The sequence below is a fragment of the Fusarium graminearum genome, chromosome 4, assembly GCF_000240135.3.
Source record: "Fusarium graminearum PH-1 chromosome 4, whole genome shotgun sequence".
Lineage (NCBI taxonomy): Eukaryota > Fungi > Ascomycota > Sordariomycetes > Hypocreales > Nectriaceae > Fusarium > Fusarium graminearum.
The window spans coordinates 365,375-497,628 of NC_026477.1; the positions used below are offsets into that span (position 1 = coordinate 365,375).

Genomic DNA, 132,254 nt, shown 5'->3' on the forward strand with positions numbered 1-132,254 from the left:
TTAGTATCACATAAACCCAACCAAGACAAACTACTTACTGGTCATGTTTGGCAACGCATCGCTGGCAGCGACGACAATGCTTGCTTCGAAGAGGCGTCTGAATCATGCAAGTAACACAAAAGTTGGTCTCGTCGTATTTCCACTGAGCAAGGAGCTCATCAATAACAGCCTTTTGCTCAGCAATGCCGTTCATTTTGGGAACAAAACCGGGGTCGTATCTCATGCTTGCAATGTAGAAGTACACTGTAAAGCCGAAAAAGAGGGCAAAAAGGAAGTTGAGTATGCCGTGGCCTTTGCCTTCGGGTGCGCCGAGTGTTGTCGCAAAGAGGACTGTCGTCAACCAATTGACACCAGTCCAGAAAAGTGTAGCGGCAAAGATGCCAGTTAACCAAGGCTGCAACACGTTAGTGGTTGGGCATAGCAAAAAGATTCATCACTACATACTGTCTTGTGGAAATGTCGCATGTCTGAAGGCGCATACTCCAACACTTGCTGAGCAACCCACTGAATAGCATAAACGGCGGCGATTCCAAGTGGCACACCAATATACACGGGCGCACTCGACATAGCGACGAGCATAGCCCATACCAAAACAAAAGGCCAAAAGAACAAAAACCTAGTAACAAAACTCCTCTTGTCCTTCAAGAAGTAGCTAGCACCAGGCCAAGGAGGCACCGCGGGGTGACCATCCTCGTCGAAACCGCATTCCGTCAGGGCTCTGTGCCAGGCGACTTCGGTGTTGAGCTCCTTTGCCGTCACAGAAGGAGTCTTGCCCGTCTGTGTCTTTGCAAATCGGTCGGCACCGTATTCGATAAGTTTGAGGATGCACCCAGGACTTCCTTTAACCAAAGCCCAATGCAGCGCGGTGAAGCCTTGTTCGTCGGTCGCGTGGACGCTTGCGCCCCAGCGGAGGAAGAGATCGACGCATTGGGGAAAGCCCTTGTAAGCAGCCCACATCAGCGCCGTGTGGCCAAAGGTGTCGATGACATCAACGGGAATTCCCTGGTGCAAGAGTAGAACCAGGAGAAGGACGTTGCCGTTGAATGTCGAGATGTGGAGGGTGTTGTAGCCTTGGGCATCGGTGACGAGGGGGTCGGCGCCGTGCTGGAGAAGCAGATTGACGGTATAGTAATGGCATCGCTGGGCTGCCCATTGAAGAGGAGTTGCGATGGATTCGCCGCCTTTTCTGTTGATTTCGGCGCCGTGTTCGATCAAGAATTTGCACATTGCATATTGATTGTTAATCGCAGCCCACTGCAAAGATTGGTCAGCTCATCCTCGTCTTCCGCAACTTGTCGTCGCGTTGCTCAGCACTCACATGTAAGGGCGTGATACCCTCGTCATCATGGTAGGTCGCATCGTACTCGCCCGACTCGAAGAGCTTCTCCATGGCCGGTACGTCTCCTACGCGGGCCACCTGCATGATATCGTCCTCTTGGGTCTGGGCATCTCCTGGCAGACTGCCCATCTCAACCTCGCTGTTGAGCTTGGGCGTAGCAGCATTGGCCTTTCCCGACATTTGAATTGGCGCGGCTGATCCGCCTGATGTGCTGGTCGTGTTTATGCTTGCCATGGCAATTGTGCCCATAGGCTAGGGTTTTCTTTCGTGCGACGTAGGTTATAGTAATGGTTTCACGTGGGGAGGACAAGCTCGATGGGGGAGACAAAATATGATAGAAAAGAAGAGTCGGTTTATTCGTACAAGATAAACATTATCATTCAGATGGAACCTTGGACGTAAGAGAAAAGGAGAAACAGCAAAGACAAGAGAAAAGATCAAACTGGCTTGGCTGAGTCTTGGCTGAATTTTGAAGCCCCCAGGAGACAGCGCGTGGAGTAAGGCCTACGTATTACTTGGAAGCCGTGATGCCGAGCGCGGCTGAGCTTAGACCCTCTTTCTTCATCCTCTTCATCCTCTTCCCCCTAGGAGAAAGCCGTCCGCCTTAAACCTACAGAGTACCGGCAGGCTAGACTAGCATTTAATTGCAGAGACAGGGTCTTTTGTGGCTGATTACGTCCCCCATCTCCCTTTAATCCTATTTCAGTTATAGTGGCACTTTAGCCATTGGCTGCAACGTATCTGATCTTCTGTGGCTGAGGCTGAGACTGAGCGGAGTGGACAGGCCTGGCCGGTCTAGGAGCTCTCCGGTGGGCTGGCCAGATATTCGTATCCCACAGGCCACAGCTTCTGCCAATTTGACAGGAAACGTTTCCTCTGAAGCTTGCAACGTCATCTAAACGATCGCAATTAACTACGAGGATACAGTTAAGCCTCTCCAGGTTTACCTCGTCCCTTGCATCGGCTCATCCGGCTTTGATACAACCTCGCGACAACTACTGGCGCCAATTGGTGCCGCACTTCCGCTCACCATGGTCAACTTTATCGAGGTCGTAGAGGCCATCATGACCCCCTCGCTCACCACCATCATCATTGGCGCTCTCATCGTCCTTGGTGCTCCCATCATTCTTCACCTTCTCCTGGCCTCCTCGAGGACATATACCGTCCCTCCCAGCGTTCTCCTCGTCGGTCCCGCCAACTCTGGCAAAACCTCACTTCTCACGCTATTTGAGCGCGGCGCCACTGGTACCGAGACGCACACTTCGCAGGTGTCGCACGACGTCGAGCTCAACGCTTCCACCGACTCTGAGCACAAGCACTCGTACCGTAACCACGATGTTCACGACGGCACCTACACCAAGTTCCTGCTCATCGACACCCCCGGTCATGGCAAGCTGCGAAACGTCGCTGAGGCCAAGCTGAACCGCACCGAGAAGCTCAAGGCTGTTGTTTTCGTCGTGGATGCTGCTGCTATTGGAGAGCCCGAGGTTCTTGCGCCCACCGCTGCGTACCTCTATGATGTCCTGCTGTTCTTGCAGAAGCGCGCTACCAACACCAAGACCAAGACTTCGATCCCAATTCTCATCGCCGCCAACAAGATGGACCTCTTTACTGCGCTTCCGTCAACCCTTGTCAAGACCAACCTGGAGGCTGAGCTGACGAGAATCCGTGCTTCGCGAAGCAAGGGACTTTTGGATTCGGGCGTTGGATCTGATGATATCGGTTCAGAGGAGCAGGATTCTTGGCTGGGCGAGTACGGTTCATCCAAGTTCACCTTTAGCCAACTCCAAGAATTTGACATCGACGTCGATGTTCTCCCTGGAAACGTCACCGGCGATGGCCCTGGTGCAGACAAGTGGTGGTGGTGGATTGCTCAACGCATATAAACGACGAAACATTCACAAGCAGGAGGTTCAATTGGATGACACAATTATATTAATGACATTTTTAATTTACGTAGAAAATTCCCGCCGCAAATGCCATGTAGATGTTGAGTCTACCGCCCAAAAATGCAGTCTATCAAACAAACTTATCCAAATAATCCATCTCTTTTTCTAAAAAGGTATCCTGGAACGCCAGACGTGAATGTCGTTGAAAACATGAGTACTCGTTCCTATCCTCTCGCGAGGTTTTCTTTCTTTCTCTACAACTTCTTGTTGATCATCCATGTGAGGAGGTCAACCTTTGTGACGACAGCAATGGGCTTGGACAGAGACTTGGAGTCGCCCGACTTTTCGGTTACAACAGCAGCACTGTTCCACTCGAAGAACTTGCTGAGGGTGGTGAGGGGTGTGTCCTTTGTGATCTCGACAAACTGCCTGCGCTTGCCGGGGTTGATGGGGGAGGCGAACTCGCGGGGGTCAGTGACGATCTCGTCGAGACGGGCGAAATCGAACATGACGTCTGACACGGAGCTCTGGCCCGTGGCGCGGCCGCTGGAGATGTAGCTCAGGAGGTTACCGAGGGTAACAAGACCGACGAGCTTGGTTCCGCTGGCGGAGAGGACGGGGAGCTGGTCGAAACCCTTGTCGCGCATGGTCTCGATGGCCTCGGAGCAGGTGGAGGTGGCACCGACGGATGTGACGGGCTTGAGGCGCAGAGCAGCAATGGTGGCGCCCTCGTAGGGGTCAGAGTTCTTCTTGTCGCCGTTGCCGTTGACGGTGGACTCGACTCCGTTGACGGGGAGGAGGTTGTTGGCGGCGAGCCAGTCGTCATCGGCAAACTTGGAGAGGTAGCTTCGGATGCTGTCGGGCAGGACAACAACGACGACATCACCCTTCTTGAAACCGTACTCCTTGACGGCGAGAAGCATAGCAGCCATGGCGGAACCAGAGCTGCCACCGACGAGAAGACCCTCCTCGGAAATGAGTCGGCGAGCAAGGTGGAAGGACTCTCGGTCATCGGTCTTGTACCACTTGTCGACGATGTGCTGGTCGAGGACATCGGGGATAAAGTCGTATCCAATACCCTCCACCTTGTAACCTTCGTTGATGTGCTCTTGGTTCAGGAGCTCAGGCAGAGCAAGGATACTGCCATGGGGATCGGCAGCGATAACCTTGATGTCCTGGTTGTGCTTCTTGAGACCGCGAGCAATACCAGTGATGGTACCACCAGTACCAGCGCCAGCAACGAGAGCAGTGATTTTACCACCAGTCTGCTCCCAGATCTCCTGGGCGGTACCGAACTCATGGGCGTTGGGGTTGTCCTTGTTGCTGTACTGGTCGAGGATGTGGGCGTTGGGAAGCTCCTTTTCGAGACGTCGAGCAACACCGATGTGAGACTCGGGGGCGTCCCAAGCAGCCTGTGTAGGGGTACGGATGATGGTGGCGCCAAGGGCACGGAGGACGGAAACCTTTTCGGCCGACATCTTTTCAGGGAGGGTGATGATGGTCTTGTAGCCCTTGATGGCACCGACGAGAGCCAAACCAATACCACTGTTTAGAAAGTCAGCAAGATCTTTATGTCATGATTAGTAGTGAATCTTACGTGTTTCCACTGGTGGGCTCGATCAAAGTATCACCAGGCTTGATGCGGCCGCTCTTCTCGGCCTCTTCGATCATGCGCAGAGCGATTCTATCCTTGACGCTACCACCAGCGCTGAAGAGCTCTGGCTTGACGTAGACATCGCACTCGATACCCAGCGACTGGGGGATCTTGTTGAGTCGGACAAGAGGGGTGTTGCCGATAAGTTCAGTCGCGGAATGGACTGTAGCAGCGCGAGGCAAGACGTGAGGAACCTGAGACGCCATGATTGCTGGTTTGTAGTTTGTATAGAAGAGGAACAAAGAGAAACAAAGAGAGAAAAGAAAAAGAAGACCACTTTATTAATTAAATTTAGAAAAAAAAGCACGCCACGAGCCGAAACGATTGTTTGCTGTGGCGGGGCAGAAGCGGTATGACAGACAGAAACTGTCTCTTGAACTTTTTGGCCCCGCCAATGCCGAGATTATCCTGTGGAAACCGTTCTAGAACCGGGCTAGAAAAAGACCTGATTCGGTAGGCGGTGAGTGGGAGGAAAAGCCATTAGAGTTACCCGGTAGTTTATCGCCAAAGTTAAGCTTAATGGGTGCCTTTAGTTGATGAGGCTTGATAGTTCACATTTAATTATAGAAACAGCGTTTGTGTCTTGTAATCCAATCAGACGATAGTCAAACTGGGTGATACCATGAAAATGTCTGACTAAATCACGTCATTGTGTTCCGTTACTGAGCACCCTCCTCATATGAGCGCAATGTGAGCTGGATACCTGATCCTCAACAAGACTCCAGCCATCTACCTTTTTCTATCGTGTAACTCTCGTCTAGTCTACTTAGTCCCAGTAAGCAGACTATCTTTCACAGTAACTAATCATCTCTTTTCAAAAGTCCTTGACCACTTTACAATAGTTCCTCCCGCCACTTGTGTCAGAACCTATCACCATCGCCCCGGTCCTGGCTTCACCCCCGCATTTGTTTATCCTCCCTTGTAGATCTTATCTTGACGAGCTGTCTATCAACATGGGTTATAAGCACCAGTCGATGCCAAGACTTTTGTGTACTACGACCTGCCACTTTTGCATCCTGTGCCGATAGGCTAAGGCCAAGCTAGACAGAAGCTGGTGTTGCCTCTTGGAGTAGAGATGACGAGTGATTGATCATTGTAATTGGTCTATCTCTCTGCAATGGCTTGCTCGGGAACAAAATGGCGTACATCCTTTTACCTATATAACGGTCCTTCTGTCGCATTGTTTCTAATAGAAGTCATTGTGGCCCAATTGGTTGATCAATCATGAAGTTCTTCAATGCCTTGCTCTACGGAGCTCTCCTCTTCTCAGAGGTGTCAGCTGCCAAGAAGTTGACAGCCAGCCAAGTCGAAGGTGACATTAAAAAGTCCAAGTAAGTAAACAATCTCTCATTCAATTCACGTACCTAACAGACATAGACTTCGAAAGACTCTTGTAGACCTTAACAACATCGGCAAGAAGCACGGCGGCAACCGAGCCTTTGGTCTCCCCGGCTACAAGGCTTCCGTCGACTACATCTACAAGGAGCTCAAGAAGCACAAGAAATACCTCGACACTCACATTCAACCCTTCAACTACACTTTTGAGCAGACGAGGGATATTCAGGTGCGAGGACCTGACGGCGAGGATGTCTATGTCATCACTCTCATCTACAACGTCGGCACGCCTGCAGGTGGTGTGACTGCTCCTCTGGCCCTTGTGCCAATTGACGACACCCGCGGATCTGGATGCTTCGCCGACCAGTGGGAGGGCGTTGATGCCAAGGACAAGCTCGTTCTCGTCAAGCGTGGTTCATGTGCCATCTCGGACAAACTCAAGCTCGCAAAGAAGGCTGGTGCTCGTGGCGTTCTCCTTGTCCACAACGCTCCTGGTGAGGGTATCACCAGTGCTACACTCAGCGCTGAGAACCTGGAGCTCATTGTCCCTGTTGGCGTTATTCCTCAGGAGGTCGGAAATGCTTGGAGGAAGCGCATTGAGGGTGGCGAGTCGCTCGAGGTCACTTTGCTGGTGGACTCGTTCTATGAGACTCGAGAGACCTGGAACATTATCGCCGAGACAAAGCAGGGTGACCCTAAGAATGTTGTCATGATGGGTGCTCATCTTGACAGTGTCCAGGAAGGCCCAGGTATCAACGACGATGGTAGTGGAACAGCTGGTATTCTCGAGATTGCCAAGTCTTTCACCAAGTACACTGGTTATAAGAACAAGGTCCGCTTCGCTTGGTGGGGTGCCGAAGAGTAAGTAACCAAGAACTCGGACATTTACCGTTGACTGACACGACATATAGGAGTGGTCTTGCTGGCTCTTACTTCTACGGCGAGCAGTTGACTGAGAAGGAAGCTGACAGCATCCGATTCTACTTCAACTACGATATGATCGGTTCTCCCAAGCCCCAGTACTGGGTGCAAGCCAGCAAGCCCGCTGACAGAGTTGGTGGAGATATCCTCGCTGCTTGGCTCCGCAAGAAGGGCAAGACCGTCGAGTGGGAGTAAGTGTCAACCCTACCTACCTCCAAATCAATAATGATACTAACAGAATAAACAGAGAGTTTGGTGAATCCTCCGATTACGCCGCCTTTATCGCCCTCGGTATCCCCTCATCCGGTATCTTCACCGGCGCCGACGCAGAGACCGACCCATGCTACCACTTGGCCTGCGACACCATCGAGAACATCCACTGGGACGCCCTCACCCTCAACACCAAGACCGCTGGTCGCGCTGCTGCTCAGTTTGCGCTCAGCCTCAAGGGTGTTCCTGCGCGTGACAAGACTACTCCTAACCCCAAGAACAAGCGGGCTATTGCTGCGCGTTTTGAGTTGTGGCAGAAGAAGAGGACTCTTGCTAGCAACTCGCACAAGTGTAACCACAAGACCAAGGAGGTCGTTTAAGTAGGAGTTTGTTGAGTTGGGAAGAGAGTTGAGATGAGTGATGATGAGATGAGATGATGATGAATATTCGTGTATATAGTATAATTACAGTTTGAGTATTATTTTGTGATTATTACATGTTGTTTTATGCATTATTTCGTGACTCGTAAGGGAATGCCCGGTCGCTCATGCCATCATAAACACCATCAGCCATATGTTTCTTTTGATCCATCTGCCTCCACCTGACAAACAACGACTATGTCTGTCACTCATCAAACACACTCATATCTCAAAGCCCACTCACAACGTAATCCATCACCGATAAGTTCGAGGAAGATTCGAAGCTGCCCTCCTAGGATTGGGAATAGGAATCGCTCTATAAGTGGGAAACTTTGGTCCCCCAGGAACCTGCTCTCTTTGCGCAGCCGGAGGCGGATACTGCACCGGCACAGGCCTAGGAATAGCAACAGGCACAGGCCTCGTCCAACCCTCATGCGGCATCACAACCGACCAATCATCTTCCGAACCAGAGTAGCTGCGATAACTCCTCCTTATCTTGACCTGTTTCCTCGGTCGACGACAGCAGCAGCATACCACGACGAAAGAGAGGATAAAAAACCCAACGACAGCTCCGACGATGGCGCCGATTTCAGCACCGCTGAGACCATCGCCACTGTGCTGGGATGGGACTGCGACGGGACGGTCCGTAGCTGCAGCCGACACCACGCCTAGTGTGACGTGCGTGGTGTAAGTTGTGGACGGGAGCTCAACCGTCTGAGTTATGACTTGGGCCTCTTGGCGGATGACCATGTGGGGAACGACCATGATGAGACAAATGTGAAGAAGTGAAGGTATTCACAGAAAAGTGCAAAAGAAAAAGAAAAGATTCGGGGGTTGTAAAGCCTTATTTACAGAGAAACGAGACTTCCAGGTCTCACATACTGCAATGTCTCACATAACAGGCAACCATCCCGCGAGACATGTAGTCTGCTGATGCTGCTCCTGTTTGGTCCCACGGTTATATCCAGCCCTTTAAGATGGACCCCAAAGACATCTGCACCCCGAAACTGGAAATTCCAAGATGCTGTATGAGATGACTAACCACGTTAGTAGAGAAAAAAGACCGTCGATGTAACTGTATCTGTATGCGTTGAATGGTCAGTTGGTCCTTGTTGACCAATAGTAAAAAGGACAGTTGAAGAGAGGGTGTGGTGATGCAGGCTGAGCCAGGCTGCCGTAACTAACAAAGATGACTGCGTCGATTTTGCCTTTTTTGCGCTGTTTTTGTCTTTTATTTCTTGATCTTGTTGGTGTTCCATGGTTCGCAATGGTGTTTGTAGGCGGTGTCGTATGTTGATGACTATATCTGCGACAGGTATTGCTACCAAAGTACTGATGGTAACGTACCTAACTCACAACAAGAACGAGGTACAGATAGTCTGAGCGTTTGAGAGGAAGACGAAGGCATCGAACCATGTTTAGTCAGACCTCACTGGTGCGCTGTTGGACTTGGGTGACCAGTAACGTCGGTCTGACTGTAAAGATAAGCGAGACCGATGAGTCTTATTTGTGATAAGCTGATATGACAGGATCTCATTCAAGATGTCAGAAACATCTAACGACCCGGCAGTTATAAAGAGCCATCTAACTGTGAGCCCCACATACCATCCTATACCGCCTATTGGTATTGTTTGGTGCGCTGGAGTACCGCAACAGCAGGGAGGGCGCCTCGTGGCGGAAAGAACAGAGTATGATGAAAGGTATGGGTATTTATTGAAGGCTTCTAAAATATATGGGCAGATTAATGAACATGTTTGGGGTCAATAAGAAACCAGGATTGAAAGAATATTAGACGAAGCTACTGATAATGTATTAAGTTCTATAGATATACTAAAGCTGATCTCGTATTTTTATTAGCCAGTAAATCAGTACTGTCTCATGCTATCAGCATTATAATTGTTATAAGCCTAAGAAATAAGAGTATCAATATACCCTTGAGAAGTTGTACTGTCTAAGAATGCTCATTATGTTATATTATCTTAGACACATTAAGATGATATGTCTGTAGCCCTTTCGGTAGATTAAATATTAGGTAGTCTAGAGTTAAACAAATACTTCAACAAACTTTGCTCAATCATAAAAACTGGCCATCAAAATTATAAAACAGCTCAACATTCCCATCACAATCGCATCTGAAGACCTCCCGGATGCAGACCTTGAACAGGCGTCGTATGCGCTTCTCAAAATCCACATCCTCATTCTCTAGTTCACGACCGAGCATGAAACACCGGACAATGAGCTGCCAGCATTCCTCAAGGTAACGGCCCAACTCGTCTTTGTTTCCAGGATGAAACGGTCTGCCGTCGACAGGCAAACTTCGCCCAGGGCTGTATTCGGCCTTTGAGATAATGCTGTCGACTAGCTCTGTTGGTAGACCTTTTTGGCCCAGCATCCATCTGACATGAGAGACGTCGTTTGTGTGGGGTTGATAAGAAACTGGTTTCTCAAAGTTGAGAAACTCGTCGTAGGTTATTAGTCCGTATGGGTAGAATTTCAGCTTGTAGGTCGAACGATCGACGAACTCGGGACCCATGTCCCAGTCTGGATTCATCTCACGCATCTGAGACACAAAGGAATCATCTACCTTTATATATTGCTTCCACCGACGCAAGTCGAATGGTTTTGGGTAGATGTCGAATTGCTTGTCTTGAATGCCAAATACGTCTCTGTGAGGATATGTCGCGACCTGGCACTCTGAGGATAGCGTGCAAAGCCGGATAGCCATCTGGTATGATGCGAGGCCGCGGTAGTTGTCAACAGGCGAACCGTCTTCAGTCTGCCACGTTTCCGGAAAACAGTAGAGGATGTTGAGAGTCAGATACATCTTGATAGCATAGTTGCATATCATATCCCATCCAAGGGTGAAATCCTCACAATAGCATGGACCGGCGTTCCACCATTTAGCCAAATAACACTCATCCGTTGAGCAGACCTGGAGTACTGGATCCATTTCTCCGAGGAGTATTAATGTTTTGACAAATTCCAAATTGCGATATGCCTCGCCGTTGTGACCGTAAAACTCAAAACAGTCGTTGGGATAGTAGTCTCTTTGGAAAGCTGCGAGTTGACGCTCTTTGCGCGGCAGCACGCACTCGCACTTGTCGGAATCATTGGTATGCGGACATTGTAGTCCCTGATAAAATTTGGAAGATATAGAACCGTCTTTGTTCTTGGGATACCAGCGTTTGACTGTTGGTGCGATCTTGTCGACCAATTCATCTGTCAAAATAACATGTTCCTTTGGGGGGTCGTCATACTGCGTCCGTGGACCTTCATCCTCATCCTCGCCAGTCATGCTCTTTAAAAAGATGCCAGCGTCGAGAGGGTCATATTTCTCCGGGTACTTCTTACGCTCTCGTTGCGCATCTAAAGAAGCATTTTTGATGAATGCGTCAAGAAATTGAGATAGCTTTTGTCTTGTCTCTGGTTCATCTCGTGGATGCAGGTTGGGAGCATCATGTTGACAGGGGTTGGTGGGCTTCAAGTCGAAGATGGAGACCAAAGCTTGCCAAGGTAGTCTTTCTGCCTGATGGGCCATTTTGGATATGAGATTGTTAGCTGTAATGTCGATGTTAATGAGGGAATCGTAAGAAATATATAGTTTGGGTTGAGTGAATGCGCCAGGCTGAGTTTACCACGCCGTAAGCTAAGGTGTGAATAGAGTCATGTAACGTGCCTAACAATACAAGTGAAGGATGCACTTGCAGGGGAAACGACAGATACGAGGAGCAACAAGTGAGTCATAACAATTAAGTCGCCTTTTAATACCATGGATAGTAAAATAGTTGCTATCAATAACCTCGTTTTAATTATTTTAGTGCCTAATTAGAGAACAATAGAGAAAGAAATAATTAACAAACGTTCTAATTAAGAAAGAGCAATCAATAGTTCGTCGTGTGTTGACCGTTGTTTTTAAGCTTTACCCCACCGCTTCCTTCCTCCCACCTCAAATACACCAACGCTCAACCAAGACTCCTTGAACTTGGTCTAGTACATCAAAATCAAGACCGTCTTGACGGAATGCGACGATAACCATGTCAAAGTCACGTTCCAGTGCTTCAACTGTCCAATCCGATTCAGGCAGGCGCTCGATCTGAGGCACAGCCTCCTGCGCCACCAAAGGGTCAGCCCAAGCAACATCGACCTTGTTCGTCTCGACCAATTTCTTAGCCAGCTCAAGACCAGGCGAGTTTGCGAGATGAGATTGACCACGCTTGAACCCGATTCCGACAACGAGAACGCGGGGCTTCAATCCGTTGTTGTCGCTGTTGCAGAGACGCGAGACGGCGCGCTGCGCAATCTCAGATGGTCGGGCATGCATCTTTTCAGCAGCAGTCCGTAGAAAGGGAAATTCGCTGTTGGAGAGAAGATACCACGGGTTGACAGGAATGCAGTGTCCACCGACTCCCAGACCTGGTGAAAAAGGTAGATAGCCAAAGGGCTTAGTGGAAGCTGCGCGACAGACCTCGTACGGGTCGATGCCGTGTGGACCGCAAGCATCGGCCATCTCGTTGGCATAGGCGATGCAGACCATGCGTTGACAGTTCTCGTACAGTTTCATCATCTCGGCGACTTCTGGCTTCGATACAGGAACAACATTGTCAAAACTCTTGGAGTAGAGACGAATGATGGCATCCAGCGACCCAGGCACAATGTCGTCAAGTCCAGAGACGATTTTGGGGATCGAATGCGCAGGTGGCTCGACACGGCCAGGGTCAACGCGTTCCGGAGACATACCAGCGTAGAAGCCGCGTTCTTTGGCCAAAGAACCAAGAAGAGCTCGTGTCATCCCCACCGCAACTGAACTCTCCACGACGACAACAGCACCTTGTCGTCCATAAAGCCTGACGACGTTGATGGCACTTTGGAGGAAAGACGAGTCGATGGTTTTGTTGTCAAGAAGGAGAGTTGGCACCGAGATCAGAAAGTGAGTGGCCTTGGCAAGGTCTGAGGCTTTGCTTGTGAATCTCGCCCGACTGCCGACAGCTTGCTTCTTAGCCAACTGCAGTGTCCTGGCCTCTGATACATCGTATCCAAGGACATCATGGTTTCTTGAAAAGACATCGACAAGATGTTCACCGACGTAGCCAACGCCAATGACAGCCACAAGTGGCTCAGCATTTGTGTCAATGGAGTGTGTCACGACGTCCTGGAACGCATCTTCAGTCTCAGAGACCTCACTGGGAGGTGTGATGTCGTAGTATTCTCGACTAGAGAAGTTCCATGACTTTGTGTCTGTCTGGTGGCTAACAAAGGGTAGCCCCTGGATGAGGAGACTTTTTGAAAGAACCTGGGTCATGATTGTAACGATCGACAAGGTAGCGAGTGAATGGAGTGGAGTGAAGAGAGGTTCGGGAAATCCATTGGGGCTCAACAGCAGCATATGTATCCATTCCGACGACACCAGGCTCGTATCAAGGATATCGATCGACTCGTCCAGACATCATAACACATACAGACACACGGCCGGCTAATCCAGAACTGTGCCGTGCTCTCTCTCCCCACGTCAGCTCAGTGTCGGTACTGAGCGGCGTCAGGCCTCAACTCGAGGGGACTTTTTTCTCCAGCTACCTCGATACCCCCGATACCCCCAGAGTGGGAGTTTGTCCCCAACGACTGGAGTACTTGCTGCCCCTGACCAGCTCCATCATACGAAATGCACCCGACCACGCAGGATCTTCACATCACCCCAAACAACATCCCATCTAAGGTTGCGAAATCACAACGAAAACCAAAACTAGCAACCGCCACCTCGCAACACGGCCTAGAAAAGAAGGAAACCTTGCCAAGATCCATGAAAGCCTCACAAATTCCTTGATCACTCCCCTGTATGCTATGCAAGGACTCGACTAGACTGGAAACACTGCATCTCTTTCAGCTAACGTAACTGAACTGTCATTTCTTTTTTAGCTCAGCTCAGGTGTTGCACAGAGTTACGAGGGCGTATCCCAAGTCCAAGGATACCGAGTTTGGACATGCATCCTCACGAAGTGATGCAAAGGGTAACGAAGTAGATTCCCATTCCCGATCGATTAGCGCGTGAGGATACGCCCAGCAGCGCGGAAACTTACATAAGAAGCAATATTAGGTTGTCTTGAACTGATAAAATTCATTCAAGACTTTGATCTGAGACTTGCTGGTTCTCGATGAGACATAGTTTAAGGCTGCGGGCTGACGAGTATGACTTTCCGATGCCAAGACAGTCCTGCAGATGTCCATGATTACCAATTTATCCGCAAAATCCATTTTTAAATTCGACTGAGGTTGATCGGCACATCAGACATCAAAGAGTCATGGATCATTATGCGACAAGACCCACTGTGATACCGGTCAAGACGGAAGAGCAACCCAGGAGCAGATCTTCCAGGTGCATAAAATGTGGCGCGCAGGGGATATGTTGCGACCTCAACCCGACAACGGGAAACGGGAACGATGACCCAACTTGACAAGGCTGCTCATTCGTTTTTGCAGGGAATTGTCACACAATAATGCTGTAGTTCAGCTGAAAAAAAGCATGTTGGCAGAACACGTCAATCATTCATCTTCCCGATGACATTAAGCTCAAGATTCCATGCAGTGTTCCCAGCAAAACTTTTAATCCAAAGTCAATTGAGGGACGCCCCTGTTGATTGGACGAGTTCAGATAAGCAGCTTACTTTTTGACCTGTTGCAAGGTGTGGTACGACGACGCACAAGAAAGAAAAATAGCAACTTGTCAATCAATACGAGTCTGCCAAGACCGGTCGGATAATCCGACTGGAAAGATGGAGAAAAAAAAGAATGGATAGCTGCAGGTGCCTTGCATCTGTGTTTTCCCAGGAATCATGCTTCTTCTCGGTCACTCCTTTGCTTGACGCATTCTTTCTACATGAAAAGGCCTGTGTGTGATAACTGACAGTCATATCAGCCAGCAAGTTCACGGTGACAATGTATCCGAGGCAAGCTGCAATGGACAGTCTATTGTCTGCACATTGGGAAGCATTTCTCCACCTTCGTATCAGCATGTTCGACACATGGCCTGCTCGAAAGAAAGAAAAACAATAAATCAGAGACAGGCCTCACCTGATGATGGCTGGCGGGCGGGCTTATTGTTGATGTTCCTCGGACGTGGATCACCATTGTCTGTCAATAGTATGGTGGGCATGGTCTGGGATGGAGGTCCAGGATATGGGGCTAGTACATCCAACACAACCTAGCTGGCTGTAGTCTTCTCGTGTTCAAGCTATGCAAAGACTTTTGGCGTTCGATAAGTCTAATAGTCTGAAATTAATTATTGTTTGGCTGAAGGAAGCTGCAGTCATGCCCGGCCGGCCTGTCTCTGTCAACCCCATGTAGATAAAACTCTGTCTCCGCTCAACGGACTTGACTACAATTACAGTCCGGCCGCTCGCGTTCCCTTCCGTGCTTTACAATCAGTTTTGCATCATCGTTTTGCTCTCGTTTACTGCATTTCACAATGAAGAACAGCTGTTCCATCACCCTTGGCTCCCTGCTGCTCTTGCATGCAGGGGCTGTCCTCGCAGGACCTGTCTACGGAGTCGACGACATTCTGTCGCCGCGACATTCGAAGCTGAGAAAGCGTGCTGAGTGTGGTCCTGGGATTGGCTCGTGCAATCCTGGATCCTGTTGTTCGGAGAGTGGCTTCTGCGGAACGACGGGAGACTTTTGTGGTGGCTCGGCTTGCCAGCTCGAATACAGTGATTCTTGTGATACTTTGTAAGTCTTTTGCCTCAATATTGGAACCGGCAATGGGAATTTGCAAAGTCCGAGCTCTGCAGAGCATGAAATGCTGACGTTGGACCAGTTTCGGACCGAGTGGAAGCAGCACGGAGAGCATTTCGCGACCCAAGATTGGCAGTGTCCCGTATGGTATGTGTTGAATGCCCGATTACACCATTGTGATGCTTACAGAATCTCTGTAGGAAGCATCATCAAGACTTGCACTACCCCTGGTGTGATTGCTCTCACATTCGATGATGGCCCCCTCACCTACACCAATGACATTTTGGATCTCCTTGACTCGAAGAATGTCAAGGCCACGTTCTTTGTTGCTGGTAACAACAGGGCCAAGGGCCACATGGACGACTCTTCCAACCCATGGCCTGCTGTGATGAGGCGCATGCACACTGCAGGCCATCACATCGCCAGCCACACCTGGACCCATCGCAACCTGAACACGGTCAACAGCACCATCCGAACATCTGAGATGATCTACAACGAAATGGCCTTTCGCAACCTGTTTGGCTGGATCCCAACCTACATGCGTCCCCCGTACCTCGAGTGCAACGCTGGATCGGGTTGCTTAGCTGAGATGTCCAGACTGGGCTACCATGTCGTGGACCAGAACGTCGACACCAAGGACTACGAGAATGACAGTCCCCAGCTGATCCAGAACTCCAAGAACAGGTACTCTGCGGGCGTGTCTACCAACTCGGCCAGCAACCAGTACATTGTCCTTGCTCATGATGTCCACGACCAGACCGTGCACAACTTGACTTCGTACATGATCGATACAGCCCGAAGCCGCGGGTACCGGCTCGTCACTGTCGGAGAATGTCTTGGCGACCCTCGGGCGAATTGGTACCGAACTGCCTCGCGAGACCGAGATGTCACCAGCACCTCGACTGCCGCTGCTACTCAGACTGTACCACCCACCAAAGTGACTTCTACCACCAAGGCTACGGCTACCGGAGGACTTGTCATTTCTCCCAATCAGAGATGTGGCGGTGACACTGGCTACACTTGCCAGGGGTCTGCATTTGGTAGCTGCTGTTCGTTCTATGGTTACTGGTAAGCTTGTTTTTTTGTTTTTTTTTTGCCTCCCCGTGTCGGGACATCCTTGCTAACGTTGTTCTTAGCGGTTCGAGTGCGAGCTACTGCGGAACAGGTTGCGACGCCGACTTTGGCACATGTACCCCTCCCTCAGGTGGTGGCGTCCACGACACTACAAACGGTGTCTGCGGCTCCGAAGTCAATGCTTCGTGCAGAAACTATGGATCCAAGACGTGCTGCTCCCAGTACGGATACTGGTAAGTAGCCGCTAACTATCGTAAGATGAATCTCACTGACATTATCACAGCGGCAGTAGCGCAACCCACTGTGGAACTGGATGTCAAAAGGGCTTTGGAACGTGCACTTGAAGAACATCTACCCGTCAATAGTGCAATATTAGCGGGATCCATCCCGGTGTGACTAGGACGGGAGAGGCTTGCGGGAGGTTTGGGTAATACGACGGAAACGCTGTTCGGGAATATTAGTAGTGTTGACTTTCTCATCCTTGTCTCAAGGATTAATGTGTCACTCTGTGGGCGCGGATTATAGGCTGATGCTTGTTGGCTTTCTTTTTTATAAAAGTTAATATATTGTCTGCCACTTTACCGTACGTCTCTGTTTGGCATTGATTCGACTAATCTCGATTGATCAACATGACTTTAATTTTTTCAATTTATTTGCTTCTCAACAAACTGTCGATCGGCATCCATGATCTGATGTCTTCTATCCTAAACATACGTGGCACGGCCGCAAATGAACGAACATGCATAAAATGTGACTCGAAAAATAGAAAGTTCCTGAAGCTAACTCGATCAGTAACTCGCTTTGACCTGAAGCCTAAGTGAGAGACATAAAAGAAAGAAAGAAAAAAAAAGTCGTTCGTATTCACGCAGGAAAACGCGTCATGATTCTTAGATATATCGTGACTATTGTTTCACTCTCACCACCTAAATGCACAGTAACTGCAATGCACTACCTAAAATATCACTGTCTAGCCAACCACTGTGCAGTTCAACTGCGTGGGGGTGTTTACAGGTTCACAGGCGATTTCAGGATCTGCGGGCTGGTATTTACGGTGACGGCTACGACCCGATGTGTTACACGGCGTCTCGGGACGAAATAAAATAAGCAGATATTCGTCACACTCAAACGACAAGGATAAGAGCAGGGATTATGCTTAAAATAACAGGGGGCAGATCAGGTACAGGGGCCTAGTCGGGTAGCGTAGATCTTGGTGCAGAAGCCAACCATAGGTCAAAGAGTGATTATTGACGGGAGAGGCAATAAAGGTGTGGCTTGCATATTTACGTGTTTGAACTTTATCAACTTCCCGTATAAATGTCTTTTTGGTGGTGGGCTACTGCAGGTCCCGGGGTATGGCGAGACGAAAGGTGAGGCGACGTTTGTGACCAGGGGGGAGAACACAGGCCATTGAGGATGAAGGTGTGATTTATTCTTGGAATGTCAAGCTGTTGTGAATGTAACTCTGAGGGTTACAGTCCATACTTGGAAAGTTGGTTCAAGACGGATTTAGATGTTGTTCACAACTTAGACTTAGACTTAGACTTAGACTTAGACTTAGACTTAACTTTCTAACGTAGACTCAAACAATGCCATTGTTGCATTACCGACCTTTTTCCCCATATCTTGTCTCTATGACCAGTCACTTCAACCCTTGATCAAGATCATCTACTCGACTTCCTATCCAAGACTTGAAGATCCATCAGTCTACATAATAGCTGCCTTACTTGACCGTATTTCACAGCTGGCAATATGTACATACATCAATAGTTTAATACCGTTCCTTCTTTCCCGTGTCTGGTGTAAGTGTTCAGCCCGTGCTGATTATTGCGTCTTTTGGAGTAAAGATCGCGATTATCGACAAGCTTTATCCTGGCAAATACGCAGAGCCAGCGCATAGGATAACCATGTAAATGAGATGTACGGGAATTTACCCGTGATATACAGCCGCCGAAACAGTGACTTCGGGCAAAAAAAGAACGATCGGCTGTGACACCAGGGGTTACCTTATTTCCCCATACATGCCAGCACCCTTGACTGTCTCCAGCCAAGGAAAATCTACCTTGACCCTGGCAAGAAGCATTCTTTTTTCTTGTAAAAATAGAGTAAGCTGAAGTTGTGACTGCAGAGCTGAAAGGCAAGGGATCGTGCAGTTGGGTTTCCGTCGATCCGTCGATACTTGATCAACCACACCTATGTTTTCCCATCCTATCACTCCAAGCACGTTCTTTTTTTCCAACCACCGAGACGGAAAAGAAGGAAAGCCTCTTCCAGCTAGACAGAGTAATGGGCGTCGTTGCATATCCCGCTTTTGGGAGACCTTGCTTTGTAAAGCGGTCTGTTGTTGGCGTGGGGGGGGAGAGAAGCAAGTTTGGAACTGAGAACGGATGCATTGGGTCCTCAGGCGGGGAGACCGGTACGCCCCTCGTATCGTATCGTTTTGTTGTGCTGTCGTGCTATGCGGAGTCACTCCCCTCCCCCCATAGAGGTTCAACAGTTTATGTGCAAAGAATTAGGAACAAACGGTTAGTTTGGTGAGGCGCATCCTGATCCCGTAGGCAAGGTACATACAATAATCGACTAGCTAGTGTGATGAGGCCTGATTATTGCGCTTTGTTGTTTATGTTTAGACAGGGGATCGATCTGGGAGGCAAACTTTTTCCTTTCTTTTACTTTGGTTGCTGAGGTAGACGGAGAATCGTGCTATAGCTTCATTATCCCCCCCGGTTTTATCTGCTGTTCTCTCTCTCTTGAGGCTTCATTTCATCACTCACTTGTCTTTTTCTTGGATATCAGTGTTGAAGGGATTGTTCCTTTGCTTGGTCTTTGGCCTTGTCACTCGCTCTTGTCTCTCGTTACTATCGTTGGCTTTTACAGTCTTGATATCGTTCCCAGTAAGTTAGTTACATATGTATCTACTGTTCATGCACTAATCGTTTCAGATTCGATCCTCTTGTCGACATCATGACCAGTCGAATGCCTACCAGTGGACACAGGACATCGTCTTCCTCCTCGGAGAGAGGAAACATGTCTGTCCAGCAGGGAAAGAAGCCTGTCGTTCCAGGCATGTCGTCTGGAGAAGACTCCTCTAGGCCATCAACCTCTTATCCTCAAGTACCCCCAGCCCCTCTTCGACCTGGATGGACCTTGTCGAGAGACTCTGTAAGTCACGTCAACTACACTCACAATTCATCCGTTTCTAACAATTTGTAGTCTGTCGTTCGAGGCATCAATGGCGACTTCCATCCCGGTGCACAAACCCCCATGTCGGGCATGACCCATGCATCATGGCTCACAAACAACGGCAACGAATCGAACCTCTCCTTCACCTCGTCCATCATGCAAGAAGAAGCCAAGCTACGCTGGGACTCGGATGAGGAACTCAAGAAGATGTCCAAGAGCATGCTCCGTCTTCAGAAATGGAGTCTCATCATCGGTCTTGCTGGTATCAACGGCGCCCTCATCTATATCGGTTGGAAGTACTACCAGGTGTACTACTTCTTCCTCGTCCTGCTTAGCTCCAACACCGTCTTGCAATCTTTCATGTGTATCTGCATTATCCTCCACTGGTTCTGTACACGAGTGCTGTGCTTTTGGTGGCGACCCAAGGAGAATATCCCTGCTGAGCCGGAGAAGATGGTTCTACTTTTGCCATGCTACAACGAGACCTATGAGGAGTTGACGCGCTCTCTCGATTCTCTTATCGCGCAGAAGCATATCGACAACCATCCCCGTGTCATCTTTATCGTCGTGGATGGCAATGTGCGTGGCCCAGGCATGGAAAAGACCACCCAGGAGTATCTCCTCCAAGACATCCTCGAACCAGGCCCATCACGAACCTTTGAGAACGGATACCGTGCCCGAGATGGTCTATTCATGCCCGTCAAGACTCAGACTGGTTTCTACAAGGGCATCCCCTACGTATTTGTCGGCAAGCGCTACAACCAGGGCAAGCGAGACAGTCTCTGCTTTGCGCGTTCGCTGTTGTACCACTTCAAGCAGCGCTCTGAGAACGTGGTCACCATGTTCAACAATGACCTGTTCGAGTACATTGGTAACAACTTTATCAATGCTGGTCTTGACGACGTCACGTATCTCTGTGGTATGGATGCCGACACTGTGTTTGACGAGGACTGCATCTACGAGATGATTGTGGAGATTCGCAAGAACCCCAAGGTTGTTGGTGTTTGCGGTCATGTCTGTGTTGACTTTGACGGCAGCAACTGGGGCTACTGGTCTCTGTACCAGTCCGTCGAGTACTCCCAAACACAAGGTCTTCGACGTATGTTTCAGTCGCGCATCACTGGAAAGGTCAACTGTCTTCCTGGATGTTGTCAACTCATCCGTGTTGATGAAGCTACATTCGGTGATGCTGTTCTTCGCGAGCGATTCGGTTACTGTCCTAAGCCCAACGATATCATGACACAGCACATCATGGGTAACTACTCTGAGGACAGTATCCACGCGTCCATCATCTTTAGTCTCTTCCCTGGCTGCCAGACCGCTCAGGCTCTTCGCGCCAAGGCCATGACTATTGTGCCTCAGGACTGGAAGGTGTTTCTGTCTCAGCGCAAGCGTTGGGCTTTGGGCAGTATCTCCAACGAGTTTGTCATGATCTTCCGTCCTGGCATTATTCTTATCGAGCGTCTCCAGAGTCTCATCGCTGTTATCACCTGGGCCATCACACCTTTCATCATCGCTGCCTTTGTCGAGCTACTTATGGTGTTTGCCAAGCGTGGCAAGGAAGTCATGTCAGACCCCGTCTTTTTGGGTCTCATCTGTGTTTTGTTTTTCCGTTATGTAAGTTCCATCCCTCTCTCATCCATTACTACTACACAAGACTAATGTTTGACAGCTTTACTCTTTCTGCATCGGCTTCTGGCTACCGCGCAACAACCTCGAGCGATTGCAATACTTTGCGGGCTACGTTATGCACTTGTTCACATCGCCGTTCATGAACATCATCATTCTGGTTTACTCTCTCTTCCACTCTGATGACTTCAAATGGGGCAAGACTCGTGAGGTTATTCGTGGCGAAAAGGACACTGATGATGCTGGTGGCCGTGGAACACACTAAACAACGATGCAATTGAGTTGCACGTCATTTCACTTCTTAGTTTCAATATTGAATTTGGATATAAAGATTAGGGGACAAGGAAAAGTAAATGGGGGCTGGAGTATACGATGTGGCCAGTCAGATATTAATGTATATTTCTACAAATCACAATAGAAGGAACTACTAAATTGGGAATAAATGTTATTAGTAGCTCAATTACATACCTTCCATGTAATGAGATAAGCCACAATCCCCATGTACCGGTTGGCAACGTGTTTCGCTTGCCTTGGCGCTCGTTGATAGGCGTGCTCGAGGTTAACATGAACGAAAGAGGAAATTATCTTGACCAGCTGTATGGCCTATGTTTAGCCAAGATAAGCTCGCCAAGGGCAATGATGGTGTGCTTCACCATTGAGGGTTGTCCAAACTAGTGGACCAGTCGTCATAAGACCTCGTGAGCACAGCAGTCACAGAAGCTCGCTATCAAACCCCGCAGGACTCCAAGATAGTACTGAGTAGCCGGGAGTTTTTGTCTTGTTTGGGTATAGTTTCGTTGCTGTTCAGCCCGCACGTCGTGACTGATCTTGATCGTGGGGAAATCTTGGCGAGGAGACATGCCAAGACGGGCATCGACGGTAAGTGTTCCTCTTTTATGACAAGCGTCAGGAACATATTGAAACGACACAGACAACGGTCGTCACCAAAGTGAAGGTTGAAACAAGTCCTGTTGTGGCTGTTGAGTTGGAAGTGTAAAAGAATAAGCGACCTTGTTTGTTACCCTATATCAACGACAGTTTAGACAAGTTAACACAGTCCACTTCGCTTAGCTCTTTACTTGACCAGCCTTATCTTGAATTTCTGCAGTTAATTGGATGTCCTCAGCCATTGCTATGTCTAAGAGTGAGTTCCGTATTGAGTCGCCGAGGTAGATAAGAGAGATCCCAAAATTGGAGCGATGACCCGATGGCTGAACAGTTATTGGTGTTGATGGAGCCCGAAACATCATCGTGGACAGGTTTCAATGGTTTGATCGTGGCCCAGATGTTGGTTCTATTATCTCGACACGGGAGTTACGGCAGGCTATCTGATTATACAATGATAGTGAGACAATACCATGTTCGGTCCCTCGATTGGATCTGATTATGAATTCAACACGCGACTGTCGTGATAAGGACCCAATTGTATGACTAGACATTTGCCTGAACCAAGCATTGATCTCCCATATCACTCCCGCGGATGAGTCGGCGATAGTCAACTCCATTTCCCATTTCGGGCATGGATACCAACATATCCTGTTCTGCTCCCATCTCAACTGTTGCACTGCCCGTTATCTGACTACTGGGTAGCAGAAAAGTTGACCCCCTAAGTCTTAGAGTACAGAAATAAATAACCTAAAGAGTACAGTCTAAGCGGCATAAGATGAACTACTGATTTCATCCCTTATGCTCTTCGCGGACAATGTTTCTGATACCCTGAGGTCTGATTCCTTATCTCTGCCCTCGGTAGCATACCAGACAATCTGCCAGAACGACGCCTTTCCACATCAGGGTTGAGTTACCGCGACCTAGGATCTTCACCAACCCTTGCCAGTATCAGCAATTGGCTCAACACCACAGAGCGGGGTAAAACCTGCCCTCGATAGCTCTTCAGGCTAACACCCTCTAGGTAAAAATCTCCTGTCCAGAATCCGGGGAAAACAATGGGGGCGTTTGGGGCTAAGCTATCCCAGCAGTGACGAGGAAGCTCGTGATAACAGGCGCAGACTATCTCATTGACTCTAACCCATGTTGGTGTAACTACAATGGAGGCGTCACAATTTAAATACAACGCGGTCCTGTCCAGAGACACGCTTCTCTCGTCCCAGACAGGTTCTGCTCTCTATACCATCTCGACTGTGTTATTCTTCCATCAATATGAGTCCGGCTTCAGATAAAGGAAGCGTTGGCGGCTATTCAGAGCCTAAACATGTCGAGCAGGCTTCTCAAAGCGGCGATGCTGCTGATCTCACAGCTTTGGGCTACAAGCCTGAGCTCCAAAGGAATCGGTCCATGTTCACTCTGCTCTTCCAATCGCTAGCAATTGCTGCCGTGAGTTTGTTTCTCTAAAATTGGTAGAATTGCACTAAACGTATTAGATCCCGTACGGTTTCGGCGCACCTCTCATCAATTCCGTTTATGGCGGTGGTCAACTCTCCATGTTTCTCGGTTGGATCATTGTTTGTATCCTCGACGAATGCATCGCTATATCTCTCGGCGAACTTGCTGCCCGATGGCCCACGTCCGCCGGCCCCTACTACTGGTCCTTCCAAATCGCTTCACCACAATACCGAACAGTTCTCTCATTTATAACCGGCTGGACATGGCTCGTTGGAAACTGGACTATTACGCTATCCGTCAACTTTGGCTTCGCTTCACTGCTCGCGGGTGGTATCAGCATCTTCCTCCCCGACTACGAATGGCAGCCATGGAAGCTTGTTCTCATCTTTTACGGTCTCTGCGTCTTTACCTGGGTTATTGTCGCCTTTGGAAACAAGTTTCTTCCAGCAGTTGATACGTTTTGTGCTGCTTTCACGGGTATTACCATCTTTATCACCTGTGTTTATCTGTCAAAGGAGGCAAAAGATGGGAGACACTCACCCGATTACACACTTGTGAGTATTGCAGTTTTGGTGTGATGCATGTAGACTGACTGGCATAGGGACACTTTGATCCAAACTTGTCAGGATGGGGTAACTTTGGGTTCTGGGTCGGAGCTCTGCCTTCTGCTTATGCGTGAGTTTCCTTTCTAGATGGTGTTTAGTGGTGGTCTAATATGTTAAAGGTTCTCTGCTATTGGTATGATCACATCTATGGCTGAGGAATGCGGCGATGTTACCGTCAAGCTTCCTAGGGCCATGGCTCTTTGCGTCCCTGTTGGTTGCATCGCAGGTCTATTCTTTGTAAGTTATAAATACATCTTTCTTCTAACCGCCACTAATAATTTCCAGGTCATTCCAATCTGCGCCACTCTTCCTCCTCTGGAAATTCTCCTCCAAGCACCACTCGGCCAAGTCTTGCCTGTAATCTTCTACCGAGTCACAGGCAGCAAAGCCGGCGCCATGGCGCTCATCGTCCTGGTTCTTATCGTGACACTCTTCTGCTCCATCTCCATCACCGTCGCCGCCTCTCGAACAACCTGGGCTTTCGCACGTGACAGAGCCATTCCTCTTTCCAGAGTTTGGTCCAAGGTTGACAAGCGCCACGGCACACCCATCATGGCTCTCACCTTGACCACAGTTGTCGAAATGCTTCTCGGTCTTATTTATCTTGGTTCAAGCTCCGCTTTTAACGCCTTTATCGCAGTCGGTGTCATTGGTCTCGCTGCATCATACGCAATCCCTATTTCTCTCTCTATGCTTACCCGCCGTGCTGGCGTCAACACGGCTCCCTGGACATTTGGAAACCGATTCGGATGGATCATCAACATTATAGCTCTATCATGGATTTTCTTCGAGATGGTTCTGTTTACCCTTCCTGTTGCTATTCCTGTCAACGCGGTCACTATGAACTATGCCGTTGTTGTCTTTTTCGGCTTCATGGCCATGTCGGCGGTTTGGTACGTGGTACATGCTAGGCATGTGTACAAGGGACCTCCTGAGTCTGATGGGTTGAGTAAATAATTGGTTAAACTGGGAGCCTTGGAGTTTAGGTGTACATACCAAAGTTTAGACAATATTATCGCATTAGACGAACCTTCCCACTGTCCGCGTGCACATTCAGCAGCTACTGGGTAGCAGAAAAGTTAACCTGTGCCCTTATCGATGAAGCCGTCAATGAGTTCGTTCGCGGCATCATGAAGCATAGGTTCAAAACGTTTCAAGCGACGAGGCACAAAAAATGAGGCGACACTCTTCCTTAGTTGATCATGATCCGGATTGTCCCAGGCTAGCAAAGTGCCCTTCTCCTAAGTCTTAGGGTACAAAAATAAATAGCCTAAAGGCTTTAGTTTTAGTAGCATAAGATGTTCTCTCTTATGGTCTCAGCGGCCAATATTTCTGATACCCTGAGGCCATCAACAAAGGAAGGTGGCACTCAATACTCTTGTCGACTTGCCTCGAGGCAGTTGATGTGGCTCAGAAGCTTCCTTTCTAAAATTCACTGATAATGAAGGAATACAAAACTCAAACCTCTCCAAGTTTCTGCCCCCTCTTTCAATTTTCTATTCAACACACAACTTCCATCAACTACTCATTGATTCAGTTTTGGTCATCATCGCTACAATCATGTCTCCCTACTTTACATCACTCAGCAAGTCACCCCAAAAAGCACCGGAAGAGACTACGTGGGCCGCCAGCACTCCCCCTGTCACTTCTACCCGTCGGCTCAGTAAGTATGGCTGATAACATCATTGCGACGTCTTCTAACCTACCAAACCACAATAGATGATGCAGATTCCAGAATCAACGTCGTATTTGATCTTTTCAAAGCAGGAAATCTTGAAACAGCTCAAATCATGGCCGAAGAGCTCTTGCTCCGCCAACCTGACCTCACAGTGTACCACCGCGCTCCTCTCCACTCAATGCTTGGCTTGTACCCCTACGGTGTCGGCCATGCAGAAAAGGCATCTCAGATCTACCGAGAATTGTCCCTGATCCAACCTGAGTTCAAAGAGGCATACCAAAATGCCCGGGTAGCGTTTACCATCGCAACCAAAGTCGAAGCCCTATGGGAAGCTCATGAGATGAAGATGCTGAAGCGCAAGACTCATACCAGAGAGCAGATTCGACACGATCGTTATCAACTGTTCTACTACAGTGCCTTTGAGCATACCCGCAAGGATAAAATCAAGGACTTCCTCGAAGCTACCGCACAACCAGCTACGGATACCGCACAGCCAGCTTCCGATCCTGTCTCACAGGTATTGCCCGACCATATATGGCAGCCATTGTTAAATCCTGCCTCAAAGCCATCGTCCGAGCCTGTATCTCCGCCTACTACTCCTGAATCTAAAGAGAAGTCTGATGGTGATACAATGGAACAAAGGAAGGACCGTCTGAAGAAATCTGAAATCACGGAAAAGAAAACGGCCAGGTCATCCAAAAGCCGTCGTGTGGTATCAGAGAAGAACAGCCCTTACAGCTATGGGGTTTTTGAAGAGACGAATAACCAAACAAATGGCCGGACAAAGGGCCAAACAAATGACGAAACAAATGACCTCCATGATAGGGTCGTGGATCATCTGATCAAGCGGTCTTCATCAAATCTGTCCCTGAGTAACATGATGGGAAGCCCAGTATACGGTTTAAAATCGTCCGAGGTTTACGTGAGGAACACACTGCCGCGCAAATCCATTTCAAGAAACAGTCCACCAAACAACAGCGCAGTCTAGGAAGCCGCCACCTGGGCCAACTTACCCAACCCTGACGGATTGGGCAACGGATTGGGCCACGCCAGAGGACTCGGTATGTCAGACAGGAGCCTCTGAGTTGCCAACAGGATGAACAAGATGGTGGTTGCATGTAAACAATCGCATCATTAGTATGGACCTGTTGTTGTATGGCATAGCTTGAGCAAACTATGCCAACGTTGGGGTCTCTATGGAGCAGTATTTCTTAGAGTAGTTTGAGATTAAGAAACATTTTCTGTTAAAACACTGCCTGCAGTAGTCACTCTCTCCATGATCCTGTGTCCTGTCTACTGGGTAGCAGAAAGGTTGACCACCCAGTCTTAGTGTACAAAAAGAAATAACCTCAAGGGTACAATCTAAATAGCATAAGCTGACCTACTAATTTCGTCTCTTATGCTTCCAGTAGCCAACTTTTCTGATACCCTGAGGCCCGAGTCTCTCCAGTTGTTGACGACCCACCATGAGATGCAAAATTGCCCGAATGGTCTACAAAGAGTCGATTTGAGCCATTTGATTGGCTGTGCTCATCACCACCAAGAACCCATCCCTCAGGGTATCAAAAGAAATTGGCCGCTAACAGCATAAGAGACAAAATCAGTAGATCAGTTTATGACGCTTAGACTAGGCTTCTTAGACTACTTATTTTTATACCATAAGGCTTAGGAGGTCTACTTTTCTACCACACAGTAGCCATTTAGGCCATGTCGACGGCGCATGTCAGAACTTTTATTATAGTATTAGATAAGTACACAACGTAAAATGATAATCCCCATTCCGCCTCCATTATCTCATCCCACAAGTCTAAAACTTGGGCATATCGTACAAGTCCTCAGGGTCTGATGATCTGTTAGTACTGAACACCGTAGAATAATTCGAGACAACTTACCCTTGCCATTCTCAGCAATATACCTTCTAACCTCCTCAACCCGATCATCAATCTTCTTTAAGGTCTTGTCAAGCTTAGCCTTGATCTTATCATTCGTCTCGGCAGCGCCCTTGAGCGCACGCTTGGCAACGTCAAATCGACTAACCCAGTTAAGAAGCATCATGTCGAAAGGCGTAGTCGTGCTACCCTCCTCCTTGTATCCCTCGACTGTCATGCGGTGCAGGCCAGGGCGTCCAAAGAGAAGGCCCTGAAGCTCAGCGGCGTAGCCGTGGTAGTTGAAGCAAATAGCCTTGTCTTCGGTGAACATGTCGAGGAAGTCGGCGCGGCTAAGGGCGTGGGGGTGGCGTGACTCGGCGGCGAGGACCATGAGATCGGTAACGTTGACGACGCGGACTCTGAGATCGGGGATCAAAGCGCGTAGAAGTTCGGCGGCCTTTACAACTTCGAAAGTCACCTCGACACCAATACCAGCAATCACGACATCAGGTTGCTTTCCACTATCAGTGGATGCAAACTCCCAAACACTAGCACCCTTTCTACAATGATCTGCAGCTTCGTCAGGTGATAGGAAGACAGCGGTGGGCTGCTTGGAGCCAATCATGAGGTTGACATAGTTCTTTGAACCCAAGCAGTGGTGGATAGTGCTGAGGAAGCAGTTGGCGTCGGGAGGTAGGTACACGCGCGCAGCTTCGGCCTTGAGGTTTAGGACGGATCCGATGAACGATGGGTTCTGATGTGAGAAACCGTTGTGTTCTTGACGTGCCCAGGTGCTGGTCTCGATGTAGTTGATTGAGCTGAGGTCGCCTCTCCAGTTGGTTTCGCGAGCGATTTTGTTGAACTTTGAGTATTGGACCATCATGGTATGGATGATGCCGAGGAAGGATTCGTAGCTGGGAAAGAGCGCGGTGCGGCCAGTAAGTGTGTAGCCCTATGAAAGTTAGCCTATATTTTATCTAGTATTCTCGCAACTCTTACCTGCATCCATCCCTGACAACAGTGCTCGGAAAGGATCTCAATAACCCTACCACCCTGAGCACGCGAGAATTCGTCCCACTGGAAGTTTCGACCAGTATTCTCAAACACCGCACTGAGCTTGTTGCTCTCTAGTTCGTCAGGAGAAAAGATGCGGAAGCTCTTGGGATTCTCTTTGATGACCTGGTTCAAGAAGTTGCCAACCTGCTTCATACAACTATTTTCTGACAACTTCTCCACGCCAAAAGACTTCCAGTCAGGGAGCTGCAGCTGCTGGTGTGGGTTATATGTCTTTTTCAGCTGTCCGAGTCGCTTTTCGTCCTTTTGGGGGATGATGTCTGTGATACTCTCTGCAGGTTTACCGTCCTTGAGCAGGCGGTCAGTACCATAAGTCTTCAACCAGTCCTGGAGAATCTTGACATGCTCCCCATCCTGACCTGCTCCAGGAACAGGTATCTGATGTGAGCGGAAGGATCCCTCGATAAACTCTCCGTCAACCTTCTTGGGACCTGTCCAGCCCTTGGGTGTTCGGAGAACAATCATGGGCCAGCGGGGCTTGACGATGGGCTTTCCGTCTCGCGCGGCGTTCTGGATTTTCTTGATCTCGCTGACAGCCCACTCGAGTACACCAGATAGTTCTGCATCAATCTCTTCGATGGTCTCCACGATGATGGGCTGGTAACCGTAACCGGAGAAAAGACTGACGAGCTCCTTGTTGTCCATGCATCCGAAAATGGTGCGCTCGCTGATCTTGAAGCCGTTGACGTGGAGGATGGGAATGACGGCTCCAGACTCGGCGGGGTCGATGTACTTGATAGAGTGCCAGGCACTACAAAATTAGCAGATGATATACTTCGTTGGGGCTGACTTACGCTGCAGTAGGGCCGCTCTCAGCCTCACCATCTCCAACAAGGCAGGTCACGATCAGGTCTGGGTTATCCATAACTGCACCAAAAGAAACAGCTAGAGAGTAACCCAATTCACCACCTTCATGAATGGATCCCGGTGTCTCAGAGTTAATGTGGCTGTCAAATTAGCTTGGCTGCGACGACTTGAACGTAGACATGTCTTACCTGGGGAAGCCGCCAGGAACCGAGAATCCGGTAATGAGGTTTCGCAGGCCATCCTTGTTGACGCCATACTTTTGAGGGAAGAACCGTTCGAGAGATCCCTCGAGCCAGAGCGATGCAAGGGCACCAGGAGCGCCGTGACCGGGTCCAATGACGAAGATCATCTCCAGATCATGGTTGCGGATAAGAAGGTTCAGATGAGACCATACAAGGATGATACCGGGACATGTTCCCCAGTGTCCTTCGAATGTTAGCCGGGTATTACCAAGAATGGAAATTTACGTACCTAACAATCGAGGCTTGATATCTTCTGTCTTGATCTCTCTCTCGAGTAGAACGTTATCTCTCAAAAAGATCATAGCTAGACTGATATTAGCTCTATACAATGATACCCTGGCAATAACTTACACCCCGCAATGTAACACGCCGCATGCTGAAAATCATTAAGCGACTGGGCGATCTTCTTATCTAGCTGTTTCTTAGGCGCCTTTGCTGCAAGGTCCAGAACCGCACCTGGAAGTGAGCTATCCAATGGAGCAGGGTTTGGTCGGTCGATCACTTCTCCAGGCATTTTTGCGGTTGAATTGGGATGGGAATGAGATGGAAGAGAAGAGAATGCTGGCCACTGTATTCTTTTAAACCCTGATAGATTTCGTTGATTGCTTGTACTCTTTGAGTGACGCCAGATTAAGCAGGGAATGATGCAGTTGTCGATGACGTTGATGACGTCGAAACTGGGGCCGCTTCTGCCGAGAAACCCGCAAGTAACAGATTAAAAAAGAACTCAAGATGTTTAATTGTGGTCTATTGACCGGGAACAATATTTGACGCTATTTTTGTCACACGCTGGTGGTTGTTAAAATGGTGCTCTAGCCGTATCGTGAAGTTTATCCCCAATCCGCCCGTGAATACCGTGTGACCAGCATCACGGCATAATTAACTCGAGCTTGCATTGCCTCAGACCAGTCGCGAGACAAAACGTTATACGAAAAAGTGTTATTATTAATATGCTAACTCGGCAATTTCAACAGTCATTAAAAGGTATCTTTCCGTAAATTCATTAGTACGCCACCATGGTGCTGAGACCATCCAGCTCTCGCTGCCAGTTGCGATGGCAGCTGACATTGTAGACAAACTTCTCCAGGAATCCCTTGGCGTCGGAAGCAACGGTGGCAATCTCTTTGAGGGTGTCAGGCGAAGCATTTTTGAGAGTAACGACACCGTAGCTGTCAACGACACCACTGCCGTCAGTAGAGGACAGAGCCACCTCAGAAAGCTGGATCGCCTTGTTAATAAACTCGACGGCCTCGCCAGTGCCGCCAATGGTCTTGAGGTGACCAAAGGCTTCGCGAATGTAGTGCAGGGCACGGCCATTCTTGGACAGAGTCTCGATGGACTTGGCACCGCCGGGGACAAAGATGGCGTCGAACATGGTAGAACGCTGTCCCTCGAGATGATGGTCGGGGAAGATGCCCTTTGACGAAGATGAATCCTCAGCGGCAGAGAAGATGGGTGCTCGGCGGGGAGCAATGACAAAGGGGAGAGCGCTCTGAGCCTTGATGGCACCGTACATCGCGTTAAAGGCGACAGGGTCGTAGCCGTCAGCAATGATGATAGCAATTCGTCGAGACTTGATGGTAGGAGTCTCAGGGACAAAGTCAAGTTGGCTCAGGTTCTTGGCCTTCTTTCCGGCATTGGGCTTGGGGTTGGCAGGCTTCTTGCCACCAACCATCTCGGCAATAGTGTTGGCAAGATCGCCATCGATTTCACCGAGGCGTTCCGTCAAACGCTCGTAGACGATAGCTTCGTCACAGTGGTCCAACTCAAAGGAGTAGGCAGCTTGGACGTGAGACTTCTCAATCTCGGAAAGAGAGTTGTAGAAAAGCTGAGCTTGGGTGAAGTGGTCCTTGAACTTCTTGCTTAGTGTTCGCTGCTTCATGCCGACAATCTTTGCAGCGTAATCGACGTAGGCACCCTCGCTTTCTGTGGCAGGAGGCTGATGACTGAAACGGTTGGGCCAGTAGTTGACCTTGCCCTTGGTGATGGTGTGTCGCATGGCACCATCACGGTTAAAGTTCATGACAGGACAGACTGGCTTGTTGATGGGGAGCTCTTCCCAGTTGGTTCCCAGTCGGCTGAGCTGAGTATCTTGGTAAGAGAAGTTTCGGCCCTGGAGAAGAGGGTCGTCTGAGTGTCCAATACCAGGAACAAGGTGACTAGTGCAGAAAGCAACCTGCTCGGTCTGGGTGAAGTACTCATCGACTGTTTGGTTCAGCTCAAGCTCACCAATGTATCGGACGGGGATGAGGTCCTCAGGCCAAACCTTGGTGGCATCGAGGATATCAAAGTCAAAGTCGTGCTCCTGAGACTCGTCCAAAACCTGGATACCAAACTTCCACTTGGGAAAAGCGCCGTTCTCGATAGCCTCCTGAAGGTCCTTGCGGTGGAAGTCAGGGTCTTGACCAGCAAGCTTGAGGGCCTCATCCCAGACAAGTGAGTGGACTCCAAGCTCGGGCGTCCAGTGGAACTTGACAAACCGGCGCTCGCCCTTCTCGTTGACGAGAGTGTAGGTGTTGACACCGAAACCTTGCATCATGCGGTAGGATCGGGGAATTGTTCGGTCAGACATGGCCCATGTGTGCATGTGAGTCGCCTCTGGGTGCTCAAACATGAAATCCCAGAAGTTGTTGTGTGCAGTCTGCGCTTGAGGAACCTCGTTGTTTGGTTCTGGCTTTCCAGCATGAATAACATCGGGAAACTTCATAGCATCCTGGATAAAGAAGACAGGGATATTGTTCCCGGGGATATCGAAGTTGCCTGAAAATCATTAGCTTTCTGAATAGAGGATAGAGGATAGTATATTGGGGTTGCGCATTGGTTAGGTGGAAGGATTTGGTGTTGACGAACCTTCTTGGGTGTAGAACTTGATGGCGAAACCGCGGACATCGCGGACAGTGTCGGCAGAGCCGCGACTTCCAAGAACAGTCGAGAACCGAACAAAGACGGGTGTTTCCCTAGATGTGTCGGTAAAGAGGCCAGCCTTGGTAACATCGGCGGCTGACTCGAAGAGTCTAAAGGTACCGTGGGCGCCAGCACCGCGGGCATGGACAACACGCTCGGGGATGCGCTCGTGGTCAAATCGGTGGATCTTTGGTGAAAGGTTAGAATGAGATCAAGATATAATGCTCGGTTTTGGTGGCATACCTTCTCTCGGCCGAAAGCATCTTCCAACAGCGAGGGACCAGTCTGGTCTTCACTCGCTACGCGCAGCCATTGATCGGTGTTGTTCTGCTTGACACCATAATCGGAGGTGATTCGGGAGTTCTCATTAGGCTCGACCATGTTGGCCTTGAGCTGGTCAATCTTGTCGTTCTTGTGACCCATGACTGCGTGCTTGATAGCTCCTGTAACTTGCTCGGTCATGTCGATGTAGGTATTTTATTGGAGTTGATAGAGCGTGCGCGCCGTTCAGCAGAACAAAACGATCCGGGTTCTTATATAATTCTAAACATCTTCATAACCATGTTAGATTTACGTCACCCGTTCGATATCCCCCCCGCTTCTCGGAAAAGGCAGATTTGGAAATGTTGAGGAAAAGTCGTCATGTTTCGTCAAGTACAATCAGTATTGACCTATGAGAATGCTCAAATTTCCAAGAAAGCAGTGTTGCAGATGCGATCGCGATCCTTGTTTGGAGGCCGTTACACCAGGGAGGAAACGGTCCGCAACCCCACTATTTCCGGGTTTGTTCCTGCCTGACATGAGGCTCAACGTGGGCGGATGAGCTAGCAAAACTGCCATATCAAATGGGGCAGTAACAATTGATGTGGAATCTCGAATTCGATGACGGCTACATTTGATACTGACAGGGGATATATCTCAGAAAAGCCGGGGTAGTTGATCGTCAACAATCGACAACAATCCCATCTTGCCGGGTCGATTTTTAACAAACCCGTGCCTGCAAAGCGAAAGGCGTTTTCCATGAGATTAAAGTTAATAGCTCCAGTCCAGTGGTATTCTCGTTCAATATCCAGTAGCGTCTCGATGCTGTCATGAGTTATTGCGTGGGGCGATTGTTGCCAATTTACGTCATCGGTATAGCTTCATTCCCTGCTTCATTCGGTGTCACTGTCAGTATAAACAAACTAAACTACTAAACGAATTTACGACCCGTTTTCGTTAGATGCAGCCTCAACTTGCTGATACGAATCAACCTCATGGATCAGATATCGCGAGCTTGGGGTTATGTGGAACCGTGAGTTGCACTCAGAACGGCAACCCGATTTGACAACAACCACACCTAAACAACTTTTGAGCATCGGATTTGTGCATGTGCAGGAATTTTGATAACATTTTTGGTTTCAATACAGCGAGCAGGTATCCAGCTTTTGCACAAGGGCTGTGTCTTTTGCTTAAGATCAATCACTACTGGTAATCCGAATTCAGGGTAATCCCGTCGACTGTACAGAGAGGTACAGGGTTTAGGAAATACAGACACTAAGGTCTCCATCTAGGCTTTCATAAATACCATGAATTAACTAAAATATTTCAACTCTTAGGTTGAGAGGGGTCAGATTTATGTTGAGTTTTGCACTAATCTCCTGTTTTCCCGGTCTCTTCAAACGATTAAACCACGATTTCCAAGTATCCTGCTGGCACATCTGCCTCACTTCACGATACGTTACACACTGGTGATCAAATATGTATTGACAGATCACACGCTACCTTAAAAGACGAATGTTCAAGTTCTAAATAAGAGCTGTGCTTCTCCATTACTCATAGCATCTTCTGCAATATACTTTCTTGCAATTCAGAGTCACGCAGACAAACCTAACTTTAATTCGCATGTAAAGACTAAATTTGACTCGTCTTTTCCGTCTAGAGTATAAATAAACAATATGGTCATTATCTTATTCTTCTGGCCTAAATACTACACATCACTGACAACTCGCTTGAAATCTTGCCAACCACACGATCAAAATGGATACAGACTGCGACACGACAAACTGGCCTCCAGTACGAGTAGCTATTTCCTCGGACGACAGCTACCGTACCTATAGCAATGACCAGAATCCAGGGGCCCTATTCGAAAAGGCCATGCGATATCTCGGTTTCATGACTGCAAACCACACAGCTACGCCAGAATACAAAGAGACCCTCATCAAATAGGTCAACGATTCAGTGATTCACGCGATATACGGGAGCAATATGATCGAACGGGCCGGACTACATTGGGAAGCAACATTTAATCACTGTCACCAAGTACTTCAAGGTTTGGATCCTTCTGTGGGCGGTGATTCAGACGATATCCGAGGTCAACGTGAAGTCCTACAACACATGAGGGCCTACCAGCACATCCTCCACCACTTCGTTTTTCTCGGAGAGGACATGTCAGAAAATCTCATCAAAGATACGCACGCGATCCTCTGTAAAGATATTTCAATCATCGACCCTGAATATCCAGAGGTGCCCTACGAGAAATACGCCGGCAAATATCGCACAGTTCCTGTGGGCGCGGGCAATACTATGTTTATCATGCCCAAATTTGTCCCAGTCAAAATGACCGAGATGTGCACGAATCTCAAGAGGGAGCTCGAGGAGGAGAGTGGTGGTTTGGATCCGATTTCGCTTGCGTCGAAATACTCGCTCAGATTTGTCGAGATTCATCCCTTTCAAGACGGCAACGGACGCATGTGTCGGATGATTCTCAACGCTATTTTATTTCGGTATTTTGGAATCGTTGTTCCGATTGGAGAGACAGAAGAAGATCGCATCGAGTATATAGATATTAAGAAGCGCGCTTCGAGGGATATGGAAGGACATGGGGAATATGCCACTTTTGTGCTGAAAAAGGGAGTGAAATCAATACAGAAGTTGAAGCAAAAGCTTCAGGGCAAAAAGACGTAAATACAAACACAGTTATTATCGGTTCCTAAGCCGGACATTCGAAGTTGAGTGTTTGTACAAGCAAGAGCTGGCTGGCACCTTCCTTAGGCAGCTGCCCGACGGCCGGCGACCTTCAATCACACACCTGACTGTTTGCTCTTTAGGTACTAAGATTACGATAATCTAAACACCTTAAGAGCAGTGTTTTTAGGTACGATGTCGCATAAAACCTTCCCTAAACACCAACTCTAATTACCCTACTTGTGGTGGTGAAAACCTCACTTTCTTCCCCTATCATAACTTCTCCATCACCGCGCATATTATTTATGCATCACCTTTCAACATGGGTAACGGAAACAGCACTCCCCTCCAAGACTGTCTCAACGCCGTCTGTGCCAACCAAAGCAACTGTGTCAGGTACCCAGGCGATCCACTCTTCGCTTGGTGGTCGACGCCGTTCAACCTCGAATTCCCAGTCGTCCCAGCCGCTGTTATTCGACCTCAAACCGTCATCCAAGTCGCCGAAACTGTCAAGTGCGCCACCAATCATGGAGCCAAAGTACAAGCCTTGTCTGGAGGTCACTCCTACGGGTATGGATCCCGACCAGAGAGCATGACAGAGCTAATTTTGTAGAAACTATGGTTTGGGAGGTGTAGATGGAGCTATATCTATTGATTTGGACAACTTCAAAGATTTTAGCATGAACAACAAGACGTGGTATGCCTCGTTCGGCGCGGGCATGAATCTAGGTGAACTGGATGAGCATCTGCACGCAAATGGGAGACGAGCCATCGCCCACGGAACATGCCCAGGAGTAGGCACTGGAGGGCATCTGACAGTGGTATGTCTACCAGCCTTTATCTACTCGTCTGACACTTAACAGGGCGGTCTTGGACCAATTTCTCGCCAGTGGGGAAGCGCCCTCGATCATATCCTCGAAATCGAAGTGGTCACTGCCGATGGTACGGTCCAGAGGGCCAGCTATACCAAGAATTCGGGCTTGTTCTGGGCATTGCGCGGCGCCGGTGCAAGTTTCGGTATTGTGACCAAGTTTATGGTAAAAACCCATCCAGAACCTGGCAGAGTCATCCAATACAGCTACAAATTTGCCTTCACCTCGCATGATGAGATGGCTAAGTTGTACAGAGAGTGGCAGGCCGTGGTGGGAGATCCAAACATGGACCGTCGATTTTCGAGCCTATTTATTGTTCAACCTTTCGGAGCACTCATCACGGGAACATTCTTTGGCACAAGATCCCAATTTATGATAACCAGAATCCCTTCTCGACTTCCTGGAACATTCAGAAGTAATGCATGGATAACGGACTGGGCGGCCCTTTTACTTCACGAAGCAGAGGCAGTCGGATGTGCTTTGGGCAGTGTACCAACAGCATTTTATGGCAAATCGCTATCTCTCAGTGAGCAGGATTTACTCAGTGACAAGGCAATTACCGACCTCTTCAAATACCTGGAGCAGAAGCGCAGTGAATTGGCACCTGTTACAATCATTTTCAACTCTGAGGGCGGCGCAATGATGGACATACCTGCTGATGCGACGGCATACCCGCACCGAAACAGTATCATCATGTATCAGTCTTACGGCATCGGAGTGGGAAAAGTGTCGGCAGCGACACGGGAACTCTTGGACGGAGTTCATAAGCGGATCCAACGGTCGGCTCCGGGCGCCCGCTCCACTTACGCCGGGTATATCGATCCTTGGGCGGACCGAAAGGCGGCTCAAAAGCTTTACTGGGCGGACAACCTACCACGATTACGGGAGTTGAAGAAGGCGTGGGACCCAACGGATGTCTTTCACAACCCGCAAAGCGTTGACCCGGCCTAATGAGCGGAATTGGTGTAATTAAAGAACCGTCACGAGATGACGCAGTGGACGAATGAGGAATGAGATTGTCAACGACGGCTCCGACGGATGCCGACAGAGGCCGGAGTTGAACAGATTGAAGATACACAGCCGTTATCAACTGCAGTTTGATATTCTTCTCACCGATATCTTGTATTGTCACGGGTTGTTTGTTATCACGTACCACGATGAGTAGTGACCCGCTTCAGCTTTCTAGTGCCATGATTTCCCCGCGTAAAGCTTCTGGCGTCAACTAAGTTGGTGGGGATCATTCAAAATCCGGGGTAACAACACGAACAGATAGACATTGACAATGAATGGTCAACAACTCTCCAGCAAAGACGGGAGTGGTTGAGCAGTCAATGAAAGATATAAGTGACCTCTTGGCCTCACCTCCAATCCCTCAAAACCCTGCAATCTGTCCCCAATGTCTTACATCTCAGACAATAACAAAACCTTGTCAAAAACGCCCTATTTCCACACTTTGACATTAGTACCCTCCCAACCCCGCACTATCTTGTCACCGTAACTCAGACCAAGTCTCGCAACACTCGCCGCGTGATAAAAACGGCCAGACACGGCTTTTACAAGCAGAAAAGGACCCGCTTGACACAACAAAGGGCGTTTTGATGGGGTTCGTGAACGTCAAAGATGGTTCATTGTGAAAAGGGGGCCCTTTTTGCGGGGGAGGGGGAGCGGGCAACAAAACCCGGGCTTGGAAGCTTGTTCTTGATTTGGTTTCTTCATATTCATCAATAACAGGTCTTTGATCAATACACCATCTCTGTTGAAACATATTGAGAGTTGATTGGTTTGGTCTATACGTTTTTACACAAGGTATGATGTTTGAGGCTGTTCCCCGTGACATCACTTATACCCTGACCTCATACACGATACTGTCTGTTACACTCATAAACTAATATCAATGTAGATATAATCTCATCATGACACTGCTACAACGCTCAAGATTGGCGGCTTCAGGCCTCTCGAGGTGCCGTCCCGGCCAACTTCAGTCTTCAGTGCGCAGATACCAAAGTGTAGCTGCCACCTCTGTCATTTCTCAAAGAGATGGGCGAAACACATCCCTATCTCTATCAGCAACACCCAAAGCCTCAACAGCAATTCACAATGTCTCGCCCACAGCAGTCATGGCTCGTCCATACTCCACCGCAAGTGAAGACATGTACACAGCATCCTTTGCCTTTTTCGAGGCGATCTGGGATGCAGGTATAACGCATTGTTTCGTCAACCTGGGAACAGATCATCCTAGTATCATTGAGGCTATGGTTAAGGGGCAGCGAGAAAAGAAGGGAAAGTTTCCCAAGATTATTACGTGTCCGAACGAGGTATGTATGATACTCGGTGTTTTGTGAATGAAACTGACGGATTATAGATGGTGGCCATGTCTATGGCTGATGGATATGCCAGATTAACAGGCAAGCCTCAGTGTGTTATTGTACACGTTGATGTCGGTACCCAAGGTCTCGGCGCAGCTGTCCACAACGCTTCTACAGGTCGAGCCCCAGTGCTGGTATTCGCTGGTCTATCACCATTCACACAAGAAGGCGAACACCGCGGAAGCCGCACAGAGTACATCCACTGGATTCAAGATGTACCAGACCAGAAACAAATCGTTTCCCAATATTGCCGATACACCGGAGAAATCAAGACAGGAGCCAACGTCAAGCAAATGGTCAACCGAGCACTCCAATTCGCCACATCAGACCCCCAAGGCCCCGTGTATCTATGCAGCGCACGAGAGATTCTTGAGGCTGATCTTAAGCCTTACTCACTTAAGCAAGAACACTGGGAACCAGTTGAGCTGGGTGGACTTCCCACAAGTGCCGTGGATAAAATCGCAAATGCGCTGGCCGGCGCAAAGGCCCCTCTGCTGGTGACGGGATACAGTGGACGAAACCACAAGGTTCCCGCTGCGCTTGTGGAATTGGCTGACAAGGTCAAGGGATTGAGGGTTCTGGATACAGGTGGTTGCGATATGTGCTTCCCTGCAGACCACCCTGCTTGGGTCGGTCTTGCGTTTGGCGTTCACGAAGCTGTCACCACAGCAGACACAATTATTGTCCTGGACTGTGACGTCCCCTGGGTTCAAACCCGCTGCAAACCCAGAGAGGATGCCAAGATCTTCCACATCGATGTTGATCCCCTGAAGCAGCAGATGCCTACTCACTACATCCAGGCCGACGCGCGCTACAAGGCTGATGCGTTGGCATCAGTAGAGCAAATCACACGAGCTCTTGACAAGAAGGAATTCTCTAGCAAGCTTCAGTCCAATGAAGCTAAAGCAGCAGAAAAGGAGCGTGCGGAGATCCACGAGACCAAGTTGGCTACTATCGCCAAGGGTGCCGAGCCTCTTGCAGACGGCAGCTTCGGTACAGGACATCTCAGCAAGAAGCTCAAGGATCTTTGCCCTGAGGATACTATCTGGGCTATTGAGGCTGTCACCAACACTGGATTCGTGCACGATAATGTGCAGCCTACGATTCCTGGATCATGGATCAACTGTGGTGGCGGTGGTCTCGGTTGGTCTGGTGGTGGTGCCCTGGGTATCAAGCTGGCGACAGATGCTGAGAACGGCGGTACAAACAAGGGTAAATTCGTGGTGCAGATTGTGGGAGATGGAACATATCTCTTTACCGTGCCCGGAAGCGTGTACTGGATTTCAAGACGGTACAAGATTCCCGTGCTGACTATTGTGCTCAACAACAAGGGTAAGTGACACTTTACAGATGCAGAGATTCATGGCTAACAAGTAGCAGGTTGGAACGCTCCTCGTAGGTCTCTATTGCTGGTTCACCCTGATGGTCTTGGATCAAAGGCTACAAATGAAGAGATCAACATTTCTTTTGATCCTGTACCGGATTATGCAGGCATTGCCAAGGCTGCTGCAGGTGGAGATATTCACGCTGCAAGGGTTGACAAGGCGTCGGATCTGGAGAGCGTGCTGAAGGAGGCCATCGCCAAGGTTCAGGCTGGCCAAACGGCAGTTGTAGACTGCAAGGTTGCGCCAGACTGTTAGTTTAATGTGGAGGTTCTAGACCTTGAGGCTGAGTGCCATTGGTATTGTTTGTTAGGTTAGCATTCATGGCTGCATTGGGAGGGGGCATGGTTTAACGAATCCAACCACGTATTTCAGAATCAATTGCATTAGTATCACCAGCCCCCACGTCGATTGGGGATCACTTGTATGAAGCGTGGGTGTTGACTGTCTGAGCCTAATGTCTTGTGTTGGTCCCTGTCACAATTTGATCATGCGACACAACAATGCGAGACTATTGCAGATCTTTAATGCAACGAGAATTAAATACTCGGGCCTGAATTCCGATACTATCCAGGGTCTGAAACCAGTGACAGGGAGAGTCGATAAGGCTAAAGTTGCCGACCTCGTTCCGCATTCGCATTAGTTGCCAAGTCATTTGCTTTTTATTGCCACTGAATTCCTGAATCATGGCTAATAAATTAGTCTCGATCTATGGAGAAGAGAGAGGACGCGATAAAAGAAAAATAAGCGCGTAATTACATGAGAGCGAATGGTTGGTGAATGGTGTTTTGTTCCTTTCATGCGGCCCAGGGTCAGCAGGAGTCAAGACCCTTGAAAGACACAGTGAAATCTGGGGGTATCCCCATTTTCACGCCGCATGTTTTGACGCCGGGAAAAAACATCAGACGACGCCTAAATAGAGGCTTGGCGGGGGAGGATCATCATCTCTTTGCGGCTCTTTGTTTCTATTTATCGTCTGTTCTAGATCCCATTGTATCTAAATCCAGTAGAGATAGCACGATGTCTGACCCGTCCATTGTCGGGAACTACCGCAAAATATCACCTTCAATCAGTTTGAGTTTGAAAACTAATCTAGAACATGACTAGACTAGTTCGACAAGCCGAATATGGTAAATAAAATATGGGAAATGCAACTCTGATCATGATCATCACTGACTAACATCTCTCATCTTATAATTTCCCCCGCACCACGTGCTCGTGACAAGTAAAAAAAATCCAAGCTCGGGAGGGGGGGGAAGGCGCAGGTGGAAGTCCACGCCTGCATTGCATGGCTTAGTTGATCTGAAAGACGGCAGGTGCATGCATGTGCGGGCAAGTGCTGCTTCTGCCTGCCTTCCGTGAGGTTGGGCAGTTACTGATGGTTACAATCAATTAATAGAAAAAGAGATGACTGTTTATATTCGATCTCTCCATTTCTTAATCCTTGACTACTTATTCCCGTCCTTTGATGCCGACTTCATAAACAACCAACTCATCTCGGACTCTCTCATCTCATTTCTCTTATTTCGCCCCTCGGCACGCTAACGTAGTCGGTCCGGCTTATATCGTTCTTGTTTCTCGTTTCTCCTCTCGACCGTTGCGATACGATTCCCATACCTGAACACCGATATAAGAACCCACCATCACGGACCCTGTTTTTGTTCTCCTCTTAGTACTCGCATTTACGGATACCGGTACGGGACTCCTCCATTTTCAAGGGTCCCAGGTCCCAGGTCCAGATCAAAAAGGCCCACTTCCGCATTCTCGTCCCACTTGAACGTCGCAAGTTTGCGCTCGACTTAACGCCCAAAGCAACAACAAAAACTAGTCCCAGCCCGTGATCAGAAAAAAAATCATCCTCTTCGTGTTTTTCTTTCTCGTCAGACGAGGGATCATGAAACGTGTCGACCCGGATATTGCCCAGCGCCTTAAACGATTGAGACGCGACGATACTTCTGTATCTTGATCAACAACAACAACAACAACACTACATACCAAGCCATGTCTTATCAGACTCTAACAACCGAGGCGCAGGCCGCTACAATTCCTCTGCGACATCCTGATTCTATCATCGAGCGACCACCTCCGGTTCCCGCAACAGATCCCCAATTGATCGCCGACGAGAGCCACTCCGCGCCGAAACCCGCCGATCATGACCTTTTCCAGATGGCACCATCAGAAGCTCTGGCTCTGTTGATTGCTGGTGTCGAAGTTCTTGTTAGAATAACTGGCGATGTTCCTCCGACACCACCTCCAAAGTCTCCTACCGTACCGCACATGAGTGGTATGCAAGCCGAGAAGGAGAATATCGTGCGATCATACTCGGACAGAAGCTTGGCAAGACTACGGAAACAGGCTGAACTCGAGGCCAAGAGATTGGCTGCCAAAGAAGCCAAGCCTGAATTCAAAGAGCCCGAAGATATTGATGGTGTACGGTTGAAGCCTCACCCGGGTCTGATGTCGCCTCCGCCTCAATCAGAGCCATACGTTGTCGTTGGAGCCGATTCCCAACCGGTAAACCTACAACATAGCGCCATCACACGCAAATTCTACAGCAAGAATGAGCCTCCTATTACGATCAACCAGTATCTTCAACGGCTACACCAATTCTGCCCAATGAGCACTGCAGTGTACCTCGCGACTTCTCTGTACATACACCGATTAGCCGTCGAGGAGCGAGCCATTCCCGTTACCCGACGCAACGCCCACCGTTTGGTTCTGGCTGGTCTGCGGGTAGCGATGAAGGCACTTGAAGATTTGTCTTATCCTCATGCCAAGATGGCAAAGGTTGGTGGCGTCAGCGAAGCAGAATTGGCTAGACTAGAGATAAGCTTCTGTTTCCTCGTTGGTTTCGAGCTAGTTGTTGGTGAAAGCCGGCTACAGAAACACTACGAGCTACTCAAAGACAAGACATCCCGGTATCGTTTAGACAATATGGATGTTCCCATATTAACCCTCAAGCCGCGACCGCGCGGTGCGGTTCAGCCAGCGGCATAGAATGCTGGCTCTGACATTTTACAATATGATTTGGGGCATACTACATAGGGGTGCATGTCATTTCTCTTCTTTTCTTCCGGGACATGCATATAGTTTTGCGGCATTTGACTGAGCACTGTACTTGTCATATATTTTACGTCTAGGCGTGGCATTGGGTGGGATGATGGGCATATACGTCGGAGTTATGAATTTATATCATGGTTTCCCATATTTGAGGGTATTACGATTTCTGAAGTCTAATATCGAATTTTCTCGCTTTGTAGCGTTTTGGCTTCCCACTTTAATTATCAGAGTGTGACAGCCAGATACAGAACGATTGCTACAGCTTAACTACTCCTTTTGTATCGTATCGAGTGGGCCAAGACACTCGTCTACAATTGATGGACACCAACTTGTACAGATCACTCAATCAAACGGAAGCTAAAACTGAAGCTGAGCAATATATATTGGTAAAGAGAATAAAATTCAAGGCTCTGGTTCTAGTTACTCCTGACATAACCACCCCATGCAGTCAACTCTCGAAAGAATAGAGGTTATTAGGCAAAGCCGGTCACTTGTTTTCGATGATATAAAACGATGTGGTTGAAAGTTCCTCCCAGCTTTGCCTCTTTGAAATGGGCTCAAGTGACAGGGCTACAGATAGCGCTGTAACAATTAGGCAGAATCGACAAATAGTTCGGCCATTAACCCATCAGACGTATAGGGTCCTCCCGTTTTAAAATCTACAGCCCAGAGCCGTATGCAAGCTGGCTCGACTGCAGCCCCCCGGAGGCTGGGGGTAGAAATCATCTTTCTACCTACTGATGTTACCCATGTGCACGCATCAGCGACGAATGGATAGGATGTTTTATCCTGTAATCTATCTAGCCCCAGGACGCGGTCAGTTGTGTGAAGAAAGCCATGGGCTGTTGCAAGTTGAAAACACGCCAATGTGACGAGATGACAGAATACAAGGCATTGGTGACAAGAGTGCACCTGTAGTTGTAAGACAGCCAGAACTCTGTAGCTGACTTAAACCAGTCGAAGTGGTAAGAAGACGATAGTGAGTATGGTTCCAGCATCAATGGATCCGAGTCCAGGTGACTTCCTGCATCAAGATCAAGCCAATCTGTGGTGAAGTAGTCCTCGCTGTAAAGAAGGCCTCTGATTGCGAAATCTTCTGGGAGGGGCCTTGATTCTTGGAACAAGTCTTGGTGGAGGAAAAGGGACGTGGTCAATGCAGCTTCTCTGTCCAGCCATCTCTTCGAAGTCTTGCTTATACGTTCATCCAGATTATTGATGAAAATATAGATGGAGCTGTCTTGCTCCAGGCACTCTATGCTTTTGCCAGAGAACAGGATCCCGTGAGCACGGACAAATTCCGAATCAATTGGGGATAAACGAGTTGGCTTGTTGGAGAGGACAGGGTCGAATAAGGACATGATGCTCTCCCTTGCGCTGATGAAAGGGACTGACACAGTGAGCGTCTTTGTGTAGTAGAAACGTTGCTGGAGTGCATTGGGCCGGGCCAAAATGGCAAGATGATGATACAGTCGACCAGTGTTTGGGGCAGTGTCTGGGACCTTGTACCAATGGCTGGATACTCCGGCCCAGACCTCACGGTCCCGGACATCATCGTCTTCGATCGCCATACGGTATCGGCCTAGATCACCCAGACATTCTATCCAAGTATCTTCGAATCCCGGTACTGTCTCGTATAGGCGAGCCATCATACTATAGCCCAAGTATAGGAAACTAAGCATGTGCTCCAGTGAAGACGGCAGTCGATGTCGAAGAAGCTCTAGGAACGAATGGATCCCGTGCCTCCACATGCGAGCAGGCATGGCGTATTTGGACGCTAGGCGTCGGAGGGCTGGACTAGCAGACGGGTGCTGGCTTGCGAGAAAGAAGTCATGATGTTCGTGAAGAATTGTTCTGTGCAATGCAATCAACGCTTGCCATTCGTTGTTGAGCTTAGAGTTGGCATCAGTGTTAGATGATTGTGCATTATCAACTTCAATGCATTTGGTCTCCACCATGTCCAACCCAGCATATATACCCTTGACCTCCGCGACAAGCTGGTCCTGTGATATAGGTCTTGTCTCCTGCTGTTTCAACATCATCGGAGTGCTTCCCCTGTCGCTCAATGGGACAGATTCTGACCTAGTGGTTGATGGTTTTGGTGGAGTTAGAAGGGGAGAAGAGGAGGTAGAGGTGGATTCCGGGCCTGCTTGACCAGAACTGATATTGTGATGGACACTGGGAGCAAAAGACCTGAATCTGGGAGAGATGGCTGGATTCCGAACATAAACATGCCCCATATCATCAGAGCATTGAGTGTCAGCTGCTTCCAGTACCTGGAGACGAACAAATCAGTGAGGGTTATGATGATGATTGAAAAGCACCTTACCTCCGAGTCACGTCTATCTCGAGTCCGCAAATGGCGAACCCACTTGTCAGCCAAAGAAGTAGAGTCCTATAATTATAAGAGATTTTCTGGATTCTAGAGGTGGGAGCTTTCATACACACTTGTTGCGATGGGAGCCCACGAGAGGCGTTCCTCCTGACTTCGGAAGAGGAGGACCACGATCGCTAGGAATGCATTGAATTGAAATAGACATTGGTTCATCTCAAGCCTCGCAAGCTTTTTGATTGTCTTTATGTAACCCCAGGTTTCTCGTGCTCGTTTGGTTGGGTGAGGAGAGCGGAAGAGTGTCGGACTAAAGAACCAGCTGTTCGGGCAACGTGGACAGCGGCAGTTTGGACAAGGCGGACAATACTCAAAGCAAGAGATTCTCACAAATTTATCGCTTATAAAAACAAAGAAATAATAGAATAAAGTATAACCGAATAGTTGGAGTTCATATGCAGAGGAAGTGCGGCAGGAAAGGAAGGGAAATCAGGATCTGGTAGTATTTTCTCTCAGCGGTATAATTGATCTGATATTTGTGAAGGGGATAGTTTCTGATCCCGATAAAGAAATGATCTAAAATATATGCATTGCCTGAAGACAAAGTCTCAAGGCGAACCACTCCCTCCAACGTCTAAGAGAGCCCGAGATTTTACGCAATGGTGGCTTGCTGATATCAGTCCGTGTCTACGTGTGGTTGGCTAAACCAGATCTTCCCCTCAGATTTTCAACCCTCCCTTGGTTCGCAACCAGAAACTGACGGGTTTGCGGCCCTGCTGATGGTAGGTATAGTACACACCTTCTGCGATGTTTTTCCCCAAGCTCCTTCTTGAAAAACATCGCAGCGATATATATTCTGGGACACCAACTCCAGAGTACTACTTTATTAACGATACCATTGAATTTCTGTTATACTACGGTTAGGAGCATCACCTTTTTTTCACTAAGAAGGATAACTCGCCAACACACTTTATTGACGAGAACGCTTCTTCATTCCCATTAACAGAAACCCCAATGTCGATTGCTGGACTGCATCACGCTGAAGCGCTTTTCTACCAGACGGCGACAAAGGTCGACGTTCTTGAAGATACGTCTATACAGCAATGGAAAGGTTGTGGTCGACAAACTCAGCACTCTTCCATAACAAAGGTCGTGCTCACAGCTGGAGCTTGCATATCCACAGCAGTATCAATCACCGTACCGACACTATTCAGCACTTCAGTGCCCCAACAGTCCTGCCTTGGTAGCTTTCCGGTATGTAGCTTTCCGCTATGTCGTTTACTACTACGCTGCTGCTCATCTAACCCGGACTCACTTCAGGCCTGCGATCCCAAAACCCTCATCACGCCGTCATTTCTTCCTTCTTTTCTGCATCCAGCCTTTACTTGCGAGACATTGCTATTCATAATATGCGTGGCGATATGTCTTCACTGGATATGTGTGTCGCTGCTCTTTCAGTCGGTTCGATGGCGAGAACGATACTTCTCTATGGTGGTTTATACAGCCGGAGGAACGACCATCTTGGCAACACAAGTGGTCAAGGATTCAGCAACAGTCTTCCTTCAATTGCTTCCCTTGGTGTCAGACATTTGCGTTGTCGTTTGTCTATGCCTTGACTGCATTTTGCCATAGCTCCTTACGAGGGTATCAATGGGTTGTAGCGCAAGTTGAGCTTAGCCCAACGGGGAGGACGCGCGATAGTAGTCGGATCATGTCATTTAATAAATAGGCTGTCCGTTTCCAGCAGTTCTGGTTTCATTATTCAGATAGATTTCTTGTTTTAACTGTCCTACTTTGACCTTTCATGCATGAGCTTCGACATTTCGGTATTGTCAAGGGTGTCTGTAGTACTTATATGTAGACACATGGAATACGCACTGCATCATATTCACTGAGTTGATCCTGGCAGTGACTGGATACCTTTACTTACAAAGAGGGATATGGGGACATTATAGTCTTCAATACTTATTGTTAAACTACTGGTAACATACTGTCAGGAGCATGCATCTTGGATACCTCGCCACCCCGTAGTCTTCAATACGTGTATTCTAGGCGTGGCTTTGAGTGGGATCACGGGCATATACGTCGGAGTTTATGAACTTATATCGGAATTTGAACAAGACATATGAAGTAATTAATACGTTGACATACCCGGTTTTGTTAACGAACGAATAATGGTCCGTCGATCCGCCAAGACACCTTGACTCGTAAAAATAAGGGTCCTCGCATTTTGTACGAAGCTATAGCGGATGATCCGATTCACGGGATCCATCTTAGACCCGCCCAGATCCATCGACACTCCGGGAATAAAGCCAGCTTGTTATGTATCCATGAGCATGTATAGTTGCTGTGCAGTTTATGAACCGTAGATGAGCCTCAATCGTGTGTCGTGTATCAAGACTCAGTTTCGGCGCCATGTTCACAAACAATGATAGTGTCTTGGACAGTGCAAAAAACAACCCCTTGGGCTAGTTAGACAACCAAGACTGTCTAACTGCCATTGAAAATCCCCTGCGGTGGAATCCTTCTCGTATTAGTGCTTATCAAGTGAATCACGCGAGCATTCCCTCATTGCTTCTACCGTAATTTAACCGCCTACCCCAACTTCTACCTCATCCTCAGACGTCACATCAGCTCACTCATTCATCAACCAAAAAAACTCAATTGAATCAGCGTTCATGTCGAAATGGGCGCCAAGACATCCGAAGACGATTATAATGGAGGCAATGGTATAAATATCTCATAACTCTCACTCTGCATAAATCAAGCTCACACACTCCAGGCCAAGGACCCCTCTCATCCAAGCCATCCTCCGCAGGTGGAGAACCACGCGGTGCTCATTTCGCCCGTGACGGAGACGGTAGTCTCGGCGGCGAAGGGGGCGACGACGACGATGATGATGATATCAATGCTACCACCGGATCGATAATCGTCGATGGAGCTGGCAAGAAGAAGAAAAAGAGAAAGCCAAAGAAGAAGAAGAAGACTGCTACGCAGCAATCTTCACCTCCCAGGGTTCCCCTGAGCGAGCTCTTTGCAAACAAGGACTACCCCGTCGGTGAGATTCAGAGCTATTCTGATGACTTTAACACGGCTCGCACTACAGCCGAGGAAGTTCGCTACAAGGGTCGAAAACAGCTCGAAGACCCTGCGTTTCTGAACGACTACCGCAAAGCGGCAGAAGTACACCGTCAGGTCCGACAGTGGACTCAAGAAAACGTCAAGCCCGGCCACACTCTCAATGAGATTGCCAATGGCATTGAAGACGGTGTTCGTGCGCTTCTGGGAAACCAGGGAATTGAACCCGGCGACAATATCAAGTCCGGAATGGGCTTTCCGACGGGTCTTTGTCTGAACCACGAGACTGCGCACTACACGCCTAACCCAGGCCAAAAGGACGTTGTTCTCAAGTATGAGGATGTCATGAAGGTTGATTTCGGCGTGCAGATCAATGGATGGATTGTGGACAGTGCGTTTACAATGTCTTTTGATCCTACGTATGATAATCTGCTCGCTGCCGTCAAAGATGCTACCAACAGCGGTATCAAAGTACGTAACACATCTGTATCAACAAAACTCGTCTAACATTTTTAGGCTTCTGGAATTGACGTTCGTATCTGCGACGTCAGCGCCGAAATCCAAGAAGCAATGGAAAGCTACGAAGTCGAAATCAACAGAAAGACATACCCCGTCAAACCAGTCCGCAACATCTCTGCGCATAACATCAAACATTACCAAATCCACGGTGGAAAGTCGATCCCGTTTATCAAGAACAGGGATCAGACTAAGATGGAGGAGGGAGAGGTGTTTGCCATTGAGACATTTGGAACGACTGGTACTGGAAAGTTGTACGACGATGTAAGTTATATGAGTTATGTGTGTGATTCGTTTCTGATGTGTGTTAGGTTGGCATTTATGGCTATGGTCTGCAGCACGATGCGCCCAAGAATGTCCATTTGCCTTTTGCGACTGCGACAAAGCTGCACAAGGTCATCAGAGAGCAATTTGGGACTATTGTCTTTTGTCGTCGATACCTTGACCGTCTTGGTTTGGACCGGTATCTGGCTGGTGTAAGTAGTCGCCCACTTTTGGCCTTCACATGAGATACTTATATGTTATAGCTTAACTCGTTGGTATCGCACGGTATTCTCGAAGCGTATGAACCGCTCGCTGATATAAAGGGTTCTTACTCTGCGCAGTTTGAGCATGTAAGTGTTTTGTCTCTGTGAAATGAGTTGATGCTGATCATGTTTAGACAATTCTGCTTCGAGAGTCGAACAAGGAGGTTATTAGTCGTGGAAGTGACTACTAAATTGATTGTCACGAAGGGGATATGTTTCAACATGAGTTTAGAATGAGTTCAACACTTGTTTCTGATGCATGGGAGTAGTCCCAACACTACTTCACTCTGCAGTGGTCTGGCTTCAACATGCCTACCTTTAGTTTACTTTACATTCGTATGATGGTCTTTTAGTCTGTCATTATCTATATCAAACATTTTACTCATGAATTCTCCAACTGCCGAATGGTACCTGTCAGCTTGATCTGCATCCACCGGCCATTACCAAACCAGTACTCTATCCACCATGTCTCACACTCGAGTGACTCACAATCCCAAGCCACAAGCAGATCAGAGACATGACCCCTGCACTTGTTTCTGTAAACTACCATTTCCCATGGATGCCTTGAGATTCCGGGTGCGACGGTGTCACAGGACCCTTTAACGGGTAACGTCTTGATCGGCGCATGCATTGCGGGGTTGTTCAATTGAGTATGTGAGAGGGGGGTAAATTAGTATGTAGGACAATTTAGGCAACCAAGGCAATCAAAAAGAACATTTCAACTCAATTCCTAAATGGTGGCAGATAAGAGGTTTCTGGTTACGTAGTTAGGACTTGTATGCATCCATCTGGATTTGTTCCTAACAGACATTAGTCTCTGCATCTTATCGTCTATTGTGCCGTGATGCTGCATTTATCCCATCCCCATGAACAACCCTCCCCGTATTCAAGACAGTGAAGCTCTACCAAAGTCCCAAAACGACCCCATCATTCGAATCATGGTGTTTTTCCCTCTTTTATCCCCCCCACCTTGTCACCAAATAGAACTTTGGTTCAGGTGATCCCTGTTCTTAATGCATGTAGTAGATCGATCACCTTTTTACACTTTTATTACCGAGACCGGAGTTGTTTATTAATTGATTGACAATTATCAGGCTACCATTTTGTATGTCTCAGTGTGCAACCTTGGCACTTACACCATGAGACATGGCGATATTTTCTTTTTTTAAACCTGTTCATTCTATGTGTTTTGGTACCTGCTTTAGATCAAGCCACTGTGCCTCAGAGTTGTAATCAAGACTTGACTCTAAGATACATGCTCACATCACTGATTCAGAAGGAACTAAAAGTTGATATCAAAATCCAATCCGGATTCCTTTTTTTGTCTTGTTTTGTTGTCTTGCATCTAGCTAAGTGTCCTGTAGTCCTTTAAAAACTGGCTTGCTTATCGCCCGTACTGTTATCCAAAAGTAAGAAAAAATATACACAGAGATGTTTTCCCTCAAGTCTAATCCGAATCCAAATCCAAATCCAAATCCAAATCGTAAATCAAATCGCTAAACTTCGCTTAAAACAAAAGAAAGATATCCAATAGTTGAAACAGTTGATACAAGACAGAAAGAAAGAAACAAAACAATAGTACACGTTCAGAGAACATTCATCGCTCATTGGTAGCGGTACACGGGCTCGTAGATGTCTGTTGGGCGTCTGGTATCAGCTCCGACAGTCAGTCGTCGCTTGGGCTGCATGCGCTCGCGGAGACGCTCGCGCTGTGCCTCCTCTTCCTTCTTCTCCTCGCGGCGAGCAAGGCGACGGGCCTTGTCGTCACGGCGCTCCTCCTCAAAGCTCAGGCGGCGCATCTGATCAACGGGGATCTCGACAGATGGACGCTTGTAGGTAGCTGAGCGCTTGGGAGCCAGAGGGGCAGCGGCGACGGGACGGCTGGCGATGGCCTGGTTGGCTTCGGCGATGCGCTTCTGGAGAAGCTTCTCCTTCTCCTGCTGTCGCTTCTCCTCGTGGCGGCGGCGGCGTCGCTCCTCGTCTTCGTTGGAGTTGCGGCTTTCCTTGGAGCTGCTGGAGGCGTGGCGGTGGTGCTTGGAGCGGTGGTGGTGGTTGTCGACGACCTCGATCTGGACACGACGCTCAGGCTGGAGAGTTCGCTCATCGATGATGACGGGGCGGCGGTGGTTGGGGTCCCGGGATGAGTCGACCATGTAGGTGTTTCCGTTGGGAGAAGCAGGAGCGGACCATTGCTGGGGAGGAGTGCGAGGGGAAGCAGGGCTGTCGACAAGGACAATGCGCTCCTGGTGGTGTCGAGATCCTCGACGCTTGCGGTTCAGGTCGTAGACCTTTTGACCGTTGACGTAAACACCTGATGAACGATCCTTCTTGCTGTTGGAGCTAGAGTAGGAGCGGTCTGACTCGTCTCCAGAGCGGTGCGAGCCTGACGGTGTCGAGGGCGCAGGGCTGTACTGGGGAGTAGGAGGCAGTTGTGAGGTGTAAGAGAATGTGGGAGCATCATAAGCAGAAACGTATGTGGGAGGATGGTCCAGGCGGTAGTTCTGGGCGCAGACTTGGTTGTGACGAGAGTTTGCGCAGAGAGTAGGCTGGGAGTACTGCTCGCGACGTCCGTCAGGGCGGACGTATGTGTAGATGTTTGTGGTGCACATTGTGTCGGTGCTGTGTTGTCGAGGGCGCTGATTGCGCAGAGGGGGATCCTCTTGGATGATAACCGGAGGTAAGTTGTAGTTTGTTTGTAGAGGAGTCTGTTGAGAAGCGGTGTTGGAGCTGTGACGACGACGGTTGTAGATGATGTTGTCAATAACAAGTGGTGAGTGTTGAGATGACAGCTTGGTAGAGGATGAAGCTTGAGAGTTTATAGTGTTGATCGATTGAAGTGTTGTGAGATGAATTGAGTTGTTTGTTTGGTTGTTGAGAACAAGTGCAGGTGGTGGAGGTTATATAGAAATCCGGTGAGGGAGGGTAGTTTGAAAGAGGTGCCAAAGTGTGTAAGCCAGGTACTAGGTCTGTACTACAAATGACTTGCTTTAGTGTGGTATGGTTTGATGCCTGGGGACTAAAGTAGTACGATGATTATAAGTGTAAATACTTTTTGATGGTAGATATTGATGGTAGATATTGATGCCTGTTTTCTGAATGTGGTTCGCAAATGGATCGCTATATAGTAGTATCGTAGTGGTGGTGTTCCCTCCCATGGCTCCCATGGCCGCAGGGACGGTAGGCAGAAACGGCCTGTCCCCACTCTTGCCCACCAAGGCTGCCTTGAAGAGAAGCCCCAGCGGCCGGCCACTAACAAACCCCTGCAGTGACCCTTGACCCCTCCCAAACAGATGCTATGCCGATGACTCCCCAGGGCATTCTCAGCCACTGACCTACACCAAATGTGTAGATGGTTCGGAGATGGCCATCGCATCATCTGGTTCATTAGTTGAGGCTCAGTAACTAATTGACGATAAGATCAAGGAACGGACTGGGGAGGGACGGGTATCGAAATGAGGTCACGGTCGATAAATGACGAGATTAATTACAAGAATCAATCATGCGTGCCTAATCTAGGACTACAATGGTCGGCCTCTACAACACGCGGCCATGGTTGAAACAAAGTTGGGAATAGCACAGAAATGGCAGCAGTGGTACAGTTCCCTCGGTGAGCGCTATCGGCCATTGTTCAGTCCCCCAACCAAAGTCTCTTTGGCATCATGGGATCCGTCAAGTCCTCGGGCATTGAGTCATCAAGGACTCTTCGCTCTCGTGTCTCGATTAGCGCTAGCCTTGTGGCCGTCAATCAGTCCAGGACTTGGGGATTCTCAATCTCTATCTAGCCAACGAGAACAAAGTACCTACTAAATGACCTGCATACAAAGAGAAACAAGGCCTGACTCAACTAAACAGATACTACTCTAGTCCCCCTGTCCTCTGTAAACGGTCCTGGTAAATCAGGCAGTGCAAATCGAGGCTTGGTCCTAGTCTCGCAAAAATGATCCACTCCAAATCGACTCTAGTCTTACACGCCTCAGCCCTGGGACAAATCAGGATGATTTCTTCATCACTTCAGCCTCGCATTAATTAATTGCATTTTTTTACCTTAATTGATTATCAGAATCTGATCATCTTCAAGGATCGACTGGATGCCTCTTCCTTCCTATGCATCGTCCCGAAGCGGGAACTAAGGTAGTTTTTGATGCGCATATCGCACAGGCACAGGCACAGGCACAGCAATGTGAACCAACGGGTTGTAGTTTGTGTAGCTAACTAATTACCAAGGTAAGTAAGTTGCACAAACGATGCAGAAAGCAGTCACTAATTCTTTGACACTGATTCACTCTTGATTTCCCAAGGGCGCGCCCCCCCGTCATGTCATGTAATTGCGCATTATCGCGTTACACTACTACTCGGTATATCCCAGTCTCCAACTTAATATTGCGTATACCTCTTCGTAAATCACATGAAACGTCTAATAAACCAAAGATCCAAAAATCTCTGCCGTTCTAGTCCCTTCCAGGAGTATCTGCATTTCACAATCGGCTTGCCTTTCCAGCTCAACACGGCACAGGTCGTCGCCTTGTCGTTACCATGCCATTTCTAGAGGTGCATACATAGTACATACTCTGTACAATACCGACGGATTTGAATGCCTGTCGGTTACGATAAAACCGTCTCCTCTCCGTTGGAACTCTCAAGTCCGACGGCCCCCAACGGCCCCCAAGCAAGGGTCTGCTTATTACCTCTGGCTGCCTCTTTTATTATAACCAATAAAACATTCTCATATTCTGGGAATTACAAGTAATCATAGAGTCTTTTTAAAAACGGCCATTTTCCATATCTTTGTAATCGTGTTCATGACAAATCTGTAGATACACACATTATTATTAAAACAATACACAAAGAAAAAAAAAAAGGCAAAACTCTTTGACCTGACGAAAAAGGAATAGTGTCCTCCAGCCCTGTAAGGCAGAACCTTGACCTTGACCTTGACCCTGGTCTTGGTTTAGTCTAGTTCCCTTTTTGATACTACTGCTGATGCTTTTCTCGACACTGCCTCCTCCACAGGTTAGAGAGCAAAAGTAGGCGCAGCAGCTGGAATTCGAAACTGATAATACCTCATTTCCCTACTCAACACCATCGTCATCAATATTCCTTCCTCCTAATCTCGAATTTTGACATGGTAGAAATATCTTCATCGGCTGCCTCTTTTTACGGCTGGTGATCACGAACAACTCCATCACCCACGTTTTCGATTGCGTCTTTTGAATTCCAATTTACGAGTTGTTGGGCCTTGTACTCTCCTGTCAAAACTGTCACATCGTTTCATATCAGGTCAACTACGGTCAAGTTACCATACTCTCGGGCCAACACCAGCTGTCAAACTCTTATCCAAAACGACTCCAGGGTATGCGCTTTGACACAACACCAAGCGAGGCCGCATACAAACGACCTGGCGTCTATCGACAGTTTTTTATTTGGTCGTGTCTTGTGATTGTAAAGTTTAATTTTGACAATTTATTTCTAGCTGCCTATTCTTAGACCCCAAACTAAGACTTTGATGATTGGTGATTGCCTTGACTGTTGTTTCTAGCAAGTTGCCATATGTATCTCCCAAGTGGCAAAGTGTTTCATCACCCGCGCGCGGCTAAACATCAGACCGAATAGATGGTATACCATTTTTGGACAGAGGCGATTGTTGATTGATACTAATTCAGGTGCGAAGCTGACTGACACTAATCCGGCTGCGCAGTCCCGTTGCTATTCTGATCAGACCAAGGACAGCACACCACCACTCTAAACCTTCCAGTCAAAACCAATGTCAAAGTAACCCTTCTCAGGTACCTGCAACCTCGAACACCTGACAATCTTTCCATCAGCACCCACCAAACCATGCCTGTCGACACCCTGCTCATGGATCCTGTTCCCCCACCAGTCCAGCACGACGCCAGTGTGCTGCACCGCAAAGTACATGATGGCCCCTGAGATACCAATAGCCGCGCTGAGCGAGCTCGTCAGCACGTACGCGTACTTCTCCCACCACGCCGTATACCGCCTCTTGATAAAAAAGTTGAACACAAAGGCCAACACTACCGTGCCCTGCATGTAGCTCCAGTTGAAGGGCGCCCAGCCCATCGGTCCCGCGAAGAGGATGGGTGCGTTGACGTTGCGCCAGAACGAGTTGGGCCAGCGCTTCGCGATAAAGTACGCGACGATGGGGACTACGACACCTATTGGGATAGTGTATGTGAGTGCGCGGTATGGGCCTTGGGTTCCAAAGAGGCGGCGTGGACCGACGACGCCCCATATCACGGTGGACATGAAGTAGGTGTGCGTGCGGGGACAGGTGAAGCGGTCTTTCTGATGCAACTGGCACACATCTTCAACATTGCGAAGGACCCAGTGATTCACAGCTAATCCGATAAACCCAGCCAAAAAGGTTGCGTAAACCTGCGCGGCAAAGGCCCATCGGGGAGGAATCTTGGCATAGTGGGCGAGTTTGAGATCACATGAAAAGTTCAACGACTGATGCGTAGACATGTAACTAAACATGTTGAAGATCATGTTGGGTATTGGGCGTCCCTCCAAGGCGTGGCCCCCGATGATCATGGCCAGAATACCCGTTGAGAGTTCCAGGTTTGTGACAGCAAAGAGCATACCAATCGGAACCTGTAGCAGGACAGTGAAGAGCACAGCCAGAACAACCCCCCATATTGGCATGCCAGTTGGCCACATGCTGACAGAGATGCAGGCGAGGGTAAAAGACGTGACGAGGATGACAAGGTACCACCAGTGAGGGCATTCCGGATATGCAGCCATGAGGCGGTTGTGCACATCGTCAAACTCGTCATTCCGTGACTTTCTCTCCCAAGACGCTCGTATACCATTCATAATATCCTTTCGGTGCCAGAGATACATGTGGACGGGCGTGGCGACGTATATCATAAAGGCAGCCGCATACTTGGTCACTTGGGTAGACGTCACGAGGGGAACGCTGTACTCGTGGTACGCCGTCTCGTTGAGTGTAAAGTTGGGCAGTAATATGTGCGAAACGTTGTAGCGGCTACCCGAATTGTCGTAAACAAGGTTGCTGTTGATGGGGAAATAAGCTGCGTCCCACACGTTGTTAAAGTAAAGCAACGGCGCGACGATGACGCCGATGATGGCCATGCCGCTTGCGTAGTTCATGAGCGTGAAGAAAGGCGTGACGATGGGATCACCCAGATATGTCGCAATGTTCCAGTCCAGCGTGGGCAAGGGGTTGAACCCGAGACCGCAGGTAGATCCAGCAATGAGGGCCAGAGTGACGTTGCGTGGTGATATCCACGTAGGCCAGTTGAACAACCCAAGAGCTTTGAAGAGGAAATTGGGGATCCAAAAGTATACAAACATGGAGGCGAAACAGATCAAGAAGAACCTGTACCGCGTCATCGTCCACCCATTCGCAGCCTGTTCTCTGTTTCCGTTGTCTTTATACAAAGCCTTGGTGAGTGCAATATTTGCCAACGATCTCGGCCACAGCATAGACGACGGGTATACAAGGAACCGACGAGCCAAACCTGCACATCCATACCCGAGGAACTGGGTAGACAACAAAGTGATGATCTGCCAGGGGATGCTGTTCGAGAGAACCTTTTCACCGTAAAAGGTGTCGAGCTTCAACACCTGGATGATAGATACAACGTATGCGCCAACAGCACCACCACCAAAAGACACGTTGGCCATGATTGCAATCAAGACATGCTCTTTCTGGCTAAAGGGTCCAGGGTTGAGGGAGAATTCCCAAGAGAATATTCGAAACTTTTTTGTTGGAAGGATCTTTGCCAGTAGCATTCCCAAAGGCATAGACAATAGCTGTACCATGTATGTCGACAGACTGATGGCCGGCATTCGAAGGGAGAAGAATTGTTCAATCGACGTCCCTAGTAGCACGAATATTGTCCCTAGAAAGAAAGCTCTGAATGTCCCTACAGGCAGCGTCGGATCGTCTGTGTTTTCGACAACAGCTCGAACTTCTGGGTAGATGGAATTGTTCAACATCAGATCCCTCTGAGCTTGGAACTTGGCATATATGTCATGAGCCAATTCTTCGTCTTGCTGTTCACCATTTCTATTTTCGAGGTAGCTTCTCGCTCGTTGGAGGACGTCGTCGGGGAAGTTCTGGTCATGTTCGTGCTCTTCGAGGAGCTTGGCGAGTCTATCCATAAGGCTCTCTTTGGGCATGTCGTCGTTGGGGCCGAGGGATATCTCATGCATGAGAACGGCATCCCCATCTTCGACCGGGACCTCGATCTGTTTTCCGGCTGGCGAACTCATCGTGAAGTCTAGTGATTGCTGGATGACTGTCAATCTGGGAACAGAGCAATGAAAAGCATTTTTGGAGCGAGAACATGGTTGGGGGAAGAGCAAAGAAATAGGGAATCAAAATTGCCACGGCGCTGTAGAATGACCATGTTGAACCCTATACTTGTGATGGTCACCAACCAGATGGTCTCTTCAGTATATCGACAAAGTCTATACATTTCTCCGGGCAGTCCTCTCCGGAAGCGACTTTGTAGAACAAGCCATTGGTGAATGCAAACTGTCTGGGTGTAATCACGATCAAGGAACTTCTCTTTGGGTAATAGAGGCACAAATGTGAATGTCAGGTAATACGTCGGTGTTGGTATGTTGGTATTCAATATTTAAAAGTAAAAGTGATAAAAAACAACGCTGCACAGCTGCCTGGATACCGCAGGTAGGTTGTGCAGATGTTCTGTAAGCCAAATGCCTTTGCTAGCTGATATGTCGAGATAGTTTAATTCGTTGGGACAGAAGCCGAAACAGAAAGGACTACCCTCTCAACAACACCTTGCCGTATTATCCATGGAGATGGTCTCCCGTCGCTTCAGTCTAGAGACTCAATGCAAACATCGGCTTTGTTATTCTTGGTGCCATCGACTCTTCAACTCGAGCCGTCCAATATCCATTCTATTCGGAAAGGATGTCTATGCCAGCGATGTTGATCCAAGTGTGGACGGCATCCGTGTATAGCCGAGTTGCAACAAACTTCTTTTCATCCAATACCCTCCGTGATCCGCCACAGGCCAATCGGTTGCTGTTAAAAAACAACGTAAAACCCAATCCCTTTAGGTAGTTTCGATGTGGCGAAGTAATATCCAAAGCGGAGCAAATCGGTTCGCAATGATGATATGTCGAAGATCGAAGCGTAACCAAAGCATCATAAATAAAACCGTTGCCAGGCCAGTATGAGAGTCGTGATTAATGGTATTTGTGATGCCAACAAAGGTCCCGCCAATTCAGCCAGACTGTCGTAAATCCATTCGTAGTCGTCGGCTGTCTATCGAAAAAGTCCAACTCCAAAACTCAATGCGCCGTTGATGAATGCATGTATGTAGAGTCGTAAATCCAGGCCAGTCTTTCCATCCAAGCAGTCGTAATGTAATGCAAGTCGCAGTGCAAAATTAAAGAATTCCCATTTGGTGCCAGGGATCATTTCGTCCCCCTCGCCGTCTCTGTCGTCTCTCTGCTGCGCGCCTGGCATCACCAGTGCAGTCTACACAGCCCCAGACGGCAAAGACTAATCTCCAGCCACTGGATCACCACTGTTAGTAACATGAACCTCTGTAGAGAGGGGTGAGGGAACCTACACCACTGCTATTAATGCCCAGAGTGCAGCCATAAGCCACAGTTCCTGCCTTCTCTGACCGGGCTTCTTGTCGGAGGAGATGTTGATGTTGGATACCCACATCATAATGATGCCGCCCACGCAGAGCGCCAGCGCGAACAAATCGTGGAGAACTTTTCTTGAAGTGACTAGTCTGGGGACTGTGAATGAGGTGTCTGTCACAGCTAGAATCTCCCAGCTGTCGTTTAGCATTGCGATTGCGCACTACGCGCGTCAGCCTCGTGTGACCATTGGAGGTCAAAGATTAGTGTACTTACACCCACAGCACCGGCGATAATGACTTGACTCTTGGACGACCATTCTTTGCAGACGTATGCGAGGAGCAGGACAGCGGCGAGGCTGGTGATCCAAGCGACCAGCCTCACTCCAGCTTGAGCCAGGGCATAAGGCCTCGAAGGCCGCGCCTGGTAGTGGTACCGGCGCCTCGAAGGCATGGCCGGTCAGCGGTGGAGAGACAATCTCAAAGGTGAAGCATGAAGAAGGAGAGAAAAGAAGAGACAAGAAATGATGGCAGAATGGTTTGTCGATGGAGATGAAGCAAGCAAAAAGAGGTAGCCTGGTCAAGACTCAAGTTAAACAATGGAAGAGGTTAGGAATTGACGAAAAGAAGTGGAGGGAATGGAGATTCGGGGACCCAAGGGTCGGCGCAGCCAATTAGAGGGTGACAGACTAGCTGTGGTCAGTGTAGCGCAAGGGAGCTAGGGGTTGGCGAGCCGCTGGGGGGGAATTAGGTGGTGGATCAGTTCGAGACTTGACTCGACTCTTGAATCTGCATTCCGATATGGTTAGGTTTGGAATGAGGATTAGAGGGTTATACGGTACTCTCAGCTCTGTAGGCAAATTCAGAATACCTAAAGCAAAGTGGCTACTCAGGAGGCATCGAATGCATACCTCTAGAGTTGCATAACAAACAGTTTCAGGGCCCACCCACTGTTTGGTCCCCTTGTAACCGTTGCTGTGGCACAGCAAACCACCCTAGCCACTCTCCAAGAATGACATGACCCCTGTTCTGTTCAGCTCTTCACTCAATAACCCAGCATGGTCTTGCAAACAAACATAGTCATTAATCTGCGGATATTCTAGAACGAATACTCCTCTACGTAAAGATATATACCCTGCGCACCCGTTCCTTTATGTACAGCTCGTTCATCACTCAAACGGCTCACACAATTCCTCGTCTGCGCCACGATCTCACGACCACCACAAACAACAACCCCTGTCTCCCCCCAAGCTTGCTCTACTGGTTCTCGGATCATGGCCTCGATATCTGGGCGGCACGTGTACTCCCGAATAAGCTCTGGTACTGATATTGACTTTTCCACACGACACGGTGAATCGCTCGGACATTCTTTTTCGTCTGTGCCGCTGCTGCAACAGCATCCCGTAGATCCCTTGATGGGTTGGATGTCATCAGAGTCGCTCGATCTTGACGACTCTGCCGATTCAGGTCGAGAAACGAAAACTGGGCCTTCTGTTTTGTCGCTGGACCCTGTAACTGCGATGTGGATGCTGACAGCGATGCCCTTTGCACGTACCATTCGACCGGCTTCTTCGGCTCTTTCAACATAATATTTAATTTCCTGCGCTGTTCTTGCTGTGAGAACAACTTCGACTTTTCGTGTACAGTTCGATTTTTGTGCTACCGCTACACTCTCAAGGATGGGAACAACAAAACTCGCTCCGGTCGACGCTCCGATCAGTACCAGCGTCTCGTAAATGTCCCACTGTGGGGGAACACCATACGGTCCTGATACAAAGCCTGTAAGCTCAGAAGCAGTATTCTTTGTCGCATACTCGTGTATACGCTTGGAGAACCCAGAATGGGCCCGCACGACAAGTTGTATACTGTTGCAACAACATGTTCCCTCGAGCTTGTGTGCACAAGCAATTGTATACGGATGCGCTTCAAACAGACCCAGACGTGGAAGCCAAAGGTAGATGTGCTGTCCAGCCTTCCATTTGAAGTGCACGTCCTTAATGGTGATTACCGTGGTCGCTGGTCCAACAACTCGAGCAGCCACACGATGTCCGAGATGCTTCATGCCCTGACACGCTGTTCCTTGCGGTCGTAAACGAACATTCTGCCACAATAGAAGAATCCATCTCATGGCACGATCAAAAACAAGGAACGAGACGCTCATCCACAGAAGCCAGCGGGAATTAGCAGGAATATGCTTGTGGAGCAACCACAGCATAACAATACTGGTGACAACATGCTGAGCCACCCACACCTCATACGAAAGCCTGCGAATAGGCACAATACCAGTTACGACGTTCCAAAGAAGAATGGCCCAGGCTGCCAGTCCATACTTGACCAGAGGCAGGATACTGAGGGCGTAGTCGAGAAACTCAGCACGTACCCACATGGTCCAGAAATGGAATCCGTGAACCGTTGCGGTGACAAACATTGTGCGCGCAACCCATCGATGTAACCAGTTGAGCCTCTCGTGGCTGGTTCCTGCGAGGAAACCGATAACATTGACCTTTGTCGACAAAAGGTAAACCAGGGGAAACTGCATCAGAGTTACCCATGCGTTGCGATATCCGATACGTTCCCAGTAGTACACGTCGTTCTTTGCTACTTGCCAGCTCATCATGTATACGACAACGACCCAGTAGCATGCTAGAATGATGATCCGGCCGAGGGGAAGTGGCGTAGCCCATTGGAGGCCTTTAGTTGTGATGTAGTATTGCGGATGGGCCATTTCTCGAATGATGGCTGTTGCTGTCGCCCATATTTGACTTGGAGTTCCTCGTGGTCGGGTGGGGTGGTCTATTGCTGGATCGCGACATGCTTTTAATCTTTGCGATGTTAGTAAGACGTTGGTGAGTTTATGAATGTGGCGAGTTTATGAATATGGTTACCTTTGCTGAGCTTCTAGGTGATTGATGCCGCGGACAGCGAGGAGGGTGCCCACGACACCAGCAATGATATACCAATATGCGCGAGCAAAGGCATAGTTGACTTCCATCCCCAAGCCGGGATCATGATGCATGTGGTCCATATCCATGATGGCTATGATACGCCTTTGGCGTTGAAGAAATGCGATTCGAGTGAGAGGGAAAGCGACGACCAGCGTCGTGAAAAAACTTGAAGTTTCGGTCCAGCTTCTCGGGCCTCAAGATGATGGTTCTGTCGATTCAAAAGACCATCATGTCGTATGCAAACAAAACTTGGTCAACAGAGCAACGGCGGTTGAGAGACGATTGAGGCAAAGTGGTGAGAATGATTGAGCAAGTTGGTATGACAGCGACAAGACTTGGCGATTTGAGAATCGAGAATGCCAAGGTGTGAGGACTGGGAAGCAATTAGAGTGCAAGATACTACTTTGGATGAAGAGAGCTGATGTCGGATGAGAGAGGGAGTTAGTTGAACCCCGCCGTGATCAAGAGTTAGGGTGAACAGGATAGATTACTGTAAGCCACCCACATCAGGAATAGTGACTAACTGATTTATACGGGCTGTAAATGCGCAGGGAAGATGCTATTAACTTCAGCTAGAGGAAAGAACCAGTGCATGTAAGAGATGCAGTCTAGTGAAGCCACAAGTCAGGTCTAATCATGCATTGTAAACTCTCAAGGTATCATCTAATTTCTACTCTTTAGATAGTTTCCGTTTTATCCGTCTCATGCCGTGTATCCGTAGCAGCGCAAGATTTCGTAACAAATGTTTCTATGAGCTCGTTTAGAAGTGTTTGTCTAGTGAGCGAGTGATACTACTAAGGTTAGTAGCTTCTGGATGAGGTTAAAACTCGCTCACTTACTTATAAGAGAAACAAGAGGGAAACTTGCTCAAACAACCTCAGGGCCCGTGCACGATCGAATATGATTGGTTTCTGGGGGATGTCTAGGGGGGACCCTTGTTTTTGTTCTAGACTTTTGGGGTAGATCCAGATAAAACGTGCTCTCTTCAGCGGGCGTCTCCGCCACTGACTTATATGGACTAATATTTGGTGATGGAGACTTGCACCGGCGAAAGGCCTTTTCGTGCTGTAAATCACCTGTAAAACCTATAGATATTCGAATCTCCATTGCATTTATGGAGTACAATGCATGGAATTGCTTCAAGCTAGCAACATGGCTTGCATTGGCTTGAGGAGCCATCATGGGAACACAGAGCCTCAATGACGTAGCAATCATGATGAGATTGAGGTTGTACAAGAATTATCATCTGTAACTAAGACCGATCTATGACAATACAATTCTATTCATAACATGAAACTCTCCATGCCTAGAAACCACATTAATGAGACTTTTGGTCCCCGAGCTCATAGAGACCATACCTTAGTACCTTAGACACCTCCTTGGGCAGGTGCGGAAAATAGGTACCTCCTGCATAAAACAACCCCAGACTAGGAGAAGGTAGTTCAGCCTCTCCCTCCTTCCCTTGCCGGTATCCGCACCTGCTACAAAAACTGTCAACCGCCCACCTGAGCTGACTCCCCCAAACCTCACCCACAGTTCAATTCTCTACTCTACCCTCACTTATACCTCGATCACAATGCGCTCCTCTGTCCTCCTCTCTGCAGCTGCCCTTTGCGGCCTGTCCCTCGCCCACTTCGAAGTCAAGTACCCCGACACAATCGGCTTCAAAGACGACGATGAGGACAAGTCTCCCTGTGGTGGCTTCACCCCCGACCTCTCCAAAGATAAACTCGTCGATTTCCACGTCGGAGGCGAAGCCATTGCTCTTCGCTCTACTCACCAGCAAGGCAACTGGCTCTTCCGCGTTACTCTTGACGAAGAGGCCTCTGGCGGTTGGGAACAGGTTTACCCTATCGTTCAGCAGAGCGGCCTGGGCGACTTTTGTCAACCACATGTCACAGTGCCTGAGAAATACGCCGGCAAGAAGGGTTGGGTAAACGTTGTATCTTCGGCAGTTGATGGTCTTCTCTACCAGGTGAGTCTATCCTACAAACCTAATTACATGGCTAATCGTATTAGTGCATTGCTGCCAATTTCGTCAAGGGCAAGGCCGATGCGCCCAGCGAGTGCAAGAACGCATCTTCGGTCAAAGCATACTTTGTCGACGACGACAAGCTTTCTGCTCTTGTGGATGGAGGATCAAATTCGACGGAATCGTCAACTGGCACGGCCACCAGCACTGGCTCAGCGTCGTCTTCCACAGAAACTAAAGATTCGGGCGCGGCGCCGCAATCTTGGTCAGCCAACGGCGTTGGCATGATTACCGTGTTGTCCATGGCATTCGTTGGAGGCGCTTTGTTTATTTAGATGCGGCTGCTCGAGATTGGTTATTTGCGCTGATGGATATGACACTGATAGATATTGTTTCTAATTATGATGGAATGAAGAATGAAACGTGTCTAGCGCATCTCACTCACTGCGCCGCCTTACCGCAGATGGTGGCCATTGCCCTCATTTCCAAACATGCACGACATGGGATCACATCCTACCTCGTCGCAACAATTAATAACACGAGCCATATCGGCCTTTACAAAGTACCAAGCCCCATCCGGTCATGATCCACGCCCAACAACGACTCTTCCCCACAAGATCTACAAGGAACCTCATTGGGCATTGAGGATTTCGCTGGGTCTGATCTGGTGGCCAAGGGGAACAAAAAAAGATTCACCGCTAACAACTTCCTCACTTCTCACTCACTACCACCCTCTCACGCTGTTGTCTGCTCATCAATTGATACCCTACCGCTCAAATGTACACGTCCTTTATCTGATTGATTAGATGCTGTGAGCCAATGGCTAGTTATTCATCATTCTTTGTGTTGTTTTGCACGCGCCACGAATAGAGTTTCATGTGAATCGCCCAGCCCCGATATTACAAACACTTTGTAGGTGCCGCCTTTCCTGTCTGTATATCTATATCCGTGTTTGTTTATATCAACTCGTCTTCTTTTCGACTGTATATCTCTTTTCTATCTCCATTGTATACTTCAAGTAAAACTTCTCATCAACTCGGCGACTTTATCAACTCATACTCATCGGCATTGTATCCGACCAATCTTACAACCACCATTTATGTATCCGACAACACAAATCTTATGAGCTAAGAACCTTATTCAGTATTACCGTCAACCTTGAGCCAAATTTGACGTCCGAGCCACAAACTCTGGCGAAAGGGCCATTATGGCAGCTGTAGACCTCTACCACGCCAGCTTCTCGAAGCAGCTCTTCAACTTACCGACAGCTTCTGGCCTGCAGCCCCTCTATCAAAAATGGCCCGAGTCATGGCCGAGACATGAGATGAGCATATTGCTCGGCCTCGACATCATCTCATGCACGATACTATTACTTTACCTCTGCCGAAAACCGTTGCTGAGCTTAACTCCCCGCTGGTTAAAACCGTTTGCTCAAGAATCTGCACCGTTTCACGCAAAGGAAAGAAAATGGAATTTTTGGACGCTCTGTCTTATTTTTCTTTCTCTTGTTGGGCTGGGTTTTGCTATTAGCTGTGCTATTGTCCACTCTCACCAAAAGGTTTCGTTTATGGGACTTGTGCCATGGACGGTAACGACGCTTCTCACCATTATCGATCTTCCGACTCGAGCGCCGAAGCTACTGCTGGTGCAGTACTCACTCATGATGGCGGCTGCACTTGTACTCCAAGCAATTTGGTATCTCAGCTTCAAGACTAGCTCGATGACCATCTTCCAGATTGCTCACCTTATTCTCGAGGCTCTGGCTATCTTGACCATCGGAAACATGCCTCTTCGCAATCCATTCTGGGGCTCTCTGGATATCGGAAACACCAAAGTCGCTCCGTCGAACAAAGTCCGCAGCCCAGAAGACAACCTCACGCTCTTCCAGTTCTGGACCATGACTTGGGTCAACCCTCTTTCCAAAATCGCCAGCCACAGCGAGATTGGCGTTGAGCACGTGTGGCAGTTGCCATACGAGTTTCAGCACTGGAGGCTTTACATGGCTTTCCGCACACTCAAGGGCAAACTTTTACCGTGTCTCATCGAGGCCAACGGGCTGGATCTTTTTATATCGACTTTTGCAGCCATTGTTGAACGTGTCGCTGAAGTCTCCAACCTTCGGCTCACGAGTAAACTGTATCAGGCTCTCGATAAGAGTGATCCTCAAGAAGCTGGTCTGTGGTGTATGGTTATTCTCTCCATCGACGCTATTCGTCAGATCGCAAGGACGTCTTCGGGATGGTACTCGCGCAAAGCATACGAAAGGAGTCGTGGAGAGACCTTTATCGGCCTCTTCGGGAAGCTTCTCACGAGAGCAGTACCAGGATCTGAAATGACGGAGAAGGATCCCTCTGGTGAAGAAACAGATCCTTCAAACAAATCTGGAAAATTGTCTAAATTCTTTCAACAATGTCGTGGACGTAAAAAGCCAAAGTCAGTATCGCAGCCATCTCAAGACCATCAAGCTTCCAACGCAAAAGTCGTCAACCTCATCCGCGGGGATACCTATGAGATATCCCAACGATTCTGGGAATTCGCACGCGTGGTCGCAACGCCCATTAAAGTCATTGTCACCATATACTATCTTATTGACATCATGGGCTGGCCTTCCTGCGTGGGCTTTGGTTTCATGGTCATCTTCATTACATGCAATTCCCTTCTTGTCCGACAGGTCATTAAGCTGGAGCGTCAAAGAACAGCTCATTCTGATCGACGAGCCCAGGCTGTTGCGCACTTTGTTGAAGCTAGTCGCCCGCTCAAGCTCAACGGCTGGACATCGTCGTGGCGCGATAGGATCTTGCGGTTTCGGGACGTCGAGATGAGGAAGAGACTTCATATCTCGATTGTCAACGCTGCTATCTCGACCATCAATGTCTTTGGCGGTGCCGTCTATCCTTTTGCGAGTATTTGTCTGTATACTCTTATTCTCGGCCGTGGACTCCCAAACGATGTCATCTGGCCTTCACTCCAGCTATTTGCACAACTTGAGGCGAGCACTAGAGAGGCTTTCGATCTCATCTCTGCAGTCTGGAAGTGTACTATTCCTGTCGAGCGTGTCAACAAATACATGTCTGAACCAGACAGGGATCAAGACGCATTCAGTGGCCCGCAAGATCGCGATATCGAATTCGTTAATGCTTCGTTCTCGCTCCCTGCTACCGACCATCTTGTTCTGCAGGACCTAACTCTCAAGTTCTCAACAGGATTAAATGTCATCCGAGGAAAAGTCGGCTCTGGAAAGTCAAGTCTTTTACTGGCAATTCTCAACGAGCTAGAACATCGCAGTGGTGTCTTTTCACGAGCTGATGAGCCAATTGCGTACGCGCAGCAACTCCCTTGGTTGCAAAACAAATCCATCAGAGACAACATCCTCTTCCACGAACCCTTTGAACAAGAGCGTTATCGAAGTGTTCTCAACGCATGTGCCCTACTCCCTGACCTCATGACGTTTCCTCTGGCCGATAAGACGAAACTAGAAGAAGCGGGTATTGGTCTTTCGGGAGGTCAAAAGGCGCGTGTTGCTCTTGCGCGAGCCGTCTATAGCAAGTGCCGGATTCTCCTTTTGGATGATCCCCTTGCAGCTTTAGATCACGACACAGCGAGCTACATTGTACAGCACTTCCTTCGCGGACCTCTTGCGCAGGGTCGAAACATTGTACTCGTCACTCATCGGGATGATCTTGTTCTTAAACACGCTGATCAAGTCGTTGATATCAAAGACGGTTATGCGCATGTCTTGACGCGAGAACAGCTAAATCAAGAACTCGAGCATCCCCACCATGTCAATTCTGTTTCTACCGATGTCCAGCAACACGAAACGACACAGGAACACGACGCTGAAGATGTCCCTGGAGCCAAAGACGTTCCTGAGCAGATCACAGAGACGGGAGCCATTCCTTTCTCTATTTATAAAAAGTACATGGGTGCAGGGGGATGGATTCTATGGTTTCTCTTGGCCTGTTTCTATGGCCTTTCTCGGTACTGCGATATTGCCCGTGCGAGACTGCTTGAAGCTTGGGGTCATGAATCTGCAGGTCTTGAAGGGATTATTGCTAGTAACTACTGGGGTCTTCCTAACCCTAGCCAACACCCTCGGCCGTGGTTGTATGTTCTGGCTGGACTTTCTATCGCTCAGGTGGTAGCGTATGCTGCCGCTCAGGTCCTTCTCGCGTCTATCAGCATCCGCGCTGCTAAAACTCTCTTCAAAATTGCTATCGACAGAGTCAGCAAGGCATCTTTTCGATATCATGATACCACGCCAACAGGCCAGCTGAAGAACCGCCTCATCTCCGACATGGGTATGGTTGATGGTGGTATTCTCGCACCACTCGAGGCATTCGTATATAACATGATTGCTCTCGCCCTAAGTCTCTTCGCCATCATGACCCACCAAGTTTTTCTCGTTCTCATCATCTTTGTCGTCGGGATTCTCTTCTCGTACTTTTATAGTATATATGTACCCGCCTCGCGCTGTCTCCGCCGAATGGAAATGCGCTACCTCACCCCCATCATCGCCAACATTGGAGTCATGCAGGATGGACTCGTCACTATTCGTGCTCTCAAAGTTGAAGAACGTTTCCAGGATAAGCACTTGGAAGCAGTCGACGACTTTCAGAAACACGACCATTTCTTCTGGAGCATGACGTTCTGGCTGGACTTTCGACTGGGTATGTCTTCAGCCATCATGCGGACCATCCTCGTTCTTTCAATGGTATATATGGGTACACCAGCCAGCGCGGTTGGTTTCGTTCTGACACAAACCAACATCGCCATGGTAGCTGTTCAACAACTCTGCGAAAAGTTCGCAGCTCTGCAACTAGACGCTGTGTCGCTTGAACGAGTAGATGCACTGAAGCGTGTCCCTGAGGAACCAAGTGGTGATATTGAACCACCCCAGGACTGGCCAAGACCGTGTGATAGCGTGCGCTTCAACTCCATGTCATTCAAGTACGCCGACGATCTTCCAGCTGTGCTAGACAACGTCACATTCGAAATTCCCGGCGGTTCAACGTGCGCTGTCCTCGGTCGAACAGGATCCGGCAAATCAACCATCGCCAACGCCCTCCTCGCGACACAGGCACCAGCCTCAGGCTCCGTAACAATAGGAAGCATCGACCTCGCGAACATAGACCGCACAGCGCTGCGTCACCGCGTCACATTTATCCAGCAAGACCCGATTCTGTTCCCCGGCACGCTCCGCGACAACATCGACCCGGAAACCAAGTTTTCCGAGCAGGAATGCAACAACGCTATCCAGCGGGTCCTTGGGGATGACTGGGCTCTCGACTCTCGCATCGACGCGGGGGGCAAGAACCTGAGTCAGGGGCAACGACAGCTCGTGGGTATCTGCAGAGCTGTGCTGCGACGAAGCGGGCTTGTGATTCTTGACGAGGCGACGGCGTCGATTGATCGGGGTACCGCGGCGACGGTGCAGAGGATCTTGAGGCAGGAGCTCAAGGAGAGTACTGTGATTACGATTGCGCACCGGCTCGAGGCAGTCCAGGATGCGACGTGGTGTTTGAGGCTTGATAGAGGCCGAGTTGTGGAGTGTGGGCCGGCGAGGAATTTGGGGGAGGCGGGGGAGTAGTATATAGTAGTAGGGGAAAATAGGATATAATTTAAACTGGTAAAAGGCACCACTGAAGAAGTCATCGGGTGTGTTGTAGTCGAACCCAGATCTCCGTGATCCTATATATTGCATTCCGGCGCACTAATAGCCTCTTACCTTTCGTGAGCAGGTGTCTTGATCTCCAGGTGAGCATTCACAGGGTCGCCGTATTCGGGGCTGTTCTTGTCCTTGGAAGAGTCTGCGCCTCAAACTCGCAGCTGCTCATGGGCGTTGGCAGTCAATGGTGTGTATAAGAGGGACCCGAATGTAGAGGGAGCTGCTTCCACGTAGTTCGTACAATATAATATGGTTACAAGTTCAAAGTGTAAGTAAGACCACGGAATTCTGGACTATTATATAAAAAGATATTTCTAAAAGTTTGGGTCCTGAAATATACGTATAACCAAAGTTTATGGCTCAGTAGTGAGTCAGTGTTTTTTGTCCTGTTTACTGGGATCAGAGGAGCAGCAAACAAACATCAAGGTATAACCACAAAACACGCCTGTACTTTTTGTCACGTAGTCTGTACTGCATGAGGCACAAGAAATGAAGATGCTGATCATGGAGAATGCAGAAAGTCCTGTATAGAATAGAGAGGGATTGTGTTCCGGTCCCAGAACACCAACCCCCACGATCGAAGTGAGTAGGTTTGCTAGGTGCTTCCTGCTTCTTAGTCCAAGGAGTGTCCCATCTGATCTCTACTAGAGATACCATGAAACTCCATATTGGCGAAGCCTTTCGGCGTCGCCTGATACCGTACGACGACGGGGTTGTATTTGATCCTTGAATCCACGCGGGGGGGTTTTTCCTACGCCTTCGTGGGGGATCAGAGCCAAAGAGATCGCGAGATAATCATCCAAGCTGAACTACCCTCAACAACGCCGCACTGATACGCTCCAGCATTCAGCAGTGATCTATACCAGAGGATCTGACTGAGGAAGAGGAGAACAAGGGTGACAAAGAGGGAGTGAAAGCATCCGACGCCCAAAAGGAAGATTACAGCGTGAAACTGATCACCAGTGTCTTACGACACATCCTCCATCACGGGCAGCAAATGGACACATATGTGAGAAAGAAACTGTCCAAGAGACAGCTTCGCTCCGTCCCCTATCATTGAGATCCTTGATATGACCCGCGGGGTTTGTCGACCCCGACCATGATCTCAGTGCCAGACATCATCCGGGGGGCGAAGGGGCCGGCGGCCAGGTGGCTCAACGTTGGCTCTCTACATGAGGAATTGTTTCCCATGACGCAGTCGTGGACAGCAAGGGAATCCGACGGTATATGGACAAAATGTCCAATAAGCCCGCTTTGTTGGAGGCGCTCTACTTGCGATCATAGACACCAAGCTCACGGACGACGCCGCCTGGCCCTGCGGCCAGGGCATGAGCCGCTGCCTCGTCAGGAGGCCGTTTGTCTCTGGTGAGAAAATTGGTGCAAGCTGCTGTGAATCAGAGCAGACATTGCAATGAATCACGACATAATTATCTATTTTTCATCCACAGTTGAGAGCGTCTGTGATTCACGTATGGCAATCAAGTCATACGCTTAAAACAAACAGCCAGCAATAGCAACAGTAACAGTAACAGTATAAGTAACAGCAAATAGTGTTTACTGAAAACAATCTTTAACCCGTGATATCAAAGTCCTGTGTGTATCTCTGGAATTCATGAGTTTGGGGGTTCCAAAGAGTCACAACTCTGCGGAAGCGGAGGCCGGTTCGGCTACAGTTTTCAACGGAAACGGCTCCGCGAGTGGATGTCCGAATCTCCGAGCTTCAGTTCCGAGTCGATATAATTAATTAACGGGGACATGGGACGGGCATCGGGTCTGGGATAGTATCGGATCTGGGATCATGTCGAATCTGATCGGAATAGAACGGAATCAAGTTGAAGACTGTTTGAGTAAAGCAATTTTCCGCGGCTTAGGAGATGTAGCAGTGGTTAATGTCTTATGCACTTTATATCCGTAAAGACTGGAATATAATTACCGGATGGTGTTGTCTGTGGAGTACTCGTCTTTGTGTCCGGTATCGTATTTCCGGCATATTTTTAGAAGATATATATATAATTCGAGGTGGATGAATTACTTGGAAATTTAATAGAGGCTCGCTGAGTTGGATACAGACCTCGGCAAATCTCGGCCGTACGCTTTATTGTCAATAGACATTTGGAGAGGGTGTGAATTTATTTAGGAGTATTAGTTGACTGTGGGGGAACGTTGATGATTGGTTGATGTTTGGAGGTGTCTTGACTGGAGAATACGAAAACTAATGAACTGATGAATGTTCTATTACTGCAAGTAACACAACTTATATAATTAAGAGGTTCACTTTATATTAGAATAAGCATGTGTTTGTCAGCTATTTCGATCTCATGACTGAATAGAGTAAGTTAAAGGTAACTCCCTATGCTCTGTACTATCCGTCGAGATGGAAACACTACAGACGGGACCCCGCAATATCACAAGCTCGGCTACTCGTCGGCAACGTACCGACGTCATCTTGTATTGTATTTTACACCAGACAGCAACTGACTCTGTAAACAACCACCTAGAAACTACTGAGTCATCTTTCTCTCTTCTACTCTCCTCCTCGTGATCAACATCAACAAACTTGTACGTCTCGGCCGCATGGATCGTGGTTCCCTACCCCGGTCCTCCGCCTGCCCGGACCAGTAGTGGGGCTCAGGGTAAAAGGTAAAGGGTCTCGGTATGAGGTGTAGGTTTGTGCCGACGTCAGAGCTGTTGGAGTCCTTGAAGATTTTACTGTTACTCTACTGAGCTAGGGCAGTTGCATGTGAGAACGTGGAAAATAGCTTCTGATGATGGGGAGGGTGTGAGATGAGAGATCGACCTTAGTACCTAAGCAGTCATTGTCTACAGGTGCACAGAATTAGATATGTATATGCACAGGTATTCAACAGCACACGGCTGACTTGATGGCCATGTTCATAAACTTGTAATATACAGCTACACTTAAACATACATAGCACGACATCTACCGCAACCATCTCCGATACCTTCCATCTTCCATTCACCCCCAAACTCCAACTCTCTCTTCCCCCGGTCAAATGTGGGGTTTCTTCTCCGGACATTCAAAAAAAGGTGTGTAAATAAAGGGAAAAAAGAGAGCTAACACCTAAAACTAACAGCTCGGTCCATGACCGACAAGGTCTGTCTCTCTCTCTTCTTCTTCTTCATATGCCATCAATCTACTTTCTTCTTTAAATTGTTCCTTTCCCTCCCCTCTTCCCCATCATTTCTTCTCTGTTAGTCTTGTTTCTTCTTCCGGTCTCTTGTTCTCTCTCTCCTAGCGTTGGTCTCGAAGCTATCCACCAACAACCTCGGTTCTAAAACGACTCGGCGCAAGCTCTCGGACTTTCGAATAAATCAATAACCCACGCGACCTCTCTCTGTTCTATACTGTATTATTCTGTATTACTTGACTCGGCGTAATAGCAATATCTCTTACAAAAGAATCACATCTGTCGCAATGGCTTCAAAGAACGGCAATGGCAAAAAGGCGCCGCCCTCTGCGGCTGTTAACCTTATTGGTACGTCAGAAATTAAAAATCAACGGCCTTATGATCCATTCAAGGTATAAACCGATCAAAAACTAACTTCAATCGCAGCTGGTGGTGGTGCTGGTATGATGGAAGCTCTCGTCTGCCATCCCCTCGGTAAGAACCTCGGAATGCGCCAAACGGCGCAAACCTAGAAAGTAAAAAACTAACAGACATGTAAAGACACAATCAAGGTTCGCATGCAGCTCTCAAGACGCGCTCGTCAACCAGGAGCCCCTAAGCGCGGCTTCCTGAAAACCGGCGCCGCCATCGTCGCAAAAGAGACGCCCCTCGGCCTGTACAAGGGTCTCGGCGCTGTCTTTACGGGAATTGTCCCCAAGATGGCCATCCGCTTCACCTCGTTTGAAAAGTACAAGCAGTTCCTCGCCGACGAGACGGGCGCCGTGTCCGGCAAGAGTGTCTTTATTGCTGGTCTGGCTGCCGGTGTTACGGAAGCCGTCTGCGTCGTGACACCCATGGAGGTCATCAAGATCCGTCTTCAGGCGCAACACCACTCCATGGCGGATCCCCTCGATGTTCCCAAGTACCGCAACGCTGCTCACGCGCTCTACACCGTCGTTAAGGAAGAGGGTTTTGGTGCGCTGTACCGCGGTGTGAGCTTGACGGCTCTGAGGCAGGGTTCTAACCAGGCTGTCAACTTTACTGCTTACAGCTACTTCAAGGACTGGCTGAAGAAGGCCCAGCCTCAGTATGAGAACACTAACCTGCCCAACTACCAGACCACCCTGTGCGGTCTTGTGTCGGGTGCTATGGGTCCTCTGAGTAACGCTCCCATCGATACTATCAAGACACGTCTGCAACGGGGAGGTGCTGAGCCTGGAGTTAGTGCTTGGGCTCGTATTACTCGAATTACTACCCAAATGTTCAAGTACGTTTGACACTGAGAAGAAAACTTGAAAATATGCTGACTTTTATTTAGGGAAGAGGGATTCTATGCTTTGTACAAGGGTATCACACCTCGAATTATGCGTGTTGCTCCTGGTCAGGCCGTCACCTTTACAGTCTACGAGTTCCTCAAGGATAAGATGGAGAGAAGTAACCTGTCTCTTGTCGGAGGCAAGTATGAGGAGTAAATGGTTATAAGCGACTGGAATCAACATAAACATCTGTCCCAATCTATTCTCGGCAGATTCCTCTGTTGAGAGGGATGCAGACGTCCGGCCATCACGAGACACCAGGGATCTACTTATTCACACTTTAACTCACTGGGGAAATGCAAATGGCAAACAATTGTACATGAAAGGCAACAGGAGAGGATCAAAAGTATAGAGGAAGATATACCATGCATAGGAATGACGGGCGGCTATGTTCTTACTGCGCGCATGCATCTTTGGATAAATACCAGCATTTGTAGTTTGGACAATTGACTTTTTTAACAACACCTTTCTTGCACACCTTTTTTGAGCACAAATTTATTTATTTTATTCAAAAGGGCATTCTCGTAACAATCTCATACTCTCATATATCTATCGACCAGGTCGCTTGGGGCGGCTAAAGCCCTGTCGGGACGCCGTCTTGGGATGCAAATCCTCCAAGACCGACTCCTCGGTAATCTCACTAGGGTCCTCAACTTCAAACTTCTTCTCGAGCGTCAGCCCGGCTTGGCTCTCGGCGGCGTCGAGGACGGAACGCTTCATCAGGGGGTACATCATGCGGAACTTGATGGACTTGTTGCCGGGCGTCGAGGGGCAGGTGTAGAAGAAGAGAACGGGGCTCGACTCGGCACCGTCGTGTGTGTGGGTAAAGCGGTAAAAGGTGAACCGCGGCTCGGTCGACGAGATGGCCTTTGTCAGTTCTGAAATGCCGCTCGGCGTGGGTGCCTCGGGAACGAGCTCCACTTTCTCAGTCGAGGGGTTAATTTTCTGGGTATAAGCGGTTAGTTTCCGGCAAGAGATTAGAATAGAACTTGGACTACTAACCAGCATCGTCACAGGTCGACCGCCGTCCTCGCCAACTTCCTTCAGAGCAGCAATGGCCTCGTCGGAGATGGGCATAGCAAAGTTCTTGCTCAGATGAATAGCCTTGTGTCCCGTTCCCTGACCAGCCTCCTGTTCAGCACGCTTGACCTCGCCCAGCTGCTGCTCTTCTTCGGTGAGAGGGGCAGCCAACTTGTTATGCGCATCGTGCTTCTCGAAGCCCTTAACACTCAGCTCTTCGGGCGTTGTGACAAAGATGGTCTCCCGGAAGTGCTCTGTGCCTAGCTCTCGCACAAAGGTCAAGCGAGTAGAAGCAAACAACATCTTTTGGCGCACCTTTGCCGAGTCGGGGACGTAGGTGATGGCTATGAATCGAGGAGCATCCTCGTGACGACGAAGGATAATGTATAGAGCGACATCGGGCTTGAGGTGAGGCTCAAGACCAGAAAGGTTATCAGAAAAAGAGCTCGACTTGGAGGGGATCGTGGTGATAGGGACCATGGACTCCTTCTCGATGGTTGCGAGGAGTCCAAAGGTGCCGGTCGACGACAGCAACGAGTTGAACTCGTTCTGAAGCTCCTGAGAAGCTGCAAGAGTTAGTTCGGACCCTCAAGTAGAGCCCGTATCTTGCGTACCTGATATTCCTGACTGCATTTTGTCTATAAAATTGAAATGTAGGTGTAGGGGAGATGTCGACCGACCTTTGCTCTGCTGTCAAGTAACCCCGCCACTTCTGGCGTCGCACGCTTGGAGCTACAGTGGGGTTGCCAGCTCACCTCTAAGATTTACGTCAGATCATTGGAGTACTTACCCTGTGCTTGTGTGTCTCGATATTTTGCACGGAGATCGAGTTCAATCTCAATAATTGATAAAGAAACAAGGGTTTGCTTAAATAAAAATAATGAATTTGTATGCATCATTTATGAATTATCATTCCATTTGATGATCATTGTCAACCTGAGTTCATACAGCTTGACTCCAGCTGCTCGATGCTTCTGAGATTCGTTTAATCTCTGCTCTGTCTTACAAAAAGATTCCTCCATAATCCACCGACCATAAACAGTCTTGATATTACCGATATCATCATACTGCCACACTGTCTCCACAAACTCATCATATCAGACTTCCATCTTTAATGAGTGTCCCCAGCTGTTCAGCCTCAAATGAGTACCACCGCAATGAAGAGCAATCCACTCAGTCTGACAAACAATGAGATCTCAAACTGGTTTGCCTCTGAGACACCCACCTCATCAACAGTTGGGGAAGGGGTAGGCACAGGACCAGTCTCTGTCACTAGAGTTTCGCTGGTGGGAGATTCTGCTTGAAACTCCGACATGATTCCGGACCCATCTGAGAGTGACTCTGGGTCAGTTACCGGGGTCGTGGGAGGTTCGTCTTCAGTCCAAGTGAGACTGGTAGGAACTTGGGCAGTTGAAGTTGATGCCGAGTCCAGGAGCTCGCCAGGAGAAGTAGTTGGCGGGTCGATTGGGACAAAAGCTGACGGAGGAAGGGGGCTCTCGGGGGGTTGCTGAACAGTGACTGGTGACGACGGGGGTACTTGATCCTGTTCAGTCGATGCAAGGGAGGTTTGCCATGGGAGCGCAGCCGAAGCGACCAGAACCACCGAAGATGTGACAGTGAAGAAGTCAGTGGCTGGTGCAGGTTGATTCCCCGGATCACCCAGCTCAGTCTGAGTTTCGGTGGCTTGAATAACTGCGGCCTGGACGACAAACAGGTTCGAGATGTCGGATTCACCCTCAGAGCAGCCTCCACCACACATGGGGGAGTAGGGATCTTCGGAGCAAGGGTTGTTGCAGAATCCTTCATTGATGGATTTGATAGCATTGGGGTCGTCTCCGCAGCGGCAAGCACTTGAAGAGTTAGCTAGACGTCAGAAGGAGTCTTTACCCGCTACTTACGTGGGAGAAACGGCAGCAAACAAGTGGTTGATGCAAGCAGCCTGGCACATCTCAGGAGTCAAGACACCGTTGGGAAGCGGGACGGGGTTGCTAAAGCCGGCGGCATCGACAGTGGCACATCCCCAGTACTTGAACTTCTCTGGGTACGGCTGCTGCGAACTGTAGGCTGCCTGGCAAAGGGCGGCGGCGAAGCCAAAGATGACGATCAAGAGATGGGCGAGCATGATGAAGAAGTGAACGAAGAATGAATGTGATTTGTACGAAATGAGTGGCAAGCCTGGTTGGCGATGGTGAAGATGTCAAGTTCTAGTATGGAAGAGATTGAGGAGAAATTTGTTGGGAGATCTAGTGGATGAAGAGGAGTCAGGAAGGTAAGCGGTGGACGGTGAAGCTCGTGGTGCAGGAAGGCACGTCTCTCCTGACCACGAGGCAGGTTGCTCGCCGCACCTTCCACAAGCTTGATTCATATTCAACGAACTACCTACCTACTACCTTCTACTGCGCTTTACTGGTGACGTGTACAGGCATTTCAAGATCCAAGATTGATAAAGTAGAAGATGGAAGGTAACCCTACAGACAGTGTGAGCAGTTCTTTATCAATGTCACACAGGTACCTGTGATGTGTGGGTAGTGGAAAAGATGATTTTAATGGCTTAAGAAGTCTGATTTCAGTAGTATAGACTGACTTAATACTGCTAAGGGCACCCTTCTTGGATGACTCGCCACCACATAGACTGACTTAATGATTTTCTCTCTCATACCCCGTGGCCAAACCGTCCAGTGCTCCTCGGTAGGTCAAATATCAAGACTTCTTCTTACCCCGAAGCTTTCGCTTCAACCACCTGATTGATGTCATTCCCTTCTCCAGTACAAAGGTTGCATACTCTCCGTGCCCTTCCATCTTTTCAGACGCCCGTACCTTGATGTCCAGGTATTCGTCACGCTCCTCCTCACGTTCTCCAATGGGTACGACAATACCGGCGTAGCGGAAAAGGATTGCATTTAGAATCATGCGACACATGCGTCCATTGCCATCTTCGAAGGGATGGATCTGAACAAACTCCAGCGAGTACTTGGAAGCAATAGAGAATGGGTCGATAGATCCTTGGGCTTCACAGTCATCGATCTCCTTCTTCATGTCGGCGCACATCTCGGTCATCTTGGCTGGAACTAACTCGGGCGCGACGAAGGTTGTGTCACCAGCGCTTACCCAGACATCGCGATACTTCCCAGCGTACTCCTCTGAGGGTACCTCTGGCAACTCAGGATCGATAATTGAAACGCCCTTGCAGAGGATGGCGTGCGTTTTCTTGATGAGATCCTCTGTCATATCCTCTCTCAGGACGACGAAGTGGTGAATTATGTGCTGGAAGGCTCTCACATGCTGCACAATCTCACGACGGCCACGGAGAACGTGTTGCCGATTTTCGTGGTGCAGTGTGTGGTCAAGATCGTAGAGCTCAGCGAGTTCTAATTCGTAGTGCGGATCGCATTCCTCAATCTCAGGGACAGGCTCGCCTCGCAAGATCTTGCGACAGAGATGTACTGTAACATCAAGACCAAGTCCGGCCCTCTCAATCTTGTTGCTACCAAAGATTGCGTGAATGATAGATTCATGAAGTCGTTCAACGAGGATGGCCTGCTGCTTTGGCGTGCGGCTGTCTTTCACGGTCTGCAGATAACGTGTAGCCTTGTCGAATAGAGTCTTGGGGTCTTGTCCGGTGGCGTACGTACGGTAGATAGAGTCAGCACGGATAGTGATCGGGACGGCTTGCATCGCTGGCCAGTTCTGACGGACAGACTTTTGAAAGTCTTCTAGCAACTTGGTTCGCTTGACGGGGCTAGAGGGAGTTGCAGATGATGTGCCAGAGGTTGACTGAGGATCGTTGCCAAAGAGATTACCAAGAGGCTTTCTCTTGCGATTTCGTTTGAAAGGGCTAGAGGGAGTTGCAGATGATGTGTCAGAGGTTGGCTGAGGATCGTTGCCAAAGATATTACCAAGAGGCTTTCTCTTACGTTTTCGGTCGGATGGGTGCTCCATGGTGATTATAGACACCTGTGTGTGTGTTAAAGAATGAAAGAAAGAGAAGAAGGAAATAAGTCAGGAGACGAGCTACTTATACTTGTTTCTACGAGCTTAAGACAGGAAGTCACACTCTAATAACCTTTGTTTGTGATTCACTGTCTATAATCTTAAGATAATGTGTACATGAGCCAAACCGTAAGGTTTATGAGAAATTAAATGTCTTAGCTTTAAGTCTGGCATTAGACTTCCTTATTTTAACACAGTAACACATCATATGTGATAGGACTGACACGTCGTTTATCTACTTGCAGAATGCCAACACTGTCGCATTGGCAGTAGGTCATGACTACACTCTGAGAACCGGTAGTTGAGCATGAACTGGATGAAGCAGGAACGATGTTTTGGGACTTACAGATGAGCAGAGGTAAACAGGGAATTTGGTGATTTCATTTCAAAGCCTATGACCTCTCCGTTGCGGTGCAACTAAGAGTCATAGAAGGAAGGACATAAAGATGCAACCTTATTCTTATACAATACAAAATCCCATTGCTTTATCCTTCAATACACTAAGGGCTACAAAATACCAATCCTCCAAAACAAGTGAAATACAGTGAAACATCATCGGTTAATTTTGCTGGCTTGCCACATACCCTCATCCTTGTAGTGATACCGATTCCAGCTACAGCAATGCAATGATTGTTGAACACAGACAGACAATGATGCTTTTTGATCTGTAAGTTCTTTAGGTAGTAGGAAACCAATGATGTAAATTGACGTTGCTTTCTGCAGCACGCAATAACCCACAGTAACATCAAGACGTGGATATTGTACGATTCGGTGGTCTTGAATAATGCTGTGGGCTTTGTAGTTGATTGGAGTTTGCTGCTGTGTGCATGGTTCAGCAGAATCTTCTGTATCAGTCATCCATATGATAGAGTTTATTGTGTTAGGCAGCTGCTGTCGTATGTCTGTTCTTGTTGGGAAAGTTTAGTAGTCACTATGAAAACCTTGATCGAAATATTTTTTATTAATCTAGATGGATCTTTATTGTTGAGTAAATTGAGAAGGTTAGGGCTTCAGCTTATCAATGAAAAATAGAAAGTAGACCGTAAGGAAGTAAATCGTAGACGATACAATGAGTAACGGAGCAGCACAGCTCTTATCTACTTACCTATTCATAACATGGGGTATTTAAGACGATTCCACCAAATAAGAAATCCTACTGTAGCTGTCACCCGCTAACGCCTATTCCAAAACTGCCGCTCATACTCAATGCCTCTTCAAATCGGTTCGACAATCCTCCCAAATCACTAGATGTATCGAGTCGGATAGGACTCGAAGAGCTCCTTACACTCGACCTGGAGCTATAATCCGATTGAGGCGATTTACGCCTTTCGGCAGTAGCTCTGACCGGGTCTGGAGAGCCCACCAGCTGTGGAGGCAAATCCTGTTCTTCTTCAAGCAAGTCTTCTAGATCATCTTCCACAAGATCCTGTTTTTTGTAGACGGAGCTTGTGACCACGGCACTGCCTCCTGGAAGCTTGACTTCATGAGCTTCCAGTGTGTCTGCAATGTCCTGAAGGAGTACGTCCATGGGGCAGATGTAGGCGACGCGCTTGCGCTGACTCCAGGCGAGGACGTGACCACAAAGCTGGCCGTCGTCGCGGCTAACGATCCAAGCACCACTGTCACCTGGAATACCGAGAGGAACGCCCTTGCAAGGGGATTCTTGCTCTTCACCGTCTCCGCTGGTGACTTGGTAAGCATGGCTAGGCGAGACGCGACCGTAGATCTTGACACTGGTCAGCGCAGGCAGGATCTTGCCGGTCTGTAAGCCGCTCGTACGAGCCATGCACTGAACTTCCATATTCGGCAGTGACTCTGAAGGGACTACATCAGTAGGTCGTAGTGATGAGTCCTTTGCGTCAACACGAGGGATGGTGTTATCGTCGGGCAGTCTGCCGTGGGCAAACTTGAAAAGCGCCCAGTCGACTTCATGCACAAGACCAGAGGCCTGCTTCCGACGAATGCCACTCGAGGCGTACACCTTCCCAACACTGTACGTATCAATGTGATCTTCATCTTGAGTCTCTGGGTCAGGATAGAATCCTTCTTCCACATCGTCAAGAGCTGGTTGCGTCACGATGTATCCATCGCCGCATCCGGGCTCGATACCCGGGATGTCGCCGGGCTCGTTGTATTCCTCCTGGTCGTCTTCATCCTCATCGTCGTCGTAGTCGCTGGTAATATCGGAATCAGAGTAGTCCTCGGACTCAGTATCGGACAATTCGTAGCCGAACTCGTCATCGACGGTGCTATCATCGCCAGCTTGCGCATACCAGTCCATGTCGGGCAAGGCACTGCATCTCAAAGTGTCGCTTGGTCCAAAGTCGCGGTCTGGGTCATCGAGCATGTGATGGACTGTCATCCCATAGGGCTTGTCGTCAACAATAACGAGACCTCCAAGACTCACGGGTGGTAGATGGCGATCTCCGATCCAAGCCCCGATACTTGCACCATTGCTTGGGCGTTCCTGGTATTCGGGGTTTATGGCATCCATATCATCTTCACCAAAACCCTTGGCACTTCTTCCGGCCATAGATCTAAGGACTGAGTTGGGCTGTCGACGCGATCTCAAGACGCGACCTCGGCATACCTTAAGTCCAAAGCCGGTGGTTCCGTCAAAGAGATCACCTATTCTCTTCTTCAAGATAGCGCGAACCTTGCCCACAGAGGTGCACACAACAAGCACGGTAGGTTGTGTCTTTTGAGGGCTTGGTCCGACCGATTCAAGGGAGATCTCGACGGATTCGGGGTTCTTGCGATAGAAGTGGCGGAGCGCGTGGTTAATCTGGGGCATGAGGATCTTGTTCCACCTATCAACGACCTCTGGTGCGAGGGGTACATGAGGATAAAGGCGCATTTTGGTCTCGGATTGTTTGTCAAGAGCATCTGTAAAACAGTTAGAATTCTGCACGAAGCATATAATGGTAAGTATTGCTGCATACCCTCATTGTCGACAGCACTCTCAACCTTGGAAGCAACATTCTCTGCCCCCAAGGCTGGTACCGAAGCTGGCATTGGCTTCTCGCTTGTAGCTTTCAACGATGGCTTGAAATCCTTTACGTCTTTTGTATCCTTGCTCATCTTTGTAGGGGCATCAGCAGGGACGGCAGTCGCCTCGCCAGGGTTGAGCTCCTTGTCGAGCCTCTCCTCCAAACCACTGACACCATCCAGGATACAGCAGGCCTCCAAGAAGCGACTGCACCTGACTTGGACTGAGGATAACAAAGATTCACCAGAGGATCGTCCTGCAAGTTCGTCGTCGACTGCAATCCAACATGCTTGAACTGCCTTTGTGTATAGACTGCCGCATCTTATAGAGAGCTCTTCCAGGGCTGAATCGGGAATGCTTGTGGAGGTTTCTGGAACAATATCCTCAAGTTTCTTCCATAAGCCGACTGAAAGCAGTAGTGTAGCCAAAGAGTACAAGTCGAGAACCCTCTGGTCGGGATTGTTGGCAAGAGGGGAGGATTGGGCATTGCGCGGATCTAGCGGATGCTTGGAGAGAATTGGTGACGTTGAAGGGGCGTCTTCAGAAAAGAGATCGAATGACGAAAGTAGGGGACGTCGAATATCTACCTCTCCTTTGACTGCACCGGGCTGCGATGCTGCATCACAGAAGGAGACAGTGGTTGGAACTATGTTTCCGTGAGTGATGTCGCGAGCATGTAGATCAAAGATGGTATTCATGAGATTGTGAGCGAGTCTGAACTTGGCTTCCAACTTGGGCTCTGACCCTGGTGTTGAGAGGAGATCTCCCAGAGTAGGCAAATTATATGAGGGGTTCTTTGCGACACGCTCCAATAAGACGCCGTTAAACGATGGAGGAAACCGGTAAACAAGACCAAGTCTTGAGTTCTCCATGTCCTCAAAATATCCGAGTAGTCGAGGCAGCCCAGTCCATGTGCCAGGAGACCTCTGAGAGTCTTGTTGCAGGCCAGCCGAGAGCTTCTCGAAGCGTGCCATAGGAGGCATAATACCCGTACTGGCGTAGATGGAGTCAAAGGTAGCATATTCGAGTAGCAACGGTCCCCATGGCTCACGAGATGTACCATGAGTTAGTTCAGAATAAGCTGTCTTGCTCATGTACACAAGTTCTCGAAGAGTGGAGGTTTCGTCACCCTGCTTGGGGCGCCAGTGTTCGAAGGTCTTGGGATCGATTTGCTGGGGTGTTTGCATGCGAGTAGATTCGAATGGTCTGTAGTCTTCTGCCGCTGCAGACTTGAATGGTGTTTTGGACGATCTCCTAGGAATTCCAGCTGCTCTTGTGCGTGAGAGATCATATAGTGTGTCAATTGATGAAGTCAGGTCATTGACCAGGTCCTCAAAATGGTTCTTATCCCATTGGATCAGTGGCGGTTTTGTATCTTTTGATCCAGTTTGCGGTGCCTGAATTATGCGTTTTGAACTCAGCCAAAGGGGTTCCGCCTCTGCGAGTGTGTCCTTGATGGTGGACATGATACTTCCCACGACTTCGCTCAAACCAGCTTTCGAGAGAGATTCGTCAATCTCGGTCTGGTTCGGGTCGGACCATTCAACGCCCCAACTGACAAGGCGGTCTTTTTGGATACGCAGCTTTCGATGTAGAGCCTTGATCTGCGGATCTTCTTCATTTTGAATGGGTTCTTTGACGAAGTCGCTTGACTTTTTAGTGTCGTTGTACAATCTGCTGAGGCGTTTCTGGAAGGGCAGCTGGAAGCCACCCAGGGGCAGGAAAGACTCCATTTGGGTATTTTGTGTTGTATATGAATAGGTTTGTATAATACAAGATGGAAACTGCTTTGTATATATGCAGCTGTTGCCAAGCCGATGATATAAGAATGCCTTGCTTGATGCTGGAATGGCGATCTCGATGCGGGGCTCTTGGTCTTGGTCTAAGTTGAGGCTCGACAGCGATTGGCGTCCATGTTATTCCTTTTAGCTTGACAGAAAAATCACATGGAAAATGAGAGTAGAAGAACAAGTTTGTTGATAAAATGATTGATTTACTTTTCTGTTGAGAGAATCAATTAATTCGGTTGCCTAACTACAAAGCGGATCTTGCAAGGTGCGGCCTATTTGCGGTCTCACAAGAGAGAATGCTGCTGCCTGAATGATCAACGAGTCTTAATTGGCTGCGATCCCTGTCGTATTACTTGCAGATGCATCACGTGATACCCCTCGAAGAATCCAGTTGCCTATCTAACCCTTGTCGATCATCAGATATCTATTACCTGTGTACTGTAGAGTATCATCATTTCTTTTCTCTCTTCGTACCTTATCTACGGCATGAAGTGGGGTTTGCCAACTGGTCTGATTGTCTTGACACCTCAACCTATCTTGATCTTCACTCCCAAGTCAAACCGACTCGAATATGGCTTCCAAATTGATGACATGGGTCACTACGAAATTAACTGTACAGTCCCCATACACAGATGAACTCGTAAGTGAGAGGAGAAAGACATACGCAGGCATTGGTATAGTCCTTCGGACTAACGAGACTGCACCCACGTATCTCTCATCCCCTCATTGACGCGCAATGCAACGACACTGTTCATCGTAATCGCCGCAGTATTCTGCTGTCTTTGCCGGACTGCTCCCAGATACCATTTGCCTTGGTGGTCTCGTGGTGTCCAGATTGTTCCTTCATGCCCGAGTCGCGTAGCCGTAGTCTAGCCCTCATCGACGCCCAAGCATGCCTCGGACACTTCCATCAGAGGAGCCTAATTGAACTTTGCCGTTGCCTGGATTTATCCAACCGTGGTAGGCCCTCTCACGGAAGCCTGGCAATACTCCGCCCCTTAGCTGGCTTAAACAGCTGGTGTTAGGGATGCCCGAGCAAACGGAACTGGCGGGTTGTCGAGTTTTGCGATCCAGTGAGAAAATGCCGATACAGGAAAGGGGGGAATCCGGATATGATCCAGGCCTTGTTAGACAAAAGGATTCTACACATCAACATCCGACTGGGTTATGCTCCTGGCTTGCAACCAGACACAGCTTAATCCGATAATTGCCTTGGTTCGCCATATGATATACACGATCTTTGACTCGACAAGACAATGTAAGAAATAAAAGAGAGTAGGTCAAACGACCACTAGTGTTCAGATATAAGTCTACGCTATTGTATTCTATGCGCAACGCTAGATTGAAAGACAAGTTCTTATTGCAATTCCACCACTCATATATACAGACACCTTTCCAATTAGCCCTCATTTTCTTCATCATTACTCTGAGCGGGCCGCTTTCCCTCGGGAACCATATTGCAGGCAACAGCAAAAGCCATTGCAAAAGGGATAAGGACTACCCAAGCCAGATGACCCCCAAATATCTGGCCTCGAACACCTACCGCGTAGATAGCCGTCGCTACACCAGGTACAATAGCCCTAATACCACTTGCCAAACTCAAGGCGAGAGCGTTTAATGTACCTACGACCTTTGGGTCTGGCGCTGCATCGTTCAGGGCCAGTTGCACTCCTGTAAAGGCCATGGAAACACCAGGCCCAACAACGCTGACTACCGCCGCCAAAATCCAGAAAGTGACTGTGGAGGCATGCGTGTGTGCGCGCAGGAGCGTGTTGAGAATGATGAAGCCTGCGAAAAACCAGGGGTATGCGTATCCACAAAGCTTCATTACACCGCGCGTGCCGAAACGACGATGGAGCAGAGGGAAGGCCACGAGTAGCCACACTGCTTGGCTGGCGCCTTGCACAGCCATGTAAATAGAGATCTGGAACGAGTCGAAACCTGTGCCGCCAAGGTCAATAGGGGTGTAGAGAACGACAGGGATAATTGCTGTGAAAGCAAAGGCGAGGAACATGGCGTGGCCGTAGACCCAGAGGACAATAGCCACGGTTGGGGACTTGATAAGCTGCCATGTTGATGACGGTGGCTGGGTAAGTATGGTTTGTGGTGAATGTTTAGGCTCGTGAAGCGTCTCTTTGAGAAGGAAAAAGCTGGTGATGAAGCCCGTCGAGCTAATCGCACCAACAACAAAACCTTGTAGTGCGTAGGGATAGTCAATGAAGAACTGAATCTCTCCAAAAGCCTTGGGGAATTGATGAGCCGGGTCTGCAAGAGCACCACCGATAAGAGGCCCCAGAAAGATTCCCACGTTTCCTCCAAAAGCAAACCAGCTAAACGCCTTGGCTTGTGTGTCGGGGGTGCTCAACTCAGAGATCATGGTCCTGATGACAAGACCGGAACCCGAAAACACACCTGCCATGCATCGAAAGAGGATCATCTGCCCGATAGTCTTGGACATGCCAAATAACACAGGACCGACGGCGGTGCCGAACATAGTGATGAGAAGAACGGGTCTCCGACCGATCCGATCGGCGAGACGACTCCAGCTGATCAGGACAACCATCTGCGTAGCTGAGAAGAGAGACTCGATGAGTCCACTGTAGAAACCCACGTCACTCTTGGGAAGGTTGCCGTTCTGCTGCACCATCTGGGCGATAAAGGGAAAGATGGAGAAGAAAGCAATAGGCTCCATCACACGCGCGTAGCAGAGCAGCAGAATCTGGAGTGTCGGCAGAGGCTTGGACAACGGCTCCGTGTCTGCCGGCGCCGTTACACATTCGGTGGCGCCATCGCCGGATGTCCCAACGGTTCCGTAGTCCCCAGCCACAGATGCAGCACCGGAGCCAACGCCGGGCGACGCGGTGCCGATGAGGGTGGAAGCTTCGGTATCGGCATCAGGGGCAAGTTGGCCACCGACAAGCAGAGGCATTGTTTCCGCCGCATTTCCACTTCGGTGCGAGCCAGGACTCTGGGATCGCGATGTTGCCGTCATTATTGCCGCGCGATGAGAAAAAAAAACAATGCGACGCGATCCGTTTGCTGCACTTACCCTCAGGGCAAGTATTCGAGATGGAGGTATTCCTCTATGACAAAGGCCAAGGATCAAAGCGCATTGAGTTGGATGTGCGACTTTACTATTTGTAACACTTGGCCCAGGCCTTGGCCTTGATTCTGCACGTCCAAGGGATTTTTTGTCGTCTTCGAGATCGATGATGATCGCGATTCTGAAGGAGTGAGATTGAATGCAACATGTTTGCGACTGTTTTTATGGATCTCCCGCAAAGGTCCCGACTTGCCTATTTCGGTATTGCTGGAGGATCTTCTTGAAGAGTCACGTGCTTGATGAAAGTGCAGGGTAAGCTGTTTTCCACGTCTCTAATGACGCATGGAAACATTAGACGTGAAACATGTGTGTTAGAGACATTTTAAATTGATCTAGAATTAGGTGATCAGATAGAGTGGTTGTTGGTACAAAATGATGGCCAAGCTATTCTGTTAGACCTCATAGGAGACACAGCTAGAACCTATATGCTCTACATGCAGAGCCAGCATTTATCCATGTGTGTCTTACCTGATCCCTGCATATCTTGTTTTCAGTTGTATCACTAAAGCCCATTGTCATCGTGAAATATGAGATAGCTTGTACAGAGAAATAAAACAAAAATGCAGCATTAATGTAGTGGAAACACGGAACGAGGTACTAACGAGCCGGCAGGATTAAAGCGAGTCAGTATTATGATGGACCGGGTTAACCCTTGATATTAAGCCACATAGTGACAAGTCATATAGTAGCATTAGATAAAACAGGCTGACTTATCTCATTAGCACGTACAAATCAAACAACAGCTGTCATGCAGTGTAGTCGCTCCGACAAAGAACCCAGTACCGAGTGTACTTGTGCAGCACCTAAGTGCAGAAGCCGCGGTACCAACAGGGTATAGTATTCTAGTAGGAAATAGACCATTCCACCATTTATAACTAGTCGTTTACTTAATGTAATTAGTGGGCTCACTCGTACACTGCAACATAGTCGATCGGTTCGGAATTCATGTTTCCCCTCGTAAAATATTTCCGACGTACCATTAGCACCACAAGCGAAAGCGAAAGTACACCTGAGCCAAGACACTCAGCTAGGTATCGAAAAATGCACCACTACTCCTTGATCGGTGCCGCTCCACCGATGCCAATGCCAAAAGTGCCCGAGGTACCTAGCGTTGAAGATCAAGCGCATATAGCGCAGGGATCCAGTTCTATAAGCAGGCGTTTCCTGTCGTCTCAAGATCGACAGTGGGCTGAAAACGTGCCGGTTCTCCATTGCGATCCCCATGCATTGATTTGGGCCATGTCAGATGCTGGTTGCACAGCGAACCAACATTGATGCAAATCATGGCTTGGTGTTTTCACGGTGAGCAAGTCCTAGATTGATTATTATCGAATGAGGTCGTCGACAGAATATGCAAGTTTGTCAAACGTCTGACCGGGGTGGTTTTATGTTTCCTATTTAGTCTTCTATGGTTTCACCTGTATGTCATATGTGGTGTCAACGACTGGGATACGTGTTCATGGATATCGTTTTCCAAACGGCCTTGGAAAAATCGATAATTTATACCTTTGATCAAATCGGCTGATATTGACGTGCAAATGTAAGTAATCCATACCAGACTATGCCTTGCAAGGTATGCCCTTGAAGCACCACCCACCCTCTACGAAACTAGGTGTGGCCAAGTCTGCATGGAAGTTCGCCTAATCAAAGAATCTTCATCGGTGACATCTGTGACAACAATTCGATGTGGAGCATATGCTGCTGCTTTCTACAAACCAACATGTAAACCAGCTCGGACATACGGTTTGTTTGCGTCAAAAACTACCGCATTACCCCCAGCAATCGTCATCAAACACGTCTTGGGTTACCTCTCTGCTACCCACATAATTACCTTATGGCTGAGGACATACGACGCACATTAATGCCCATGCTAATGTTAGCCTTGTTCTCAAAAGGCGGACGGGATAGAACCTGTACCCGCGTCAAGGCAATCGAGGCTACTATGTACTACTGAACCCATGTCACCAGAGGTCTAACCGAGAAATGGAACGACTGTGGAGTTTCATGTAGAGAGAGTGGACTGGGATGTGGGTTTATATCCAGGGTCCATTTTCCTATTTGGCCTGTTTATGTCTAGTTCTAATGCTACCGGCATAACTACAAGAAACAATCATATATTGGTAATATGCACGCATCTTGAATTGTTGCATTTGTGTCAGATTATCGGCTAATACATGGAACAACTAAAACTATGTAGCGTCTCGTGGTAGATCTTCATTACGTAGCGAAATTGCTCCCCTGTCTCGGCATAGATGACATTCACATATGCAGGGTCCATAACGACGTCGTCAGAGCGAGAACAGACTAGTTACGTAGGTAGGTAGCAGTGTCAAGTACGTAACATCAAGTAAAGAGAAGACAAGAAAAGACAAGGAAAAGTGACTGATCGGGGAGCCGGAGTGGCAGCGTTAGTTTGCATACACATTGCAATATTTGTCTTTCTGTCATTGGCCCTTTCGAACTGTTGAACCTGACATATGACAGTCTTATCTAACTTAGGCATCGGTTTAATCGTTGGGCTGCTGTGCCTCTTTTGTTCATAGCGGTTGCAGATGTTGGTCTTGGATCTGGACTCTTCTGGAACCGCGGGACGTGTTCTTTAACGGTTTTAACCAGCTTTTTTTCTTGCTTTTCTTTTTAGAGTTCACGTCAGAATTATCGGTCATTCCTGTTCCTGAATTCCAATTGATCGCTGTACGTAATCATAACGTCGTGTCAGTAATGTTCTAGAATCCTGGGTCTATCCCGGTCTGTCACTGTTACATGGGGATCGCATCGCTTGCAGCGTGTTCAAACAATGACGGCGGGTCACCTTCCTATTGGATTGTAGTTTCTAATGCAGTTTGCAAACGCTGATGATGTTGATTACATAGTAGGCCTAGGCATCGGCTGCCTCATTATCCGAGGTGGTATCTCGGTCTTTTTTCTTCTTTTGTTGTTGCACAGCAGTGCAAACTGCATATAGGCACAGGAATAGCCGTAGTTGACCCATTGCAGTGTCACAATTGTGGAATTCGGAATTGGTACGTACACCAAACTGAGGTGGATAACAGAGTCGGAACTCAGACAGTCAGTGGTACTCTGTAGTTCAGCAAGAGCCAGTGACAGTAATTTAGACTGTGATAGACTGGGGCTTCGGGCCATAATTGTTAGGTGATATTTGGACAAGTCCACAGGGATACCCCCTGCTTCAGATCCCCTTGCCGAAGATCGTTTGGTTGTCTGTCTCAAGGTCTTGAGAATTTCCTGGGGAACTACTGTACGTACTGAAGCTAATTAGCCGAGCGCTAATCAGTAAGCCACAAGACCAGGAATCTGGTCTCGCCTTGCCAATGTCTGTGTCTGTGTCTATGTCTAGGCACGATGAACTTATTCCCGGAGATAGTTTAAGCTGCTGTTCTGGACTTGGATTGAAGCGAGGGCTATTCTAGGCAAGGTAGTTGACGCGAGAACAAACCCCTGAGCCTCACTCGCACGCATTTAATGTCACCATACGTGTATTGCATGTAGACATATCCGTGCCAATATCCGTCTGTTACGCACTTAGCTGGCTGAGTGAGGCTATCACCGCTCGACCGACAGAGCAACCGACAGGAGAAAGCCTCATTCTTGTTGTCTCTTTTGTGTCTCTTACGATATGACCACTCACCGTCTCTCAACACAATCGGACTCCGATGGTTCCTTTTTTTCTTCTCTTGGCTTCCTTCGGTAATGAGTTCTTGGTAGTACATGATGTCAGCCAGCCACATAATCGTGGTGTCAACAAATCAGAACCACGCTTGGCTATCGCGTCAAATAAATATTGCGCCAACATTACCTAATCTTGTTTCGGATTCAGCCTTTTCAAAGACGCTATCTGCACGTGGCTACAGAGTTACTGCGCTGCAAATCCCCTAGAGAACCCTGGAAATGTACGACCTAGGAGAAAGGTACCCGGTCAGCCGCTCTACCGGTCAGTCAGGGCAGGCAGGGCTGTACTTGTTTCTCTTTTCTTTTTTTACAGCTTTATTTTTACCTAGAATTCGAGACAACGGAAATAATGATCGACTTGTCTTGGACGTTGCCGATCGTCTTCTTACAAGTTCCCGATGAGCCCGTTTCTTTTTATCTGTACGGCCTCCCAAAACATTAAGTAGGGCGACTGTCAAGACCTCCAAGACTGGACCCAGACTATAGACTACTACCTTCCATTTCATCCACGGGCTCCCACCTCATCTTGTCATCGCCGCCTCATGTTACAGCCCAGCACCATCACACCTCGTTCCAGCCAACCAACTCCCTCTCTCCCTATCTCGTTTGACTCAATTGTTGGTGATAGAGCATATCTGCGGTGACACCAAGAAAAACTAGCAAGGTACTCCTCCTCGTTCAAAAGGTCTGATCCCTCACGCCATCCACTTCATCCTTGAACCCAAACCAAAACGCCAACATATTGCTCTGGCCCAACGCATCAACGGATGAATCAATTTGTATGGTCAGTGCAGTCTACCTGAGGAGTTATATATTTTACCGCATCGAAGCCTCGGGTCAGGACACCTCGAAAGGAAACAAATTTAATGTGGACTTGTTATATATTAATCAGCATCTCGCTTCCCAGTTATGCTGAAAGCCATCTCGGTTCTAGGGTGAGACTGGGCATATCAGTGCCGCGTACACTAAGGGCTTGATACAACCAACAACTCTATTTCTACAATCTATTTAATTTCCATAACCATGCCGGCGCTCACTATTGCCGTCCAACCCCCGTCTCGCACCCAGGTCTCCACGATATTAGATCCCCCCCTGGTTGCAGAGTTCAACTTCAAAGGATCAGTCTCTGGGTTCTATTTCTTTGCCATGGCTATACTCCTTACCCGAAACGGGGACATTGTGGAACACGGCTTGGCAGGCACAACGACCATGACGGGCATGGATGTCACTGCCCTTGTGGGATCCTCGAGAACAACAATTTATTTCCCCTTCACAGACCTCAGTCTACTATATGAAGGCGCCTACAAGATTCGAGTTGATGTGTACAAGGTCGCTTACGAAAACTCGGACGGATACATCTTTCAAGATCAGATCAAGACCAGCCGCATCACGGTCGTCAACGAAGACGTGCCAGCGGGAACTCTCAGTATGTTTTGTCCTCTGATACCACAAGTCGTCAAGTTACTAACGGCTGTCAGGTTCTTCTGAGCGTGGTGTGATTCGAGCCCTTCAAAACGCTGGCGTCTCAATTCCTTGACGAGATATTTGGACCGCCAGCAGCGTCGCTAAGATTACCGACATTTGCATCAACTTCACATCATGAGACATTGGATATGGCAAAAGACACGAATACATGAAGATTTAACGACATGATTCTATTGTATTCTATTTCAGCAGCAGCGCAGGACCAGGGCACGAGTTGGCTATCAAGGTTATGCTGTGCATAGTCAGGTTATTGGCGAGCATTGCAGTGTGTTACATTAGTGTTTTAATATGGCTTTTATATCAGTATTCAACCCTAAGATGATTGAAAATTGACTTGTCACTTGTCCTGTTTTCATTTTGTCCAGTCAGATTTCAAAAATCATAGACAAAAACACCCTGTCAGCTGTTTGCTGAAGAAGTAACAAACAAGGTCTCGCTTATGCATATAGTACGGATCATGACAAGAGTAGTTCAAGGTTAACCAATCTTGCATGCCACTAAATAGTGGTAGAAATATCACTCCATATGACCTTTTTTGTACGTCACTTTGACAAATAGACGCCTACCGCGCTGCTCATGCTGACGTCGACAAAGCTCGGAGGGATCAATCCGGTTCCCCAACACTTTAAGCGAGCTTCTAGCGGCCGCCGTGATACTACGCGGCTATCGATGCAGTCCTGACCCTTGATTGGTTCAGTATCACAAATCATACCAGGATTAAGCAAAAGGAGGGGAACACAAGAACAATGAGGTGCAATATCACATGTTTGAAATGCACAGGAAGAGCATTACCTGAATCTGCTTCCATGCAGCCATGGCTGGGTATGACTGGGAACAGCCGACCCGAGATTACTTGTTCTAGACAAGTAGGTCACTGACATGAAGCATCCATGGAATACATATGCCCTATGGCGCATAAAATTGTTCGCCAAAAGATACTCGGATCCGTTAAAGCAGTCAAGATCTCATCTAGGCGGATACTCCGACTTACCCCAAGTTCGAACGACTATGCAGAATCTGACCAACCGAGGGATCCGGTGTCGATCGTGTAGTTGGATGAAAGGGATCGACCGTTGATCCGACTTGTCTTTGATACAGACCCAGCTGAAAAAAGATAAAGATGAGATAAGAAAGGTGGAATACTTCTGGGTGGTTTGTCTGATCTGAAGTACCTGCTAGCCGATGCATTGTTTGGTTCTGATATGAATGATCTTCGCTGTCTTATTATTGTTACCAACTGCAACCAAACACTTTGTTACAGCTATCCATAATGTGAAACCTCATTAGATTGGTTAATAAGTAACTCTTGTCTCGTCGTGAATTAACGATGATGTTGGCGGCCGGTCACGTGAGTACACGATCTGGATCTTGCCTTCGCCTTGGTGGATCTAGAGGCAGGTACTTCCGCGCTATCTTACAGCACCAAAGTTGTAACTGCCTTGTGATAACACGCTTGTACCCCGCCAAACGGAAATTTCTCCAAGATCCCCTCACAACACCAACAATTCATCAAACAATTAAAAAGGCTAAATCGTAGCCTGCGTATCCGATATTTTTACTTCGAGATCAGGGTAGATACGTCAAATTCCTCAAGATGGTGCTCTATTTCACCTCCTCCGTCGTTGACCCGTCGGGCTTCATTTACGTCGGCAAGGACAAGTTCGAGAGTATGGTGCACCCAAAGTACAAGTGTTTCGCCGGCTGAGACTGGATGCTAGATGAGGATCTTATCAAGTTTGGCTGGGAAGAGGATATCTGGTAGGCGCTCTGTGCGTGAATTGAGATATGGTACTCGTGCTAAATGAATGCAGGGTGAGATAAGAACGAACTCCCAACTTAAGAACTGATACTGACTATTTTAGTTCCACGCGGATAAACTCTCCAGCGCACATATTTACCTACGAATGAAAGAGGGCCAGACATGGGACGCCCTCCCCGAAGAGCTGGTCATGGACCTGGCCCAATTGACAAAGGCCAACTCCATCGAAGGTACCCGTCTCGCCCTTCTCATCTCAGCACCCGTCTTAACACCACCAGGCAACAAGAAGGACAACGTCACAATCATCTACACCCCATGGTCCAACCTCAAGAAGGACGGCAGCATGGAAGTTGGCCAAGTCGGATTCAAGGACCCCCGCAAAGTCAAGCGCATCCTCGTGCCCCAGCGTGAGAACCCCATCGTCAACCGCCTCAACAAGACAAAGGTGGAAAAGAAACCCGACCTGAAGCAGGAACGCGATGACCGCCTCAAGGAGCTGAGACGCCGCGACCAGGCTGTCTTCCTAGCAAGGGTAAGTCTGGGAGATGAAGCCCAGAAAATTGACTGACACTGTCGCAGAAGAAAGAGGAGGCCAAGCAAGCCCAGGAGTGGAAGGAAAAGAAGTATCAGAAGGATCACGCTTACGATGACATTTTTACGGAGGAGCTCATGGCTGGCTCGAGTAACCAGGACCGCGACGAGAACTGGGAGGACGATTTCATGTAAACTCGCCAGTGGAAAGAGAACACTTTATTACCGACAAGCGTCCTCCAAGGAACATTCGAGAGGTGAAACTGACGGGACGGCCCTTGACTGTCTTCACTCACAAACAATCATTGGCAATCTCGTGGTATGTGATGCTTACTCCTGAATTGATTCTACTATTGAGCGTGCATCTATGTTGGCACAGCCGCATCTATGCTATCTAATCTAGGTATGCTAATTATCCAGATAATTAACCCAAGCTCATCTTGTTCCAAATTGATCATGACCAGATCCATAATATCGCTAAATACTTTTGTACATGAATTAATACGTCCTTCATAATGCCTGCGAAGGCGTCGACACGAGTCTACTTCTTATACTCAATCCCAAATACAGTCGAATACGATTCGTCCCAATCTTCTTTCTTCTTCTCGTCCCCAAAGATTCGCAACGCCTTGTATCGGACAACATACTGTCCTGCAGGCGCAAAGGTACCGTCCGCAAGCTCACCAGTGAAGGCTTGGGAATTCGCACCCATGGCGTTCCACAGCATTGGGAAGTCGGCGGGTTCACCGATAACGCGGGCCTTGTTCGAGCCGGATGGTTTTTCGGTGGTGACAGGGATGATCTCGGCGTGCAGCTTGGCTGAACCGAGAGCAAGGAACCACGTCAGGCCAGGCAAAGTGTCAGTTTGGTTGTTGGCTGTGCCAGGCTTGGGGAGGGTCCAGGTTGTGTTGGCAGGCATGGGGAATCGGTTCTTATCGGTTGAGTTGGCAACCCACGTGTCGTGGGGACCAAGAACCTTGGAGTTATGCAGGGAACCACTGAGGCCCTGGTACGGCAGTGAGAGAGAGGTGCCGTCAGTGCCGTTGATGGCTACGTACCCAGACCACACAGGCAGACGAGTTTCGTTAAGGCCCTTGGGAGGAGTAGCGAGGACTTCGATGACAATGCTTTCGCCAGCGTCGATCGTCACCTTGGATTCGCTGAACTTGATACTGGCTTGTTCTGTCGCAAAGTCGTTGGGGAAGTCATCTGGGTACATGGTGTTTTTGACAAGCGTGAACATGGTGACGGCAGGGACGTGAGAGATTTGCAAGTCGATCTGCTTTTTACCCGTGTTCTTGAGGGTAAAATTCAACGAGTCAGGGAAATGGTCTGTGTCGTTGAACGAGAGGCTCGACGGGGACAAGAGGACCTTTGCGTGGGCGGCATCATAAGCCTGCACGAGACCGCCGCCTTGCTGGGGAACAGGCGCAAGAAAATCATAAAACGCCTTTCCGTCGTTGAACAACTGCGGGTTGGCAGTGGCCGACAAGAGGTTTTCAATGAGAGCTGGATCGCGGGTGCCTCTGACTTCGGCGATGAGAGCCACGATGCCAGCTACGAGAGGCGAGGCCATCGATGTACCCGACAAGACGGCATAGCTTCCCATATCGCGTGGGTATGTGGACAGGATCATACCACCAGGGGCACCAAACTGTGGCTTCACATCCATCTCCCACGTAGGACCCCATGAGGAAAAGGCACTGACGGCACCGCCAGTGACATTGTTGCGGTTTTGTTCGAGAATAACATCGCCGTTACTGCCATCCGACATGCTCAGTACGATCTTCTTCTTGCTTTTGAGAGTATCAATCCATTCCTTGCCCTGTTCCGGCGATACAATGCTGGCCGCCTTGACACCCTCGACGGAAGACACATCAAAAGGTGCCAGGTCCTCCTTGTTGCTGTAAAACATGATATACTCTGCACCCGCTTTTACCGCGTTGGCAGCTTTCGCGTTAAACGTACAGGAGCCTCGTCGGAGAAGAACAATGTACTTGCTTAGGTCAGGTGTGTTTTTGGGAAACGCATCGCAGCCATCGTCATGGACACTCGTGTCATAGTTGAGTGCCCACAGAGGAAGCTTGACGTCCTTCCAAGCGCTCGGCTTACCAGCCAAGTGTCCAAACTCATGCTTGGAGCCGCCGTCGACGGTGTAACTTGAGGCATTCAGCAATGACAGAGACTTGGTGTTGTCGAATGATCCGACTGCAGAGACCTTCTTTCCATTCGCCGCCGTGCTGGCGTAAAATAGACCGGCAGAACCTGTGTTTCCAGCTGCGAGGACGCAAGGAACGCCTTGCTCGACGATGCGAGACACGGCTACAGCCCAAGGTTCTTCAGACCAGCCAGATGGGCCACCGATGGAAGCAGAAATGATGTCTGCGCCGTCTTCATAGGCTTGGTTGAATGCTGCAATGAGGATATCGTTTCCAGCCTCACCAGTGCAGCCGAATGCGCGGTATGATCCCAGTTTCACTCCAGGTGCGGCGCCTGTGAAACCCATGGAGTTCTTCTGCGCTGCGAGAATACCAGCGACATGGGTGCCGTGGCCTGCGCAGTCCATAGGGTCGTTGTCGGGTCTGGCCTGGCTGAAGCCATCGTAATCGTCGCCTACAAGATCAGTGCCGAAAGAGACGAGACATTTGGGGCCGAAGCAGCCTCCAAGAGCTGGGTGTTTATAATCGATCTGACGGCATGTTAGCTGCATACTTTGGAGTGCGACTCTTGACTTACACCACTATCAACAAGGGCAACCTTGAGCCCCTTGCCCGTGACACCCTCATCCCTTAGCTTATCAATCTGCGTCATGACATGAGGTGTATATGTATCATTCGAAAGATCTCTCTCTTGGAGCTCCTCCTTTTGAACGGCAGTGTACTCCATTCCCGGCGTACCGGTCCAGTGGACCTCTGGTTTGGGCAGACTAAACACCTGGACGGGCCACTTCTTTTTGATACCAGGCATCAAAGCCATCTCTGTGGAAATATCCTCGGCATTGTCGATGTCGTTTAGTTGGATGGACGCTCCTTTGAAGAGCTTGTAGTTGTACTTGATGCGAGTCTTTCCGGCCGTTGAAGCTTTGGCGAAGAAGTCGGCGCAGTCCTGGGAAGGGTCAGTGATGGTTAATAAATACGATGGAGTCATACGCACATGATCCTCTTCGAATTCAAAGATATAAGCGCCTGGTAGACGCCCGTATCCCTCGCTGACCTTGTTAAAGTCAACCGCGTTGGCCACTGCAGCAAACAGGGCTGCAACAACGCTCAAGCGCACCATAATGAGAATGCACTGATAAAGATCTCTTCGTATTCACACGATAATACGAGGAATACAACTAAAGGAGATGAGATGAAAGGGAAAGCCCGGGGTAGAGACTCAGGCTAGTCAGGCCAGACGGCACGGGGCGGACTATATACGATCATAACTAACCATGACATGGCCAAGACCCATTGTTGACGCTATCATAGCTGGGGTGTTCTGATCCTGATCCATTCAAATATGGGGTAAGAAGAAAGTGGGCAAGTTGATGGTTAGTTCTAGTGGGTATTTGAGTCAAGACAAGGCAAGCAGCAGACACGAGATATACAGCTGAGCGAATAAGAAACAAGAGTATATTTGAAACAATTATCTTGAACCAATGGATAGATCAAGCAAAAAAAACAAGTGTTGGTAACGCAGAAGCTGGGATAAACATGAGATCGACAGGAACTGCAGGGGTCATGATATTTGTCAGTCGTGCTAAACATAGATTCTCAGCTAGACTAGAGCCGCATGTGCGATTGCGCGTCTCTCATGCAGCTGCACAGAAACTGGTGTGGTCAGTTATCGACAACTGGAGATATGATTGTATGTTGATAGGAGTCTATCATGACAAACAAACTCAACGCTGGAAACAAAACAACGCATGACAGTAATTCCGCTAAACTTGAAACAATCACTCAGCCTCGCTTCCTCTTCTTCCATTACGCACATCCTAATCTGCCCCACGATCGACAGGAGAGAATGACGCTCGATCCTGGTACAGGACCGTTATCGTTATTTACCGCTACGTACCACTATCAAGATCTTGTGGAATATAAAAATAAAAATAAAAAATTGATAGATACCAAGTGGGAATCGACTTATGCACAAACTCCCGTGTTGTATGCAGCTGAACCTCGTATCAATGGGTTCTAGCCTTGGTCTTGTACACGTAGCTCCATGGTCCTAACCGTCTTGTCTCACTACGCACCAAAACGCCACAAATGCAGGGAGAACCAAGGTTATGTCCGACCCTGTTTTTGACTTTTTTTTTAAAAAATTTTTAGAAGTTAAGAACGTGCTTCTTTTTTATCGCATCATTTATGTTCCACAATGGACGAGATTCTAGATCTTTACGGGTCAAGGAGGTGGATATATCAACAGGAGACAAGACCTTTGGCAGATGAATCTCGATATCGTTAATCTACTGGATAAGCTTGAGTTTCTTTTATACAATATAGAGTTGTTAATACCGTTGGAAGCACGATCCCCTAACATTGTAGTCACCGCCGGAGTCTAGTTCCTCGATACGCTCCGTCCGGCCCGTCCCTGCAGTGTCTTCAGTGGCCATCTCAAGGATACCACGTATTAGATAGACTCTATTCCCAGGCGATGCGTTGCCTAGGAGATAATCGTTTGTACGACAATTGACCACAGCTTCTAGAATATGAGGCTGTTTCTATCCAAATTTAGAACACACCTCTTCTAGCAGATGACATCAACAGATACAAATAGACGAGATACAAGGCTGTCGGGCGCATCGGATCAGTCCGAAGTCTGTGATACGTAGTGACAAAAATCGAATCGCATAAAGAGCGAGCATTTATTCTCTGGGTATCTCATGTAGCCCTTGTCTCAAAAGCCCAACTCCCAAAACGCCGCCTAGAATTAATCACGCCTGCGCTTCGACGCTGGCGAACCCCTCAACCCGGCGCCATCGCACGCATCGAAGGTGTAGGTGTGCTAGGCGCCGTCACGAAGCTCTCTGGCGTCCCCTCCCGACTGCTTGCTTCCTCTGCTCTCTAATTTCCAGTCGCAGGCGCCGGTTCCGTTGTTGTCACCACTGATGACGATGAAGCAGTAGCAGCAGCAGTAGCAGCAGCCTGGGGCTCGTACGTTCCTCCAAATTGCTCTGCGAGCTCCCGCATAGCCTTCATGTCGAAATTGTCCATCAGACGCGATACTTCCTGCACGTCGCGGTCAATCTGCACTTCCTTCTCTTGGCGGTGACCGTCAGCTCTATCAAGAGGTCCGAATACCCAGAGTTCCTTGATGGTGCGCGAAAGAGCCAGAAGCTCTTTGATGTTGTCGTGCTGGGTTTGAGTGAGTCGTTTGTCGTCTACGCGTGAAGGAAACTTACCAGTTGGTCAAACTTTCTTTGTGTTCGTATTTCAGCAGCGGCCATTGTGTCGGGATCTCTGTAGTTGAGCTTTGTCGTTTGGGCCTCAAAGTCGTTCTGGTTGGCTTTGTCCATGCCTTGGACGGTGGCGCAGTTCATGAGATCACGATAGCTTCTGAGGATCTCAAAGATGAGCTTGTTGTGTTTATCTGATGATGTTAGCACGTTGATGGGAGAGGTGGAATGAATTTAGTTTACCCAACAAGTTGGTAGATGATGTTGAATCCATGATGATGCTGGTAATTCCTGTGATGTAGCGATAGATGATGAGTAGTGAGGAACGAGTTATGAGTAAGATCTCTGTAGTGTTTAAGTCGTTGATTGAGACGAGTTGTAGATGAGCTTCAAGATTCAAAGAAGTGGGGGTGGGGCTACAGTTCCGGTGGGGGCATTTCAAGATAATTCAATAGAACTTGACTGCGTCCTCATTCTTCATATCATACTGGCTTTCGTTTAAAACTATATTTTGATACTGTTACAAAACCTCTACCCAGTGCAGACATAGCAGATTGCCAAACCCAAAACCAGACGCCCGTCCCATCCCATCCCGTAATGATCCCCATAAACCCAGAGACAAGGGCCCTTCTTCAACACGCAGCCCATAATGGTCTAGAAAATTAGTCGTGCAACGCAGAGTTTCCTAACAGATGAAGAAACTCCTTCAATCGTAAAATCTTCAACGGCGCAAATTCATCTCTCCCTCGATCAAGGCTGTCCCTCCCAGCCCCGGTTTTCTCCCTTCCATCCGAGCTGAGGCCAGCCCTTGGGAAGGGTCGAAAAGGGAGGAAGTATGTATTGACTTTCACACTTGTCTGCTTCGCACTTTAGATCGCACATGCCATAGTTCTGGCAGTAACACTCGGCGGCGTTTGGACAATGGACTGCTTCCTTGCCAAACATGACTGCAAAATATTAGTATTGACTAAAAAGCATAGGGCGGTGTAGACATACTGTGCCAGGAATATTCGAGAACTCTACCACTGAGAGCATCTCCCAAGGCAGACACAATCAACCACTCGCGGAATCGCACATATTCGGCGCGGGGACGCAGATGGATAGTTTCGCGACGGACGGCAAACTGCGAGCAGCAGGTTACGCCGACTTCCTCGGGGACTTCAAGACTGGGGAACAGCTCCTGGAAAGCAGCCTTGTAAACGTGGCGTGCGTGTATGGGCTCGCCCTCCTTGCCAGGGGACTCATCCTTAATGGGCCTGATCTCGGCGGGGCATCCAAGAATCCAGACACATCGCAAGTTGGCATACCCAACTTTCTTGAGGTTGTCGAATCGGAAGTTCTGGAGGAGGGGGAGAGCATCGTAGTCGGGGTTGTCGTTGTGCCATTGGAAGCGCTCGGCGTGGTGGAAGACGACGTTGCCGGGCAGGGAGTCGTATCGGTCAATGATGTAGCTGCAGCGCATTAGCAAGGACGGCAAACCACAAAGTTCAAAGAAGCATACGTCAGAAAGACCATGGCCTCGCGACCCTTATTCATGGGCACAGTCAGCTTGGCCCTGTTGTCGTCGACAACGTAAATGTTCTTCTTCCATTCAGGGAGGTATTCGTCGAGCCAGGACACATTCTCGTGCTTCATGCTGGCCACCACCATCTCCACGTCGTCGTCGCCGAGGTTTAGGGTCGGGTAGTCATTTCTGTGCTTGCGCGCTGGCGTATTTGACGGTAGGAGGCTGTCGCGGAACCAGTACAGGAAGATGACGAAGAGGACAAAGGCGACGATGGGGGCTCGATTGGAGCGCTGTCGAGGGGCCCAATGACTAGCCATGGCGAGACGATGGCGGTCGAAGTGCTAAGTTTGGGTGGATTCAGATGCAGTGGATGTGGTTGACGGCGGAAGAGGACAAAAAGAAAGTCGTGAATGTCCTGATGTTGAGGTTGAAGCAAGGATTGATGATACTCGTAACAGTCGGGTTTCGTTCCTAGGGGGGTCCTGGATCATCCCTTGAATTGGATGGAGTGACAGCTGGAGCTCGCCCATGGCTAGGGGCAGACTAACTACCTAAAGACCCTTCAACGCCGCAGTGGCTTAGCTTGACCGGATATGGATCCAAGAGCCCCTGTCATTGTGATTTTGAGAGCCACTTACTTCAATATGAGCATTTGACAATGATTATTTCTTGTCAATCGCATCATAAATTCTGGTTGGAATGCAAGTGAGCTGTTCAGTATTGTTGAAGGTTATGAGGCAACACATAGAGGAGAAACGATTGGCTGAAATGTTACACAGGGCAATTGAATGCCAGCAACTCCAATGGTCATCATAGACAAGACGAAAGTTTCAACAGTTTTCAACGCATCAATCATGGCATTACCCTAGAATTGTCTATCTTATCAGACATCATGCCTTTGTATGGCCATGCGATAGCAAGTTGTTGGCAGTATTGTCACTGGCCAATCAATGCCATAGTTCAGCTTCGAGATGGCTTTTACTCACTTTGTCTTAGTCTTTCCCTTGAGCAACCCTGCGATCGCCCATGATCAGCAAGATCTTCTGATGCAGACGTTGGAGTCTCGGATTCTATAAAACATGCCATTATCAAGCTCCACAGTGACTGTTGTTGGGTCCTTGTGCAATATCGGATGATGATGTCGTCTAGAGAAAATATAAGTTCAGTGCAAGGCCAATCAAATCCGTCAGCACTCAAATAAATGCTACCATCTGTGTTTTCAACTTCTGATAGTCATCAGGACTTGTCCGCCAACAGGAACCCAATTCTCAACTGTGCGAACAGCGAAAGTCAGCAAAGAATAATGGTTGTCTGTTCGCACTCCAAGTTTGGGATCAACCTTGCGGCATCCGTATGGTCCTCTCTCGCCAAACATGCTGGATATCGTGTCACTCAAATCCTCGAACCTTGGTGACACGGACCTGACTTGCAGCCGGGTACATCAACAATCACCTGCCTTGTCTGGTTCTCTCATCTGAGTCTCAAGACAACCGAGGCAAGGGATGTTGGTCCAGTGACATACACCAGAGTCCAAGTCCCAAGACAAAAAAACAGCGGTAATAAGTCAAACGAGATTGCACACAGCAGGTGGCTTTGACAGCTTCTTATACCACAGACATATTAATACGAGGATAACCGACGTGTTGGTTGAATAACCGCGGCTCTTGTGGTCTCTTCCCCTAGACCAGTTGTAAAATTGTCGGGGGCTATGTCCTATGAAGCTATTCTCGTATTGCAGGGACGGATACAGTGCTGACCATCGCATCCAATCTCGTTCAATTCGAATCAGAGGCTAGCTGAAGTCCCATCTCAGCTAGTGCTTATTGCAGCAAACTTGTCCCGTTCGAGAGAACGCACAGTAGGTTAATTGCAAGAATGGAACGTTAGTGCCGGAGATTTGAGGCTTAGGATGAAACAAGTGAAAAGTCACAAACGCAAGCTCAAACGGCAGCGAAGACGAACAACGAGACGAATGTGAGGTCAATTGAGTTGCTACAACGGTCTTGGGTCGAATTGAGTCGAGACCAGATGTTATGGAGTCAATCGTAGTGATTAATATGGACCGTGATGACTCTTGTGCAGTTAAAATTCAGCTCGCTCGCTTGCTGACCGCATGTTGGCAAGGCATGAACCCGCGTGAATCGATGTCCATGTCAGAATCCTTGTTTGACGAGTCGGGGGCCAAAACATGTCCATGCCTTTTGAATTTACCTAGGTAGCCTTGAGTTGGAGGTGGTCAACAACCGGCCTCAGTCAACTCTATTGGGAAGCTGAGCCATCTCACAGCGTCTTCAAAGCTAATGCTGCAACTCGAAAATTAAACCCAAAAAGAACAGAGTCACAGAGGCTAAATCATGTGTTACAGGGAATTTGCCAAGTCTTGAGTGCATAGGGCGGGCGCGAACAATCTTACGTGCATCGACGCGAATGGCTCAACTCCGGACGGCCAAGTTGGCCCTTTTGGGTGGCCTAAACTCTACCACAAGAATAAATGATCAACAGACGGACTCACCATAACGAGATCAGAAAAAGCTTGGTACTTTAGTGCAACGCGTATCCCGCAGTGGAGAATGCTGGAGTTTTTACCAAGAAGAAATTGCTCCGCAAGGATGAGAGTCCAGGCAGGCTCTTGGTTGGGGCGAACTGTGTAGGATACTGTGCAATGTCTGTATAGGGGTGGTGAAGCGTAGATCAAACAAAGAAGGGATGTCATTTGATGTACGGACAAGGAGTTAGAATGAGGGGAATGGTGATCATTGAGACAAAGGATATCTGCACTTGAACGAAATAGATCAAATTGTCATAGTTCAGAGTCTACGGCAAAACCAATGAGGCAGTGAGAGTCGTATAAAATTAGAAAAAACACCAGTGACCTAGTGGAAGCTTAGCTACGAGCCTAATCCCACCATGGTCTCGCTAATTCGGTGATGAAGACCAACAAAACCCCGTGGATATCCTTTTCCCGTCCCTTGTCATTGGACCCAGAATGTTCTTCTTTGAGTCTTTAGGGGGCTGTGTATCCTATTTTTTGTTGTCTATTAGTTTGTGTCTCTTTTTCAAGACCCATTGTTTCGTCTTTTTGTCACTCATCGTTAGTCGACAACTCCACGTCACGGACCTCCTTTTAATCAAACAACCAATTGAACATCAAGCGAGAGTCATTGTCGAGTGTCATGATCGATGGTGATTTTTGCAAGCATCAATGTCTACTCCATGTGCGAATAAACTCTCGCGACTCCAATTGGGTTTCGTCCCCCTGAAACTCGCATGCATTTCCGTCCATGGTCTACGTTGCACCATCCCATATCGATCGTGTCTCGCCATCCCTAGAACTTTCGATCGTCTGTTCGATTGCCCCGTTGCAACTTGCATCTGTCTCAGACCCAGACATGGCGCTTGGGTTCGCGGCAGCAGTTGTGTTTAGTTCATGTCATGTTTACTGACTCTGTTTCTGTCTACTCGTCACGGCGGCAAAGACAAAAAGCAACTTGCATGAAAGGGGCAAGTACGCGTTTCATGAAAAATCTAGTTGTGCGTTGTAGGCCTCGACCTGGTAGTGCTGACAGCAGACAACACAGCGCATCCATTCTGCACAGTATGAAAACTTACTGAGTTAACGCATCACTTACACTGAACATTGACCCTAGCTCTCTTGCCCAGGCGGGCCCTGCCGCTGAGACTTCCCCCCAGAACGAGGCGGCGCCGCCGGTGTGGTGCGCTGCAGCCAATGGCCACGCGAGACGGATCGGACGTTACAGGGGCTTTCCTTTGTGGGATTGGTGTGGGAGCGTTCCTGAGTGGCGGCGGCATTGAGACCACCTCCACTTAGTATTCGCTCCCTGTAAGCCTGTAAGTCGACTTGACACTGGTTGAGGGACATAATAATTCAGTCATTCTATGTGCCCTCTCCAACCCGATTCTAGACCACCTATTTCCGTATCCTCCTCAAGTAAAGCCCTTAATCTTTCTCCCCTGTAGCTTGTTTGCTCCTTGTGCCTCCTCTTTCCTTTGGTTAAAATACACCAGACCACCTCCGCCGTTTCTTACATCTTCCTTTATTTGATCCCATCTTTTTCCTACTCTCGTTTATTACTACCGTTCATCACTGCACGACCTAGTTTCCCTATCCTCTCTAGGCATCCCTCTCCCTCTAGGACCTGCTGGCAGGAAATCGCATTCCCTAAACCTGAGATATCTACACTGACATAAACCGACAACATGGGCGACAACCACTCTGCAGCCTCAGGCCATACTGCCACTACGGCTGTGAACAGGCCGACCATCGACACCACCGCCGCCACTCAGACACAGGAGAAGCTTGATCCCACGCGCCTCACAAGCATGGACAGCTCTACCGCGAAGCGTATGCACAGTCTCGAAATCCCTCTCGACAATGTTCGCTCTCCCCCTTCTCCCGCCGTTGGCGTCAACCCTGCCCTTTTCCGCAAGCAGACTTCCCTCGATCTCGACGACTACTTCACTGGTCCTCGCGATATCCAAAAGCACTCAAAATGGCCTCTGGTCATGCAAATGCACGGCTCCATCATGCCCAAGCTCATCATCCCTCTCATTGCCATCGGAGCTTGGTCTACTGCCATCACGGTCATCCACGACCACTACCCCAAGATTCAGGTCAACTCTGTTCTGCTCACCATTCTGGGTTTCGTCGTCGGTCTTAGTCTGTCTTTCCGATCCTCCACTGCTTACGAGCGTTATGCTGAAGGTCGTCGATACTGGGGAACCCTCACAATGGCTTCCCAGACATTGGGTCGTGTCATCTGGATCCATGGCAAGGACGTGCCTGATCAAGACCCCCGCGAGACAATTCTCAAGAAGATTGGTGCCATGAACCTCATTGTCGCATTCGCTGTTTCCCTCAAGCACGCATTGCGATTCGAGCCCTACAGTGCCTACCCCGATATGGAGCATCTCATCGGCCACCTCAACACCTTTGCCAAGGATGCTACTCTGGCTGATCCCGACGCCGGGTCCATGAAGAAGAAGAACATCTTCAAGTCTGTTGGAGAGTATCTGGGCGTGTCATTTGCTCAAAGCAACCCTCGAAAGGCTCTTAAGAAGACTGACAAGCCTCTGGGTAACCTGCCTCTTGAGATCCTCAGCCACCTCGCCGTCACTATCGATCGCATGGTTGCCCAAGGACAGCTCGACATCCCTATGCAACAGACTCTCGCTTACAACAACCTCGGATTGATGAATGACTGCATGACAGGATGTGACCGAGTTCTCAACACTCCCCTCCCAATTGCCTACACCATTGCCATCAGCCAAATCACCTTTATCTACATCTTTGTCCTCCCCTTCCAGCTTGTTCAGACGCTCGAGTGGATTACTATTCCCGCCTCCATCGTCGCAGCTTACATCATTTTCGGCCTTCTCTTCATCGGACAGGAGATCGAGAACCCCTTTGGCCAGGATGTCAACGATCTTCCCCTCGAGATTTACTGTGACCAGATTGCGGCTGACCTGGATGTTATTGCGTCTCATGATAAGCGCGAGCCGGATACTTTCCTGCTCAGCCACAACAGCATGCCTCTGTACCCCGTTAGCACCGCGTCTCCCAACGCTTGGATGAAGCGCAGCGACGAGAAGCTTCGCCAGGTCATCAAGGACAAGCCCAACACCATGTTTGAGTGGCGCAAGGAGATTGCGCGCAAGAAGCAGAGCGGTGCCAAGTTTGGTACCAACGACATGATGACACCTGGTGATCACAATGTCTAAGCAAAAGTTTCCTTGTTATACCCTTTCTAATGCATGTTGAGGGACTGCCCACAACTACGGCGCGTCAAAATAATCTTTTTCTGGATTCGTTAAACTGTACGGTTTATTCTGAAGAGTTACTTCATATTGGTCTGGTCTGGTCTGGTCTAGGTTGGCAACTGTTAGACAATAGCGTTTTAGTCGTGTTGAATCTTTTAATCCAAATTGATCAAATTATATCAGATATGACATTATTGCTCCGTGATCGAAGTCAAGAGTCATACATGACTCAAGTATACAATTCTTACAGTGAGTGTGACACTGGAACGCAGTCATTCTGGAGGGGTAATCGGAGCGGAATTTCAAGGCTGCCGTGCCCCGCGGTTCTTGCCCGATGCTGGAAGCTCTGTAGCGAATGACCCGCCTCTACTGCAAGAAAGAAAAGAGTCAAAAGCATTTTTGTTAACCCTTGAGCCCACTTGAGTCACACTCGGAATCGCCATTGATGCTCGCGCGGCGCTTCACTCCATCCACACTTTTTTCTTCTACCTCTTGTTCTTTATATACAGCCTCTTTGCCATTGCGACGGTCTTTGATACAACTTTCCATCTCATCGACCCACCAGTCCCTGCATCACCCCTCCTCCAGATATCGACATCGACATCTATACACAATGGCGACTGACGCAAACGCCCTCGCCGACCAGCTCCAGGAGCTCGGTATCGACAAGGTCGAATCTTACCCCAACTGTCATCCCGACACCAACCCTGTCGACATTTACCGATCTCACATCACAAGTCTCCTGGCGCCCATCACTGGCGTTGATCCCAGCATTATCTACCCCGCCATTCAGTGGACTCAGACCCTCGACAAGGGCGATGCCATCCTCGCCGTGCCTGCTCTCCGTGTAAAGGGCAAGAAGCCTGGTGAGCTTGCTGAAGAATGGGCCTCCAAGGTCAGTCGCATTTCGTTGCTGCCGTCGACCATGACTGACCAAACAATTTAGTTCCCTGAGTCTCCCCTCATTGAGAAGCCTACTGCCTCCGGTCCCTTTATTTCCTTCTTCTTCAAGGCCGACAAGCTCACCAACATGCTGCTTCCCACGATCCGAAAGCAAGCCTCCAGCTACGGCAAGAGCCCCTACAATGGTCTCCGAGACCCCAGCGACCCCAACTCTGGCAAGAAGCGAATGATTGTCGAGTTCTCTTCGCCCAACATCGCCAAGCCCTTCCATGCTGGCCATCTTCGAAGTACCATCATTGGTGGTTTCATCGCTTCTTTGCACGAGAGCGCTGGCTGGGAGGTCACCCGACTGAACTACCTCGGTGACTGGGGCAAGCAGTACGGTCTGTTGGCTCTGGCCTGGGAGAAGTGGGGTGATGAGGAAGCCCTCAAGGCCGACCCTATCAACCACCTGTTCAACCTCTACGTCCGAATCAACAGCGACATGTCTGACGAAAAGTCCAAGATCAAGGAGAAGCAGGACGCCGGCGAGGATGTCTCTGCTCTCGAGGCTGATTCTCTGGATGAGCAGGCCCGAAAGTACTTCCGACGCATGACGGATGGTGACAAGGAGGCCGTCGATCTGTGGCGACGATTCCGAGATCTGAGCATTGTTCGTTATAAGAAGACGTACGCTCGCCTCAACATTGAGTATGACGAGTACTGTGGCGAGTCCCAGGTCCCCGAGGAGGATATGAAGAAGGCTGCCGAGATCCTCGCCGAGAAGGGACTTACAGAGGATGCCAACGGAGCTACTTTGATCGATTTCTCCAAGCACGTCGCTGGAAAGCCTGGTAAGAGTCTTGAGAAGGTTATTCTCCGAAAGAAGGACGGCACTGCTCTTTACCTCACCCGAGATATCAGCGAGCTCCTCAACCGACAGGAGAAGTACAAGTTTGACAAAATGATCTATGTTATTGCTTCTCAGCAGGACCTTCACTTGAAGCAGCTCTTCAAGACTATTGAGCTTATGGGCCACGAGGACATTGTCAAGAAGTGCCAGCACATCAATTTTGGTATGGTTCTTGGTATGAGCACCCGAAAGGGTACTGTCAAGTTCCTCGACGATATCCTCCGTGATGTCGCCGAAAAGATGCACGAGGTCATGCGAAAGAACGAGACCAAGTACTCCCAGGTTGAGAACCCCGAGGCTGTTGCCGACATTCTCGGTATCAGCAGTGTTATGGTCCAGGACATGTCTGGAAAGCGGTATGTACCACGAAACTGATGGGAGACTTTTTACTGACAAGACTAGAATCAACAACTACAAGTTCGACATGGACGTCATGACCTCTTTCGAGGGTGACACTGGTCCTTACCTCCAGTACGCCCACGCTCGTCTGTGCTCTATCCGCCGAAAGGTCAACCTCAGCGACGAGCAGCTCGCCACCGCCGACTACAGCCTGCTGAAGGAGAAGCACGCCACGGACCTTGTCCGACTTCTCAGCCAGTGGCCCGACGTTGTTCAAAACACCCTCAAGACTCTGGAGCCTACTACTATCTTGACATACCTGTTCAAGATGACCCACGTCCTCAGCTCCAGCTACGATCACCTCCGAATTGTTGGCAGCGAGGATGAGCTCCAAAAGGCCCGTATGGGTCTGTACGATGCTGCCCGAATTGTGCTCTACAACGGCATGAGCCTCCTTGGTCTCTCACCTGTTGAGCGGTATGTTAGACTCTAAAGTTGTGAGGAATATTTTGCTAACTATGAATAGAATGTAAACACATAAATTGTAGAAGATAAGATGGAATAAAAGGTGGACAGGAATATTGGGATGTCGAGATTTGCCTCGGCTGGCGCAATAGATGAGAATATGAAAAGTTTAATATACCCATTCAAAGTATGGTCCCGTTTGTCTATTGTGAATGGCTGATAGGATGTGTCACGACAGGATTGGAGATGGTTCTAGTGCTAAATTATGAAGGGATTATCAATGCGGGAGTGGCTAATATAGCTCATTTTGATCATTGATTCTAGATCACTTTATTTCATTTAACTGTCGTTTCCCTCTTGTATTTTACAATAGTTATACCCTGTGCTTGTGTTGTTGGGCCGTAGTAGAAGCTGAAGTCTTGCACAATTGTAATCCTTGTTGAGCCTGACATTCTGATCTCTATCGCTTGTTCCCCTGTAGTCGTACAATCATAACGGCCTCCTCTCTAGGATATCTTTTTTTTTTCTCTCTCTCTTCAAGCCTCGCCTCAGCTTAAGCAACCTTTGTCCTGATCTGAACTCCATGCCAGCTCTTGACAAGATCGCCCAGCGCAGCATTAACCATGCGCTGCTGCTTGAGAATAGTCTGGCCCTTGAAAGCAGGCGATGTAATGTCGATGGCGTACATGCTCCCGCAACCGCCCGAGACGTCCTGGACGAGCAGTTCGGTAGGCGAAAGCTTTTCGGATAGGATTTCAGCAATGGCTGCTTCGGCGGGGCTCATGGATGGGAGGTCGGGTTCTTCTTGAGCGGCGGCGGAGAAGCGAGGGATGGAGGTTGAGAGGAGACGACGAAGTGTTGTTGGAGTTGTTGTAGGTAGACGGGTGATGGTTGTGGGAATGCGGAGGAGGGTGCGTAGAGGAGCACGGGTTGAGCGCATTGCTGCGCGGCGACATGTGTTGCAGATCATGATTGCTGCATCGATCAATTGGTGTTTGAGGAATAGACCAGTTTGAATTGAATTGAATAAAGTTGACGTTGGAGAGGGAAGATGGAAGTTGCCGATGGTCCGGTTTAGCTAAACTGTAATGGCAGAGTGGGTAGTGCTGAACCCACCCGGAGAAAAAAGCTGTGGAGGGGGGTTTGTAATCCGATGATGGCGGTTAGTTGGCGAATAATGCCTGTAATTAAAACTTGTGATGAACAGCTAATTAATGGCCTATAATGCATCATAATGAATTGCTATACTCTGTATATATACACTAATTGAGACATAAATAATGACACAAGTGCAGACAAAAGAGCTGACGAATGCCTCTCTACCCATTTCGCTCTAGATGCAAGCCTCTCTTTCCAGGGTGGGACCTAACTATTACCTATTACTCTGAGATTTGTCGCTGCAAGAATCTTTCTCACTTACCAATTCATCTGGTCCATCATCCGAGGTTGAATCTCTACTCGTCTCGATTGAAAGACAATAGCTTCATCATGCCACGCAAGGTGCGAACAAACCCATCATCAACTCACTCAAAATACTAACAACCTCAGGCGCGAACCCCAGAGTCTCTCGCCCTCAATCGTGAGAACCAACGTCGTTCTCGCGCTCGTCAACGTGAGCTGCTCGACGATCTTCAGGGTCGCGTGCGTGAGTACGAACGTCGCGATGCGCAGGCTACCCTTGAAATGCAGCGCGTGGCCAGGGTTGTGGCTGGTGAGAACGCGGCTCTGAGAGCCTTGCTTGCTGCAAAGGGTGTTGCTCCCGAAGAAGTCGAGGCTCATATTGAAGCTGTGAGGCATGACGACAAGACCGCTGTTAAAACTGGTGTGTCTTCGTTTACGCCCGTGGCGACGCCGTCTACTACGTCGCCTGTCGTCATCCCTTCGAGACCCATGCCGGTTTTTCAGTCTCAGTGTCAACCTCAAGGCTGTGGTCCTAGCAATCCTCCTATTACTTTTCAGCCCATGATGTATTCGCCGCCGACGCCTTCTACAACTGTGAATACTTGCACTGAAGAGTCAGGCTGTTGTCCTAGACCACAACCTCCGCCACAGCCAGAGATGCAACCGGAGATGCAACCGGAGATGCAGCATCCGAGATCCATTGACAAAATACACTGCATGGAGGCTGCTACTATTCTTGCGCAAATCAAAGGCCATTCGGATATTTCCAACGCGCGTGCTTTTCTTGGATGTGCTTCTAATGACAACTGCATGGTTCGAAATACAGATTTACTCACCCTCATGGACGAGATGACATGACCTATGCTATCGTATGTTTCTACAAACCCACGACAAGCCTAGATCTTCCAGTTCCATCTATCAGACACCCAACGGAGCAGATACACCAGCCCCAAAAGCACCGGAACCTCTATCAACGGCCCAACCGTCGCCGCGAGCGCCTGATCGCTGCTTGGACCAAAGGCAGTAATTGCTACTGCAATGGCGAGCTCAAAATTGTTGCTTGCAGCTGTGAAGCTCTGCGTTGTCGAAAGCTTGTATCCAAACCCAGCGCGTCGGGCAATAAGCAGTGTCGCAAAGAAAACAACCACAAAGTAAACGATCAGAGGCGCCGCTACGCGCACAACGGACACGATCTGATGAACTACCTGGTGGCCTTGCGAGGCAAAGAGGATAAGGATGGTGTACAAGAGACCGATAAGAGACCAAGGAGAAACAATGCGCAAAAAGACTCGCTCATACCACTCGGGTCCAGCTAGCTTGCGCAGAGAGAAACGAGTAATTATGGCGGCAGCAAGAGGAATTCCGAGAAACACTGCTACGCTTGTGGCAACGGTCGAGTACGACACTTCGAGGGAGCCTTCCTCTCCACTGATGATGCTGATGAAGAAAACCGACATTGGCGCGTACAGGGCCATCTGGAGGATCGAGTTGATAGCCACGAGGATAGCACAGTATTCACTATCGCCGCCGGCAAGACCGTTCCATATCAGCACCATGGCGATGCATCGTGCGAGACCAACGAGGATAAGACCGACGCGCAGTTCGGGCTTGTCTGGAAGAAAGGCCCATGCCAGGCCGAGCTGTATACGTTAGCAATGTTTCCAAACCCGGGGAATCATTACTTACCATCAAGAAAGGCGCAATGATCCAATTGATAAAGATGCTAAAGAGAATTTGCTTCCAGACGTCGCGCTGGGAAAAGATCTCGTGGAGGCTTTCGTATCGGACTTTGCAGAGGATGGGATACATCATGACGAGTAAACCAACGGCTACAGAATCATCAATATTAGTTGATTCGGAATTGATTGTATTTTTCTCACCTATAGGAACCGAAACACCGACGAATTTACCCTTTTCCAAAGCAGCTCCGGTAGAAGGGACAAAGTTACCCAGCAGGATACCAATAATCATTGCGAGAAGGATCCATACTGCTAGTAAACGGTCAAGCCATCCTAGAGCCTTGAAAGCAGATGAACCTTGTTTTTCTTCGGTTGGTTGTGTATTGTTCTCGAGGTCGTGAGACTCTTTTGTCTGGGGAGAGTCTGTGTTGGACATGTTTGCCTCGATACCTTGTGTGCAATGTTACTCTTAAATCTGTTTGTATGTATAAAAGAGAATACCACAGATGAAAGAAGGGTATTTGAGCTTATTTAATACAATTGCCGGCCGAAATCTGTCGCCAGTGCTACTGTGGTTATTGATTTTCCCAACTTTTTCCTGGGCGTTCCTTATTGTTCTGGTGCAATTAGCCAATCAGATTCGGGACATGACAGGTCCCTTTAGAGGCGGAACCGAAGGGAGGCGGACGTCTTGGCAGTGGTCTGTTAATTGGGTTCACCTGTTGCACGTCTCTTTTAATGGTAATGATATATGTAGATATACTTACTAACTTTGGGGTTATCGTTATGGTTGTTACTGTTCAAGGATTGTCAACCCACAGCCACATAAACAAAGGATCACATTTTACTACACCACAAACTACGAGCGTCATTACTTCGTCAGTGGCCGGTCTCAACAGTATCGTTTAGCTTGACATTCACATTCAAAAGACAAACAATTAAAGTTGAACTAATAAATTGGATATGAACAATCGAAACCATTCCAGTACCATACCATACGCCTCATACACAGTCTCCCGTCTATGATCCTTCATTTCTAACCGTCTTATGACATGACATGAACCATGAGTAACATAAATCGCCAATGAAAAACAAGGGAATCATCCCATTTCGTAAACCCCTCCTATGTGTTCCATCTTATTTACTGCTGGAGGTACTTGAGAATCTGCTCCCGCTCCTCAACGGGCATGACTCTCATCACCTCACGAACACCAGTCCATCCAGCCTTGGCGTGGCCTCGGACAACGCTGGCAACCTCGGCTGCCAGCACCTCAGACTTGAGGGCATCGACCTTCTCACCGATGGCCTTGCGCTCAGTCTCATACCACTCAGTGACCGCCTGGTCATCCTTCTCCCAATCAACAATGGCTGACCAGCTGCGGAGGAGGTGCAAGTACTTGTCGCGAGTCTCCTTGTCCTTGGTAGCAGTCTGGTTGTGCGAGGTGCTGATGATGGTGGATGTCATGCGGCGCAGGATGTACTCCTCGTTGAGACGGCGGCGGAGACGCCAGTAAAAGAAGCGTCGCGAGCTGGACCACTCGAGAACATCGCGGATGGCACCCTTGGCCTTCATGCGTCCAGCGCGATCGTGGAGATCAGCAAACTGGAGAGCAATCTGAGAGTAGACAGGCAACAGCTCCTTCTCGCGGGCAGCCATCTTCTTCTTAATCTCGTCGGTCTGCTCAGAAGACAGGCTAGAGTCCTCGAGCTGCTTCTTGAGTCCAGCATAAGTAGGATCCATGCGGATGATGGTCTGGATCTGCTTCTGCTTGCGGTACTTGATACCAATCATACCCTCGGGCTCAAGGACACCACCACGGGCCTCGGTGTCGGCGTACATCTCCATAGCAGTGGGGTTGATGGTAGGATCGACGACGACCCAAGATCCACCACGAAGCTCACCGAAGGGAGGGATGTAGATGAAGATGGGCTGCTCGTACTTAACGAGGGCATCGACGATAAAAGAACCGTACTTGAGAACCTCGTTGTACATGTCCCGCTGACCACCAGAGAAACCACGCCAGTTGGCAAGGATCATCAGAGGAAGCTGCTCACCGTTGTTGAAGTCGTTGATAGCCTGGGCAGTCTTGAAGGCAGAGTTGGGGTACCAGACACCACCAGCCTCATTGCTGACCTGCTCGATAGAGTCGGGGTTGGCAGGGTCGGCGGGAGTGATGTTCTCCACGGATCGGACCTCGACACCGATAACACCCATAGGGATACCACCGAGACGAGCACGACCAACAACGACAGTCTTGGCCCAACCGCCGAGAGCCTCGACGAAGGAGTCCTTGTCAAAGAGACCAGACTCAAAGCCGTTCTCGCCCTCACGACCACCGATCAACCATCGGACATCGTAGGGCTGCTTCTGGGGAGGGTAGTAGGTGACATCACGGTCCCAGCTGTCAACGCTGGGGCTGACAGGAACGGGGCTGTTGCGCTTCTCGGGCACAAAAGACATCCACTCGACAATCTTGGACACACCAGCAAAGTCATCGTTGGCGGTCATGTGAGAAACACCGTTGCGGTGCATGATCTGGGTGCCACCAAGCTGGAGGTTAGAGGTGTAAACCTCGCGACCAAGCAGGTTGTTGAGGGCAGCAGCACCAGTCAGGATAATGGGCTGGCCCTCAATCTGGACAGCACGCTGACCAAGACGGACAAGGTAAGCACCAATACCAACGGATCGGCAAGTGACCAGAGTGACGGTAAAGATGTCGTTGTAAGCACGGCTGGTGGCACCAGCGATGAGACCAGAGCCTCGCAGACACTCAACACCAAGACCCTCCTCCTTACCAACGACAGTGACGATCTTGTGTCGCTTCTCGCCATCCTCAGTAACCTCCTCAGTGATGACATCCTTCTCGAAGCGAGTCTTGGTCTCGTCGTCAAGGTAGAGGTACTTGAAGCCAGCGTCCTGCTTCTCAGGGTTGTTCCAGGCAACCTTGAAGTGACCCATGAGCTCATCGGCAAGGCCAAGACGAGCACCAGAGTTGGCAGATAGGTAGATACGAGGGATACCAAGCTTGCGAGCAAGCTCAGTACACTTGTAAAAGAAGTCGTCTTCCTTGGGTCCGAATGAACCAATCTTGTAGGTGATATCGTTGGCGATAACGATGAAGCGTCGGCCGTTGGGGTACTCGGGGGTGCGGGCCCTGAAGATCCAACCAACCATACCACAAGTGTTGGTACCAGGCTCACGGTTCACCTCGTCAAGGTTATCCTTGTCGTCTAGAACAAGCTCGGTGAAGCTGATGCAGTCACCGGTCTTGGGCTGCTGAGAAGCCAAGCTGGGCTGAGCCTTGACGGCCTTGTTCCAGGTGTTCTGGATAGCCTGGCGGAAAAGCTCGGGGAAATCGTAGACGTACTGAGTTCCCATACCGTGAGCGTCGTGACGCTTGGGCTGGAGCCAGTTCTTGATGGCGTAAGGGGTAGAGACGGGCATCAAGTGCATGGGACCCTTCTCGTGAGTGCCTCCAATGCTGTGGAAGACCCATTGACCCTTCTCCGACTTGCGCTCGGCGTACATATCGACATCGACAACGTAACCAGAGGTGTTAGTGATGACGACACGGAGAGGGTAGGGCTCGCCAGTCTGGGGGTCGGTGCAGATGATGCGGATCTCGACCTGAGCGATACGGAGTCGCCAAGCACGGATGCCGAATCGGTCGAGGAAGCCCTGGAGACTCTCTTCAACCTCCTTGGGCTGAAGCTGGAACACGGGAGAGAAGTTGATGAAGACGTGGTTCAGATCAGAGTTGTTGTTGCCGATAATCTCGAGAGCGTCAAAGATATCGTTGACAACACGGTCAGCCTCGGAAATGAGGTACTCAGCAGTAGGGATCTCATCTCGGAGACGACCAGGTCGAATGACAGCACGAGTGAAGTATCGCTTGTCAGTGTCAACACTCTTGCCAATACCCTCGTAAACGTGGATACTCTTGTTCTCAGTGAAAACAGGCTTGATGTTGAACTTGCTGAGACGAGCGAGCTCAAGCTGGAAGGCAAGGGCGGGCTCGCTGTGGCGGATACTGTCGTCCTCCTTGTACTCGGGTCCACGGAAAGTGTAGTATCCGGGGTAAGAGCCATCGCTGTGGCCGCAGATGAATGTCAGACGGCGAACACCACGGGCAAGAAGCTCGTCCTTGTACTGCTCGACAATGGGGAGGATATCCTCAAGAGCCTCTCGGTCGTCGCGGCTCTCAACGTCACGGATGGCAACGTTGATAACAGCGGAGAGCTCCTCCTCTTGCTGCTTGAGAGGAGCAGGCTTACGCTTGCCGCTGAGGTCAGGGATAAGACCAGGAGTGTTCTTCTTCTTCTGCTTCTGCTCATGAGCGAGGGCCTCGAGGGCCTTACCAATCAGATCCTCAGCCTCATCGATGTACTTGCAAGGAACAATGACACCCTTGCGAGTAGGCTCATCCTCCCACTTGCTGTTGAGGTAGGACATGTCGCTGATGGAGTGGATTCGCTTAAAGTTGAACTCGCCTCCGCTGGGTGTAGCAGGGGTAGAAGGAGCAGCAGACTGGAGAGGAAGACCAAACTCGGACTGACCAAGCTTGCGGAGCTGGAAGTCCCAAGAGACGAATTGAGGGTTGTCGTTCTCGTCCTGGTGGTACTCAATCTGCTTGAGGAGGTACGCACGGTAGGCTCGGCGGACGTAAACCTCAAGAGAGGCCAAAGACACCCAAGGATCATCGTGAGCGAAGAACATGGTCAAGACATCAAAGACAGTGTACTTGGAGTCAACGACCTCCTTAATGATGTCAAGGCTAGGCTCACGGTGGTCCCAGCCAGTTTCACCGTATCGAGACTCAACGACGGAAGAGCGAAGGATGTGCTCCATCTGAGAGGTTCGCTCCTCAAGGGAAGGAAGAGCGCACTGGATCATGATCTCACGGGCCTTCAAGGAAACCTTGGAGGTGTGTCGAGACTGGAGCTCAGTGAGCAGACGGAGGGTCTCGCGGAGGCTCTTGGCGACGTTTCCAGCCTTGGGCTTGTTGGGTCGATACTCCTCAAGAATGGCAAGGATAAGAGAGCTCTTGGAGCTGACACGGCTGTGAGACAGAACGGTGTGGACGACCTTCATGATATCATCCTTGTGCTGGTCACGCAGCTGCAAGATAACAGCATCCTCTTGGGGCTGGTTCATGAAGAGGGCCTCGACCTCGTAGTACTGCTCCAAGATGCTCTTGATGACGTTGAGCTCTCGGCTCCTCTGGCCCTCAATGTACATGTCGATGATCTCGGTCAAGGGAGCGAGGGTAGTCTTGAGAATGCCGGCATCGCCAGCATCGACGTTGTCCTCGATGAACTTGTGAAGAGCCTTGCTGAGAGCCTTGGCAGGGAAGTCGGCGTTGCGAGACTTGCTGCGCTCAATGATCTGGGTGAACTGAGCATCAAGCTTCTGGGGCATGCGAGAGTGGAGGGCAGAGAACTGGGCGTTCCACTCGCTGTAGGGAAGCTCGGTATCGCGGAGGACCTCGATAAGCTCCTTCAGGGTGTTGTCCATGATGACGGAGTTGTCGTAACCCAGAAGAATGTTGTGGAGGATGTTGTAGAGGAGAGAGAAGCGCTGAGCGGGCTTGGCACCGACAACGACAGGCTCACCGTACTCGGGAAGCTTGTCAACGAAAGCCTGAGCCTGCTTAACGCGGCTAGGGTCATCGAGAGCGAGTATACCGAGGATATCACCAGCCTCGAGAGTGGCACCGGGCTGCTTGATGAGCTGGACAACACCATCCTCCTGGGCAAGGAGAGGCATGTACATCTTCATGACCTCGACCTCGGCAAAGGCCTGGCCGGCGCGGACATGGGCACCGTTCTCGACGGAGTACTTGACAAGCTTACCAGGGCTGGGAGATCGGAGCTGGGTAGGGTCGTTCTCCTGCTCGAGCAGGCAAGTCTTGCTGTCGACGGACAAACGAGTGGCACCAACCTCTTCCTTCCAGTAGACGCTGTGACTTCGTCCGTCGAGAAGGACAAGGATACCACCATCGCTCAGAGAACGAACACCAACATGGCACTTGGAGCCGTTGATGAAAAGGTGGTAGCTGTCGACGCTGGCACGAGTGGCTGTGAACTTGTAACGGAAACCCTCGTAGATGAAGTCGATGGTAAAGACCGTCTTGAGCACGTCCTTGGAGGGCACCTGACCCTTCTCAAGGCCGGCTCGGTACTCGGTCATGCAAGCCTCGCTGGCAATGTGAGCCTTGGTAACGGCACCACAGGTGACAGCAAGCATGGTCTCGGGTCGCTCAGCGGTAAGGCGCTTGGAGATGAGCTCGTCCAGCCAACCAGTAGAGATGGTGTTGTCCTCGAAAGCCTCTGTCTCAAGAAGCTTGATGAGGTACTCAATGGTGGTTCGGAAATCACCACGAATGCTGAGCTCCTTCAGGGCCATAACCATGTGCTTCCTTGAAGCAGAACGGTTCTCACCATAGGCGAAAATGTGACCGAACTGACTGTCAGAGAAACTGTGGATACCACCCTGAGAACTGACGGAGAAGTAACCCCAAACGTTGGAGCTACTCCTGAAGTTGAGCTCGTGCATGACACCGTTGGAAGGCTTGAAGCCCTCACCGGGATCCTCGGAAGTGATTCGGCAAGCAGTGGTGTGGCCCTTGGGCTGAGGTCGTCGCTGGCTGGAGGAAGTGTCCTCGCTCTTGAACTCAAAGTCAATGTCGCTTGAGGTCTTGGGGTCGACACCGTACAGGAGTCGAATGTCACGGATTCTGTGGAGAGGGATACCCATGGCAATCTGAAGCTGGGCAGCGGGCAGGTTGACACCACTGACCATCTCAGTAGTGGGATGCTCGACCTGAAGACGGGGGTTGAGTTCCAGGAAGTAGAACTTGTCGTCGGAGTGGGAGTAGAGGTACTCGACGGTACCGGCAGAGACGTAACCGACGAGCTTACCGAGACGGACAGCGGCATCCTCCATGGCCTTGAATGTGTCGGGCTTGGCAATGGTGACGGGAGCCTCTTCGATAATCTTCTGGTGACGTCGCTGAACGGAACAATCACGACCGAACAGGGAGATGTTGTTTCCGTACTGATCAGCAAGAAGCTGGACCTCGAGATGGCGGGCGTTGCCGGCAAGCTTCATGATGAAGATGGGAGAGCCAGGAATCTCACTGGCAGCAGCCTTGTAGAGAGCCTCGAAGCCCTCCTCCTCGGTAGCCTTTCGGATACCCTTGCCACCACCACCCTCGGAAGCCTTGATCATGACGGGGAAGCCAATCTCCTTGGCCTTCTCGAGACCCTCCTCCCATGATGTGACGCATCCCTGGGCGTAGATATCATCGGCAACAGTAACAATACCCTTGTCGTCAACGGCGACCTGATCGACGCCTGTTCCTGACCAAGGAATACAGGGCACGGCGGCGTGCTGTGCAACAATTGTGGAGGAAATCTTGTCACCCAATGATCGCATGGCAGATCCAGGGGGTCCGATAAAGACAATCTTGTTGGGGGAAGCGGCCAGCGACTCTGGCAGCTTGGGGTTTTCTGAGGCGTGGCCCCATCCAGCCCAGACGGCGTGAACGTTCATACGCTCAGCAATATCGACAATCAGCTCGACATTGGCATAGTTGTGGTTGTTGGTGCCGCCGGGAACCTCGACGTAGTGGTCAGCCATTCGAATGTATTCTGCGTTGGCCTGCAGATCTTCGGGGGTGGCCATCACAGTGAAGTGAATGGCTCGCTCATCGCGAAACGTCTCGTAAGCCCATTTTCGGACCGATCGAATCTCCTTGACAGCAGCGATACCGTTGTTGGCAATGAGAACCTGCAGAAGACGGTGTTAGTTGATCCGTCAAGAGAATTGGCGGGGTTGACAGAAATCTGCCAAATCTTGTGTCAAAGCGAATTGCTTACGTTTGTGATGACAGTGTGACCATCATTTTGGGCAACAAAGTCCTTGACCTTGCCCGAGGGAGCATTCGCCAATCGGTTGCCGCCGATGAAGTGGTCTGCGATGTTGAACTTCTCTGCATACGACTGCTTGCCATTGACATAGGGCACCGACCGCCCATTGGCACCCTCCTGGGCACCAGCTGAGATCTCAGTCATGGCTGCTGCGTTATGTGTAAAGAGAAAAGAGAGAGGAGATTATGGAGGAGATTCGTGAGGGGAGGAAAAAAGTCGAAAGATGGAGGAGATTGATCAAGTTTGAATCGTCTCTCCCAAGTTCGTCATAAGCCGGTCAAAGTAAAGTGGCGGGCAGGCGCGCAAGGGCAATCACGGGCAGGGGTAGCTCCGACCGAAGAAAAAACCCAATGGACCCGACTGGCGACAATTTGCTGTTGGGGAGGGAGAAAACAGGTGTCCCTGTGGTATAGGCGCTAAAAATACAGAAGGGTTGAAGTGTAAAATTAAGATACGTGGAGGAGAGGAAGACACGTTCTGGCTGAGGAGGACCAAGAACTTGATTATGTAGGTGGAACAAGAGTGTTGACTTGTTCGTCTTCCTGTTGGATTGCCCGACTGTAGGTGAGGAGAGGTAGAGAGAAAAAGAACTCTTGAAGAAGAGAGGCAAAGTAGGTGGGAGACGTTGAACACAAGTACAAATTGGAAGCTATACCTCCGTAAGTAGTCCAAACGTTGTGCACTGTACTCTGTACAAGGATGGATACTAATTCAATGGATCTACAAATGCCTTCCCCACCCTGTTTTTCCCCTTGCGGGTTGTTGGCCTGCTACTGTTGACTGCTGTTGGCTGGTGGCAAGCCTGGCAAGCTCCTCTCGGCACCTGGCGGGGAAGAGAAACGTGGAAAACTAGAACTGTTGGGAGACAAGAGACAAGCCTGGGCATAAACCGACCCCCCTGAGGAGAGGGGCACTGGGGTCATCCAGTGAAATGAGACGAGCAATCACTATTCCCCAATGGAATATCTAGTCCATTATGTACTACATACTGTATCGTTGTACAGTACAGTCCAAGACAGTGGAGTTGAGGTCCTTTTCTTTTGAGTCGGGTTTGTCAAGACCCGAAATACAGTGGAGGGGCACCCAAATAGACCCTGAAGAGGCTGAGAGGTTGAGGGGCCGGCATTTTTTGCTGCGGGTGAAGGTGGGGCCGTAAACAACCACACACAACATCCATCATGACAGCCCAGTACAGTAGAGGTCAACTCATTCATTCCCAATAAAGCCATGGCGCGACTTCAGGGTATTGATTGATGGGGTATGGGTAATTAATGACGCTTTAGCTAGTTGTGCTTCAAACTTGGGGTTGGTTGAGAAAGGCAGTTTCATACGGAGACCGAACAATACGCCGGAAACCGCTTCGGAAGCCGGGTGATATCATTCTTGATACTATCATTGGAGAAGGGATCTCATCATGACAACTGAGTTTTTTCATCGAAAGGCTTCTTCGTAATGAAGAGTAAGCAGTACTCTTCTCGTAAGATGAGATAATGACTACAAAGGTCATTTGTTTAAATATCCGGTGATGCAATGATGAAATCCATCAGCTAATTCCCCAATTGTTCAATTGGATACAGTGAAGTTATGTACCGGACAGACTCTCTTATCATGGTGTATCGCCAGATGTGTATCACCGTGGCTTACGTTCGGAACCCGACCTCCAGCTTACCACATACTATATGTACATACATGACAGTTGCTGACTTGAGATCAGGGTTATGTCAACACCAGATTAGCTCATATTACTTAAGTTAGCCCCTACTTCCCAAACCCCAAGACTTGATCCCTTGGTGTCCTCATATCATCAGCCTTGTATCCCACTCCCCAAGGCTGAATCTCCCTAATCTCATGTACATACACACCCCTACCCGTTATCACCTATCAGTCTCCAAAAAGGACTCAAAAGCCACAGACGCAAGCCGCATGTTGGGAACCAGTCAGGGGTTAGGGATATCTCATGACGGCGTTGAGACGGCCAGACTCCAACGCTTTGCGGTGACGTCTTTGCTTGACGTGACACTTCCTGTGATCCGGTACCGTTGACCTGAGCTTTTACCGAGCGGGAGCGAGATCGAGAGCACGGCTCAGGGACAAGGGGTTGTTAGAAAGTTTGAAGAACTGACTAAATGTGAGTGATCAATTGCAGCTTAATCTTCCTGTGCAACAACATTGTTACTGTTTTGAAGCCATGATTTCAACGTTCAAGTCCAGGTACAATGAGATGGATACTTCGCTCTTAGTCTGTCAAATGTCCTTGAGCCTCATCTAAACCCAAGACAGCTTCAGCCTAACCTCCACTTCCCCTGCCCAAGCATCCCTGTCTTGGCATCTCATCTCCAGAAGCAGACGTCTCCTACCCAGCATTTGAAGCTTACGTAGATCAACACCACTGTACATACTAACTGCCATCTATGAAATCTCTCATACGAAACAAAAGACCTCATTCATTCCACGCAAGATAAAGATACAGCATTTCAGATTCAACAACACCAAGAATCTTCGATATCGACAACCAAAAACCCCCCACATCCCACTAGCGTTCTACCTTAATTATCCCACCCCCCTCGACGAGAAAAAAAAAGGACCTCCTCCCCAATTGTTGAGTTCCCCAATCCCAGTCTTGTCACTGTCCAATTAAACAACTCCCCTTGTTTTTCGGGGTTCCTTTTTTTCTTTCTTTTTCTTCCCTTCCATTTGATCCTCAATCTCAGAGCCGCAGCCTCGCAGTCCGCGGGCGTCGACCGAATCCCCAACATTGTTTTTGCTCTCCCGGCATTGGTTTGGATCCCAGATCTTTGGTAGTAGGGAATCGGATGGATAGGCGGAGCCGAAGCTCGGCGATAGTGTACATCCTTGCTTTTGAGACACACACACATTATGTTGAGTCGGTTAAAGCCGTGTAGTTTGGTATCTCATTCTAGATAGATACTGGCAGCAGAAACGTTAGCCTCCCAAGTCTGAAGGTATGAAAATAAGTAGTCTAAGAAGCTGGGTCTAAGTAGCATAAGCCAACCTAATAATTTTGTCTCTTATGCTTCCAGCGGCCAGTCAAGGTTGCATCCGTTACTCCTACCGACTTATCTCGGCTCAACGTCTTCTATCCTCTCAACCGCATCTCAGAGATGTCAATTCAGTCTAGAAATAGTAAATTAATAAGTTTACAACCGCACAAACAAACCTAAATCTCTTGCGAAAACAAAATACATTTCACATCATAGTTTAAACCGCATGAATTTGAAGTATGTGTTGGGCGTACCCAGTCTGAGCTTCATCTTTCACAGATCTCGAGCCAAGTTAAGATACCACTGTACAGTAAACTAGCTATGTATGTGTATTGTACGCCTCCCCAATCTGTGTCTACACCTCTCTCTCCGTCTTAAACAAAGGAAATAAGTATTTCAAAATATAATAGTCCAGGGCCTCTAGAGCTAGCCCGCGGGCCGTTGCTTCAGCCTTGCCAGACATCGTACGACTCCCCACTGATGTCCGCTCTCACCCCGCGAGCGATCTTACTTCAGTAAGAAAGTGTAGCCTCGCATCGATTTCTTCCCCAGTATTACCCGCTCCTTTTTGGCAAGCCGTTTTTAGAAAAAAGAGACCATCCAAGCAAATCTGCCCGGTCGATGACTCGCTTTCGGAGCGGTACACCCCCGTCTCTGCAGGCCCAGCCGGTGTAGCTTGTATGTGATGGGATCCGGATATACACCTGGCCAGGCCTGTCCTTCTCATCCTTTCCATTCTAGTAAAACAAAGAAAAATAATAAATGATAAATGCCATCCGTGTCTTCATAACTTCCGTAAACCCCGGTGCCGAAATCCCATGTACCCAAAGAAGCAGAAGTATTAGCAACAAGAGTCTGCCAGAGAGCAAGAATCGGAATTCCGTAACCATCGTCAACACCGTCTTCGCCGTCTTGAAGCGCCAGCCGTAAAACCATGCCGAACCGTCCAACCCATATGCTTTGCAGAAACGGATATCAAATGTGAGGGTAAAATGCGACCAATTTGTGTGAACCGCTCGAACCGCTGTAAAAGTAAAATAAAACAATAAACATGAGCGACCTGGAGGACTTGCAGATCTGTATATGGACTGACTGCTTAGTACGTCTCTCCCAGATCGCTCAGTTGTTTTCTCGGAGGTCCAGAGACGCTGGATCTCATTGTGCTGGCGCTGATCCGTCGGCTACCGCTTCGTCGACGGGTTGCTGGCATGGGAATACCACTACCACTGACTTCGCCGCCTTGGCTTGAGTATGTACCGCGGCGGCTTGGTGTTCGGAATTCGCCCTCGTCCTGTTCCTCTAGGTCAAGATGGCTGCTGATGCTGGCCGAGTGACCGTGGAATCCCATAGAGGAACGAGATCGGCCCATGGGTGTTCGTACACCTGTAAGTGATGCTCGTGAAATTGGTCGTGGAATTCCCTCGCCAGCGGCTCGTGAGGGTGGTCGAGCGTATGAGGTAGCATACGAGGTACTAGCTCGTGAGCTTGGCCTGCTGATCTCATCAGGGCCTCCACGGTTCGGCAATGGTCCAAACGATAGGCGGCTGACTCCGGACGTGCTAAGTCGGGGCACATGGCTACCCTTGGGCGTTGATGTTGGAATATTGGTAGGTGTAGGATCGTCGCCTGTTACCGAAGATGCAGCAGAACCACTAGTTCGCTTACGAGATCTAATCGTAATCGAGGCAGGCATGTTGGTGGCACTATATACGTTGGTCCTGGGTGAAGCTCGAGGCGGCGTGCGAGTCGGTCCGGGAAGCTTAGATCGTACTGAGTGCACGCGAGCTTCGAGTCGCTGCATCTGTGCTGTGAGGGTTCGGATATGGGTAAGCGAGTTCGAGGTGGGAAGCTTGTTCGAAGCAGAGCGAGGTCCCACGGCTCGCTGGGCAGGAGTGCGCATTGTGGTCGTGCCGCCGGTCGAGATGCGGCTGCCAGGTGCGCGGGTCGTCGCAGTAGGAGGCTTGGAACGAGGCAGAGGTGTGGTGCTGATATCGGTTGAAGGCAGACGAGAGCGACTAACAGTCCTGCGGTGGGCCGAAGGTCTTGAAGCTGCCACCTTGGGAAGAGGCGCAGAAACATCAGACATGGGAGGCGAAGGTGGATCGGGTAGTTCGGAAAGAGTATCGCCGTCCTCAGTCATCGACTTGGAGTCGGTAGGTGTTGTGATGAGAGGAGAGCTGGCGGTAGAACCGGGAGAGGCAGGATGGCCGTCAAAAGTTGGTGACGCAAGAACCGAAAGATCGGTCGAGATGGTGGACAAATGTCTGGACTCCTGCTTCTTGAACTTGTCCTGGAGAAGCTCGGCTTCGATCTTGAGGTCTCCGAGTTCCTCACGCAGTCGCTGCGACTCGATACGTAGCTGTTCGCGTTCCTGCTCACCGATCTTAATCTCCTCCTCCATCATCACCGCCCTCTCGATCGCCTGGTTGTACTTGGATTCCATGTCCTCCAAGGATGACGTGGTGTTGCGCGCCTGTCGCTCAAAATCATCGTTGGCAACCTCGATATCCCTCAGCTTCAATTGCAAAGTTCGGTTGGTGTCTCGAAGGGTTGTGATTTCTTTCTCGAGCGCATTTTGGGATGCGCTAGCCTCGGTCTTTGATTCCCTGTATTTCCTCTGTGTAAAACAAAGCGGTAGAGTCAGCCAAGTGCCCCAGCAAACCATATTTATCTTCAGGCTGTGAATGGGTGACATACCTTCCACTCTTCCACTTCAAATCCCAAAGTCTCGGCTTTTTCTTGGTGATGACGCTCCTGCTTCTCTGCTCGCTCGATATCCTTTTCTAGCTCCTGCTCTAGTTCTCTGCTGGAATCTCTGAATTCGGCGAGTTCGGACTCTAGTTGTTCATATTGCGACTTGTACCATCCAAGGGTATCCTCAAGGGTGGCCCCAGCGCCTGGCGGAGACGATGGAGGCTCGGAAGCCATGCTGGGTGGTAGATATGGGGTATACGGTTGTGGTGGTTGTTGAGGTTTATCGCATTGACACAGCCGAAAAGGAGGTAATGATCGTTGTCGAAGAAATATCGGGGACGGGATGAAAGGTGGCGCAGGCGATAATACGAAATACAATGATAAAAGTCGTCGGTGGATTCGTTGAGTGATTTGATGGTGTCACTGCGCAACTGTCGCCATAGTCAGTCGCCCTGTTCCTGGGCGAGGTGGCGGGCAGATGTTGCTCACCGATTCTCAAGGACCCAGCGTTGAGCAGAGGAAACAGAGTGCCCTGAATGTGAATGAGCCCGAGTCGCAACCGTATTCACGTCGAGTCTAAACCAAAGTACGGCGAGTGCTGGAAATCTGAAATCTGCTGTTTGTCGGTTAGTAGTCGCGGCCGCTGGAGAGCGGAAGTTCCATGGATAGGAAACGTCGCGCGGCGGGTTGTCAAAGGTTGTTGAATGTTGAATGTTTAGCCTGTGACCCTCGTTCTCTGTTGATGCGACACCTCACAGACACAGACACAGACCAACCAGCCCCCCCATTCTCCTTACGCCAGCATCATGCACTATGCCTATATAGGCATGGTAGCTGGCAACCATGGGCAACAAGAGCGTTTTCGTTCCTCTCAGGACCCCACTATTGGACAGCAATCAAGTGTCACAGATGCATACACGTGACTCTAAGATGACTCTTTGTGCCTGACTTGACCTCTATGTATGCGTTGGCATCAGACCCAGGTGTTCTAGACTAGTAGATCCATGTCTTGCAGTACATCGATATTTCTCACTTAATTTTCACTTTATTATGTGCATCACTCTGGGGGTCACGCATTGTCCTTTTGTGAGATTGACAGGGATCTGCCATCTGTCTAAGACCCGGGTTTCATAAGAGGGCTATCTATAGATGCTAGCATTGATCCATATGATGCACACATATTCACCGCTTTCCCTGATACCAAAATGACAGGCCGGGATCAGGGTAATACAAATAAAAAGACGCATTTTCCCAATACACAACAGCATACAAAAGGTCATCTGAACGAATCAATACTTTGATGTGTCTTGTCTCAAGTCACGATACCCACTCTCGTGCAGGGTAGCATGTTTGTGGCTTCATTCCAAATGCACAGTGACATATGCCGTCCCTACTCTCGTGCGCTCTAATAATGATGATGGATTAAACAACCAACGCTAAAACACCAGATAATCTCTAATGGATGTCTATTATATCCTCCAATCTTCATATTCGCTTCATAGTCTTGCCCCTCCCGCTCTCCATGCACCTCTGACCCTTCCCGCTCCTGCAGCAGCGGCACCAAAATTATGCAGCCTTTCCCCAATGAGGTAGGCCTCATCGCGGATGCGAGCGGTCCAGCCGTTAAACACCTTGACCAACCCAATCGTGTTCTTAATTAGCAGCGCAAACAGCGCTACAGCTGGGTAAGAATGTCGGTATATAATTGCAAGTCGTGCGGCCTCTACCAGTTCATTCTCTCCAGGCTGGACGCCCTGGATCACGTTGTACTTGATAAAAACACCAGCAATTGCTGGTGGTCCAAAGATGGCAGCCCCGGCAATCGCCAGGCCAGGGAGGACGAAAGCTCGGGTCAAGATGCTAGTGTCGGGGCGCATCCACCAGCCTCGAGTTACTGTTCGAACAGCAAGAGCAAGACGAGTATCCGGGAACATGGCTGTAACCATTCGAGCCCCGAGCTTCAAGTACAGCAAGCCAAGTGTCCAGGCTTGAATGACGCGGACCGTATGGCGACTTGCTTCAGGGCCTCCCGCTCTTGATGCCTGAACGGATTCTGCAGTAGGGGGGTGCATGTAGGTGTGCAAAGGGAGCACAAGATATAACTCCATAAGTCCCGAGACCAGGAGCGGGAAAACAATGTATAGGAAAAAGTAGGCATATACCAGGTTAACTCCTTGTAACAAAACCGCAGCAGTCCGGCGCTCAAGATTCCCAGCAGTGAGGGACGCACGGACAGCCGAGAACCCATCTTGGATCTTTGTCCAAACACTGCGAAGATGGAAGACCAAATAGGCTGCAGTTCCCAATAGATAAACGCCAATGCTGAATGCGTAAATGTCGTTCGTTCGGATGTGTTGCGGAATCAACAACTTGAACATTCGTCGGCCAAACACCAGTGGGATGATGGTAAAGCCAACGCCTGTGACTGCCGCAAAGATCCAGATAAAAAATATGAAAAGGAATATTCTCGCCCGGAAGTTTGGTGGAACATATACCATCTGGTACTGATTGCTGGCGTAAAGATCGGCATCGTCCTGCCCGTCGCTTCTTCGACCATGTTCGTCGACTTCAAGGAAAACCTTTTTGCCCTTTGGAATTTTAACTCGATCCGAGGCAGGTGCCCGAACGAAATGTCCGCTCTCAACCAGTTGGTTTGCCTCCTTCAGGTGGTTTTTGTGGCGAGTAAGCGACCGAATTTCGCTGTTATTAAGAGGCGTCCTGGGCTTGGCATCGCCGCCATCGAAAAAGTCGGTCCAGGTCTTGGGCACGACATGGTATCTAGCATTCAACTCTAAGAACAAGGTCTTGTACCAGGGGGGCTCTTGGTGTTCATGGGTGTTTCCAAGCTGCAGGCTTCCTTCTTCGTCAATCTTTCTCTCGCCAAAGAGGAAATAAGTGAGTCGCAATCCTCTGGCGCAGGTTCTGAACCACCACGTGTACATAGCGTGAAGTCCGTCGCCTGGTTTGAAGAAGTTAACAGCAAGCGGCATGAGGAAGTTGTAAAACAAAAGATCCACTGGAAACTCGAGCACTGGTTCATTAGACGAGTAGTGAACTGGGAGGACTCCAGGGACCGTCCATGAGAGACCCCACACAACGCCTCCCAAACAAACGATGACCAAAGCACCGTATACAAAGGCCGAGAAGAGAATCTTCCTAAGTTGAGTGGTTAGGTTTCTCTCAAGAACATCGCGTACGGGGTGGAACTCGGGATCATCTGGATCGCGAATGAAATCTGTTCATGTTAGTCAAAGACTTCGTCAAGGGCTGGAAGAAACTCACAGAGAACACCTTGGCGCATAATTTTGCGACACATAGACACAAAGAGCGCGAAATGGAACATGTATCCAGTACCAACGAACCAGTGAACAAAGACCGAAGTAAGAGGATAGTTGTAGGTGAAAAGGAGACGTGACTTGAATGTTGTGTTCTCAAACAGGGGGAGCAGAGCGCCATCTAGGAGAAGTCCACAGTAAAGTGGAAAGACAAGCATTTCAATACTAATAATCATGATGACTTTCATAATACCACTCGCTTGATGTAAAGTATCGATGATACCAGCTTCCCAAGCTTGCAGGATGTGTCCTCGGGAGAATGGGCTTCCACGTCTGAGATAAAGTGCACCAGCGAAAAACAATGTTGCGTAGCCTGCTGAAATGGCCCAGAATCGGTCCAGTCCAGACCAATGGGCCAGCTCGGGGTTGATAGGGAGAGACCCTTCGGACTCACTGAGATTGATAACCCATGAATTTGGCTTCAGTAGTGCAGACGAAATATCAACCAGCTTGGCCCAGGCCATATCGGCTGCCAAGGTAGCGGACTCAATGGACAAGTCGCTATTCAAGAAGTGGCCGCCAAGGATGAAACCCACGGATTTGGTCACAATCGTGAAGAGGGCGCCGATGTTGCCCTTGACAGAGATGAGTGCACTGTGGCTAATCGCAGAAAAGTTTTGCATCTCTGCAGCAGACATGGGAATATCCATAAAAGTGTAGTCCAGAACCCGTGAACCAGCGTTGGTCCAGAGGGACCAGGAAGCCTTTCTCGCCAACAGGACTTGGGCGCCAATAAAACCTCCAATTAAACCGGTAAACATATCGATGAGGTTGATGACAACCCACAGACCAAATCCAACTGCCATGACAGCTGCATCTTGCAAGAGCTTTGAGAACTCGAATACCAAGCGGACAAGGCGCATAGGGTTGGCGAGGATCCAGACACTGACACGTCCGAAATTGTAGGGGACAAAAATGCAAGCAAAGATGGTGACAGAGACGAGGACCGCACAGAAGATGGCATTCTGGAAGAGGCCTGCGACAGGACCGCGCATACCAATGAGCTCCATTACGCCTTCGAAATCTTCGAGGTCTTCCATGGCTTCTTGGTCAAGTCCTGCGCCGGGGGCGTCACCCATATCCTCAGGGTCTTCGGGATTCTCAGCTACACCAAGCTCAGGAGGTGGGGCTTCGGGGTGAAGATCTTCAAGCTCAGTTTCCCAGCCATCAGTGTCGTCAAGTTGGGCGATATGGCCAGCCGCAGCCACAGCCTCAGCCGCCAGTGCACGTTGCCTTTCTTGTTGAGCTTCGTCCAGATCACCCCACATGAAATCTGTCACTCTGTTGACCAAGCCAGCAGGTCGGTCTTCTTCGGCTGCTGGGTCAGTGTCGGCTTGTTGGGGTCTTTGCGGGTCCGATGGAAGCGAATCCGGCGGTTCAGCCCGGTGAACATTGTCTTGCTCATTGTGTGGGACATCAGGTCGGTTAGAAGGGCCAGCTTCGTCCGCAGTATCATGGACCGATTTTTTGCTCTGTTCAGAAGCGAAAATTGATTGGGCACGGCGGTACTCATCAGATGGCGACTCGTCTGGCACAGTAGGGGGTAGTCCAGCAAATGACCAGCTATTATTGGCCAAAGGGTTTACAGAATCCTGCAGCTGAGGGCCATCCGAGACAGCTCGAGGTCGGGTAATAGTTGACTTTGATCCGGGTAGGAAAGGGACCGTCTCAAATTCCGTGTCAGGAAGAAATGGCACCTGTTCTCTTTCCTTGCCCTTGGGGGAAGACTGTTCGCCAGGGGCATCCATTGGTGTGGGAGATTCATCAGAGCCAGGCGTGAAATCCTTTCTGGAGGAGCTGGCAGCAGTAGAACCAAAGCTCCCTGCACGCCCCCGAATAGATTCTGCGCCATGCTGAACATTGGTACCAGGAGTATCGTCTCCTTCTCGGAGAGCCCGCTGAGTGACATCAACCCAGTAGGACAGTTTCCTTTCAAGGCCTTCTTCGTGAATGATTTCTAGAATTCTTTCATGGTCACCGTCGGCTTGGCGAT

The 132,254-nt window shown here is 49.2% G+C and overlaps 46 protein-coding genes across 46 annotated transcripts in view; 20 read left to right on the forward strand and 26 right to left on the reverse strand.

Annotated features, from left to right (window-relative positions):
• Positions 1–1,519, reverse strand: part of FGSG_06542 (palmitoyltransferase AKR1) — a gene marked incomplete at its 5' end in the record, with an annotated part of 2,520 nt that extends 1,001 nt beyond the window's left edge. Inside the window, 3 exons of the mRNA XM_011327851.1 lie at positions 39–394; positions 445–1,254; positions 1,319–1,519. Of these exons, the coding sequence (XP_011326153.1) occupies positions 39–394; positions 445–1,254; positions 1,319–1,519 (1,367 nt within the window). The remainder of the gene's footprint in view (positions 1–38; positions 395–444; positions 1,255–1,318) is intronic.
• A 347-nt stretch (positions 1,520–1,866) lies between these two features.
• Positions 1,867–3,225, forward strand: FGSG_06543 (uncharacterized protein; the record flags this gene model as incomplete). The annotated part of the gene is made up of 2 exons (XM_011327852.1): positions 1,867–1,936; positions 2,267–3,225. The coding sequence occupies 2 exons, from the start codon at positions 1,867–1,869 to the stop codon at positions 3,223–3,225; spliced, it is 1,029 nt and encodes a 342-aa protein (XP_011326154.1).
• Positions 2,207–5,149, reverse strand: FGSG_06544 (cystathionine beta-synthase). The gene is made up of 2 exons (XM_011327853.1): positions 4,826–5,149; positions 2,207–4,773 (listed from the first exon to the last, which is right to left on the reverse strand). The coding sequence occupies exons 1-2, from the start codon at positions 5,086–5,088 to the stop codon at positions 3,483–3,485; spliced, it is 1,554 nt and encodes a 517-aa protein (XP_011326155.1). The 5' UTR covers positions 5,089–5,149; the 3' UTR covers positions 2,207–3,482.
• Positions 5,150–6,106: 957 nt separating this feature from the next.
• FGSG_06545 (uncharacterized protein) lies at positions 6,107–8,564 on the forward strand (the record flags this gene model as incomplete). The annotated part of the gene is made up of 4 exons (XM_011327854.1): positions 6,107–6,213; positions 6,260–7,078; positions 7,129–7,329; positions 7,386–8,564. 4 exons carry the CDS (start codon positions 6,107–6,109, stop codon positions 7,726–7,728), a joined length of 1,470 nt encoding a protein of 489 aa, XP_011326156.1. The 3' UTR covers positions 7,729–8,564.
• FGSG_06546 (uncharacterized protein) lies at positions 8,023–8,532 on the reverse strand (the record flags this gene model as incomplete). The annotated part of the gene is made up of 2 exons (XM_011327855.1): positions 8,023–8,268; positions 8,302–8,532. The coding sequence occupies 2 exons, from the start codon at positions 8,530–8,532 to the stop codon at positions 8,023–8,025; spliced, it is 477 nt and encodes a 158-aa protein (XP_011326157.1).
• A 1,277-nt stretch (positions 8,565–9,841) lies between the features above and the next one.
• FGSG_06547 (uncharacterized protein) lies at positions 9,842–11,305 on the reverse strand (the record flags this gene model as incomplete). The annotated part of the gene is made up of 1 exon (XM_011327856.1): positions 9,842–11,305. One exon carries the CDS (start codon positions 11,303–11,305, stop codon positions 9,842–9,844), a length of 1,464 nt encoding a protein of 487 aa, XP_011326158.1.
• A 293-nt stretch (positions 11,306–11,598) lies between these two features.
• Positions 11,599–13,087, reverse strand: FGSG_06548 (uncharacterized protein). Its single transcript, XM_011327857.1, has one exon. The coding sequence runs from the start codon at positions 13,064–13,066 to the stop codon at positions 11,714–11,716; it is 1,353 nt and encodes a 450-aa protein (XP_011326159.1). The 5' UTR covers positions 13,067–13,087; the 3' UTR covers positions 11,599–11,713.
• A 2,095-nt stretch (positions 13,088–15,182) lies between these two features.
• FGSG_06549 (uncharacterized protein) lies at positions 15,183–16,907 on the forward strand (the record flags this gene model as incomplete). Its single annotated transcript, XM_011327858.1, has 5 exons — positions 15,183–15,483; positions 15,572–15,636; positions 15,690–16,557; positions 16,626–16,796; positions 16,847–16,907. The coding sequence occupies exons 1-5, from the start codon at positions 15,224–15,226 to the stop codon at positions 16,905–16,907; spliced, it is 1,425 nt and encodes a 474-aa protein (XP_011326160.1). The 5' UTR covers positions 15,183–15,223.
• Positions 16,908–19,587: 2,680 nt separating this feature from the next.
• FGSG_06550 (uncharacterized protein) lies at positions 19,588–21,637 on the forward strand (the record flags this gene model as incomplete). The annotated part of the gene is made up of 3 exons (XM_011327859.1): positions 19,588–19,722; positions 19,774–21,360; positions 21,416–21,637. 3 exons carry the CDS (start codon positions 19,588–19,590, stop codon positions 21,635–21,637), a joined length of 1,944 nt encoding a protein of 647 aa, XP_011326161.1.
• A 1,892-nt stretch (positions 21,638–23,529) lies between these two features.
• FGSG_06551 (uncharacterized protein) lies at positions 23,530–25,274 on the forward strand (the record flags this gene model as incomplete). The annotated part of the gene is made up of 5 exons (XM_011327860.1): positions 23,530–23,703; positions 23,751–24,266; positions 24,314–24,387; positions 24,437–24,554; positions 24,603–25,274. 5 exons carry the CDS (start codon positions 23,530–23,532, stop codon positions 25,272–25,274), a joined length of 1,554 nt encoding a protein of 517 aa, XP_011326162.1.
• A 603-nt stretch (positions 25,275–25,877) lies between these two features.
• On the forward strand, positions 25,878–27,325 carry FGSG_06552 (uncharacterized protein; the record flags this gene model as incomplete). The annotated part of the gene is made up of 4 exons (XM_011327861.1): positions 25,878–25,980; positions 26,037–26,917; positions 26,984–27,056; positions 27,258–27,325. The coding sequence occupies 4 exons, from the start codon at positions 25,878–25,880 to the stop codon at positions 27,323–27,325; spliced, it is 1,125 nt and encodes a 374-aa protein (XP_011326163.1).
• Positions 27,326–27,802: 477 nt separating this feature from the next.
• On the reverse strand, positions 27,803–30,500 carry FGSG_06553 (uncharacterized protein; the record flags this gene model as incomplete). The annotated part of the gene is made up of 7 exons (XM_011327862.1): positions 27,803–27,837; positions 27,888–28,815; positions 28,863–29,688; positions 29,732–29,884; positions 29,933–30,170; positions 30,216–30,290; positions 30,338–30,500. 7 exons carry the CDS (start codon positions 30,498–30,500, stop codon positions 27,803–27,805), a joined length of 2,418 nt encoding a protein of 805 aa, XP_011326164.1.
• Positions 30,501–30,913: 413 nt separating this feature from the next.
• On the reverse strand, positions 30,914–33,352 carry FGSG_06554 (catalase; the record flags this gene model as incomplete). The annotated part of the gene is made up of 3 exons (XM_011327863.1): positions 30,914–32,746; positions 32,837–33,077; positions 33,134–33,352. The coding sequence occupies 3 exons, from the start codon at positions 33,350–33,352 to the stop codon at positions 30,990–30,992; spliced, it is 2,217 nt and encodes a 738-aa protein (XP_011326165.1). The 3' UTR covers positions 30,914–30,989.
• A 1,557-nt stretch (positions 33,353–34,909) lies between these two features.
• Positions 34,910–35,836, forward strand: FGSG_06555 (uncharacterized protein; the record flags this gene model as incomplete). Its single annotated transcript, XM_011327864.1, has 2 exons — positions 34,910–34,945; positions 35,099–35,836. 2 exons carry the CDS (start codon positions 34,910–34,912, stop codon positions 35,834–35,836), a joined length of 774 nt encoding a protein of 257 aa, XP_011326166.1.
• Positions 35,837–36,158: 322 nt separating this feature from the next.
• On the forward strand, positions 36,159–37,659 carry FGSG_06556 (uncharacterized protein; the record flags this gene model as incomplete). Its single annotated transcript, XM_011327865.1, has 3 exons — positions 36,159–36,406; positions 36,516–36,657; positions 36,700–37,659. The coding sequence occupies 3 exons, from the start codon at positions 36,159–36,161 to the stop codon at positions 37,657–37,659; spliced, it is 1,350 nt and encodes a 449-aa protein (XP_011326167.1).
• Positions 37,660–38,858: 1,199 nt separating this feature from the next.
• On the forward strand, positions 38,859–40,714 carry FGSG_06557 (uncharacterized protein; the record flags this gene model as incomplete). The annotated part of the gene is made up of 3 exons (XM_011327866.1): positions 38,859–39,023; positions 39,071–40,406; positions 40,455–40,714. The coding sequence occupies 3 exons, from the start codon at positions 38,859–38,861 to the stop codon at positions 40,712–40,714; spliced, it is 1,761 nt and encodes a 586-aa protein (XP_011326168.1).
• A 1,743-nt stretch (positions 40,715–42,457) lies between these two features.
• FGSG_06558 (uncharacterized protein) lies at positions 42,458–43,453 on the forward strand (the record flags this gene model as incomplete). The annotated part of the gene is made up of 1 exon (XM_011327867.1): positions 42,458–43,453. The coding sequence occupies one exon, from the start codon at positions 42,458–42,460 to the stop codon at positions 43,451–43,453; it is 996 nt and encodes a 331-aa protein (XP_011326169.1).
• Positions 43,454–44,316: 863 nt separating this feature from the next.
• On the reverse strand, positions 44,317–45,162 carry FGSG_06559 (uncharacterized protein; the record flags this gene model as incomplete). Its single annotated transcript, XM_011327868.1, has 1 exon — positions 44,317–45,162. The coding sequence occupies one exon, from the start codon at positions 45,160–45,162 to the stop codon at positions 44,317–44,319; it is 846 nt and encodes a 281-aa protein (XP_011326170.1).
• A 3,339-nt stretch (positions 45,163–48,501) lies between these two features.
• On the forward strand, positions 48,502–50,351 carry FGSG_06560 (methionine aminopeptidase 2B). Its single transcript, XM_011327869.1, has 6 exons — positions 48,502–48,571; positions 48,625–49,391; positions 49,437–49,700; positions 49,748–49,912; positions 49,964–50,050; positions 50,098–50,351. Exons 1-6 carry the CDS (start codon positions 48,529–48,531, stop codon positions 50,152–50,154), a joined length of 1,383 nt encoding a protein of 460 aa, XP_011326171.1. The 5' UTR covers positions 48,502–48,528; the 3' UTR covers positions 50,155–50,351.
• A 907-nt stretch (positions 50,352–51,258) lies between these two features.
• FGSG_06561 (uncharacterized protein) lies at positions 51,259–52,770 on the reverse strand. Its single transcript, XM_011327870.1, has one exon. The coding sequence runs from the start codon at positions 52,570–52,572 to the stop codon at positions 51,568–51,570; it is 1,005 nt and encodes a 334-aa protein (XP_011326172.1). The 5' UTR covers positions 52,573–52,770; the 3' UTR covers positions 51,259–51,567.
• A 2,932-nt stretch (positions 52,771–55,702) lies between these two features.
• On the reverse strand, positions 55,703–58,222 carry FGSG_06562 (uncharacterized protein; the record flags this gene model as incomplete). The annotated part of the gene is made up of 1 exon (XM_011327871.1): positions 55,703–58,222. The coding sequence occupies one exon, from the start codon at positions 58,220–58,222 to the stop codon at positions 55,703–55,705; it is 2,520 nt and encodes an 839-aa protein (XP_011326173.1).
• A 654-nt stretch (positions 58,223–58,876) lies between these two features.
• On the reverse strand, positions 58,877–62,605 carry FGSG_06563 (uncharacterized protein; the record flags this gene model as incomplete). Its single annotated transcript, XM_011327872.1, has 5 exons — positions 58,877–59,003; positions 59,557–59,734; positions 59,852–60,160; positions 60,763–62,396; positions 62,460–62,605. The coding sequence occupies 5 exons, from the start codon at positions 62,603–62,605 to the stop codon at positions 58,877–58,879; spliced, it is 2,394 nt and encodes a 797-aa protein (XP_011326174.1).
• Positions 62,606–63,386: 781 nt separating this feature from the next.
• Positions 63,387–63,734, reverse strand: FGSG_12936 (uncharacterized protein; the record flags this gene model as incomplete). The annotated part of the gene is made up of 1 exon (XM_011327873.1): positions 63,387–63,734. The coding sequence occupies one exon, from the start codon at positions 63,732–63,734 to the stop codon at positions 63,387–63,389; it is 348 nt and encodes a 115-aa protein (XP_011326175.1).
• A 317-nt stretch (positions 63,735–64,051) lies between these two features.
• Positions 64,052–64,957, forward strand: FGSG_06564 (uncharacterized protein). The gene is made up of 2 exons (XM_011327874.1): positions 64,052–64,494; positions 64,539–64,957. Exons 1-2 carry the CDS (start codon positions 64,096–64,098, stop codon positions 64,824–64,826), a joined length of 687 nt encoding a protein of 228 aa, XP_011326176.1. The 5' UTR covers positions 64,052–64,095; the 3' UTR covers positions 64,827–64,957.
• A 741-nt stretch (positions 64,958–65,698) lies between these two features.
• Positions 65,699–70,687, forward strand: FGSG_06565 (uncharacterized protein; the record flags this gene model as incomplete). Its single annotated transcript, XM_011327875.1, has 7 exons — positions 65,699–69,158; positions 69,222–70,040; positions 70,125–70,146; positions 70,230–70,343; positions 70,417–70,424; positions 70,509–70,522; positions 70,622–70,687. The coding sequence occupies 7 exons, from the start codon at positions 65,699–65,701 to the stop codon at positions 70,685–70,687; spliced, it is 4,503 nt and encodes a 1,500-aa protein (XP_011326177.1).
• A 2,575-nt stretch (positions 70,688–73,262) lies between these two features.
• Positions 73,263–75,061, forward strand: FGSG_06566 (succinate/fumarate transporter). The gene is made up of 4 exons (XM_011327876.1): positions 73,263–73,653; positions 73,732–73,779; positions 73,846–74,551; positions 74,603–75,061. The coding sequence occupies exons 1-4, from the start codon at positions 73,593–73,595 to the stop codon at positions 74,754–74,756; spliced, it is 969 nt and encodes a 322-aa protein (XP_011326178.1). The 5' UTR covers positions 73,263–73,592; the 3' UTR covers positions 74,757–75,061.
• Positions 75,016–76,262, reverse strand: FGSG_12937 (uncharacterized protein). Its single transcript, XM_011327877.1, has 3 exons — positions 76,235–76,262; positions 75,603–76,186; positions 75,016–75,545 (listed from the first exon to the last, which is right to left on the reverse strand). Exons 1-3 carry the CDS (start codon positions 76,251–76,253, stop codon positions 75,150–75,152), a joined length of 999 nt encoding a protein of 332 aa, XP_011326179.1. The 5' UTR covers positions 76,254–76,262; the 3' UTR covers positions 75,016–75,149.
• Positions 76,263–76,517: 255 nt separating this feature from the next.
• FGSG_12938 (uncharacterized protein) lies at positions 76,518–77,791 on the reverse strand. Its single transcript, XM_011327878.1, has 2 exons — positions 77,519–77,791; positions 76,518–77,470 (listed from the first exon to the last, which is right to left on the reverse strand). Exons 1-2 carry the CDS (start codon positions 77,740–77,742, stop codon positions 76,759–76,761), a joined length of 936 nt encoding a protein of 311 aa, XP_011326180.1. The 5' UTR covers positions 77,743–77,791; the 3' UTR covers positions 76,518–76,758.
• A 529-nt stretch (positions 77,792–78,320) lies between these two features.
• On the reverse strand, positions 78,321–79,559 carry FGSG_12939 (uncharacterized protein; the record flags this gene model as incomplete). The annotated part of the gene is made up of 1 exon (XM_011327879.1): positions 78,321–79,559. One exon carries the CDS (start codon positions 79,557–79,559, stop codon positions 78,321–78,323), a length of 1,239 nt encoding a protein of 412 aa, XP_011326181.1.
• Positions 79,560–80,775: 1,216 nt separating this feature from the next.
• FGSG_12940 (uncharacterized protein) lies at positions 80,776–84,332 on the reverse strand (the record flags this gene model as incomplete). Its single annotated transcript, XM_011327880.1, has 2 exons — positions 80,776–82,496; positions 82,553–84,332. 2 exons carry the CDS (start codon positions 84,330–84,332, stop codon positions 80,776–80,778), a joined length of 3,501 nt encoding a protein of 1,166 aa, XP_011326182.1.
• Positions 84,333–85,788: 1,456 nt separating this feature from the next.
• FGSG_06569 (uncharacterized protein) lies at positions 85,789–87,318 on the reverse strand (the record flags this gene model as incomplete). Its single annotated transcript, XM_011327881.1, has 1 exon — positions 85,789–87,318. The coding sequence occupies one exon, from the start codon at positions 87,316–87,318 to the stop codon at positions 85,789–85,791; it is 1,530 nt and encodes a 509-aa protein (XP_011326183.1).
• A 3,039-nt stretch (positions 87,319–90,357) lies between these two features.
• FGSG_12941 (uncharacterized protein) lies at positions 90,358–91,223 on the reverse strand (the record flags this gene model as incomplete). The annotated part of the gene is given in 3 exon segments (XM_011327882.1): positions 90,358–90,749; positions 90,760–90,919; positions 90,963–91,223. The coding sequence occupies 3 exon segments, from the start codon at positions 91,221–91,223 to the stop codon at positions 90,358–90,360; spliced, it is 813 nt and encodes a 270-aa protein (XP_011326184.1).
• A 284-nt stretch (positions 91,224–91,507) lies between these two features.
• FGSG_06570 (uncharacterized protein) lies at positions 91,508–92,971 on the forward strand. Its single transcript, XM_011327883.1, has 2 exons — positions 91,508–92,608; positions 92,661–92,971. Exons 1-2 carry the CDS (start codon positions 92,206–92,208, stop codon positions 92,717–92,719), a joined length of 462 nt encoding a protein of 153 aa, XP_011326185.1. The 5' UTR covers positions 91,508–92,205; the 3' UTR covers positions 92,720–92,971.
• Positions 92,972–94,261: 1,290 nt separating this feature from the next.
• FGSG_06571 (coiled-coil domain-containing protein 25) lies at positions 94,262–95,152 on the forward strand (the record flags this gene model as incomplete). The annotated part of the gene is made up of 3 exons (XM_011327884.1): positions 94,262–94,339; positions 94,530–94,958; positions 95,009–95,152. The coding sequence occupies 3 exons, from the start codon at positions 94,262–94,264 to the stop codon at positions 95,150–95,152; spliced, it is 651 nt and encodes a 216-aa protein (XP_011326186.1).
• Positions 95,153–95,498: 346 nt separating this feature from the next.
• On the reverse strand, positions 95,499–98,236 carry FGSG_06572 (uncharacterized protein; the record flags this gene model as incomplete). The annotated part of the gene is made up of 3 exons (XM_011327885.1): positions 95,499–97,646; positions 97,694–98,062; positions 98,111–98,236. The coding sequence occupies 3 exons, from the start codon at positions 98,234–98,236 to the stop codon at positions 95,499–95,501; spliced, it is 2,643 nt and encodes an 880-aa protein (XP_011326187.1).
• Positions 98,237–98,827: 591 nt separating this feature from the next.
• Positions 98,828–99,136, forward strand: FGSG_12942 (uncharacterized protein; the record flags this gene model as incomplete). Its single annotated transcript, XM_011327886.1, has 1 exon — positions 98,828–99,136. The coding sequence occupies one exon, from the start codon at positions 98,828–98,830 to the stop codon at positions 99,134–99,136; it is 309 nt and encodes a 102-aa protein (XP_011326188.1).
• An 832-nt stretch (positions 99,137–99,968) lies between these two features.
• On the reverse strand, positions 99,969–100,608 carry FGSG_06573 (uncharacterized protein; the record flags this gene model as incomplete). The annotated part of the gene is made up of 3 exons (XM_011327887.1): positions 99,969–100,293; positions 100,341–100,528; positions 100,578–100,608. 3 exons carry the CDS (start codon positions 100,606–100,608, stop codon positions 100,003–100,005), a joined length of 510 nt encoding a protein of 169 aa, XP_011326189.1. The 3' UTR covers positions 99,969–100,002.
• Positions 100,609–100,810: 202 nt separating this feature from the next.
• Positions 100,811–102,302, reverse strand: FGSG_06574 (uncharacterized protein). The gene is made up of 3 exons (XM_011327888.1): positions 101,836–102,302; positions 101,331–101,785; positions 100,811–101,281 (listed from the first exon to the last, which is right to left on the reverse strand). Exons 1-3 carry the CDS (start codon positions 102,156–102,158, stop codon positions 101,085–101,087), a joined length of 975 nt encoding a protein of 324 aa, XP_011326190.1. The 5' UTR covers positions 102,159–102,302; the 3' UTR covers positions 100,811–101,084.
• Positions 102,303–105,858: 3,556 nt separating this feature from the next.
• FGSG_06575 (uncharacterized protein) lies at positions 105,859–107,790 on the forward strand. Its single transcript, XM_011327889.1, has one exon. The coding sequence runs from the start codon at positions 106,060–106,062 to the stop codon at positions 107,578–107,580; it is 1,521 nt and encodes a 506-aa protein (XP_011326191.1). The 5' UTR covers positions 105,859–106,059; the 3' UTR covers positions 107,581–107,790.
• A 442-nt stretch (positions 107,791–108,232) lies between these two features.
• Positions 108,233–110,286, forward strand: FGSG_06576 (arginyl-tRNA synthetase; the record flags this gene model as incomplete). The annotated part of the gene is made up of 4 exons (XM_011327890.1): positions 108,233–108,514; positions 108,566–109,770; positions 109,817–110,230; positions 110,280–110,286. 4 exons carry the CDS (start codon positions 108,233–108,235, stop codon positions 110,284–110,286), a joined length of 1,908 nt encoding a protein of 635 aa, XP_011326192.1.
• A 246-nt stretch (positions 110,287–110,532) lies between these two features.
• Positions 110,533–111,188, reverse strand: FGSG_06577 (uncharacterized protein; the record flags this gene model as incomplete). The annotated part of the gene is made up of 1 exon (XM_011327891.1): positions 110,533–111,188. One exon carries the CDS (start codon positions 111,186–111,188, stop codon positions 110,772–110,774), a length of 417 nt encoding a protein of 138 aa, XP_011326193.1. The 3' UTR covers positions 110,533–110,771.
• A 518-nt stretch (positions 111,189–111,706) lies between these two features.
• On the forward strand, positions 111,707–112,477 carry FGSG_06578 (uncharacterized protein; the record flags this gene model as incomplete). The annotated part of the gene is made up of 2 exons (XM_011327892.1): positions 111,707–111,718; positions 111,767–112,477. 2 exons carry the CDS (start codon positions 111,707–111,709, stop codon positions 112,475–112,477), a joined length of 723 nt encoding a protein of 240 aa, XP_011326194.1.
• Positions 112,478–112,515: 38 nt separating this feature from the next.
• FGSG_06579 (uncharacterized protein) lies at positions 112,516–113,734 on the reverse strand (the record flags this gene model as incomplete). The annotated part of the gene is made up of 3 exons (XM_011327893.1): positions 112,516–113,259; positions 113,306–113,448; positions 113,500–113,734. The coding sequence occupies 3 exons, from the start codon at positions 113,732–113,734 to the stop codon at positions 112,516–112,518; spliced, it is 1,122 nt and encodes a 373-aa protein (XP_011326195.1).
• A 705-nt stretch (positions 113,735–114,439) lies between these two features.
• FGSG_06580 (acetyl-CoA carboxylase) lies at positions 114,440–121,374 on the reverse strand (the record flags this gene model as incomplete). Its single annotated transcript, XM_011327894.1, has 2 exons — positions 114,440–121,090; positions 121,180–121,374. The coding sequence occupies 2 exons, from the start codon at positions 121,372–121,374 to the stop codon at positions 114,440–114,442; spliced, it is 6,846 nt and encodes a 2,281-aa protein (XP_011326196.1).
• Positions 121,375–125,328: 3,954 nt separating this feature from the next.
• FGSG_06581 (uncharacterized protein) lies at positions 125,329–127,160 on the reverse strand (the record flags this gene model as incomplete). The annotated part of the gene is made up of 2 exons (XM_011327895.1): positions 125,329–126,849; positions 126,930–127,160. 2 exons carry the CDS (start codon positions 127,158–127,160, stop codon positions 125,329–125,331), a joined length of 1,752 nt encoding a protein of 583 aa, XP_011326197.1.
• Positions 127,161–128,422: 1,262 nt separating this feature from the next.
• FGSG_06582 (uncharacterized protein) overlaps positions 128,423–132,254 on the reverse strand; it is a gene marked incomplete at both ends in the record, with an annotated part of 5,057 nt that continues 1,225 nt past the window's right edge. The window contains 3 exons of the mRNA XM_011327896.1: positions 128,423–130,161; positions 130,209–131,060; positions 131,259–132,254. The exon at positions 131,259–132,254 is cut by the window's right edge and continues 1,225 nt beyond it. Of these exons, the coding sequence (XP_011326198.1) occupies positions 128,423–130,161; positions 130,209–131,060; positions 131,259–132,254 (3,587 nt within the window). The remainder of the gene's footprint in view (positions 130,162–130,208; positions 131,061–131,258) is intronic.

What these genes read in the sequence shown, in the direction of transcription:
- FGSG_06561 (XM_011327870.1), bottom strand. Translation starts at nt 52,572, where the DNA reads ATGTGCACCACAAACATCTACACATACGTCCGCCCTGACGGACGTCGC.
- FGSG_12938 (XM_011327878.1), bottom strand. Translation starts at nt 77,742, where the DNA reads ATGCTCGCCCATCTCTTGATCGTCATCTTTGGCTTCGCCGCCGCCCTT. An exon ending in TTTGCTGCCGTTTCTCCCAC is followed by an intron (nt 77,471 to 77,518) that starts GTAAGTAGCGGG and finishes TAACTCTTCAAG; the next exon opens with TGCTTGCCGCTGCGGAGACG.
- FGSG_12937 (XM_011327877.1), bottom strand. An exon ending in GTCGACCTGTGACGATGCTG is followed by an intron (nt 75,546 to 75,602) that starts GTTAGTAGTCCA and finishes GCTTATACCCAG; the next exon opens with AAAATTAACCCCTCGACTGA.
- FGSG_06560 (XM_011327869.1), top strand. Translation starts at nt 48,529, where the DNA reads ATGGGCGCCAAGACATCCGAAGACGATTATAATGGAGGCAATG. An exon ending in CGATTATAATGGAGGCAATG is followed by an intron (nt 48,572 to 48,624) that starts GTATAAATATCT and finishes CACACACTCCAG; the next exon opens with GCCAAGGACCCCTCTCATCC. An exon ending in TGGACCGGTATCTGGCTGGT is followed by an intron (nt 49,913 to 49,963) that starts GTAAGTAGTCGC and finishes TATATGTTATAG; the next exon opens with CTTAACTCGTTGGTATCGCA.
- FGSG_06566 (XM_011327876.1), top strand. Translation starts at nt 73,593, where the DNA reads ATGGCTTCAAAGAACGGCAATGGCAAAAAGGCGCCGCCCTCTGCGGCT. An exon ending in TCTCGTCTGCCATCCCCTCG is followed by an intron (nt 73,780 to 73,845) that starts GTAAGAACCTCG and finishes AGACATGTAAAG; the next exon opens with ACACAATCAAGGTTCGCATG. An exon ending in ATTACTACCCAAATGTTCAA is followed by an intron (nt 74,552 to 74,602) that starts GTACGTTTGACA and finishes ACTTTTATTTAG; the next exon opens with GGAAGAGGGATTCTATGCTT.
- FGSG_06544 (XM_011327853.1), bottom strand. Translation starts at nt 5,088, where the DNA reads ATGGCGTCTCAGGTTCCTCACGTCTTGCCTCGCGCTGCTACAGTCCAT. An exon ending in GAGCCCACCAGTGGAAACAC is followed by an intron (nt 4,774 to 4,825) that starts GTAAGATTCACT and finishes CTTTCTAAACAG; the next exon opens with TGGTATTGGTTTGGCTCTCG.
- FGSG_06575 (XM_011327889.1), top strand. Translation starts at nt 106,060, where the DNA reads ATGGGCGACAACCACTCTGCAGCCTCAGGCCATACTGCCACTACGGCT.
- FGSG_06574 (XM_011327888.1), bottom strand. Translation starts at nt 102,158, where the DNA reads ATGGCTAGTCATTGGGCCCCTCGACAGCGCTCCAATCGAGCCCCCATC. An exon ending in GAGGCCATGGTCTTTCTGAC is followed by an intron (nt 101,786 to 101,835) that starts GTATGCTTCTTT and finishes AATGCGCTGCAG; the next exon opens with CTACATCATTGACCGATACG. An exon ending in TCTCGAATATTCCTGGCACA is followed by an intron (nt 101,282 to 101,330) that starts GTATGTCTACAC and finishes AATATTTTGCAG; the next exon opens with TCATGTTTGGCAAGGAAGCA.
- FGSG_06570 (XM_011327883.1), top strand. Translation starts at nt 92,206, where the DNA reads ATGCCGGCGCTCACTATTGCCGTCCAACCCCCGTCTCGCACCCAGGTC. An exon ending in CGTGCCAGCGGGAACTCTCA is followed by an intron (nt 92,609 to 92,660) that starts GTATGTTTTGTC and finishes AACGGCTGTCAG; the next exon opens with GTTCTTCTGAGCGTGGTGTG.
- FGSG_06548 (XM_011327857.1), bottom strand. Translation starts at nt 13,066, where the DNA reads ATGACCCAGGTTCTTTCAAAAAGTCTCCTCATCCAGGGGCTACCCTTT.
- FGSG_06564 (XM_011327874.1), top strand. Translation starts at nt 64,096, where the DNA reads ATGCGCTCCTCTGTCCTCCTCTCTGCAGCTGCCCTTTGCGGCCTGTCC. An exon ending in TTGATGGTCTTCTCTACCAG is followed by an intron (nt 64,495 to 64,538) that starts GTGAGTCTATCC and finishes TAATCGTATTAG; the next exon opens with TGCATTGCTGCCAATTTCGT.